The sequence below is a fragment of the Anabrus simplex genome, chromosome 6, assembly GCF_040414725.1.
Source record: "Anabrus simplex isolate iqAnaSimp1 chromosome 6, ASM4041472v1, whole genome shotgun sequence".
Taxonomy (NCBI): Eukaryota; Metazoa; Arthropoda; class Insecta; order Orthoptera; family Tettigoniidae; genus Anabrus; species Anabrus simplex.
The window spans coordinates 245,527,410-245,671,588 of record NC_090270.1 but is presented as its reverse complement, the minus strand read 5'-3'; the positions used below and the strand labels follow the sequence as shown (position 1 = coordinate 245,671,588).

The following is a 144,179-nucleotide window of genomic DNA, read 5'->3' as shown; positions in this document are numbered from 1 at the left end:
CCGGGACCCTGTGACCAAAAGCCAGCCATGGAGCCGGACATCACTGAACATTATACCTTGGAACTTTCGAAATGTTCGTTCTGCGTCATTTTTATTTTAGTTTATGTCTTCCAGGGTTTCAAATAATTTGCCATTTACTTTGCAAATAAATTAATTGGTTCTTGGGAGAAAGGACTCATTATTGAAAAGTCTCCTTATAGGGGCATGTGGAGGAATACCCGTGTTTAATTTTAAGAAAATCATTGATATAAGAATAATGTCTCTGAAAGAACTGCAGAGATAAGAAAGTACCTCATCCAGAACTAGTGAAGTTAGTGGTTCTGCTGTAATAGAACTGAAAAATCATCATCATCATCATCATCATCATCTTTTCTTTTCGTTTCGTTTCCGCTTCCGCTTCCGCGTGATGTATATGAGTTACTAAAATGTAACGATGCCTTTGCTGACGGGACCTAGTTTTTACAGTGCACTAAGTTTTCTGGTGTAGGCTGGAGCAATTTTGTTACTTTCATTGACTGTCTCTGTCTCATCCTTGGCTTTGACAATATGAAAGTGACTGAGGTGTGACCAATGCTAGTAATGCCATTCCTCATGCAGGCAGTCCCTGCTATGAATGGTGTGAAAATGTTGCTCATAGGGTCGGATGATGCATGTATTTCAGTGGGCTTGGCAGACTGATATGTAACAGCAACTTCTGGCTCGGTGAGGAAAGCAACGGGAAACTACCTCACTCCTCATTTCCCTAGTACGCCTCTTCAGCGATGCCTAGGCCACCTATGACAGCTGATGGTGGAGGTGTTGAGGGTCCAACCAACCTTAGGGCTGAAGAGCGAACATACATACATACAAAATGTAACGATTACAATTTTATTTCAAGTAGTAAATTACAAATAAAAATTACATTTCTAAAAAGTAACAATTACAGGTAAAAATATCTAAAAATGTAATCGTTACAGCTAATTCAATTAGCAACATTTCCGAGGTATTACTACTTGGTAAAAAGAATTCGAGATTTTTCGGCCCACCCTACTATAAATGGCTCCAAAGTTATCGATAAGGAATTTGAGAGAACAGAGTGGCTTATCAGAATTCCAAACAGTCCTAACTAACCCATGCTGATCGTCAAAAGCTAATTGGGAGCATTTTCAAATATGAGGGTGCCGAAGATCGATCTCTTGCCATCACAGACAAATTGTATACTGACTTCGTCAAGAAGATGGGGTAATTTGTTTAGTAGCCTCAAAGGGCAATAGCATGCCGGGCAACTGCTGTTCACCCCGAAGGCCTTCAAATAGGAGGTGTCGTGCGGTCAGTACGACGAATCCTCTCGGCCGTTATTCTTGGCTTTCTAGACCGGGGCCGCCTTCTCACCGTTAGATAGCTCCTCAGTTGTAATCACGTAGGCTGATTTTACTTCGAACCAGCCCTCAAATACAGGAAAAATCACTGATCTGACCGGGAAGAGGCAGGCATCCTGCCCCCGTTTTACCCGCCCCGACCAAATGTTTCAGGCTCCAGGACACTGCCTCTGAGGCGGTAGAGGTGGAATCCCTCGCTAAGTCCGAGGGAAAAACCAACTCTGGATAACAAGAGGTGGGCATCACACATTACGATATACCGGAGCGCAACCCACTTAAGAAGAAACTTCAAGACACGAGAGTTTCAAGAAAAGCCGAAGCTGAAAACAGGGGAAGGCGTGGACCGAAGAAAGAAAGAAAGAAAGAAAGAAAGAAAGAAAGAAAGAATGAAACAACACCGGCAAGGAATGCGGGAGTACTGGGCAAATGTTAAAGGAAACAGGTGAACTGAAGTAGTCCTTAGTTGGCCGAAAACGATATGAAATAATAATAATAATAATAATAATAATAATAATAATAATAATAATAATCTTTCTTTTCCTACCGCTTTTCCCCACACCTGTGGGGTCGCACATGTGGATTTGGCCCTGTTTTACGGCCGGATGCCCTTCCTGACGCCAACCCTATATGGAGGGATGTAATCACTATTGCGTGTTTCTGTGGTGGTTGGTAGTGTAGTGTGTTGTGTGAATATGAGGAGGAGAGTGTTGGGACGAACACAAACACCCAGTCCCCAAGCCAGAAGAATTAATCAGAAGCGATTAAAATCCCCGACCCGGCCGGGAATCGAACCCGGGACCCTCTGAACCGAAGGTCAGTACGCTGACCATTCAGCCAACGAGTCGGACAATAATAATAATAATAATAATAATAATAATAATAATAATAATAATAATAATAATAATAATAATAATAATAATAATAATAAAAAGAAGAAGAAATTCAATGTTAACAATAACATTTCAAACCCCTACTGGCTACATATTTATTTAACAATACCTTATCGAGCATTTCCCTTGGTAAATCCTTGTCCTATAAATGAATATTTTCCCCAATATATCCTCTTGAAATATGACTTTATCTTATTAGGATATTTCCTAATTTTAAAAGCTCCACTCACGCTTATTTGTCTACTAATGTCACTCCACGCCATCTCTCCACTGAAAGCTCAAAGCATACCGCATGGTTGTGTAGCTCGTCTCCTTTCTCTCGTGTCTTTCCAGCCGAAAGTTTCGTAACACTTAAGTTTTGTCAAAAATCACCGAGAACAAAACGTGCGGATTTCATTCTCGTATCAAGTAACTCTCGTGTGGGTCCCTTTCTCTGGTACCGTACTCTAATTCTAGTCTTAACAGAGACTTCACGCCCTCTCCTTTACATCCTTATTACAACCCCTAAATACTCGCACAGCAATACGAAGAGATTTGTAATCTTAAGTTACAACCTTGTTTATGTGATTTTGCCAATGAAGATCTTTTTTCTTTACATTAAACCCTAAGTACTTACAGAGGTCCCCATGAAAGTCTTCAGCTGGTCCAATAATGCTTTGCGCTATCGCTGGTTTAAAAGCTCCTGGCGCATCCACTGCAAGTGGTACGTTAAGTAAAGTGCATACGCATTAAATAGACGAGCTTGCTTCTTCTACAGCCCCATAAGCCCCTAACCCCGTAAAATCCCACCCCATCCCATCACAGGAACCCCTGGCGACCTCCCCCCCCCCCCCCCCCCAACATCAGGATATATGTTAAATGTACTAACAAAACCTTCCTATGTTTCAGAAGCAGTGCCTTCCAACCAGAACCAAGATAATTTTGCAAATCATCAAGCAACAACAAATGTAAATCTGCTAACAAACAACTGTAAATACCCAGAACAACTTGTAAATAACTCCATTTTGGACTACTTATAATTATGTAAAGCAAGACAATGCATTGTAAATAACAACGTATTGTAAACATCAAGCACTGTAATAATCAAGTGTAAATATCCAAGTTCTGCAAATAGCCAAGCTCTGTAAATAACCAAGTGTAGACAGTCCATAGTGTAACAGATGTAAATATCGTATTGTAAATATCAAGCTCTGTAAATCCAAGTTCTGTTAATAACCAAGTGTAGATAGTCCATAGTTAAACAGATGTAAATATCCTAATAACCCCCCAATAATAAAAAAAAGAAGAGAGGGGGGGAAGGGATATATTAAATACACAGTAGACAAAACAATAAACAAGTAAATGTTACAGCACAAGTAAAACAATCTTAATGTAAAAAGCCAAAAATTGTAAAAATGTAAAATGAATACTGTACATATTGAAGAAACCAATAAATACTTAGTCAAGAGGTCGAGACCCCCCCCAACTCCTTCAACTTAGCAAAGTTCCATCCTTCTCTACCAATCCCACCAAATCCCCAAACCCCGCCAAATCTCCTGGCCAGAGAGAAGGCGTAACCTTCTAGGTGGCCCGCCCCTCCCCTTCGGGGAGGGGAATGAAAACATCCCCCTTGGTCCTTGGTCTTCTACAGTAGTGTTAAAATATGAACATAAGCTATTACAGTTCACAAGACGAGGTGAATATTTTTTTAGAGAAACAAATACGATTATACATCAGTGAAGACCTCAATATTGTATGCATTGTTTCCTCCATAGAACCATTAGTTCATGGTGACTTGGAAGCCTTATCGATTTGTGCATTGCTTTCCAGGAAGTGGCATAGAGTGGTCATCTGACCACAATTCGTGCAAATGGGAGTTATGACATCATATCTGCTAACCTTTGGAATATCCTGTGAGATAATGCGTGCGTAGTAACTGGGAAATCAAGTGTTATCATATTACGTGCACAAGTCCGTGGAAGTGAAATTAACTTGAGGTCAATGGTAGGCGTTGAGAATTGCATTTGGTGTCCGTCCGTTAGGTCATCAGTAGGGCCCGGATTTATATGCACTAAAAACCTGAAAATATGCATGCAAATATGCACTAAAAAGTTACAATATATGCACGGAAAATAATGAAATATGCTCTTAAAAACATGCAATTTTATTCACTTACCTATTTACAGGTATCATTTAATGCAAAAAGAAGCATCACAATAGGTAACTAGTAGTTTTTCAATGTTTTCTGGAGACAAACTATGTCTGTTGACCGTCAAAATGAGTTTATAGGCTGAAAATGATCGTTCTACATCAACTGACATAATTGGACAGTACTTATACATGGGCACCAACGTTTCGGAGCATACATCTGGCAAGGATACCCAGTTCCACTAAAGTATTGACTAATTAACTTAATCTTCTTCAGTCCTAGGTTCGAATTCAACACCGTTTCTAACTTGCATTTAATCTTCTCTCCAATTTCGCCTGGAGCGTAATTCAACGAAGATGCAGCTGTTTCAACGAGATCAAGTGATTCATGGAGGGGAGTACCAGAAGATTCTAAGCTCTCAATGGCTTTTGGAAGTTTAGAAAAATGTGCATGAATGAAATTCACATCTTGATAAACAGTAGCGGTTTCAAACACACCTTTTGCATCACGGACGCACGCAATATGTTCATCTTCAAGTTTTTTTAACCACTTCTTTCACTTAATTAAAATGTTCCTGATAAAATGATACTGCAGATAACCATGTCCCCCACCTAGTCAGGACAGGTTCAGGTGGCAAAGGAATTTCAGGTAGACAATCTTTGTAGAGCTGGACACGAGCTGGTGCTTTCAGAAACAGTTTCTTCCCACATCCAATTAAATTGTTAACAGCTGGAAACTGTGCGCGTATTTCTTCTGCAATGCGGTGTAATCCGTGCGCTAAACAGGTTACGTGTATGAGTTTTGGATAAAATACTTGGAGGGCCTTTGCTGCTTTCAACATATACGAAGCTGCATCTGTGAGCAGTACAAGCACTTTACAACAAGTAGTCTCAATTTCAGATGGCCACAATAGTCGCAGAGAATCATTTACAAATCTTGCTATTGTGCTATGGTTGGTTTTCTCTAGTACTTTACAAGCAAGAAGATGTGGCTTACCGGGTTCGTCTGGATGTAATCTACCAACCACGAAATTTGCTATGTAACGGCCACACGAATCCGTTGTCTTATCCACCGATATCCAGACACAGTTCCTTCCGATATCAGAACGGATCAGTTCCAGGGTAGATTCATATAGCGGAGGTAGGTAATTTTTCCTAAGAGTTGATTCATCTGGTATTTTTTGACTTACGCAATATTTCTAGAGAAATGATCGCAGAACTGGATTGTTTAATTTATTCCATGGAATGTTGCTGCATACGAAAGCCCTACAAAGATCATTTGAAAATGTATTAAGACTACAGGACTTGGGCTTTACCTGTGTAAGAAGTAGTTGTTGTGGTGTGCTGTTCTTCTCCTCCTTTGCTTTAATATGTGCAGTTGTTTTTGAATGTTGTTCAAGCTGAAATTTCTTTTCACATTTCACTTCCTTTGAGCAAACTTGACACTACACGATGACACCATCTGTTGAATAGTCCCTATTACCCGACACCCACTGATTTAGTAAATCTCTTCTGCTGCTCTTTTCCTGAGGCATTTTTGAAAAACTAACACTTTTAGAAATGAGATGCAGGGCATTAAAATGGAACGTAACTAGTGAACTGAAGATACTTCTGTCCTGACCAAGGAATTCAGGGAAGTCCAGCCTGCCTACCCACACCTAAGCTATCTGTTGCCATTGTCAGTTGTGAAAGTAAAGTGCCGTTACACAGACAGTCGAAAATACCAACTAGCGAGGGATGCACATAAAATAGGCAACTAGCTAGGGATGTACAAAACAGATTTATTTTAGTAGTTCTTGTAATTATCCTTAAATTCAGACATTATATACCGGAATATGCTGTTACGTCTAAAATATGCACTAACCCTCAAAATATGTCAAAATATGCAATTGCATATGCGCATATGCATTTTTAAAAAATCCGGGCCCTAGTCATCAGCCTGGAGACTGGTTAGGTACTCAAATAGCACCACCAAAGATCAAGCATGGTGCCGTAAAAACTGTAAATAATGAGCCGTGCTAGATAAGATGAGGGTAGAGGTAGCTTGCCGGGAAGTATGATAGCCGAGTGGTATTGTTCTTAGCTACACACCAAGATGGCTTCAGTTCGAATACCGGCCATTGTATGTGAGATATTTGAAAATAAACTTCACGGGGTTATGTAAACGAATCGTATCCATGGAATTTCATTATAACTTAATTTTGTCCTAATTGCTTTCACGCAAATCAACAGTAAAATTGCGGTAAATTAATAAATACCATGTACAAACTTTGCTACATTAAACCAAACCCCATGGTGCGACATCCCCTTTGGGCCTTGGCCTACCAAGCAACTGCTGCTCAGCCGGAAGGCCTGCAGATTATGAGGTGCTGTGTGGTCATCACGACGAATGGTGGTGATGGTGATTATTGTTTTAAGAGGAAGTACAACTAGGCAACCATCCTCTATATAACACTAATCAGAGGGAAAATATGGAAGGGGTCCGACACTTCGAAAAATGAAGATATCGGCCAAAGAAAGACAAGGGCCACGAAGGGCGTGAACATGAAAGACTCCCTAGCCCTCGCAAACCTAATAGCGTCGGGGTCTGAAAAGAACAAGAGTTGACCAAGGGAGGTCGGATAGGATAGATGAAAGTGAGGAGCCTGGCACAAGTAAGTGGAAACAATGCCAGGACTCAGCTAAGTGTCCCGTGGTCGCCAACCCACGCTCCAAAGTTCAGAGGCCCTGGGGCCCCTTTTAGTCGCCTCTTACGACAGACAGGGGATACCGTGGGTGTTATTCTACCGCCCCCACCCACAGGGGAATCACGACGAATCCTCTCGGCCGTTATTCTTGGCTTTCTTGACCGGTTGTCCTAGATTATGACTATGAATTGTACTACGTCACAGCGCTTGAATATGTCTTTGTCTTTTGTTCATGTAACACTTATGTGTGTGAAGTATTTATTCACTTGACTTCCTTGAACTTCTTTGCTTTGTTTCGCTTTGCTTCATGTTAGATAACATATTATGACATTTCATTAGGGCGAGTTGTTGACATGTGCCCATAACTCATTAATTTATATAATTATTGGTCCAGGGATCATGCTACTTTTGTTTCATCAAAAATAATTTTTGTGTTACTTACGATATACTTTTCACCTTCATTTTCCCATTTGAACCGCCCGCGCTAGTCATGATGGACAAATATATTGAGACTTCCACAGACATATAGTAAAACAGACTGGCAGCACTCTGTCTTGTAGCATGGGTGCTAGTGAAGCCGGAAACTTGCGGTCGCCGCCATCTTACGTCACTACAGATCCACAATAAACATGTACAGTATGTTACTGTGTTACGTGCAGTTTTGGTTTATGTTGTTTTTATGCAGACATCACATTAATTTTTCGGCAAACTACTGTGTAGCAGAATGGTGAATACCTGCGTAGTGTTTGGGTGTGGTCTTTCCTATTTACAAAGAAAAAGGAAGGAACAGGAATTTTTTTTTTTTTTGCTAGTTGTTTTACGTCGCACCGACACAGATAGGTCTTACGGCGACGATGGGAAGGAAAGGGCTAGGAGTGGGAAGGAAGCGGCCGTGGCCTTAATTAAGGTACAGCCCCAGCATTTACCTGGTGTGAAAATGGGAAACCACGGAAAACCATCTTCAGGGCTGCCGACAGTGGGGTTCGAACCTACTATCTCCCGAATACTGGATACTGGCCGCACTTAAGCGACTGCAGCTATCGAGCTCGGTGAACAGGAATTTTAACTCACTGGTAAGTGGCTTACATTTGCTCAAGTACGCTTGTTGTCTGGTTAGTAATGCAATTAAATTTACTATTAAATATACCTGATTATGTAGGAGACAGAGGTCACTTCCTTCCGATGTATATTTGTTGGCGTTAGCCCCCTTGTGATGGAGTGCGATATAGTAATAATAATAATAATAATAATAATAATAATAATAATAATAATAATAATAATAATAATAATAATAATAATAATAATAATAATGGCTTTACATCCCTCTAACTACTTTCACGTTCTTCGAAGACGCAGAGGTGACGGAATTTAGTCCCGCAGGAGTTCTTTTACGTGCCAGTAAATCTACCGACACAGGGCTGACTTATTTGAGCACCTTCAAGTACCACAGGACTGAGCCAGGAACGAACCACTCAGCCCGGCACTACTACTACTACTACTACTACTACTACTACTACTACTACTACTACTATAATAATAATAATAATAATAATAATAATAATAATAATAATAATAATAATAATAATAATAATAATAATTCTACAACACTTGTTTATAGGTCAAGTTTTTGTTTCGGTTATTATAGTAATTGGATATAATAGTGGTCTCGATCTCTTCTATTCTTTAAAGATATGTTGTAAGGATGTCAAAATTACTGTTAAAATTAGAGTGGAAGGATCAGTAATCTTGCATAAATCGAAATAGGTGTTAGTTTTATCATCACAGGTTATTATTGAATATATCTCAGGATTTGTGATGTTAGTCAATTCTCTACAATGTGATAGTTGTAAGGAAGCAGTTGTACAAAAAGAAACTCCTCATGCATTTATTTCTTTAAAGAATTGGGGTGATATGGAGGCCTATGTTCCTACGAAAGACGATATTCAGTGTGTAAACTTACTAAGATTTGTTTCAGAGAGAATGCAGTAATCACTCCTTATATTAACACCTAGATACTTACAATGATCCCCACAAGGAACTTTCACCCCATCAACGCAGTAATTAAAACTGAGAGGACTTTTCCTATTTGTGAAACTCATAATCTGACGTTTAACCCCGTTTATCAACATACCATTGTCTGCTGTCCATCTCACAACATTTTCAAGGTCACGTTGCAGTTACTCACAATCTTGTAACTTATTTATTACTCTATACAGAATAACATCACCTGCAAAAAGCCTTACCTCTGATTCCACTTCTTTACTCATATCATATATACACTGACTGACAGTGACAATGCAACACCAAGGAGGACTGGTTCGAAAGGGATGAAAGTTGGGGAAAAAACAGAGACGGCACGGACGAATAATTGATGTTTATTTCAAACCGATATGCAGGTTACACAATGCGCACGGCATCGACTCAGTAGGATGTAGGACCACCGCGAGCGGCGATGCACGCAGAAACACGTCGAGGTACAGAGTCAATAAGAGTGCAGATGGTGTCCTGAGGGATGGTTCTCCATTCTCTGTCAACCATTTGCCACAGTTGGTCGTCCGTACGAGGCTGGGGCAGAGTTTGCAAACGGCGTCCAATGAGATCCCACACGTGTTCGATTGGTGAGAGATCCGGAGAGTACGCTGGTCACGGAAGCATCTGTACACCTCGTAGAGCCTGTTGGGAGATGCGAGCAATGTGTGGGCGGGCATTATCCTGCTAAAACAGAGCATTGGGCAGCCCCTGAAGGTACGGGAGTGCCACCGGCCGCAGCACATGCTGCACGTAGCGGTGGGCATTTAACGTGCCTTGAATACGCACTAGAGGTGACGTGGAATCATACGCAATAGCGCCCCAAACCATGATGCCGCGTTGTCTAGCGGTAGGGCGCTCCACAGTTACTGCCGGATTTGACCTTTCTCCACGCCGACGCCACACTCGTCTGCGGTGACTATCACTGACAGAACAGAAGCGTGACTCATCGGAGAACACGACGTTCCGCCATTCCCTCATCCAAGTCGCTCTAGCCCGGCACCATGCCAGGCGTGCACGTCTACGCTGTGGAGTCAATGGTAGTCTTCTGAGCGGACGCCGGGAGTGCAGGCCTCCTTCAACCAATCGACGGGAAATTTTTCTGGTCGATATTGGAACAGCCAGGGTGTCTTGCACATGCTGAAGAATGGCGGTTGACGTGGCGTGCGGGGCTGCCACCGCTTGGCGGCGGATGCGCCGATCCTCGCGTGCTGACGTCACTCGGGCTGCGCCTGGACCCCTCGCACGTGCCACATGTCCCTGCGCCAACCATGTTCGCCACAGGCGCTGCACCGTGGACACATCCCTATGGGTATCGGCTGCGATTTGACGAAGCGACCAACCTGCCCTTCTCAGCCCGATCACCATACCCCTCGTAAAGTCGTCTGTCTGCTGGAAATGCCTCCGTTGACGGCGGCCTGGCATTCTTAGCTATACACGTGTCCTGTGGCACACGACAACACGTTCTACAATGACTGTCGGCTGAGAAATCACGGTACGAAGTGGGCCATTCGCCAACGCCGTGTCCCATTTATCGTTCGCTACGTGCGCAGCACAGCGGCGCATTTCACATCATGAGCATACCTCAGTGACGTCAGTGTACCCTGCAATTGGCATAAAGTTCTGACCACTCCTTCTTGGTGTTGCATTTGCTCTGTCAGTCAGTGTGTATATATATATATAAGAAAACTTAAAGGTCCAATAATACTGCCCTGAGGAATTCCCCTCTTAATTAACACAGGGTCAGATAAAGCCTTTCGAAAACTAAATTAATGTCAGTAGGTAAGAAATTCAACAGAATTGAATCTCAGATTGATTACACAAAGCTAGAACAGGTAGATAATTTGAAGTATTTAGGTAGTGTGTTCTACCAGGATGGTAATATAGTAAGTGAGAGTAGTAAAGCTAACACAGTGAGCCCGCAGTTGCAATCAACAGTATTCTGTAAGAAGGAAGTCAGCTCTCGGACGAAACTATCTTTACATCGGTCTGTTTTCATACCAACTTTGCTTTACTGGAGCCAAAGCTGGGTGGGCACAGGATATCTTATTCATAATTTAGAAGTAACAAACATGAAGGTAGCGAGAATGATTGCTGGTACAAATAAATGAGAACAATGACAGGAGGGTGCTTGGAATGAGGATACAAAGGCCAAGTTAAGAATGAACTAGATAGATGAAGCTGTACGCATAAACTTGCTTCGGTGGTGTGGTCGCGTGAGGCGAATGGAGGAGAATAGTTTACCTAGGAGAATAATGGACTCTGTTATGGTGGGTAAGAGAAGTAGAGTGAGACCACGACGACGATGGTTAGACTCAATTTCTAACGATCTAAATATAAGAGGTATGGAAATAAATGAGGCCACAGTACTGGTTACAAATAGAGGATTGTGGCGACGTTTAGTAAATTCAGAGAAGCTTGCAGACTGAACGCTGAAAGGCATTACGGTCTTTAATGATAATGTATATATGTTAATCTTATCTCATGTCATGCACGAATAATGTGAACGAAGTGCTGTCCTTGATGCTATGTCGTCGAGCGGGGAGTGATGAGTCAACGGGAGGCAGATAAGCTGGGTGTGCCTGCCGGCCAACCGATGAGATATAAGTTACTCATTGTATAATTAAAGCATGTAGAACATACTGAACACACCAAGTTATTCATGAGTACTTTAGAATTAAATAATCCACTAGCTTAATTAATAATGTCACTCCAAAATTCTCAAAGATAACTCAAGTCCACGTTTTAACAAACTTCATCTGACTACCGCAAGCTGCAGGTTACAGACTGAGAGAAAGCATCTTTTCGCGTGGGATCTTCGGGAATGCATACACTACAAGAAAGGAAAGGTCTTGTCTATAATTATAGAACGTAGGTACCGGTAGAACATACTGGGCACACGATGTTATTCATGTCTATTTTAGAATTAAATATACAGGGCGCGTTGGCCGTGTGGTTAGGGACGCGCAGCTGTGACTCGCATCCTGGAGATAGTGGGTTCGAACCCCACTGTCGGCAACCCTGAGGATGGTTTTCGATGGTTTCCCATTTTCACACCAGGCAAATGCTGGGGCTGTGCCTTAATTAAGGCCACGGCCGCTTCCTTCCCATTCCTTGCCTTTCCTGTCCCATCGTTGCCATAATACCTATCTATGCCGGTGCGACGTAAGGCAACTAGCAAAAAAAAAAAAAAGAATTGATGATGATGATGATTGTTGTTTTAAGGGGCCTAACATCGAATGTCATCGGCCGAAAGAAAGAATTAAATAATACACTAGCTTAATTCAATGTCAGTATAAGGTCCTTAGACTCTGCATAGGAGCAATGCAGTCAACACCCACAAATGCCCTGCAATTGAAACACTTGAACCTCTTCGCCATCTACGAAGGCAGTATCTAGCGGGCAAATATATTTTCAAGCTGTTTCAATACAGAAACTCTCCAATACCCCACAAGATATCCAAGCTGACTACCCCAGTACTGACTTCACGCTATTGGAGAAAGAAACGTCAACCGATCCTAGTGGATGAATTTACCAATCTCAGTGGTTGCAGGCGTATTATAAACACAACAGATACCCATCCCAGTTTTAACTTTTCTTTTGAAATCACGATTAAGGACCTGAATATATGGCTAGAAACATCGTTTGAGATCACTGTGAACTGCAACGATATCAGCTTCAAACTTTACCTGGCAGAATGGCCACACGCCCGACATATCTAACACAGACGGATCAAAGGACTGTAATACAGTGGGTAGTACCTATATCGATGTTCGTTCAGGCAGCTGTGGCAAATTCAGTCTACCTCCGACAGCATTCACATTTACGGCTGAGCTTACAGCCATTCTGTGTGCCCTCGAATGCACTGAAAATCTTCTTGAGCGGTTGATTGTAGTGTTGTTCGATTCCAGGTCAGCACTGTAGAGTCTACAAACTATTAACTCACGGACAACATCCTTGATTCTCGTACACGAGATTATTGCGGGGGTACATCGACTTGAGACACAGGGGAAGAAAGTTTCTGTGTGGGTAAAAGCCCATGTAGGAATACCAGGCAATGATCTAGCAGACAAAGCAGCACGATCTGCTAACACTGAAGGCCAACAGACATACACTACAGTTCCAGCATCGGATTACACTTCTTTGCTTCGTCGACGGCAATTGACAACGTGGAACGAGTGACATGATACCTCCCAACAACGTGGAAAACACTATGCCACTATCCATCCAGATATTCCGAACGTTCTTTGGCAGCAAGCGTCCCTATTCGCGCCAATTCATCAGAGCAATCGCAAGAATGAAATTTCATCATGGTTGTTTCCCTCAGCACCTCACAAAATTCAAGTACTACGATCCCCCTTCTGTTCATGGTCAGCTGATACAGTTGCAGATCTTAATCACATATTCTTTGGATGTCTACACCACAGTGTTCGCACTACTTTCCTAATATAAAATTTATTGGCATCGGGATACCAATTACCACCTATTCTTTCTTTAATTCTCCACAAAAGTGACATATCTGCTTACTTTGCGTTATATGTATTTCTCTCTGACACTGGACTGCGAATCTAAGACCTTCACCTAGGATCTATCTTACCCTACCAGAACTACAACACTCCTATCTCCTACTGATCCATGGCCTACTTACATGTACCACTGGATGTCCTCAAGGGCCTGATGATGAGAAGATGAATCCATTTCTCTTGTATCCGAGCAGCAAATAAATAAATAAATAAATAAATAAATAAATAAATAAATAAATAAATAAATAAATAAATAAATAAATAAATAAATAAATAAATAAATAAATAAATAAATAAATAAATAAATAAATAAATAAATAAATAAATAAATAAATTCCTATAATTCCCTTCCTTAAATAATTCACTGGCTGAGTGGGCTTCGACCCGAATGCAAAAGAAAAAGAAATACTAAAAAATCAAAGATGAGCGGGAATTGTGACGACACGATGCATTCGGGTCTATGAGCCGAGTGACAGCGAATATAGCCGATGACGGCTTCGGAGCGTAGACGCTGAGACGGAAGTCACAACTTCGACATACTTCACTTCACTGGCTCTACCAAAACTAGCATAATTTTGTCACTTCATTCAACTCTAATTTGCAAAGCTAATAATTATGGATCCTTCGGAATGTGCTGTTATATCATTTATTATTATTGTACAAATATTACGCAGTGTAACGTTATGTACTTATAATTATATTACCGATCCGTAACTTCAGTTATATCTTCAGTTATGTGAATGATTTTCCTTTCCTAAAAATAGGTTTAATGTGCAGCACGGTATAGCGGTGTACATAAAAATATTCTTTAAAAATACTGGGTTTTCATTTTGAACAATAGGTTGAGAAGTCACGATACTCACCGAGAGAGTTAGCGAATTTTATAGAATTGTGGCGCACTCTAGCAGCAGGCCGAGAGAAACTAGTAACCTTTCCTCCTCTGATCTCTCATTTAATGCAGTCAATTGCTTCTCTCTGTTGTCTGTTAGCTCATCAGCCCAGAGGCTGGTTGGATCCTCAAATAGTACCACCAAAGGTTATGTGTTTATAAGGAAACCGCAAAAACCAATGGCAGCACCAAAATGAGGCGTACTAGGCAAGACGAGGAGTGAGGTAGTTTGCCATTGCTTTCCTCACTGGGTCAGAAAGTGCTATTGCAGCACGACTGACCCTATGAGCAACACCTTTCATAACACTCAGATGCACTAGTCGTGCTCTGTATGTCATTACTCAGCGCCACCCATACCCCAGCAGCTTCCATATTGTCACAGCCATGGATGAGACTGGGACTTCGGTGGAAGCTACACTTTACTCTGGCCTGTGCCAAGAGATGGATACAAAAGTACTGTATCCATCAAGAAATGGCAGCAGGCAAGTCAATTGCTTATCGTCGTTAATAATACACGAAAATTTCATTCCTGACATTTTGGTATGAAAGGATTCGAAATTCCCATTTCTATACAACGGAGAACACTTCCTATGTGAGGAAGAAATTGGTGAACGATTATATCTATGAACACTAAAATACTCCTATATGTCACTGCCCTTTTCTTGATGACAGAATATCTCTCACACGCTAATCTCCGCATAGGTTTCCGAAAAGCGAATCATGTTGCTCGAATGAGAACAGCCAGGCGACAAAATTCATTTTTCATCATCATCATCATCTGTTTACCCTCCAGGTTCGGTTTTTCCCTCGGACTCAGCGAGGGATCCCACCTCTACCGCCTCAAGGGCAGTGTCCTGGAGCTTCAGACTCTTGGTCGGGGGATACAACTGGGGAGTATGACCAGTACCTCGCCCAGGCGGCCTCAACTGCTATGCTGAACAGGGGCCTTGTGGAGGGATGGGAAGATTGGAAGGGATAGGCAAGGAAGAGGGGAAGGAAGCGGCCGTGGCCTTAAGTTAGGTACCATCCCGGCATTCGCCTGGAGGAGAAGTGGGAAACCACGGAAAACCACTTCCAGGATGGCTGAGGTGGGAATCGAACCCACCTCTACTCAGTTGACCTCCCGAGGCTGAGTGGACCCCGTTCCAGCCCTCGTACCACTTTTCAAATTTCGTGGCAGAGCCGGGAATCGAACCCGGGCCTCCGGGGATGGCAGCTAATCACGCTAACCACTACACCACAGAGGCGGACAAATTCATTTTTAAATATAAAAAATATATATTTGTTCGTGACATCCACCTCTGCAGATACTGTATTTTGCCACTACTTTCACCACATGATAGGAACCTGCGTGTAAGTGTAATTTGGGAAGTGTAAAGTGTTGAATGTGAGGAAAGGAACGTTAAGGACTTCACAAACACCCAGTTCCCTGGCCAGTGATATTAATCATTTACAGTTAAAAACCCCTGACCCGGCCCGAAATCGTACCCGGCGCCACCGGGTGACAGGCGGACGCGTTGCGCCCCACACCGTGGGGCCGGAAAAGTTATATATTGCTCATTCTCCTTGAATTTTGAAAAAAGTGCCTATAAACAATTATTCTCTCAGAACTGGAACCACCGGGCGAGTTGGCCGTGTGCGTAGAGGCGCGCGGCTGTGAGCTTGCATCCGGGAGATAGTAGGTTCGAATCCCACTATCGGCAGCCCTGAAAATGGTTTTCCGTGGTTTCCCATTTTCACACCAGGCAAATGCTGCGGCTGTACCTTAATTAAGGCCACGGCCGCTTCCTTTCAACGCCCAGGCCTTTCCTATCCCATCGTCGCCATAAGACCTATCTGTGTCGGTGCGACGTAAAGCCCCTAGCAAAAAAAAAAAAAAAAAAGAACTGGAACCAAATCTGGAGATCACGTTGTGACAGATAATCGATCTTTGAAATATCTCTCAGATAGAACTAATCTATTTAAAACTGACCACATGGAAAACTATACTGTATTGCCACAGAGAAGAAGAAGAAGAAGAAGAAGAAGAAGAAGACGGCAGAGCACAAGTATTTCAACAGTACCAAAAGCATTGTATGCGTCTGATATACTAATTAAAGAAAGTAAATTTAAACACCTGCAAAAGATGAAAAATGTACAGTAATTGAAAAGATTACCATGTCTTTCATGATAACCCTAAGTTCAAACCAGACAAGGAAAAACAGTAAATTGGTTCCTTGAGGTGCCCGGAGTAGTGATTTATTATTAAATGTGAGTTTTTATTCCCTTTTAAGTTGCAATGCATTTTAAAGTAAGACGTACCGGTATTATTCATTAACCTATATTGAAACACGATTGAAATCTTCCTATGTGGTGTTTCTATTATTTTAAATAACGCGCAAACAATAAACAGAATTCGGAAGTGAAATTATCATTAAAATATACTGATTGCTAATATAAAAACTAACCCCAAGGCACTACACTCCTGAAGGCCCTTGGCCTACGAAGCGACCACTGCTCAGCCTGAAGGCCTGAAGAAAGATTTCGAGATGTCGTGTGGACAGCATGACGAATCCTCTAAGCCGTTATTCTTGGCTTTCTAGACCGGGGCCGCCATCTCACCGTCAGATAGCTCCTCAATTCTAATAATGTAGACTGAGTAGACCTCGAATCAGCCCTGAGATCCAGGTATAAATCCCTGACTTGGCCGAGAATTGAACCCGGGGCCTCCAGATAAAAGGCAGGCACGCTACCCCTACACCACGCAGCCGGCAAAATAAAAAAAATCCAAGGCACTACAGCCCTGAAGGGCCTTGGCCTACGAAGCGACCGCTGCTCAGTCTAATATACTAATATACTCTGTGCTGAAACCTTGAAAAACCAAGCATATGTACGATGAGTTCTTGATTATGTTGGTTATTCACCCTCCTCTAAAATTAGATTTTTGCCACATGGGAGGTTGTCTATCATCAACGAAGTTATGTTTTTACCTACGTCTTGGTCAGAATATGTAGTCTACTTATGCACACGTAAAATCAATCAGTCAGTCATCATTGTTCTGCATATAAGGTTGTCACTAAGGTGCCAGATTCCCCGTTACCTTGTCTTTTCTTAAGTGATTTCAAAGAAGCATCATTCGTTAATACTTAAAAATTGTCTTCATAATGAAACGGCTCTCCACTTCATAGTCGCCCTTTAAATCTCACATCACTATTTAACTTAACTTTAAGAGTTTTCTTCTGAAAGGTTTATGGTACAATTTTGCAACATTTGAAGAAATATCCCTTGCAATATTGTCCAACAAAACTTTAGCAGTTTTTACTGCAAGAGGTAATGCTTAATTTTGGCAGATATTGCACATGAGTTCCATTAAAAACCTGTCTTTTAGATCATCGGCACAGATCGGTAGATAGTGTTTTCTTGGGAAATAGTGTTACTTACTGCTTCAATAATAAAACAGTAACATATTTATACCAAAGCCCTGAAAATGGGTTAAACATACCACAGGACGCTCAGTTTGAGGTAATATTTTCTGTACACAACTGCCACAGCTAGTTTATTCTTCTGCTACATTTATCATTCATCCAGCTGACATTGCCAATGAAACTGGTGGAAGAGTAACTACAGATTCTGAGAACAGAAAAAAGTAATCATTGTCAGTGTTGAGTTAAGGAACAAATGATTTGTAAACACTTCTAAGAATATTTTGTTAAGTCAATAATATGAAATGTATGACTTAATATTGTATACACTACCTTTATTGAGCACGGGCTGCCTGGCCGAGGCGGTAAAGGCGTGCTCGGTTCGCCCGGAAGGACGTGGGTTCCAAATACTCGTCAGGAAGCCGTAAGAGATGAGATTTCCACTTCCGGAGGTGCATATGGCCCTGAGGTTCACTCAGCCTACACAAAAAATGAGTACCAGGTTAATTCCTGGGGGCAAAGGCGGCCGGGCGTAGAGCTAACCACTCTACCCCATCACGTGCCGAGACTAACAATGGTGGAAGCCTTTACCTTTCACTCCTCCAAGGGCCTTCATGGCCTGTACGGAGGTGACTTTGCTTTGCTTTTTACCTCTATTGACCCTACTCCGCCCACACAGTTTTATGTCTCAGAAGCGCAGACCTGGCGACAAAAAGTTGAATTACACGAGCTCGAACGGGAATCAGTTTCATGGCAGCACCGCTTTCAAGTAATAAGGTAAACTACGCTGCGGTCTAAAGCAAGCCATTTCAAAATGATTGACGCCTCTGCCAATAATTAGGCACCATTTGTATTTTCTAATCTGAACCGTAACTTGAACGCCAAAACAGTAAATAACATAAATATAATTAATACTACTTACTTACTCCTTGGCGCTACAGCCCTTGTAGGGCCTTGGCCTCCTGGACAATCTCCACCCACTCTTCTCTGTTGACTGCTCTGGTTCCGTTGCCAAGATCGTTTATCCATTAAATCCGTCCGGTTTTCTTTGTCCTTTGGTTCCGTAACCAGAGTTTTTTTTTTCCGGGGTAGGGTTGTTGACTCCACGCCCAAACCCCAACCAGGAGGACCAGGGTACTGCTGTTCTGGCCCATCGCCTTATACCTGTCCAGCTTGGGTGGTCCTACCAGGAGCCGTAGCTCCCGCTGGCATAGCTCTAAGGGTCATTTGAGCACGCTAGCCTCCAAAAACACCCGGCAATGCTATATTGCCTTCTTCAAGGTGGCAGTACCTGCGGGAGGAAATATAATTAATGAACTTCAAAAACAATTTGTCGCACACAGTCTAATGCACAATTAGAGAAGAAAAATATTGGTACTTTATAACTCATTTTGTAGTAGGCCTATCGGTTCGTTTGTAATTAAAGCCTAAACTCGATCGTCCACAATAATAAATTCGACAGTAGGTCAGTAGGGTTAATAGGAATTAGCATTGACAACGTTCTTCAAGTATTACGGCCATTGGTAAGCAAGAGTTCGTCAGTCCAAAGAGTTTCTCTTTTTCTAGTTGATATAGGTTTAACGTTAACGTCACACTAACAAATGGCAGGAATGGCCTTCGTTAAAATACAGCCCCAGCATTTGCCTACTGTGAAAATAGGAAACTTATTTATTATTATTATTATTATTATTATTATTATTATTATTATTATTATTATTATTGCTATTTGTTTTACGTCACACTGACACAGATAGGTCTTATGGCGACGATGGGACAGGAAAGGCCTAGGAATGGGAAGGAAGCTGCCGTGGCCTTAATTAAGGTACAGCCCCAGCATTTGCCTGGTGTGTAAATGGGAAACCACGGAAAACCATCTTCATGGCTGCCGACAGTGGGGTTCGAACCCACTATCTCCCGGATGCGAGCTCATAGCTGCGCGCTCCTAACCGCACGGCCAACTCGCCCGGTAAAATAGGAAACTATGGAAAACCTTATTCAGGGCTGGTGATAGAGTAGTTCGACCCCACCACCTCTGGAATGCAAGCTCATAGTTGCGTGACTTGAACCGTACCAGAAAGTTTAGGAACCACTTACTGTATTTAACGGAAGCTTATGTAACAAGCGTGGGAAGAAGATTTGCGGTTGGCACATAGCCTACACGTAAGTGGTGCAGGAAACTGCGGCAAGTAGTAATGTAGTCAGTGTGTATGCGTATAGTTGGAATTCATTTTATATCACGTTTGCGGATTGTCGTAATACCTGATGATGACGAATGATTGTGCATTACAGAAGACTAAACTTCCCGCTGACATGGTCTAGTTGTTAAACATCGCAAAACATGCGCTTTGATATAAGAGCTATACCGTTTATATTTACAAAGAAGTGAAGAAAGAAGAATAAACGAGGAAAGAAAGAAAGAAATATAAAGGAAGAGGGAAATAATAATAATAATAATAATAATAATAATAATAATAATAATAATAATAAAGAACAAAATGTAAATACCTTGGTGAGTGGATCGAATGAAACGGACTAGATAGAGGTCTTAGCAGCCAGAGGAAAAAAAAAAAATGGAGGTAGCTTTTCAAACCACCCGGAACATTAACAAAAGGTGCTTGTCTATAAATACAAAAATTCGTCATTACAACACTGTCGTCAAGCCGGCATATCTCTGCGTCAGAATGCCGTATCGTCTCTCAGAAACGCGAGCTCTCTAAGTTACAGTAGAACAAAAAGAGAGAACGATTCTCCGCAACATACTTGGCCCAAACTACAAAAATGGAATCTACATAAGAAAATCCAGACAAGGAATCTAATCTAAGATAGAAAAGATAACGAACATAATGTGCGTCTACTCTAAGATAGAGAAGATCAGGGACAGAATGGGCAAACGCAGGGCTCGCTTCTAGGGTCACTTACGACGGATGGAGGGCTCTCTATGGAAAAAATGCTTTTTTTAACAATTTCTAATCAAAACCAAAAACAACAATTCCCTGGTTCGTTAACGTCAAGAAATACCTGAAAGAAATGGGCCTACGAACGGATGCCGCGCACAAACTAGACATCGTGACTATTGGGACTTACAGAGACGAGAAATGGACCAACTGGTGCAAAGTGGTCGGATGAATGCCGTGTTCGACACAGCAAGGTAATAAAAACCAACAGGATTAATCGAAAATCGAATAAACGGCAGAATGTATAATGAAACTTATCGTGGTCCCTAGTTGGCCGAGTAGCGAAAAGTAAATAAAGAACAAAGACATTTACTATAAAAAGCCACTCTCAATTAAACCATAAATCCAACCTTACATCACTGTATAAAATAAAACAAAACAAGGAGAAATTGAAGAAACTAAAAGCCTACAACCTGTTTGCCAGTCAGGGAGCGGGTCAGGGATGGAATGAATGAAGCCCTCATCTTGCGGCGAGGATAGGAATTGTGCCGGCTGCCAAAGCCTGTCGCACTCCTCTGGGGCAATGAGTAATGACTGACAGATGAAATGAAATGATAGTGGAGAGTGTTGCTGGAATGAAAGAAGACAGGGAAAACCGGAGTACCCGGGTAAAAAAACCTGTGCCGCCTCCGCTTTGTTGTCCAGCACAAATCTCACATGGAGTGACTGGGATTTGAACGACGGAACCCAGTGGTGAGAGGCCGACGCGCTGCCGCCTGAGCCACGGAGGTTCGATAAATTGAAGAATTGGAGTAAAGGGAAAGTACTTAGGAAGATATTTGGACCAAGTAAAGTTAGGGGTACTGGAATGAGGAGCGATAAAGACATTTACAGCCAATTATCAGGTGCCCTCAAGAAAATGAGAATTTTTTTTTCACGGTCAAGTGGTCCGAATGAACTCAGAAAGAATCAAAAGACAAATAGTTTGGTTCATCGAAGTAAAAAAGGATTGCTAGGCAGGCAGAAATTCTAGACAGGCTTATATTTCGCAATACGATTAGAAAGTTTGAGGGTTTTCAGAAAAAAAGGACAGAAAGGGTGAAATGTCTGGACGAATTAAAGAAGAAGCGAATAAAGTGAAAAAGTATTGGAGTGACCGGAAATCAAGAAAGGAGGCAATAACATCACGAAGTTACACCCTGTGACAATAAAGTTCGGTGAATGAAGTCAGAACGGTCGATACGGCAACACTGGCGACACACAACGCTGCACCTGCGTAGCAGCAGGTTTTGATCACCTGCTCCCAACGTTGTTCAGTTGAGCATCGTGTGTGTGCCGCGTAAGACCTGTTTGACACTGCGTGTTAGTGTGTTGGTTCTGAACTGCGAACAGGAACATGAACAACCAAAAGATCAATGTACAGTTTTGTTTTAAGCCTGGCAAGACACCGAAAGAAATGCATACGGTGCTGGTACTTGTTTATGAAGATCAAGCACTCTCCTTGAGGTGTGTGTACGAGTGGTTCGCCCGTTTTCGAGCAGGGTGGGATAGTGTTTTTGACAACCCCCGTAGTGGAAAACCGGCGACCGCCGTAAGACACGGAAACATTGAGAAGGCGAGGACATTAATCACGAACGTTCAGCGATTAACTGTGCACATGATAGTGGATGAACTGCATATTAACCGTGAATCCGTGCGACAAATCGTTACTCAGATGTTAGGGAAGAGGGAAACGTGTTCTCGTCTTGTGCCACATCGCTTGACTGACGATCAGAAGCAGGCACGTTTAGAGGTTACACATGATTTCATCGAAACGGCGGATGCGACACCAAATTTCTTGAACTGTGTCATTGAGGATGAAACCTGGTGTCTCAGGTACGACCCTGAAACGAAACGGCAAAGCATGGAATGGCGTTCTCCGGGATCCCCTCGTCGGTAAAAGGTCCCACGACTCAAATTCGCTTTGAAACGAAAGAGATTTGACGATATTTCTGACGTCTAACGAAACGTGACGAGGCTTTTGAACACCGTCCCAAAAGAATCCTTCCTGCAAAGTTTCCAGGACATGTAGCGCCGGTCTCAGCAGTGCATAGTTATGGGAGGGGACTATTTCGAATGAGAGTAAGGTCACTGTCGTGCATTGTTCACATATGTTGATAGTACAGGACTATACACCGAACTTAATTGCCACAGGTTGTATTTTACAAAATAATAATAATAGTAATAATAATAATAATAATAATAATAATAATAATAATAATAATAATAAGAATAACAATAATAAGTGTGTTACGTCCCACTAATAAATGGATTTCGGAGTCACCGGTGTGTCAGATTTTTGACCCGCTGAACTTCTTTTACATGCTATTAAATCTACCGAACCAAGGCCGCCTTATTTTAGCACCTTCAAGTACTATCGGACCTAGCTGGAATTGAACTCGGTAATTTGAGTTCAGAGGACCAGCACTCTACAATCTCAGATACTTAGCCCGATCGATAGATAGATAGATAGATAGATAGATAGATAGATAGATAGATAGATAGATAGATAGATAGAAATAATGTTGTAGACTTTTTGTTCACATTATGCAGCACACCACTACTGTAAAGTACCGTAGTTAAAGAAATATGAAATTACAGTTTTTTTCAAATTCCTTTTTACAGACAGATAATTCATAAAGACCTAATTGCGTCGATATTTACTGCTACAGTTACAACATTAGTTAGAATGTATGAGTATGTGTCAAATCGAGATAACGAAGGAGCTATTTTAGTTTTGCAGCTCTCCGACTACTGCCGTTAAATACTTTTGATATTCACACTACCTAGATCTTCCTGGAGTTCCCTGAGTTACTCAACATATCCAACCCCTCAGGTAAGTACACAGCTAAAAACTCTCTTGCTTGCTATGCTTAGGTTGGGTTTAAAATTTCAAGTAACTTGTGCAAGTTATTGCTGCAAATTCTTGCAAGGTACTTGCTGCTCGGTTTACACTTCATGCAAGAAAACTATACTGCTAATAATAAGAGATGGTTTGTGACATTTCGTAGAGGGAGGTCCGTTTACTGCCTGCTGAGGCGGGATAAAGGGAGTGGCTGTGTGGTTGCCATGGAAACGAGGGTGGGGCGACTGCGGTTGCCATGGAGATAAAACTTCTGGGAGGCTCGTCTTGCAGGGAGTTGCCAAACCTCTCACTTCACTTGTGAGCTAGATCTTGTTGCAAGCAGTTCAGTGTGAGTGGCCGTTAGTAAGTTTCTAATTGTATTTTAAATACTATTTACGTACGTACGCACGTGCAATCATTGTATTTATATTTTGAGTACGATGAATATTCCTCGAGGGAGAGGGAGGCCCAGGACTCGTCCACCTCGTGAAAAAAATACTGCCGGCCATGGTGTGACAATTCATCACCAAGGAAGAGAAATGATATGTGCTGCAAGAGAATTCTTTGAAGAGGAGGCTACGAGTTTATCGGAAAGGAATGTTCCCTTAATTCCATTCCAGAGCAAAATTTGTTCTATTTGCGACCAGTTCCATTGCAGTGGAAAACAAGAATGTGAAGAAAGACCAGTTCTTGTCTCATTTGCGATCACTGTAAAATTTTCAGCAGCCTGTCAGGGTTTCCCAACTTTAACGCAGCAAGGGGACTGCTAATTAAGGCGTAGCTTTATATAATGGATACTCTTACAGAAATTTACTGAAAAGTGAGGATGTTTGGTGACAAGGGTTTGTTTTACCGCTGGATTTACGTCGCAGCGACACAGATAGGTCTTACGGCGACAATGGGATAGGAAAGGCCTTGGAGTGGGAAGGAAACGACCCTGGCTTGTTGTGTTTGTTGTGAAAATAGGAAACCACGGAAAACCATCTACAGGGTTACCGACAATGGGATTCGAACCGACTATTTTCCGAACGCAATATATTCTCTTCGCGCTATCATTATAGAATCGTCATTTTTTCAACTTATTGTAATCTAAACATTTTCTTAACATTAAGTTCTGGAATCTTCTACATCTAATCGAAGCGTACAGACAAAAATTATAATTTTATTTATATAGATGAAAGTAGACCGAGTGGCCGCGCGTTTTAACGCTCTGTGGCTATGGAGCCAAGCTCTGCATTCGGGAAACGCGTGGGTTCGAATCCCACCGTCGGCTCTTCTCAGAATAGTTTTCTGTGGCTTAATATCTTCACTTCCAGGCAAACGCCGGTACAGTTCCTATCCATAGGCACCCCTTTCCCAATTTTATTCACCATAACACATTTCGTCTTCATTAGCTCCTCAACTGAGGTTGGTGCCAGGAAGGGCATCCGGCAGTAAAAACATGCTGTGTAAATTAATTAGGAAACCACGGAAAACCATCTTCAGGGCTGCCGACAGTGGGGTTCGAACCCACTATCTCCCGAATACTGAATACTGGCCGCACTTAAGCGACTGCAGCTATCCAGCTCGGTAAATAAAAGGTTTATTTGAGTCCTGTTTATTCCCTGTCAATCCCGATATAAACGCATCAGTCTCAAACGGTAAATATAAGTAATTTAATGACTTTCAACATACGATTCGTAAGATTCCCAGTTTCACCAGTTACTTGAGGGATGTCTTCCTGTTCTAATCCTTCAGTAAGGATTTCCCTCACAGCAACCTGACTGTTTGTATGTCACTGATAAGAACCTGATTGTATAAGAGTGATCGCAAATGGGACGACACCGCCTGGCCAGGCAGTCTACAACAGATCACAGTGGTCAGAATGACGGAGAGAACAAGTGAGCCGGAAGCGAGGGGTAAGAGCATGTACAGAAAGGAATGCTGGAATGTGGCAACATCGTGAAATGCCACGTGCAGTGCTCCTCCCTCCAACCTTACCTGTCAGACACCATCTCTTCTTATTAGCAGTATAAGCAAGTTACTTGCACAAGTTTTACACAAGTAACTTGCAGATACTGGCTACATGTACTTGCAGTGCAAGTCAACCGAAATGGCGACATACAGGCAGATGGGATGTGCTGTAGCTCTCTTAATTATTATGAATAAAGAGCAAGAATCATATGGATAAATGAATAATGGGGGTATTTATGGTAAAGGCGCTGCCCGACTGCGCAAATTACGCCAGAAAAATTTACAGTGCACTGATGACAAGTAGGTTACATCTCTTTTAATTTGTGATTGTGCTATGAATGCAGTGGTAGTTAATATTAAACGTGCAAATTTTCATTCTGAACTGAAAGCCAGTACGCTGACCAATCAGCCAACGAGTCGGACAAATTATTGAAGAAAAGGTTACATAAACAACAATCCCTCTTAAAACAGTAATCACCACCACCGCATTTTTCTTCATTGTTTTCAACCCTTATTGATTTGCATTGACCATTTGCACATTTTCTTGGCTGGGGAAAGAACAACTATCACAAAATATCATCATCATCAACATCAACATAGTTTGCGCTCTGGATTCTTTTTTGAAGTCAGTTAGCGGCAGAATTTCAAAGATAGCGACTAGCGACTTCAAATTTTAGATAAAATTTATGACTTGTTAAATTTCGTGAGCCAAATAATCAATATTATTGCACTTTGTGTAACCGCGTGGGCACGTGATGCAATGTATTAATCTGTGCATTTTAAGTAACTGCATGTGAGAGTGCATGACTCATTCATACGTGTGGAGCATGAGCGCATATTATTTTCGGAAAACTTATCAGGGACCGTCCGTCGTACCCACTCACTTTCTGTAAGGGAATTTAGTTAGGTAATTTTAATTTCCCTGTGATCAGATGAGTTGATGACAACATTTCGAAAGCATTCACTATTCAATTGCCCCAGTCATTCTAATGGAATTTCAAATGAATAATCGGAAAATTAATCTCATGCAAAACATAATCAAATAAACGAATCGGAAAAATGAAATAATGGAACAAACGATTATTTTGTATTTGACTATCCCATCAAATGAATCTCTAAATGTTGAAACTAAATGAGTGAATTAACAGTCGTAATCTTTAATACCTGTAAAATGAAGTTCTTTATTTAAGTAAATGGCGTCTTCCGGCCGAATAATGGAACTAAGCCCCAGTATTACCAATTAAGAATTTATTTTTAGCAGCAGGCATCATACCTATAATTTTATCTCATCCGGCTCCATAATATATATGCTTAGCATGCTGGCCTTTGGTCCAAGGGGTCCAGGGGGTCCCGGGTTCAATTTCCGGCCGGGATTTTAACTTCCATTTGTTAATTCATATGGCTTGGGTACTGGTGTTTGTGCCGTCTTTAGCATTCGACTTCATGGATTGGGAAAAATGCATATCTCTATTTTTCGTAAGAGTTCATCTGTTCGCTTATTTCAATCGATGAAAAATTATATTCATGACGCATCCGATTATTGCACGCGATATAACTGAATAATATTTGAAACTCATTCGATTATTTAAATGACCGGATAGAAGTTATTCGATTATCCCATCACTAGTAGGGTGGGCATATTTTATACATTCGAAGAAGAACTGGCGCTGCTCGCTGGCTCAGGTAGACGAATCTACTGTACTCCTACTAATCCGTCTTCTTCTTCTTTTTTATCTGCTTACCCTCCAGGGTCGGTTTTTTTACTCGGACTCAGCGAGGGATATCACCTCTACCGCCTCAAGGGCAGTGTCTTGGAGCTTCAGACTCTGAGTCGGGGGATACAACTGGAGAGGATGACCAGTACCTCGCCCAGGCGGCATCCCCTGTTATGCTGAACAGGGGCCTTGCGGGGGGATGCGAGGATCGGAAGGGACAGACAAGGAAGAGGAAGGAAGCGACCGTGGCCTTAAAGTTAGGTAACGTCCCGGCATTTGCTTGGGAAACCACGGAAAACCACTTCCAGGAATGGCTGAGGTAGGAACCAAACCCACCTCTACTCAGTTGACCTCCCGAGGCTGAGTGAACCCCGTTCCAGCCCTCGTACCACTTTTCAAATTTCGTGACAGAGCCGGGAATCGAACCCGGGCCTCCGGGGGTGGCAGCTAATCACACTAACCACTACACCACAGAGGCGGACTTCTTACTAATCCTCTTCCTGAAATTCGTGAATTATGATACTCGTAAGTTCTGAGACGAAACGGAATGACTACATTTCACTAATTGCTGTCTATTTACAAAGTCTCACAGCAGGCAGTCTGACTCACAGGTATTACCTGGAAGGCGGCAATCCTCATTGACAACCAACTTTCTCTTTCGCTCGCAAGTTCTTTTTTGCTAGAGGCTTTACGTCGCACCGACACAGCCAGGTCTTATTGCGACAATGGGATAGGAAAGGGCTAGGAGTTGGAAAGAAGCGGCCGTGGCCTTAATTAAGGTACAGCCCCACATTTGCCTGGTGTGAAAATGGGAAAACACGGAAAACCATCTTCAGGGCTGCCGACAGTGGGATTCGAACCCACTATCTCCCGGATTCAACTCACAGCTACGCGCTCCTAAACGCACGGCCAACTCGCCCGATTCTCGCAAGTTCAGTCACCCCACACAGCAGCTGCAGGCGAATAGATGTGACTGCAGGGCTACTGGCCACCATAACACAAGACTGTTCCTTAGTTCCACTCCAGAGAAAGTCCACCAGTCTCACGTTGAACTGCTTAACACAAAAAACTAGCGGTCACGCAGCAATGCTAGCCAGTACTACGATATTCCTCAGAGCAATGACAGCTCCAATCACTCCACGTCGGTACACATACAGTTCTCCGCTTAGTACACGACGATACACTTATGGGACACTAACGGAAGCTAGTCTCCCTGTGGTTTAAGGCAGTAGAATAACACCCACGGTATCCCCTGCCTGTCGTAAGAGGCGACTAAACTTTCAACTTGGGAGCGTGGGTTGGCGGCTAAGGGGCTCTTAGCTGAGTCCTGGCATTACTTCCACTTATGTCTCAGTCTCATCCTTGGCTTTGACAATATGAAAGTGACCGAGGTATGAGTGAAGCCAGTAATGCCATTCCTTATGAAGCCAGTCCCTGTTATGAATGGTGTGTAAATATCGCTCATAGGGTCGGTTGCTGCATGCATTTCAGTGGGCTTGGCAGACTGATATGCAATAGCAACTTCTTGCTCAGTGAGGAAAGCAACGGGAAACTACCTCACTCCTCACTTCCCTAGTATGCCTCTTCAGTGACACCTAGGCTATCTATGACAGCTGTTGGTGGAGCTGTAGAGGATCAAACCAGCCTTCGGGCTGAATACCCAACATACATACATACATACATACCTGTGCCAGGCTCCTCACTTTCATCGATAGTATCCGACCTCCGTTCATCAACTCTTGGTTCTTTTACAACCCCGGCGGTATTAGAGCATTCGAGACCTAGGGAGACTTTCATTTTCACGCCCTTCATTTTTCGAAGTGTTGGATCCCTTCCATTTTTTCTCTCACACTTGGTCTGTTCCTTAATTAAGGCCACAGCCGCTTTCTTCCCACTCCTAGGCCTTTCCTATCCCATCGTCGTCATAAAACCTATCTGTGTCGGAGCGACGTAAAGCAAATTGTAAAAAAAAAAAAAAAAAATACTCTCTGATTAGTGTTTATTCAGTATGTGTTGTGTGAGATCAGTTAGTGTAACCTCTTTGATTCTTGTTACTCCTGAGATTTGTTTACGAGAGCTTTGAAATAAGCAAAGAAACACACTTCAAGTTTTAGTTTGGTATCATTTTTGTAGTTCGCAAGATGGCCTCCATGTATATATGTGTATTAAAATAAATGTGTTCGATTATTGTGGAATTGTACCCATGTTTTATCGTTTTCGAAGTGCATTCCCAACATTTGGCGACCGTGACAGGATATTAGACAGTTATATAATCATATAAACAGTTTCATACGTAGTATTTCAAGCATGGAAGTGAATATAGCTGTGACAAAGAAATCAAGAGCGGTATTACGGCGATCAATAACCAAGATCTACAATGAGCTCGACGCGTTACTACAGATGCCGGAGAAAGATACGGAAAGTATTAGTGCACATATGGATCTATTAGAAACAAAATTTCATGAATTAACAGGTATGGATACTCTTATCTTCACTAATATGATTGAGAACGTGGAGGTTAGGGATGACGAGTTAGACAAAGAAATCAGTATGGCTGACGAGTATAAGTTCACATTTTATAAGGTTAAGACTGTTGTTACGAAATTATTAAATGAAGACCGGAACTCAGAAGCTACTGCAGTATCAGTTAATTCTAACTCGTCACTCCAAGTTAAGCGTTCATACAAGCTGCCTTTGTTGGAATTGAAAAAGTTCGGAGGTGAACTAAAAGATTGGCTTCCTTTCTGGTCACAATTTAAGAAAATTGATGAGGACCCTCTTTTAGACCCTAGTGATAAATTCCAATACCTCATACAGGCCACCACTTCTGGATCCAGAGCAAGAGATTTAGTTGAGAGCTTTCCTGCTACCGGAGAAAATTACTGTAAAGCAATATCAAGTCTCAAAGCACGCTATAGGAAGGATGATTTGCTGGTAGAAGTGTACATTAGGGAGTTGTTAAGTTTAATCTTACAGAATGCTGTGAGCCCTAATAATGTGTGTTTATCAGGTCTCCTTACTGCATCTGGTAGAGAAACAGCAGGGTGTGTCTTTTGTTCGTCTAATCACAAGTCTCAAGACTGTATTAAGGCCCAGAAAATGACTTTGCAAGAACGTCGTCTTGCACTTGAGACTAAAAGATGCTGTTTTTCTTGTCTCAAGGTCGGACATCCAGCGAAGAAATGTAGAAATAGGCCTAGGTGCATCATTTGTAGTCGAGGACACTTTGTGCTTATGTGTGATAAGTTGCCACAAACCCAGGTAGACGTAGCCGTAGGGAGACCAAACTCAACAGGAGACAAGATGGCTTCTAGTGCGCAAGTCCAGAAAGATGAAGCTTTAGCTAGTTTGTCGAACCATTGTGGGGTGCTGATGCAAACACTAGTTGTCAAGTTTCGGGGCCAAGGAGTTGAGCGGACTGTAAGAGCATTAATTGATTCAGCATCACAACGTTCCTACATTTTGAAGAGTACAGCCACGGAAATGGGATATCAAACTGGCAGACAGGAAAATATCCAACACTCGCTATTTGGAGGTACAACCACTGGAGTATACCATCATTGTGTGTACACTATTTATCTCTCTAGTCTGGATGGTAGCTACAACTGTCACATTGAAGCATTAGACCAAACAAGAATTTGTGGTGCCATACCTTCAGTACAGCAAGGTCCTTGGATTGAAGAACTAAGTAGTCAGAACATTGTTTTGAGTGACATCGAATCTTATGGACCAATAGAAATATTAATTGGAGCTGATGTTGCAGGGAAATTGTTTACAGGAGGCCACAAGATACTAAGTACTGGACTAGTGGCCATGGAAACTCGTTTGGGATGGATTTTAATGGGCAAAGTACCTTCAGAACATAGGAATGAGGAAAGTATGGCTATGGTGGTGACTGCTATGCTAACAAGAGAAGCCACCATCACAGATTTGTGGACTCTAGATACTTTAGGGATTAGCGATCCATCTGAGAAACGCAGCAGATCTGAGATTGAGTCCTCTACACAACAACATTTCCTTGATACAGTATCAGTCAATGAAGAAGAGCGGTTTGAAGTTCACCTCCCATGGGTTGAAAACCATCCTCCACTGCCTGATAATTACCAATTATCACTGAAGAGACTGATGTCTACTGTTAAGAGATTGAAGACTGAAGGTTACTATGATGCTTATCAGGAAGTACTAGATGATTGGCTGAGGGAAGGGGTGATAGAAGAAGTGCCTCCTCAGGAAATGGATGTTCATTGCCACTATTTGCCTCATCGTCACGTTGTGAAACCTGGATCAACAACACCAGTGCGCCCCGTGTTCGATGCCTCGTCTAAAGAAGATAAACAGCCTAGCCTCAATCAATGTCTTGAGAAAGGCCCTAATTTAATTGAGAAAATACCTTCCGTGTTGGCTCGTTTCCGACTGAAGAAGGTGGGAGTTGTTGGAGACATAAGAAGAGCTTTTCTCCAGATCAGCATTCGTGAGAGAGACAGAAATTTTTTGAGATTCTTGTGGTTAGACAGAAATGGAAGTCTCAAGACATACAGACATTGTCGTGTTGTATTTGGAGTCTCTCCAAGTCCTTTTCTATTAGAATCATGCATCAAACTTCACCTTGAAAATACATTAGTACTGTGTGAGGAAGGGAAGTCACCATGGCCCAAGTCATTTGTGGAACTTCTTACCAATAGCTTCTATGTTGATAATTGCCTTGCCAGTTTGGACGATGAAGAACAAGCTAAACAGTTTATTGATGTAGCTTCAGGTGTCATGAGGGAACGGCAATTTTGTCTTCGAGGGTGGGAGTTGACCGGAAGTAATGATGTTTCCGGACCTACCAACGTGTTAGGACTCCTATGGAACAAGTCCGACGATTCCCTAGCAATCAACATAGATAACCTTCTTTCGATTAGCTTCGAGAAAATAACAAAGAAAGTTATTTTGAGTGCTGCCCATAGAATTTTTGATCCGGCGGGTGTCACATGTAGTGTAGCATTAATACCAAAATTGTTGCTTCAACAGACTTGGGGAGAAGGTTTGAAATGGGATGAAGAAGTCAATGAAGAGATCAAAATGAAATTCTTGAGTTGGCTTGAAGAAGTTCCTCTTTTAGCTCAAGTCAAGATTCCTCGTTGGTTGTCTAACTGCAACAGCCCAGACGACTCCTGGACACTTCACATTTTTTCAGATGCCTGTCAGACATCATATGCAGCAGCTGTATTCCTGCGTGTTGAGCAAGGGGGTGAAGTGAGTGTTCACTTGGTGGCTGCCAAGTCAAGAGTTGCACCAACTGGAAAATCAGGCAAGGGATTGACCATTCCCAGGTTAGAACTTTTAGCAGCTTCAATAGCAACGAGATTATATGCATCGATTGTAAAGGATTATTGTATTCCCGATATTAAGGCAATTTTTAGGACAGATGCTTCAACTGTTCTCGCTTGGATTCAGCGAAGTGAAGCATGGGGTGCTTTTGTCATGAACCGGATTAAAGAGATACGAGAACTGTCAGTTGGTTGCGAATGGCGACATGTTCCTGGAAAAGAAAACCCATCAGATCTTCCATCACGCGGATGTTCTGTGAAGAAGTTGATACAATGCCGTTGGTGGGAAGGCCCTGGTTGGTTGAGAGAAAATCCAGACTGCTGGCCACAAACTGACTTTTCTTATAATGAGGAAGAGATAAATTCGGAGAGAAGGAAGAATGTCGTTTCATTGATATCAAGTAATTCAGAAGACATCGGTAAAGATTGGTATTACCAACACTTTTCTCAGTACAAGAAAACTGTAAGGATGGTAGGCTGGATGTTCCGCTTTCTGACCAACTGTCGCATCAGCAAAGCTCAACGCATACATTGTGACCTGACAAGTGAGGAATTTGTCATGGCAGAAAGGAAGATTTTACGGTGGGTGCAGGAGGAAGTGCTCATAGATGTTTTCAATTCCAAACTAAAGAGCTTACTTCCGTTTGTTGACGAACAGGGATTGATTCGTTTGATGAGCAAGATATCAAACCGGGATGATGTCAGGGACTTTTGTCATCCCATTGTGCTCCCAAAGGCTGATCACCCAGTCGTTCAGCGACTGATTATGGACGCCCATCTTAGCAACTGTCATGCTGGTACGCAGATGCTTTTGTCAATTCTGAGGCAACAGTATTGGATTCTAGGAGGTAGACAAACAATTAGAGCTGTTATTAACTCCTGCATGATTTGTAAACTTCATAGTTCAAAGAAGTTGGCAGCTCATCCTTCACCTTTACCTGAGAGTAGAGTGCGTGACGCAAGAATTTTTGAAGTTACTGGAGTTGATTTTGCTGGTCCTCTCTACATCAAAGCCGATGATGGAACCTCGAAGAAGGCATGGGTTTGCTTATTCACTTGTGGAGTTTACCGTGCAGTTCGATTGGAACTGGTATCTTCGTTATCAACAGATAGCTTTCTACAAGCTTTCGGACGTTTCTGCAGCAAACAAGGAAGACCTATCATTGTCTACAGTGACCAGGGAACAAATTTTATTGGGTTTAAGAACTCCTGTCACAAACTGGACTGGAATGCAATCTCACAATACAGTTCAGCGCGGAAGATAGATTGGCGTTTTAATCCTCCAGCTTCGCCATGGTGGGGAGGTTGGTGGGAACGACTAGTAGGAATGCTCAAAACTCTTCTCCGTCGAGTGCTTGGTCGATCATCTGTCAACTATGAAGAGATGCAGACAATCCTCTGTGACTGCGAAACCGTCATAAATTCTCGGCCATTAACCTATTTGTCTGACAACCTATCAGATCTGGCTGCTCTAACTGCAAACATGTTTCTACACGACATAGAAGAAGTAGGAGTACCTGAGTATGACCTGTTCGAAGCAACTGATCTTCGGAAAAGACTGCAGTATCGCCTTCAGTTGAAAAAGAATCTTAGAGAAAGATTTCGTACTGAGTATTTAGGTCAGTTGAAGTTGTTCGCCAGCAAGGATAAGCCACATGATCTCAAACTGGGAGAAATTGTTTTGGTTGGCAATGATGACACTAGAAGAATGGATTGGCCATTGGGACGAGTTGTCGAGCTTGTTAAGGGAAAGGATGGCAATGTTAGAGTAGTTCGTGTCGTCACTGCTTCAGGCGAGCTTATAAAGCCAGTTCAAAGAATATACCCACTGGAACTCGAGTTTCAACCACCTGAGGATACCCAGGAAATCCGAAACCACCTAAGGAAAGACTTTGTTCCAAGTGAGGAAAATATAAAGGATAATCACGAGGCCGGAGCATGTGACTCTTCTACTCCTGCTGAAGATGGTCCTCAAGTTTCAAAGCAGACAGTGAAAATAACTCGTCTAGGACGATTGATTCACAAGCCAGAAAAGTTAAATTTGTGATATGTGTCAATTAACATATTTATTTGTGTTTATATTATTGAATTTTATCATTTTGTAATTTTTTCAGGACTATTTTATCAAAGTGGCAATTTGTGCATAAAGGGTGTAAGTCAATTCATGTTAACATTCATTTGACTTAGGTGGGAGGATGTTGTGTGAGATCAGTTAGTGTAACCTCTTTGATTCTTGTTACTCCTGAGATTTGTTTACGAGAGCTTTGAAATAAGCAAAGAAACACACTTCAAGTTTTAGTTTGGTATCATTTTTGTAGTTCGCAAGATGGCTTCCATATATATATATATATATATATATATATATATGTATTAAAATAAATGTGTTCGATTATTGTGGAATTGTACCCGTGTTTTATCGTTTTCGAAGTGCATTCCCAACAGTATGGTTGCCTAGTTGTACTTCCTCTTAAAACAATTATCACCGCCACCACCTGACGGCAGCCAGCACTACTGCTGGTCCACTCCAACTACTCAACTGTAAACAATGACTCAAGTACGTGACTAGCTTGCTCTTTATATCATGATGATGGAGTGTTAGAAACGTCACGGCTTGGCTAGAGACGGAACATTCTCGTTGCACCTTCCAGAAGACGCACGGGGAATCCAGACCTGCAATAGAGGAGAGGCCGTGGCATGAACTCACGATGGTTGGGAGGTGCCCGAACTGGCTCAATCATCCCTTCCAGAATAACAATACAAACATTTATCACACTAACACAGACGTCGGCCTCCGTAGCGTAAAGGTTAATTTAATGAGCTGCCGTCCTCAGAGGCCAGTGATCGATTCTCGGTATTAAAAGGGATTTAAGAATAGTAGGAGGGCTGGTGTATGGTTAAAATGGCACATGCTGCTCACCCCCATCGGGGGTGTACGTGTAAGGAGCTGTACCACCTTGGAACGCGGACGAGTTTACCTTTAACTGAAAACCTTCAATCTGTTTTCCAGGCAATGACCGGGTCAGAGATGGAATGAATGAAGCCCCCATCTTGCGGAAAGGATAGGAATTGTGCCGGTTGCCGAGGCCTGTCGCACTCCTCTGGGGCAGTGATTAATGACTGATAGATGAAATGAAATTGGAGAGTGTTGCTGGAATGAAAGAAGACAGGGAAAACCGGAGTACACGAAGAAAAACCTGTACTGCCTCCGCTTTATCCAGCACAAATCTCACATGGAGTGACCGGGATTTGAACGACGGAACCCAGAAGTGAGAGGCCGAAGCGCTGCCGCCTCAGCCACGGAGACTGCAGTTTACCTTTTACTAAAGAGACTAAACAAATTTAAAAAAATAATCACTCCCAAACAAAGTTTGCATGTTACAGTCCTGTTTTCATTATTTTTAGTCGGACTGAATGGCTCAGACGGTTGAGGCGCTGGTCTTCTGACCCCAGCTTGGCAGGTTCGATCCTGGCTCAGTCCGGTGGTATTTGAAGGTGCTCAAATACATCAGCCTCATGTCGGTATATTTACTGGCACGTAAAAGAACTCCTGCGGTACTAAATTCCGGCACCTTGGCATCTCCGAAAACCGAAAAGTAGTTAGTGGGTCGTAAAACCAATAACATCATCATCTTCATTATTTTTAGGGCCTAATATTTAAAAATATTTATTCAAAGTAGGTAATGGAAATTCCTTAACTCCTTCGTCATCACATGTTTATTTCGCTTTTATTTTCGACAACGTAGTACACGATTATCTAAATCTCAACCAGTAACCACAACAAGTTCAGAGTAAATGAAAGAACGCAAGGTGTATCCTTGGTTTATACTTTCGGCGTGACGTGTTGTGTGTGCTGGCGTTCCAAAAGTGACAAACTCTGGTTGCGATGTAGAGTACATCAATTGCTAGGAAAAATTCGATTCTCACCTCAGGCATCTTCGATTATAAAAAAATTATAACGATTACATTTTTATTTCAAGAAGTAATTTACGGGTAGTTCGCCTCTGTGGTGTATTGGTTAGTGTGATTAGGTGCCACCCCCGGAGGCCCGGGTTCGAATCCCGGCTATGCCACGAAATTTGAAAAGTGGTACGAAGACTGGAACGGGGCCCACTCAGCCTTAGAAGGTCAACTGAGTAGAGGGGGGTTCGATTCCCACCTCAGCCATCTTTGAAGTGGTTTTCCGTGGTTTCCCACTTCTCCGGCAAATGCCGGGATGGTACCTTACTTGAGGCCACGGCAGCTTCCTTCCCTCCTCTTTGCCTATCCCTTCGAATCTTCCCATATTTTCCCAAGAGGCCCCTGTTCAGCATAGAAGGTGAGGCCGCCTGGGCGAGGTACAGGTCCTCCTTCCCAATTGTATCCCCGACCCAAAGTCTCACGCTCCAGGACACTTCCCTTGAAGTGTAGAGGTGGGATCCCTTGCTGACTACGAGTGAAAAAGCAACGCTGTAGACTAAACGGATGAAGAAAGAAAGAAAGAGTTACGAGCAAAATTACATTTTCTGAAAACCAGATGAGCTCTATAGGGAAACTGAAGTAATAGATGGTATTAGTGATCATGAAGCTGTTTTTGTGGTAGTTAAAAATAAATGTGATAGAAAGGAAGGTCTTAAAAGTAGGACTGTTAGGCAGTACCATATGCCTGATAAAGCAGGTATGAGGCAGTTTCTAAAAAGTAAATATGATCGGTGGAAAACGGTAAATAAAAATGTAAACAGACTTTGGGATGGGTTTAAAGAAAAAGTTGAGGAATGCGAATACAGGTTTGTACCATTAAGGGTGGTAAGGAATGGTAAAGACCAACCTTATTATAATAGAGAAATAAAGAGACTAAGAAGGAGGTGCAGACTGGAAAGAAATAGAGTTAGAAATGGCTGTGGAAGTAAGGAGAAATTGAAGGAAATTACTAGAAAATTGAATCTAGCAAAGAAGGGAGCTAAGGATAACATGATGGCAAGCATAATTGGCAGTCATACGAATTTTAGTGAAAAATGGAAGGGTGTGTATAGATATTTTAAGACAGAAACAGGTTCCAAGAAGGACATTCCAGGAATAATTAATGAACAAGGGGAGTGTGTATGTGAGGATCTTCAAAAGGCAGAAGTATTCATTCAGCAGTATGCAAAGATTGTTGGTTACAAGGATAATGTCGAGATAGAGGAGGAGACTAAGGCCAAAGAAGTAATAAAATTTACATATGATAACAATGACATTTACAATAAGATACAAAAGTTGAAAACTAGAAAAGCGGCTGTAATTGATCATATTACTGGGGATATACTAAAGACAATGGGTTGGGATATAGTACCATATCTGAAGTACTTATTTGATTATTGTTTGGTCGGAGGAGCTATACCAGATGAATGGAGAGTTGCTATAGTAGCCCCTGTGTATAAAGGAAAGGGTGATAGGCATAAATCTGAAAATTACAGGCCAGTAAGTTTGACATGCATTGTATGTAAGCTTTGGGAAGGCATTCTTTCTGATTATATTAGACATGTTTGTGAAATTAATAACTGGTTCGATAGAAGGCAATTCGGTTTTAGGAAAGGTTATTCCACTGAAGCTCAACTTGTAGGATTCCAGCAAGATATAGCAGTTATCTTGGATTCTGGAGGTCAAATGGACTGTATCGCGATTGACCTGTCTAAAGCATTTGATAGGGTGGATCATGGGAGACTACTGCCAAAAATGAGTGCAATTGGACTAGACAAAAGAGTGACTGAATGGGTTGCTATATTTCTAGAAAATAGATCTCGGAGAATTAGAGTAGGTGAAGCTTTATCTGACTCTGTAACAATTAAGAGGGGAATTCCTCAAGGCAGTATTATCGGACCTTTATGTTTTCTTATATATATAAATGATATGAGTAAAGGAGTGGAATCGGAGGTAAGGCTTTATGCGGATGATGTTATTCTCTATAGAGTGATAAATAAGTTACAAGATTGTGAGCAACTGCAACGTGACCTCGAAAATGTTGTGAGATGGACAGCAGGCAATGGTATGTTGATAAACGTGGTTAAAAGTCAGGTTGTGAGTTTCACAAATAGGAAAAGTCCTCTCAGTTTTAATTACTGCGTTGATGGGGTGAAAGTTCCTTTTGGGGATCATTGTAAGTATCAAGGTGTTAATATAAGGAAAGATCTTCATTGGGGTAATCACATAAATGGGATTGTAAATAAAGGGTGCATATCTCTGCACATGGTTATGAGGGTGTTTAGGGGTTGTAGTAAGGATGTAAAGGAGAGTGCATATAAGTCTCTGGTAAGACCCCAACTAGAGTATGGTTCCAGTGTATGGGACCCTCACCAGGATTACCTGATTCAAGAACTGGAAAAAATCCAAAGAAAAGCAAATCGATTTGTTCTGGGTGATTTCCGACAAAAGAGTAGCGTTACAAAAATGTTGCAATGTTTGGGTTGGGAAGAATTGAGAGAAAGAAGAAGAGCTGCTCGACTAAGTGGTATGTTCCGAGCTGTCAGCGGAGAGATGGCGTGGAATGACATTAGTAGACGAATAAGTTCTAATGACGTTTATAAAAGTAGGAAAGATCACAATATGAAGATAAAGTTGGAATTCAAGAGGACAAACTGGGACAAACTGGGACAAATATTCATTTATGGGAAGGGGAGTTAGGGATTGGAATAACTTACCAATGGAGATGTTCAATAAATTTCCAATTTCTTTGAAATCATTTAGGAAAAGGCTAGGAAAGCAACAGATAGGGAATCTGCCACCTGGGCGACTGCCCTAAATGCAGATCAGTATTAATTGATTGATTGATTGATTGATTGATTGGTTGATTGATTGATTGATTGTTTGATTGATTGATTGATTGATTGTTTGATTGATTGATTGATTGATTGATTGATTGATTGAAAAGAACCGATTGCAAATAACAATTACAAAAAGTTTATTTACGAATAATTCGATTAATTTTAACTCGATTGCGTCCCAACTTCACTTATTTCTACGTTAGGAATAACAGATATGAAACCAGCGAATATAATTTCTGACACAAACAGGTGGGAACAGAGGCAGAACGGTATTCGAAATAAGGAGATTAAGGCTAACTCGTTAGATGAAGCTGTATGCAGAAAACGGCTTCGGTGGAAAGGGTCATGGGAGGCGATTGGAGGAGGATAGGATACGTGGGAAAATAATGGATTCTGCACTGGAGGTTAAGAGAAGTAGAGGAACGCCAAAGCGACGATGGTCAGACTTAATATTTAATTATTTACTAGGTAATAGAAGACAGGATAGGTGAGGAACTGAATGAGGCCAAAAAGAGCTAGATTCGAACAGAGGATTGTTCACGCGCTTAGTTAATTCATAGAGTCTTGCAGCCTGAAAGCTGAAAGGTATAGCAGTTCATATTATGCTGGGATAGCTCGGAATCAAAACAATAAAAATGGCTTCGTCTTCATGGCCGAAAGATGGTGTGTGTATTAATGGAAAATATGAGGCACTTCCTTCACTATATTCAGTTGGCTCCGCATAGTTTGACAATAAAAATAATAAAATGACAGCGTACCAGGGAATTTCACGAGAAATATTTCGTGAAAGAGGCCAGCTTTTATTTTTATTACGACAGCGTACCAGGAGATTTCAAGAGAAATATATCGTGAAAGAGGCCAGCTTTTATATTATTAATACGACAGCGTACCAGGAGATTTCAAGAGAAACATATCGTGAAAGAGGTCAGCTTTTATTTTTATTACGACAGCGTACCAGGAGATTTCAAGAGAAATATATCGTGAAAGAGGTCAGTTTTTATATTATTAATACGACAGCGTACCAGGAGGTTTCAAGAGAAACATATCGTGAAAGAGGTCAGCTTTTATTTTTATTACGACAGCGTACCAGGAGATTTCAAGAGTAATATGTCGTGAAGGAGGCCAGCTTTTATTTTTATTACGACAGCGTACCAGGAGATTTCAAGAGTAATATATCGTGAAAGAGACCAGCTTTTATTTTTATTACGACAGCGTACCAGGAGATTTCAATAGAAATATATCGTGAAAGAGGTCAGTTTTTGTATTATTAATACGACAGCGTACCAGGAGGTTTCAAGAGAAACATATCGTGAAAGAGGTCAGCTTTTATTTTTATTACGACAGCGTACCAGGAGATTTCAAGAGAAATATATCGTGAAAGAGGCCAGCTTTTATATTATTAATACGACAGCGTACCAGGAGATTTCAAGAGAAATATATCGTGAAAGGGGCCAGCTTTTATTTTTATTACGACAGCGTACCAGGAGATTTCAAGAGAAATATATAGTGAAAGAGGCCAGCTTTTATTTTTATAACGACAGCGTACCAGGAGATTTCAAGAGTGAAAGAGGCCAGCTTTTATTTTTAATACCGTACGGTAATCTATAAATAAACACAATCAACGATTGTTGACGATTTTTTTGCTGTTTATTCTTCTTCTTCTTCTTCTTCTTCTTATTATTATTGGTGTCCTCTGAGACAGTAGACTAAATATATGAGCAAAGGGCAAAGCGTATAAATGTGCGGCGAGACCTGCAATGCTAAATAAAAGGAGCAGAAACTTGGCCGAAAGTGCGCTCACAATGTAAGGGGCTGGAAGTATCTGAAGATGTTGAGATGGATGTGTGGAGTTGAGGAAAGACTACATCAAGAATATCTTTATACGTGGCAGCGTTAAAGTGACTGAAATATCTGGAAACGTCCAAGAAAGAAGATTGTTCCGGTATGGCCACATTAAGCGAAGGATTGAAAATTAAGTGGGGAGGAGAATGCTTGACATGGAGGTGGAAGGTAGGAGGGAGAAAGATAAACCCAGAAGATGGGTGGATTTTGTGCGGGAGGATCTCAGGAAAAAGCCGTTTGGGGCCGAGGGAACTGGAAACGACTTCTCAGAAACGTCGACCCCGCATGAATGGAAAAAGACGAAGATTTGATCCAGGACATTAGGTTCTACATTAGGGTATTCGCTCTTCATTTCCCAGAAGATCGAATTGTGCAGGCCATTGTGGAAGGGATTTCACCACCCTACAGGTCATACTTGTGTTTTGCGTCGCGCCCTGAATTAGAGGCTATGGCGGTCTCAGACGAGTCCTCGAGTAATTTTCGGCCTCAACCACGCCGAACCATCACCACCCGCAAATGTTATGCTTGTGGGTCGGCAGATCATCTCCGTAACAAGTGCCCTTTGATTCAATCGAGTGGGACAAAGAATGGAGCAGGGTCATCCCAAGGCTGTTTTAAATGTGGCTCGTTTTCTCATATCGCCAAGAATTGCCCTAACGCCAATAGCACCCCCTCCTGTTCAACTTCTGGTGCAACCTCCACCAACTCGAATGATCGAAAGTGACTAGTGGCTTCGGCTGAGTCAGCGTGTTCATCTTTTCAAGACTCAGCCCCTATTAGACCGTCCGAAAGCTCAAGCTCGGAACAAGGTAGAAGTTCTTCTAACTCAGCACTTGACTGCTCCAAAGAATGCCTTAGGATTGCGGCGGAGACCCCCGCACTTGTACCTTTTCTGAAAGTGGAATTGAATTATGAGCCCATTACTGCTCTATTAGACTCTGGGAGTGTTTGTTCTATTATTTCGGCAGAATGGTACTCTAAATTAAAGTCTGTTTATAAATTTTCTGACTATCGTTCATCTTTGGTTCAATGCATTTCGGCCAATACCTCTCCTTTAGAAATTTAAGGTTTCATCTTTGCCAAAATTCGGATTTCTAAATTTACTTGGAAAGTTAAATTGTTTGTGGCTAAGAACTTGTCTTGCCCGGTAATATTGGGAGCGGATTTCATGTTTTCTACTGGTCTAGTGCTCGACATTCAGAGCAAGTCGTGCACCTTCAAATTTGCCAATAACTGTAAAAATCCTTTGCTTAAGTGTAGTTCTGCATTATGTTCATCCGTTTCGCCTACCCAGGATGAGATGTTGTTAGATCTTAGACATCTACCTGAGGAGCAGGCTGATAGTATTCGTAAGATGTGTCAGTCGTTTCCGAATGTATTTTCCGATACTCTTGGTGTTACTGACCTTATTGAATACAAAATTGAGGTTACGGATTCGATCCCCGTTAGGTTTCCACCTTATAGGCTATCTCCTCCCAAAATGAAGGCTCTTAAGGAAATCATCGACCAAATGCTAAAAGATGGTATTATTCGACCCTCTAAGTCGGCGTATTCGTCGCCCAATTTCTGGTTCCGAAACCCCAAGGTGGCTTCAGCCCTGTGATTGACTATAGGGCTTTAAATCGGAAGGTGGTCTTACAATCTGTGCCTCTTCCCGACCTTCACTCTTGTTTTTAATGGTTTCGGAGAGCTAAGTTCTTCACCATCTTAGACCTTAATCAGGCGTATAATCAGATCCCTCTAGCCGAGGAATCAAAACATTTAACAGCTTTTGCCACGGATTGGAACCTGTATGAGTACAACCGCGTGCCTTTCGTGCTCCCAACGGGGGCAGCTGTGTTAACTAGACTGCTAGATAGGGTCTTCTCCGACATCAAATTCGAATACTTCTACCATTATCTTGATGATGTCGTCGTATTTTCTGAGACCTTTGAGGAACATCTACATCGTCTGAAAGAGATCCTTAATAGCCTGCGTAAGGCAGGGTTAACTGCGAAGTTATCTAAGGTAGGTTTCGCTAAATCTTCCATGTCATTCCTAGGGCATATTGTGTCGCCCGATGGTGTTTCTATTGATCATTCTAGAATACAGGCCATCCGTGAATTCAAACCTCCTAAAAACATCAAAGATATTGCCAGGTTCATAAGCATGGTGACTTTCTTCAGGAAATTTATTCCTAACTTCGCTAACAGAGCGGCGCCCTTGAACTTACTCCGTAGGAAAGGCGTCATAATTTGAATGGGGACCGTCTCAACAAGCCGCATTTGAAGACCTGAAATTAGCTCTTTGCAACGCCCCTGTCCTTGCTATGCCTGATTTCTCGAAGAAATTCATCGTTCAATCCGACGCCTCGTCGTCGGCGGTGGCGGCTGTGCTTCTTCAAGAAACTGAACTCGGAAGGCAACCCATCGCCTACGCATCTAGGACACTATCGGCTCAAGAAGCCAAGTATTCCATCTATGAACTTGAGGGTTATGCAGTCTTATTCGCATTAGAGAAGTTCCGCATCTATCTGGAACATGTTAAGTTCGACCTAGAAACTGATAACCAAGCCTTAAGTTGGGTCTTAGCTAGGCCGCGTCGTACTGGTCGTATAGCCCGTTGGGCCATCAAGATTTCTGCCTTCCAGTTTGTCGTTAGGCATATTAGAGGATCTGAAAATGTTGTGGCGGATGGACTAAGCCACATGTCTGCTAATGATGCGGAGACCTCCGAATTGGAAGATAGTTCGTCTCTTCCCACGCCCTTTCCTTCAGGCATTAATGTCATTCTAAATGATGCCCCCATGTTCTTTAGGGATATTTGAAAATATCAACGTGAAGACCCTGTGCTGGCCCCTATTATGGAAACCCTTTCTTCCGGGGAACATGTCGTCCCTTATGTATTGAGGAATGGGGTTTGATGTTGCCCGTCGAGGCATGACCAAAAGATGAAAGTTGTGGTTCCAGCTGTTCTTGTACCTATGATCTTCAAGTACTACCACGAGACCCCATTAGGGGGGCATTTAGGCATCTTCAAAACTCGAGAAAAGACCCGAGAGATGTTTATCTGGAAAGGTATGGACGGTGAAATTCGAGAATTAATAAAAGCTTGTAAATCGTGTTGGCTTAGTAAGCCCACCTTGTCCACTAAGCTAGGTCTACTAGCTTCTCATCAAGCGTCGCGCCCCATGGAACGCCTCTATATCGACTACGTCGGGCCCTTCCCCCAATCAAAGGGGAACGCCAACAAATTCATCCTCGTGTGTGTAGATGGTTTCTCAAGATTTTCCTGGTTATTTCCGACTAAGCTGGCTACCGCTCAGTCCACCATTTCTTGTTTGAATACCATATTTGCTTCTTTTGGTCCTTGTAAATATATAGTTTCTGATAATACCAAAGCTTTTACCTCCAACCTCTTCCGTAAATTCTGTTTTGATCTGTCTATATCACATGTAACAACATCGGCGTATTATCCCCAACCATCTCTGACTGAGCGGGTCAATCGTAATCATAGACCAGCGCTCATTGCTTTTCATCATGAAGATCATTCCAGGTGGGATACGTCCCTGCATTGGTTGGCCTTTGCCTTGAATTCGGCAGTTCACGAGTCTCATAAGTTTACTCCTGCTTCTTTGATGTTTAAATTTGTGCCTAACACGCCGCTCTGTAACCTTTCGTCACTTAATGATATTCTTCCAGAGACAATAGATCCCGATAATATTAGAGATCTATGGAAGAAGGCTAAGACCAATCTTAAAGTTTCTCATGAAAAGGTTAGGGAAAGATATGATCTTGGACGGAGCCCCACCAATTTAAAAGTAGGAGACCAAGTAATGGTAAGAAACTTTGTTCCTGCGGGCAAGCTTGACCCCAGATTTCATGGGCCGTGCATCATATTAGATTTCCTAACTCCCGTTACATTATTGGTGAGCAATCCAGCAACCGAGATGATCTTTAAGGTCCACATCTCCCAGGTGAAACCTGTGTAATGTCATTGTTAACTTAACCATCAACGTTTAGCAGCAGTTTGAAGGTTATATTTTTGGGAGGCCTTCTGCCCCAAATTATTGTATTGTGTTATCTATAGTAGGTACGATCTTTCCCTCTGGTTTTCCCGCTGTCATTTCCCTTGTGGCCATTACCAAGCCCCCGTCTCCTGCATATCCACACCAGTGGCATAAAAAGACTTCCACGCCGCACGGCCCTCAGCATCACCAATAAAGATCGTACCCTCTAATCTCAAGTCTCCAACAACACCTTTCTGTCGCCGAAATCTTACTGTTTCAGTGCCCCCGCAGCCGTTCCCCGCCGTTCTACCACGGATGTGGCGTACGGGCCCACTCCATTCCCGTGAAGTCTACTAGTGTATGGCGCGCCGGAGTCCATCTCCCGGCAAAGGCTGAAGTGCGGTGCCCCTACCGCCAACTCATCTGGGGACTGGAGATATACTTCTTATCTGCGGCGTCCATCAACACGACTACCCCTCTCATAGTAGCGGGAGAGGTGTATCTGAAGGTACTTGAGGGGTCCGGGCGACGTCAACTGGATATCGGCAGCGGCAGCAGTTCTTGCCGTCAAAACTATCAACATGTATTTCACAGCATACTGCAACAAAGACACTCTTAGGCTGGAGTTTAACTAGTTTCTACCTATCCGCTTCAAAAGAAAACTTAGAAGAAAATTTTCTTCAAAGTGTAATTATGTTTCAAAATTCTTCTGTATCACCCCTTGGAAGGACATGTTGGGGGGGGGGGGAAGGTCTGTAGCGGGAGGTACACCTCTACGCCGCACATTTAAATTTTGCGCCTAAAAGAACTCCTCTTCTCGAGAAATCGTGAACTTGAAACTAGACCTACTTAAACCTTTACTCAGAAGATGTCACTACAGAAATCTAACGAAATTTTGTTATTTTGAAGTTTCCTGTACTGTGTGAATTTCTACTTGTTTTGTTTGCCCTTCATCAAGAAGTTTGGACTTTTTTCAACAGATGTCACTGCTAATAAAGTACGATCATGCACCCTGGTGCGAAGTGAAAGAACTTTTTGAAGAAGTTTGGTGTTCATAAGTTATTTTTTTTACTAAATTATGTTCATTCCTTCCGCCAGTTTTGAATTTAGCCAATCATGAATTTCTGTAATTAATTTTCCGCCTATCACAGGCTTCTTCCTCGATTCTGAGTGTCATTTTTGATGTTAATCAATAAAATCCTATGGGCGTGTCTTGATTATTCGTGAAAGGTTTCGAACTTTCCCTGAGGGTTTATAAACTGTGGATTTTCACGTCTCTTGGCCATTTGATCGTCATCTAACTTAGAGTGTGTGTCAAGCAGGAGGCGGGAGGTGCCTCTTTCATCAGGCAGCAGTTCTTCGGCAAGGTAATGGCCAATTAACATCTTTATTTCATGCTAGCTCTGCAGTTTAACCCGAGGGAGAGGTCCGAAACTTTAACTATGTAACCTACTTTTCTGAAAATGTAATTTCTGCCGGCTTATGTAATAACTGCATAAAATCTTTAACTGTAAATCGGGGATAGAGAGTGATGTACCCCTCTCGAGCTCCCCTTCATATTGGTTTGAGGTGACTACGTTTGGTAACTGGTTTTCTTCCTTCCCGTAATATCTTAATTTATTCTTATACGAGTCACCTCCATAGTTTGGGAACAGCTCCTGTTTCATTGGCCTAGTGCCCCTTAGGTTTTAAGAATGCATATTTAGGAGTGCAAGTACACGCCTCCATTCAATTTGTGTTTCGGGCCATTTACTTAACCTGTTCTTTTCCGCTACGGCCCAATAGGTTCGGTACTTGATACCCCTGTTTCAAATTTTGTAAGTTGTGCCTTGATGGCAAGTGATTGTAATTTTCTGATATAGCCTTGAATAGGTTTGGAAAAGTGAGAGCACGACAGCTCTTTTCTACTGTTTTAAGAGTGCCTCTGGGAGACTTGATATTGTGAGTTGGGAGCAAGCGCTCGATGTATGGAGGGATTTCTACCCTTGTGTAAATTTTGTGTTGGTAAATTTGAGCTAGGAGCTCAGGAACTATAAAGTGAAGGCTTGAAGCCCAAGATCTGTTATACCACCAATTTTGTCTTTCCTAAACTCGTTTATGAATTGCTACTTGTACCTGTTACATTGTTATTTGTTGATTTCTGAAATTCTAAAGAAATATAACCTTTGTTAAAGTTTTAAATCAATTCGTGACATTGTAGTTAGACCCATTCACCCCGGCACCTTCTTTCACCTCTGCTGGTCCACAGGTAACCCCGTAACAATTATTATTATTATTATTACTATTATTATTATTATTATTATTATTATTATTATTATTATTATTATTATTATTATTATTATTATTATTTCTTTTTTTTTTGCTAGTTGCTTTACGTCGCACCGACACAGATAGGTCTTATGGCGACGATGGGACAGGGAAGGGCTAGGAAGTGGAAGAAAGCGGCCGTGGCCTTAATTAAGGTACAGCCCCAGCATTTGCCTGGTGTGAAAATGGGAAACCACGGAAAACCATCTTCAGGGCTGCCGACAGTGGGGTTCGAACCTACTATCTCCCGAATACTGGATACTGGCCGCACTTAAGCGACTGCAGCTATCGAGCTCGGTATTATTATTATTATTATTATTATTATTATTATTATTATTATTAATATTATTATTATTATTGAATTATTAATCTGTTTTCATGTAATAAGATGTGAATTTCCGTTGCATTGCTATCAATCTTATTCAATTCATGTGAGTGAAAACAATGTAACATCTATAAATGTTATTAGGCCTATGGCAGGAAGTACATTGCAAAAATTATCTTGCAGCTAACCACATTATTTTTTTCCCCCAGTAAATTATGCTTGTTTGTGCATTTTTCTTCTCTCCAAGAATGTCCCAATGCTAGTCCAAGAACCACAACTTATGCTTGCTTTTCCTTCATTTTTAAAACAAAATGCTATCAGACCTTGCCAAATTTTGTCAAACTTCAGCAATATTGAACAATCTTTTGAAAGTTCTGACATTTTTCTTGTGAAGTATTGAATTGAAAAAAAAAAAAAAAAAAAAAAAAAGAATTGATGATGCACAACAGACATAATATATATGAAGACTAATGCACCCTTCTTCTTCTTCTTCTTCTTCTTCTTCTTCTTCTTCTGTGAATCTGTCTTGAGATAGGTACCAACTGGACATCCTCCATGATTCTCTGTCCTGAGCATCTTGCTTCAGTTGTTCATAGCTTGTCCCATGTTTGACATCTGTTAACATTCCAAACCTTCTTTTTCCTCTTCCTTTTCTTCCATCTATTTTCCCTCCATCACACTCTGTTGAAGACAATTTCTACGTAGTAAGAGAACCAACCAGGATATTTTCCTCTTCCTTATCGTTTTCATCAGGTGCGTCTTTTCTCCTACTTTTCTTAGCACTTCATCATTTCTCACTTTATCTATCCACTTCACTTTTTCCTTTCTTTTCCGCAACCATATTTCAAAACATTCCAAATAGGCTATATGGTATTTTTCTTAACGTCCATATTTCAGCTCCATATGACACTCCACTCCACACAAAACAAATGCACCCTACTATGCTAAAAATATTTTAGATCCTCTTCTCCTGCTTTTTATTTATAGGCATTATTTAATTTATTTATTTAACCCGTTTACGCTCCAGGGTTTGTTTTCTCCCGAACTAAGCGAGGGATCCTACCTCTAACGCCTCAAGAGAGTCAGTGTCTTGGACCTGAGACATTTGGTCGGGGATACAACTGGCGAGGAGGACCTCTACCTCGCCTAGGCGGCCTCACCCACTATATTTAACAGGGATCTTGTGAGGGGGATAGGAAGACTGGAAGGGATAGGCAAGCAAGAGGGAAGGAAGTGGCCGTAGCCTCAAGTTAGGTACTATCCCGGTATTTACCTGGAGAAGATGTGCGAAACCACGGAACGCCACTTCGAGGATTGCTGAGGTGGGAATCGAATACTGCCCTCGTACCACTTTTCAAATTTAATGGCAGAGCCTGGAATCGAACCCGGATGTCCGGGGTGGCAGCTAATCACACTGACCACTACACCACAGAGGCGAACTATAGGCATTAACGAGAATACATCAATTTCTTATTATTTATTAATATACGTTCTCTACGATAATATCATACAAACGTATATATTATAATACTGTTGTTACTGACGGAAAAGCCTACCAAACTTAATGGACTGTACCTCATTTTAACGCAGATGATGGTCTTAAGTCAAGTTTTTTTTTAAATTTTACGATCCCCCGCCCCTCCGCACCCGTTTAACCTCGACCTCAACACATACAATTGAATTGAACTATAAATAAAAGACTATACAGTCCTTGCACCAACAACTGAGAGTTTACCAATGGAGTGCTTGGTTTAAAGGGATTACTGTGGTAGACTAAACTATGGTCCGCCTCTGTGGTGTAGTGGTTAGCGTGATTAGCTGCCACCCCCGGAGGTCCGGGTTCGATTCCCGGCTCTGCCACGAAATTTGAAAAGTGGTACGAGGGCTGGAACGGGGTCCACTCAGCCTCGGGAGGTCAACTGAGTAGAGGTGGGTTCGATTCCCACCTCAGCCATCCTCGAAGTGGTTTTCCGTGGTTTCCCACTTCTCCTCCAGGCGAATGCCGGGATGGTACCTAACTTAAGGCCACGGCCGCTTCCTTCCCTCTTCCTTGCCTATCCCTTCCAATCTTCCCATCCCTCCACAAGGCCCCTGTTCAGCATAGCAGGTGAGGCCGCCTGGGCGAGGTACTGGTCATACTCCCCAGTTGTATCCCCGACCAAGAGTCTGAAGCTCCAGGACACTGCCCTTGAGGCGGTAGAGGTGGGATCCCTCGCTAAGTCCGAGGGAAAAACCGAACCTGGAGGGTAAACAGATGATGATGATGACTAAACCATGTAGGCCCTATTATTTATCTTAATTATATCTAATGGACTTAAACTACTTCCCAAACTATCAAAAACTTTCGTGCTTCATACATCTAGAGATACAATACCACATTATACAAAAAAATTAGGTAAATATAAGCTAATGGGTTCGAACACCGTATATAGGATTGGCCTCCTTTTTAACATTCAATAACCGGGCGAGTTGGCTGTGCGCGTAGAGGCGCGCAGCTGTGAGCTTGCATCCGGGGGATAGTAGGTTCGAATCCCACTATCGGCAGCCCTGAAGATGGTTTTCCCTGGTTTTCCATTTTCACACCAGGCAAGTGCTGGGGCTGTACCTTAATTAAGGCCACGGCCGCTTCCTTCCAACTCCTAGGCCTTTCCTATCCCATCGTCACCATAAGACCTATCTGTGTCAGTGCGACGTAAAGCCCCTAGCAAAAAAAATTACATTCAATAACTGTCGGCAGCCTTGAAGATGATTTTCCATTGTTTCCCATTTTGAATGAATGAAACGGAATGCGCACATTTGTGCATATTTAAATAGTTAGTTCTCCTTGTTGTACTCTATGAGGAATTTCACTCTTTTTGCACAACTGAGTAGATGGTATCTTGTACATGTTTTGTTGCAAATTTCACATTTACACTTATCACCTGGCGTATGGAATGACTTGATCACGCATATTTTATGATGGAGACCATTGACCGCGAAACGAGTCACCATATGCATGAGCTCATAGTCTGCCATCGTCCAAGCTCTGTTCATCATGGCTTCGGTGCTGTAAAAATCTTCCCAAATACTTGTTTCATACCGCTCTTTTATATGTTTCTCTGATGCAATCGTGTATGGAAGTCCTAGTTTGATTTTGATATCCTCTATATAGAAAGACTCCTTTGCCAGTTCATATACCAGCCTCGTTTGTGTGAATTTTGACAAGCACCGAGTTTCCCATTTTCACACCAGGCAAACGGTTGCTACCTTCCCAATCGTAACATTTTCCCATCCTTCCATCGCCGAAATCCTTCGACGTGTTAGTGTGAATTTAAACAAGTAGCAAAAAAAGATCCCTTCAGTAATCCTGCAAAAGTGCATTTTCCGCTATTTTAATATTAGGGACGGTAATTGCCTTTACATCTACTTTATGGTTACGAGTGTGGATAGAATTAGAAATGCATTTATTATCCTTTGTCCCTTTAATGGCTAATACAACAATCATATCAATAGAGGCGTCTTTGAAGTATTTCCTAGTACAGGCATTGGCTACATCAATACTTCTCTTTTCAGTTAGCCTTATATATACATTCTTAAGCATGCCTTTCCTCACAAAATATAATGAAGATATGTGATACATCTATGTTAGTTAATTATTAGAAAATTCGTTGTTAATTTTTAACGACAACGCAATAACATTTTTCTAGAGACGGAGTGAATCTGGCCTCCTGCTTACGAAATAGTTTGATGCCGTCTGTGTGTCAGTGGCGGTTGGTGCATTAAGTGCTTCTGGGTGCCACCCCGCCACCATTTCAAAAACACTTCACATAATTTGACTCTGTAAATCTATACTATTTGTGAGTGTGTTTGTATCTGGAGGGTAATCTCAGAAACTACTAGACGGATTCTAAAAATTCTTTCACTAATAGAAAGATGCATTATCCTTGAGTGCTATAGGCTATGTTTTATTTTCAAAACAATTCGGGGGGGCGGGTCGGGGCAGATATAAAAATAATAGGCTAATACAGGCGAAATATTGAATTTGTCGTACAAGGACGAGACAAAGCTCATTTTAAGCCCTTTCGCATAAAGAACAAAACTCGGTGAGCCCTACGGGCCCGAAAACCATGTTTTAAGGCCCTAAAACCAACCGTTATTTAGATATTGGCACCACACCACCCCTACTGTAGGAATTCGGAAATTCGATAAAGAAATAAACTGCCGTAACCATGGCAGCGTCGGCTCCAGGATTCCAGAGCAGCGAGATAATGCATGTATGTTTGGGCATAGCTGGCTACCAAAATTCTAACATTATTTAATCCCTGAGGGACATTGGCTGTATTTTATTTTCAAAACAATTTGAGGGGGGTGGCGACAGGAGGAGATATAATAATAATAATAGGCTAATATAAGCGAAATATCGAATTTGTCATACAAGGACGAGCCAAATCGGTATTTGGAATGTCCTTTAAAAATAAAGAAACATTTTTTTTACTTGAGAGAAGACGTTCTCACGTGTACAGTTCTATGTCGCATGGTCATCTTAGCCCCAAAAGGCAATACTACAAACGTGGTTTACAAAGAGTTTGTGGGGTAAATGAAACTCAAATTTTCAGTGAGGTTTTATACTTTAGGGATTTTCAGATGTCTTAGTGCAGTACCGAGGAACGATTACTTTTATCAAATTACGAAATCCACGCGAGAGAAGCCGCGGGTAACTGCTAGTCATTACATAAAGGGATGGACAAATGTAGCGATGTAGAACTTACGGAGGTGTGCTATTCTTTTATACAATGTTATCTAAGTGGATACGGAACAGTTAAAATTGTCAAAAACATAATTTTTTACTCTTGATATTTTATGAATCTTTGAAGTCTGTTCTTTAAAATAATATATTACAGTTTAACCATTAAAAGTTTGCCGCAATTGTAATTTAAACTTACGCTAAAATGAGACAATTGTCAGTAATGAAACCGAGTTGAATTATATTGCCATATCTAAGAGCAAAAGATTCCGTGGTTTCCCATTTTCACACCAGGCAAATGCCGGGGCTGTACCTTAATTAAGGCCACGGCCGCTTCCTTCCAATTCCTAGGCCTTTCCTATCCCATCGTCGCCGTAAGACATATCTGTGTCGGTGCGACGTAAAGCAAATAGCTAACTAACTAACTAACTAATAGCAAAAGAAGAAGGAATTCCCTACGATCATTCCAAATACACACACCTTCCTCTTGCCTGTATGGAAGAAATAAAGCCCATTTTTAGAGATCTGCCCAGCCCACAGCTGTTGGAGAAGCGTCTTCATGGGAAAAGTCAAAATCTCACTGAATCAGTAAACAAAGTTATATGGTCTCGCATTCCTAAAGGCATTTTTGTGGGCATAAAAACACTAAGAATTGGAGTTCTTAATGCAGTGACCAATTGAAATAAAGGAAACATTGCTAAATGTCTGGTATCACAGGAGTTAGGACTGAAAATAAAAAGGAATGGTGTGAATGCCATGAAGGAGTTGGACCGAGAAAGACTAGGGAAAGCAGAAAGAATGGCTCAGGAAGTGCAGCAAGAAAGCTAGGAAATCCAGACACAAGGCTAAACGGAAGCTAAAAGGCCTGTATGAAACACAGGAAGATACATATTCTCCTTCATATGGGGCAGGGATGCACTAAAATACGAACACATATAAGGGAAGTTTTAACTGCAGTTTTCACAATTTCCAATTTTTTCAAATGTATGTTCCTTTTCCTTGGTGACTGTTTATCACAGAGCTGTGGAATTTTCATCATGAATTTGTCTCATATCGGTTAACACTTTTATGGAGGTATTTCCTTATTTGAGTACAACTGTTTGGGATTTGGCTGTTTCTTTGGAAAAAATCATTCAATTTCTCGACTCTTTAAAAATATATGTATCTGAGTCCCCTTAAGTTCAATTAAAAAACGCTTCGTCAACATGTCAACAAATTTAACATTGGTAAGATAGGCGGCTCCGTATCCCCTTTATTTTGGCTTAAACATTTCGCTTTTATATTTTCAAAGATATGTCCAGCAAACACGATTTTCTTTTCTCTTTAGTCTTGGGGCGCTCAGGCTGTGTCAGAAGAGCCTTCAGTAGGTTCCTAGACATAGCAAGTGTGCGGGGTGCGGGAGGAGCGTAGGTCAGGGAAGGAAGAATGCAGGCGGGTGTATAGGCTGTCCGGCAGAGCCCACAGTAACATCGCCAGGCTTTTTCTTCCACATATTACATTAACTGTTGTTACAGATTAATTCCAAAAGATTCTACAAAAGCTATGAATTCCAGTAAACTGACTATTGAAACAATTCAGTGACACAAAGAATCTGAAATCAAAATTTAAAATGTAATAATAAGATAATGGGCCCATTAATCTGTAAGTTGGTTACATTGTTTAATACGTCTTCATGATGTGAGGACGACAAGAGAAATTCGGGCGTGCACTGCTTATTTGTTTTTGTGAATGTAGTTATTGTCGTGTGTGATCGGTGAAACAGTGCAGTGCCATGGTAGTCGTGATTGCAGTAACTGTTAGCCTGTTAATGTGTGTATAAGTGCCATTGTAGTTTAGTTAATTACTGTTGTAGTGCAACTGTTCAATAAATAAAAACTACGCTACCATTCTAGTTTAAATAGCCGTGTAAATTCTATCTTCAGGATGTACAGTAAATCTCATGTTAATATCTTCATTCGCCTGTTTAGTGTTTATCTATCTAGTAAAAACACTAAATGTCATAATTTAAGAAGACAAAGACGACGAATTCCTTAAGTCAACATTTTAAGTAGTTATGGGAATTTAAGTTTTGAACATAGGCTAAAATTAAGGAAGTTAGGGCCTCCTCGGCCGAAATTAAATATTACACAAGAACAAAAGGGTTATAAGTACGAAGATGCATAAACTAGTAAATTCAGTTCGTCACGTTATATAAACGCTGACTGGATGTGAAACGAGGGAGTGAGTTCTTTTGTTACTGTTGTTCGGCAATGATTGCCATTGGTCCTGCATGGACATCAGTCGGGCTTTCAGACATAAAGCACCTTGAAACGCGATAAAGCATAAACTGAGAGAGAAACACACAAAAGCTGGTATTAAATGTTCTATCCTTACTAGAGTAGATCAAATCAAAATCCACAGCCCGTTTCCAGTCATTCGACGGAGTCAGAAATGGAATAAATGAAGGCCCCATCTAGCGGCGAGGACAGGAAGTATGCCGGCTGCAGAAGCCTGTCGCACTCCTCTGGGGTAATGATTAATGAATGACAAATGAAATGAAATGATATTGCAGAGTGTTGCTGGAATGAAATATGACAGGGAAAACCGGAGTACCCGGAGGAAACCTATCCCGCCTCCGCTTTGTCCAGCACAAATCTCACATGGAGTGACCGGGATTTGAATCACGGAACCCAGAGGTGAGAGACCGGCGCGCTAGCGCCTGACCCACGGAGGCTTGCTAGAGTAGATATCTGTTGCCAATTTGACTTAAAATTAAACAAACAAAAAGGTTTCGAAGAATCGATACGTTCTTAGTACGCTGTTAAGCTCTGTGGGCTGTTTGAACTAGCGTTCAGGGGCCACGATGAGACAGATATATCTGACAACCCAGGTATTTATGGAGGTTTTCGCAATATCTGATTTTCACTACCCTATCGTTCTCTTTCGGAAGCAGATTTCTATTCAGCCAATTGTCATCGGATTATTATTATTATTATTATTATTATTATTATTATTATTATTATTATTATTATTATTATTATACACCTAGACCGAGTGGGGAGGGGAAAGAGATGGCGGCACAGCCCTGCCAGAGTAAAATGTCACGTTCCGGTTCTATTCAACTGCTGATAGGAGAATGTGAGCTGCTCAATGAGCTCGTGCAGTCACTAGGTCTCGCTGGGAAGCACCACGCCCCCGTGGGAGGTCTGCTCGCGTACGTTTTGTAGGCATGAATCACTGGGGGAATACGGGACGGAAACAACTGCAGATTGTAATGTGCACGTTCTTGTAGCTTATCGTGGTTAATCAGGTGAAGATGGTAAGAGAATTGACGACGTGAAGCTCCGGATACACGGGCTTGCTACAACGCGGTGATAACGTCATCCAGTCCGGCGGTATATACTGCGGCTCTGACAACTCCTGTGTACAGTTGTTTCCAGATAGTAACAGAGACAGCATGCAGCTCACCTTCGCAGCTACTTCAGGTGAGTTAATAGATATATAACCTTCAAGTCGTATCCGGACCTCAACAACATTGCAAGATGTTGAAAGTCTATTGCTGATTCTTTGATGGTTTCGCATGTGACTACACATTCGTTCGGTAAAACCTAATCGTGTATAACATTATATTTAACGAGACCTTTCTTCTGTTAGTCATTAAGAAGTTTTGAAACCCTTTAGGCTGTTAAGAGCCCATTCACATATTGTTTGAATGTAAGACATTAATTCTGGTGCGCATGCTTCTGACTTGATAGGAAATTTCTTACAAGTGAAGTAATCAGTGACTGGAAGGCATGTTGAAGTAGTGATGATACAACTCATGAGGAAACACACTTCAATGGCGACTCTCCCACTGAGGAATTACTACATCTAGCCTCTTCCTCCGGTGTGACTGTATCTTGCTTTTGAACACACAGGTTATGTGGCGAGTGAAAGGTCAGTTTTGATATACTTAATACCTTAATATTATCACCAGATCAGCTCTGTAGTGCGATCCGACTCCTTGGCTGAATGGTCAGCGTCATAGCCTTCGATTCAGAGGGCCATTGGTTCGGTTCCCAGCAGAGTCCAGGATTAGTTAATTTCTTTGACTTGGATACGGGGTATTTATGTTTGTCTCATCACACTCCTGTTCATACACACACACACACACACACACACACAACACACTGCGCAATAGTGAATCCATCCCTCCACATAGGGTTGGCGTCAGGAAGGGCATCCGGCTGTAAAACACGGTCAAGTCAACACGTACCACACAGTTCGGATCAAGGTGTGGGACACGCAATGGAAGAAGAAGAAGAAGAAGAAGAAGAAGAAGAAGAAGAATAGGCTGTATAATTTGCTTGTTAATACGGTCACCTTCCATGTTGAAAGTTGCGTGTTCGAATTCTGGGTACAGTTGGTTGAGATTTAACTAGTATTCGAATATGAGAGATCCGTGCTAGTTGATTTACTGACAGGTTCAAATAAACGCTCTATAGAGCCATTGGCGTCTATTAAAATCGTAAGTAATTATAATTTGATGTGAATAATAATAATAATAATAATAATAATAATAATAATAATAATAATAATAATTACAGATACCGTACACAGACATCTTGATATGGCTGTCAATTCCGTTGTTCTGTTTTATTAGATTGAATACCTGGTAAGCGTAATGACCTTCGGTTCAGACGGCTTTTGATACGATTCCTGGCTGGGTCGGTGATTTTGGTCCTGAATGATAAATTCTCATGGCTCGTAGACTCTGTGTTTGTGTTGTCTCCTACAACCCCGCGACTCATTCACGTCACAAAACACAGGAAGTTTCCCATACACACCAGATGCCGCCCACCCTCGTTGGAAGGCCTGCCTTACAAGGACTGCACCAGGCTAGCAATTGTCACACAAAATCTATATAAATAAAATCGTAACGAACGTGTGTCTTTACATTGACTGTTTTGGCGAAATGTTTATTCAGTTCTCCGTTTCAGGTGTAATAATGACCATCTGCATATTTTTTAGCTTTGGTGCCTGTTTGTCTGTTTCTTTATATGATTTCTTATAACTTGGAAACTACTGGATATATTTCTACAAAACTGCATATTTAGAATCCACATGTCCTTGGGTAGGTTTTAGGGCCAATAATGTTTTTAAATCCCTAAAATGACTGGGGGTTTATACGAAACCGAAACAGTGATTTTGCACTGCCACAAAATATACACAACCAAACTTAATGGAAATCTACCTGCCTTCCTGGAACTCAATTTCTAAAACTTTTTCTCAATGCATCATTTCGATGCGAGGATTAATAAGGGAGATATCATTAACGGCCCATTTTTCACTCTAAGGTGGAGCGAACTTAGCCTACAAGCGGGTCTGGGTAAAGCATATACTGTATAACTGCAAAACTATTGGAACTATTTTAACCAAACTTCATATTTAGCATCCCCCTGTCCAAAGGTAGCTTTTAAGGTCCATAGCATTTCAAATATCTGGAGTGTCTGGGGGTTCATAGGAAACCGAAACAGTGATTTTACTCTCCCACAAAATATACCTGTGGACACAGCCCACGTGGAGTAGATTCCTTATCTATATAAATAACATCGTAACGACCGTGTGTCTGTACAGACACTATTTTGACGAAATTTTTATTCAGTTCTCCGTTTCAAGTGTAATAATGATCATCTGTATATTTTTTTTAGCTTTGGTGTCCGTTTGTCTGTTTGCATGTATGTATGTTTGTTTGTTTGTTTGTTTGTTTGTTAGTTTGAGTTCTTATAACTTGAAAACTATTGTATATAGTTCTACCAAACTTCATATTTAGAATCCACCTGTCCTTGGGTAGGTTTTAGGGCCAATATTGTTTCTAAATCCCTGAAATGACTGTTGTTTTTATTAAACCGAAATCGTGATTTTGCACTCCTACAAAATATACACAACCAAACTTAATGGAATTCTACCTACGTTCATGAAAATAAATTTCTAAAACTTTTCCCTCATGGGCATCATTTCAATACGAGTGTTAATAAGGGAGATATCATTAACGGACCGTTTCTCAGTCTAAGTTCAAGCGAATTTTTTAAAACCTTTTTTGTCGTTTTGTCTGCTTGTCGTTTGTTGAGTTCTTATAACTGGGAAACTACTCTATATATTTCTACCAAACATTATATCTGTCCTTGGTTAGGTATTAGGGTCAATATTCTTTCTAATCCCGGATTGGTTTGGGGGTTTAGAGGAAGTCGAAACAGTGATTTTTACCCTCCCGCAAAGTTTAAACAAACTAAACCCTATGGCACTACAGTCCTTGAAGGGCCTTGGCCTACCAAGTGACCGCTGCTCAGCCCGAAAGCCTGCAGGTTACGAGATGTCGTGTGGTCAGCACGACGATTCCTCTCGGCCGTTATTCTTGGTTTTCTAGACCGGGGCCGCTATCTCACCGTCAGATAGCTCCTCATTTCTAATCACGTAGGCTAAGTAGATCTCGAACGAGCCCTCAGATCCAGGTAAAAATCCCTGACCTGGCCGGGAATCGAACCCGGGGCCTCCGGGTAAGAGGCAGGCACGCTACCCCTACACCACGGGGCCGGCCCCGCAAAGTATACATGACCAAAATTAATGGAAAACTACCAGCCTTAATGGAAATCAATTTCTAAAGAAGTTTTTCTCATGTACAACTTTTCGGTAGGAGGTTAACAAGGGAGTTGTCATTAATGGACTGTTTTACAGGCTGCCATGTCATTTAAAGTTGGGTTAAATGGTTTAATTAAAGAGCCATTTTACTCTTTTCGATCGAACAGATAATAAGAGAGGTGATCATCAACGATTGGTTTCATGAGTTTTCAGTCACATTGCCACTGCCGGTTTCAGATGAGCAACAACATGTAACCGAGAAATAGGGAGAATTACGCACAACTTCGGACCAAGAACTGTATCGTTCAATAAACCCTGTGATCTACCCCATTCTGTTTCCACTCTGTTCAGCTTTATCGTTTCTGCTGCGTGCTTTCGTACAAGAACATCAGTTTAATATGCCGCATTAAACGTTCGGATACAGGCGTGTAACTTCGCATAAATTCATGAACGAATCGTGAAATCGATTACCAATTCCCGTGCAAAGAACGGGTACATATTGCACCCGCCCACCTCCTGAGTCCCAGACTAGCATTTATCTCAGGGGTGATCAGTTCGAAAACGAATTAAAAAAAATTTTATATCAAAAAAATATATATATCGGCGCATCAAATGAACACAGGGATGAACGGGGCATGAAAATTTAAGGTTACGGGGGACGACTCATTCATGGATACAAAATTCTGACTCCACAATAGGAATGGGAAGTGACAACTTAAATTCCATGGGCATACTAGACTAACTACAATGAAAAGATATGGAAGCTGTTTCCTATTGAAATTGCAATGAGGAGCAATTTATTCACTTATTTTGCATACTACACATGATGACAAATTTACATTGTGACACTATAATCCTGAAAAATAAATGACATAATACTTGGATTTTACCTCACTACTCTGGTAGTGTAAAACATCTGGTGAATTCGTCCCAATTGGTTACTGGGGATCGAATTCACATCCGTATGATTGGACGTTTCACCGCTGGAGATCTTCTTTCGGAAACGAAGGCACGACAGTAACTTTTTACTGTCGTCTCCTCGTTCCGTTTGGACATGAGACACTTCCGGTATGTACATTCTGGTGAGCCGGACACCCACCGTAGAAAATGTTATCGCCTTGAAAAAACGGGAATTTATAATACGGACAAACTCTAGCCTATTATTTCCAGATTCACAAACACACCAGGTAGAGTTCATTAACTCAAAAGCTACTTTAATATTTACACTTGTCAATACGACAAGACGTACGGAAAGGTTCATTACTCTGCTCTGACCCTGCAAACATGTGCCGTCCGTGGGTTATTTACGTATCTACCGCTATCTCCCCGTGAAAACCCAACATGTGGTTCGGAGCAGTTCGACACAGGATGACTGTCCCTAGCATACCCTCCTATGATTATCAAATAATATCATTACCATTCTCTGTCTGATCATTAGCATATACTTCGACTACCATCAATTAATTTATTATTATCATTAATTTCAATTATAATCCGGTATTTGATTATTATCATTTGTCATCCGGGATGATTATATGCCAACCCTTGCCGACGTTTCAAACGAAGGTTAGTTCTTCCTACTAATTTATCTGCACAATATAATGATCAGCTTCCTCATAAATATTTTTATTATTATTATTATTATTATTAATAGTGGAAATCGTGATTATCGTAACCCGTAATCAACCTCGCTATAATACTTCAACTTCTCGCTCTTATTAATTTCATCAAAAAAAATAAGTTTAAAAAAGTACCTTCATTGGTTATTCTTCTTCTCCTTTTTCAAATATTTTATTTATTATTATTATTAGTTAAAAATCTCAAATCTTTCATTTCATCTCCCAACATCATTATTATGTCCAAAATATAAAAAAAATTGTTCTTCAAAAAAAAGTACTTTTCTTAATATTTATTATTATTATTATTATTATTATTATTAAAAATGGAAAGATGATATTTTAATTTCCACTCTTTAGAATTTAGTCACATATGTTAAATCCCGTTATGAACCACTAAGATCTGCTTTATATCGGTCGGGACAATACGGTATTCGGGACCGTACCTTCAACTTCGCACTGCCGTTAATTTTATATGGGGACACCTGTCCTCCCAAGACACATCTCACAACCTATGGCACATCGCGGCTGGGCAAATACCTCCAATGCCGGCGATTGCTAAACTATTCCTTCAAATTTGAAGTCCATTTCCTTTCATCGGAACTCTTCAAACATTTAATTCATAAAATAATCCTCGGTGCGTGGATTCTACCACTAAGAACACCGGCATATGCATTTATATCATCTTAGGCCTTGAGATTCATCTATTTCATCATTACAAACAATACGGCTCAACTTATTTCACGCCGGATATTCGTCCCTCATGACTTCCAACTCTAAATATGGGCTCAAATCATTCTGGGCTTTTAACATATCGTGACCATTCTAATTCACGTGCCTATATCGCTCTTAAACAAAATTTTAATGGTTAAATTAAAGTCCAAAAACGTAAAATTAAACTGATTACGCGAATGAAAGTCTTTAACGCTACATGTCATCTCCACATTGATTATTATATTTGCACTGGCTAACTCACGAAGCACTATCATTATTATTATTATACTTTAACTTGCACACGCCCAAATATTATTATTATTATTATTATTTTACTTTCCTTTGTCGACTCACAAACATGATTATTATTAGTATTTTAATGACCTTCCGTACGCAACACAAATCTTCCATACTCTGGCTCTTTCATAATCTGGCTGTCTAATAGAAATTATTCCTAATTAAAATACAAATGATCACCGCAGTGAATGAAATTCAAATAAATGGGTTAGCACAAAAAAAAGAATTTAACACTTGAAATGAACTTAATTCAAAGTATTATAAACAGCATGCATTAATTGAAAGAAATATATCCCATATTTACATTATATACAACAAACAATTACTCAAATTAATTAATCTAACCCATTATTACGTTAATATAAATTAGTTCGTCCGTCTAACAAAAAAATAAAAATCATGGACTCGGGAAGCGGACCATGTTAAGTAACCATAATTAATTTACACTGAACCCCGTTTAGTCGCGATAACATCCCCTAAATATCAAAATTGTGTACTCATTCCTATGTAGAATTCCATTGTCTCGTAGCGGAGGAGATATAGGCCTTACGGCCCCATGGTGATTTACACGTCCATCATGTCGCACAATACAAATTTTACACAATAAAACACTTCTGGGTGACTACCCATGATTAATACCTTATTACACTAATTTACACAAGAATACTAATAACAAAAAAAACACTTATAGGTGCTCCTAGACCCCTGACACTCGCACAATATACTCTTCATATACGCCCGAAACACACGTCGTGACACATTACGACGAAATGTCGTTCATTTGAACCGGCGCGTATCGCGTCTTCAACCGGCACTTCCTGGTTTATTTTCAAGCCGTCTTGATCATCGCCTAGCTCCTATAATTCCCTGCTCGGATAGTTATTCACCGTCTATCTTGAGGTGTTTACTTCAGGCTCCGCACACTGCCTTCCAAAGGTACTATCGGCGTTCCGTTAGTTAGTTATTATTTAAACACATGACATTCATTAATTTCAACATACAATTGTACTGATTATACACACTCGGTACTATGGATAATTTCACTGTTCGTATTCATTCTCCTAATAATTCACGTACTTTCAGCTCTAACTGACTTCGAATACGTCCCGAGGTACTGACTTACAGAGTCAACGTGTCAGAGTCTCAACTACTTCATTACGACTGACACGACTGGTGACCGATAACGACTGGTGACTGGTAAGAACTGAGTGCTGGTAAGAACTGAGTGATGTGAGGTCCGCTCGGTCACAACTGGTGACTTCAAACGACTGAGTACTGGTAGGAACTGCTGTGATGTGAGGTCCGCTACTGGACTTTTATGGACGATCTGATTTCCCGCCGGGGTCATCCGCGGTCACTTCCTGGAGAGGGGGGTTGGTTTCCTAAATTGGCATATGCAGGTGGATTTGGATCTCTTGCTTTATCCTACTTAATACACTGGCGATACACATTCATGTGTCGTATTCTGAACTCCTATCGTTCGGTGATTATGGAAATATCACTTAATTTCTGTCCTCCACCTTTCGCGCGCTAACTCGGCGTCCCTGATGGCGTGCTCATCTCGACCAATGGCGAGATAGCGTGGGTCATTTCCACGAATTCAATACTTGAATTTATTATGATTACAATTAATCAACATGGGAACGATATCACAAAAATCCCCTCTATTCAATTATGTGGTTGGAATAATTTAATTATTGTTATCGGAGAAGCTAACTGGAGTTCACTCTGAGTTTTTCTTATGTTGGTTTATCTGCGGGCCTACGATACATTTTCTCATTGGTCAGGACCGCTTTGGTTAGTTTGAAATCTCTCCCTGTGAAACGTGGCCACACCAAATGCCTCGGGCGTGGACGAAACCCGTACGTCATATTCTCGGTATTGGCGATGCATCTTGCTCGGCCTTGGTCCGAAATATATACTCTTTCACTTCCTTGTAGTCATTATTCTGTTGTTGTGAGCTCTAGATTTTAATCCTCTTATCTTTTGACCAGGAAACCTTCTTCCCCTTAATGACAAGCTTACGGTGGCGCCGGACAGTCGCGAACATGTGGAAATTCTCCCGTCCACACAAAACTGACACTGTATTTATTTAATATTCCAATATATCTGTATTTCTCATATCAAAATCAAATCATGAAACTAGGGCCTATCTCATCAGGGTACATTTTCCTGTTGCTCGGTAAAAAAAATCTTGTGATAATCATGAGATTTTTTTATATATCCGCATCATACTTTCATCATGATTTGATTACTGCTTTCGTTCCTTTTCGATGGTGACTGATCTCGTCCCGCAGATTGTGGTTATTGAGTCTCAATTCTTCATTCTCTCGTTGAATCATGTGGATCCTGTTAACGAAATCTTGGACATCACTGTCGATCTCTCCGCATTCTGGGCATGGTCTTGCTTCTATTTGCCTATGGATCAGCTGGACTTCTTCTTCTCTTCCGTCTCCTTCTTCATCCTCTCCTTCGTCCTCGTCTTCTTCTTGGTCGTCCTCTGCCTTATTCAAATTCTCTCGTTTTCCTCCTAGCTCCGAGTTGTCGTTAGTCCTCGAATCTAGGGGCGTTTGGATTTAGCTGGCTACTATATTGCGAATGTGACAACGGCGCGTTCCTTTCCCCGTCGCGACCACCATTTGCCTCCTTCTTCCATTTGTCTTCTAAATATTGCTTGGTCTCCTGATGTAGCTCCTCCATAGTTTGTATCGTCGCCTCTATGTATGGTTTCCCATCGTCTCGGTCCCAAACACTACATGGCTTGTCATCCTTTCGGTCATGATTTTGGATTGCCTCCTTCCATTTCCTCTTCTTCAGCTCATCGAGGTACTGCTGGGTTTCTGGGTGTCGATCGTCCCCATTTCTACGGTATTCCTCCGTGTAAGGCCTTCGGTTATTCTGATTTCTTCGGTGGTACGGCTGAGTTTCGCTCCTTCCATTCCGATGTCCACGGTATCCCCTTTCGTCATGGAATTTAACATGATTCATTTGCCGGTTGCTTTCCGCAAATCCTCCTCCGTGATTCCATTGTCGGGGTCTCCATCCTGGATCATACATCCTCTTGGGTTCTGGATCGGTACTCGTTCCTTGACTTCTAGTACAGATGGTTCTAGTTTCCGTCTGCCTCTCGACGTTATTTATCTGTTGCTCTCTAGGCCTGGGTTGCCTCTGGTTAGAGTGATACGTGGTCTGATCTAATTGACGTAACAAAGCTTCCGCTTGCACTGCAGTCTGAATATTCGACGCAATCATCATCCGTTGGACCTCAAATGGTAACTGCTTCCCGATAGCGCTAATGAGTTCTGTTTCACTGACCGGATTGTCTAATTCCCGCATCTTATGAAATTGGGATACGAAATACTCTGAATATTTAGTTGGGGACGATGTTGAATAACGTCTAGAATACAACTCCAACCTAAGATCTTGCTGTTCTTGGATACTCCAGAATTTTTGTAAAAACGCCTGTCGGAATCCTATGAAATCCTCGAATGTGTATAAGAAGGCCCTGAACCACATTGCAGGTACTCCGTCCAAAAACTTCTCTACAGTTCGTAATTGCCGCTCCGCCGGAATTTTATTTTCACTAATATAGTTAGTGATCTCGCGGATGAAGCCTTTAGGGGTTATATGTCCTCGGGCGTCGTATCTAGGTGGTTTGTCGTCTGACATTTTGATGACGTGGACCACAGATGTCGGAAGGGCATTTGATGATGATGACGATCCGTCTCCTACTTCAAACTTAAGTCCGGTCGTATCGGCTTGTGACATGCCTTCCTTTTTATGAAAGCCCTGATTGTCTGGGGTCTCGAACTCTCGGTACTGGAGATGGAAGTCCTGAAGTGACCCTGGCTGTTCTAACCTGGCCTTGACCTGTTCCAGATCCTTTCTAATTTCTTCCAGCCTTTCGGTATTACTGTCGGGCATTTGCTTGGACACTGAATTCTGCCTCGTGTGGACCTTAAATTGTTCCACTATTCTGACCTCTGTGTCAGCGATCGTCTGGCTTTGTTCCGCTAACCCATCAGTCTTTCTGAACAATGCTATATTTGCCTCCTCACACTGTGCGAGTCTACGGCTACGATCTTCCGAATTCGTCTTTATATCCTGAATTTCATTTCTGAGACCGGCTACTAGTACTAGGGTACGAACAGTTTCACCTCGTAACTCATCGATTCCCTTTTCGTGCCTGTCCAAAGTATTTGCAGTATATGCACCTTTACTTTCCACGTGGCTTCGGATGATATCGTTTTCCTTGCGACATTCACCCCTCACCTCTTCGATGTGCGCCTTTAAATCTTCGCGGTCGACCAACCTCTGAGCTGAAATCTCCTGAATACTGGCCTTTAATTTCTCCTTAATTTCGTTACGTTCTAGTAACGCCTCATCCCTGAATCGGTCAACCTTTTCATTGACACTAATAATACAAGAGTCGATATGCCCTTTCAATTCGTCCTTAGCGAAATGACACGCCTCCTGGACTTGGGTCATTCGGTCCCGTAATTCCTGTCCTAGTGATATACTGGCGGCATGAACCTCAGCTATTTGTTCTGTGAGTTTTATTTTATTAAATTCACACGCGGCCTGTACCATATCGACTTTATTTTCCAAAGAAACACTAGCGGCCTGCACCTTGTCCACTTTCATTTCTAACGAACTATTAGCGGCATGTATTTGTTCCGTCAGTTCCTGTCTAGTAGAAACACTAGCGGCCTGAACTATAGATGTCAGTTCCTGTTTAGTAGAAACATTAGCGGCCTGAATTTGTTCCGTAGTTATAGCCAAAACTCGCATCAAATCTTCCAAAGTGAGAGCTTTCACCTCTCCCTGTCCTTCTAACTGTTCACCTTGGGGATGCTCCCCACCTTCGTCTGACATTATATCAAATGAGAAAAGAGGGCCGATCAGCCTTTCATCCTATCGCACACGATTACGACAATTTTGGGTCTAGGCCCTATCATACGGTTATATCCTCGTTAATATTTTCTAGAATTTTTAAATTTCCAAATTCAAAACCAAAACAATATTTTTCGCTTTCACATAGCGAATAATTTATATAACGTAATTCAAATTTGCATATTAATTGCCATCACGTGCTTATTATGCCTGAATTATATATCATCAGTCATTCCCGACTATGACAACAACAACAACAATCGATAATACCATGACGAAAACCTTGAAGTCACCTGTCTTGAAATAATTTAAATTTAACTTACACAGTTCCATTATCTTTTTATTAATACTTGAATCTGGTTCTCAGTCATATTTTTACCAAATACAGTATTCCTAATAAATTTTGCCTATATAAAATTCCTGCCCATGGATAGTTACATTTATGTGGAGTCTCACTAAATCACAATAACTTTTAATTTCATAGAATAGGGAATTATTAATTTAATGAGTCTTTATAGCAATAAACTACTCTTGTATAATTATCAAGTCTAGCCCCGTTCGAAACTAACCTTACTTTAACATGAATTACTACTTGACATATCAAAAACCACTATTTAACTTAACCGTGATGCGGTCAAAATTTTATTAAATATCCCGATTGGGTTTACATTTAAGTTAAACAACTGGGCCTATCTATAATGCAATCGGGCACTGAGCTGCTCGCTAATGATATCGTCGCTAATACAACAAAAAAATTCAGATTTTTTTTTTTGTAAAAAAAATTATAAAGTCACCCGTTGCTCAAACATGATACAATAGGCCCTTTTACGTTGGGCGCCATTTTGCACCCGCCCACCTCCTGAGTCCCAGACTAGCATTTATCTCAGGGGTGATCAGTTCGAAAACGAATTAAAAAAATTTTATATCAAAAAAATATATATATCGGCGCATCAAATGAACACAGGGATGAACGGGGCATGAAAATTTAAGGTTACGGGGGACGACTCATTCATGGATACAAAATTCTGACTCCACAATAGGAATGGGAAGTGACAACTTAAATTCCATGGGCATACTAGACTAACTACAATGAAAAGATATGGAAGCTGTTTCCTATTGAAATTGCAATGAGGAGCAATTTATTCACTTATTTTGCATACTACACATGATGACAAATTTACATTGTGACACTATAATCCTGAAAAATAAATGACATAATACTTGGATTTTACCTCACTACTCTGGTAGTGTAAAACATCTGGTGAATTCGTCCCAATTGGTTACTGGGGATTGAATTCACATCCGTATGATTGGACGTTTCACCGCTGGAGATCTTCTTTCGGAAACGAAGGCACGACAGTAACTTTTTACTGTCGTCTCCTCGTTCCGTTTGGACATGAGACACTTCCGGTATGTACATTCTGGTGAGCCGGACACCCACCGTAGAAAATGTTATCGCCTTGAAAAAACGGGAATTTATAATACGGACAAACTCTAGCCTATTATTTCCAGATTCACAAACACACCAGGTAGAGTTCATTAACTCAAAAGCTACTTTAATATTTACACTTGTCAATACGACAAGACGTACGGAAAGGTTCATTACTCTGCTCTGACCCTGCAAACATGTGCCGTCCGTGGGTTATTTACGTATCTACCGCTATCTCCCCGTGAAAACCCAACATGTGGTTCGGAGCAGTTCGACACAGGATGACTGTCCCTAGCATACCCTCCTATGATTATCAAATAATATCATTACCATTCTCTGTCTGATCATTAGCATATACTTCGACTACCATCAATTAATTTATTATTATCATTAATTTCAATTATAATCCGGTATTTGATTATTATCATTTGTCATCCGGGATGATTATATGCCAACCCTTGCCGACGTTTCAAACGAAGGTTAGTTCTTCCTACTAATTTATCTGCACAATATAATGATCAGCTTCCTCATAAATATTTTTATTATTATTATTATTATTATTAATAGTGGAAATCGTGATTATCGTAACCCGTAATCAACCTCGCTATAATACTTCAACTTCTCGCTCTTATTAATTTCATCAAAAAAAATAAGTTTAAAAAAAGTACCTTCATTGGTTATTCTTCTTCTCCTTTTTCAAATATTTTATTTATTATTATTATTAGTTAAAAATCTCAAATCTTTCATTTCATCTCCCAACATCATTATTATGTCCAAAATATAAAAAAAATTGTTCTTAAAAAAAAAGTACTTTTCTTAATATTTCTTCTTCTTCTTCTTTCGAATGGGCCACCAGAGGACCACGTGCCAATTTCAATTCCTTCTTCTTTGTTCTTTCCTTTTCTTCCAGTACGCTTTCATCTGTTCACTATGTTTCTTCTTTCTGTCTTCAGACCACTTTGAACCAGTCGTTTTTACTTTCCTACCTTGGAATCCTTCTATTTTCAATACTTTTAACCGAAAGCCTTCTCTATTATTTATTTTTTCTGTTGTTATATTGTTTTTTTCTAAATCCTTTCTTACTTCGTTGACCCAGCTTGTCGTTGATTTCTTACTCCACAAATATCTGAAAATCTTACTGGTTAATCTACTATCTTGCATTCGATATAAATGTCCAAAAAACATAAGTCTCCTTTTCCTCATTACATCTGATATATTTTCTATTTTTTGATATATTTCAGCATTACTTCGTAATTTCCAACCTTCTACTGTGTTTTGTGGGCCTAATATTTTCCTCATGATTCGCCTTTCTAGTATTTCTAGCTTATCTAAATTATAGTTTAATGCCAGACACTCGCTTGCATATAGGCATTCTGGCTTCACTACTGTGTTGTAATGCCTTATTTTTGCATTTTTTGATAGGCATCTTTTATTGTAGATATCTTTGGTGACACCATAAGCTCTCTCCATTTTATGTACCCTCTCCTCTACTGCAGATTTTTCTAAACCATTTTCTTGGATTATTTCCCCTAGATATTTGAATTTTTTTACCCTCTCTATTTGGCCAATATCTGTTTTCAGAAATTTTGGTGCATCCCAAATATTTGTTAAAAATTTTGTTTTTTCTGCAGAAATTCTTAAGCCAGTTCTGCTGGCGATTCTTTCCAAGACATTTACTTGGGTTACAGCAGATGTCACATTTTCAGAAAGTATTGCAAAGTCATCTGCAAATGCAAGACAATTTATTTCAATCCTTTTGTTTCCTCTTCCTAACCTTATCGGTGAAATGTTGAGTTCAATAAGTTTTTCGTTCCAAATTCTCACTATTTTCTCTAGGACACAATTAAAAAGAATTGGAAAGATGATATTTTAATTTCCACTCTTTAGAATTTAGTCACATATGTTAAATCCCGTTATGAACCACTAAGATCTGCTTTATATCGGTCGGGACAATACGGTATTCGGGACCGTACCTTCAACTTCGCACTGCCGTTAATTTTATATGGGGACACCTGTCCTCCCAAGACACATCTCACAACCTATGGCACATCGCGGCTGGGCAAATACCTCCAATGCCGGCGATTGCTAAACTATTCCTTCAAATTTGAAGTCCATTTCCTTTCATCGGAACTCTTCAAACATTTAATTCATAAAATAATCCTCGGTGCGTGGATTCTACCACTAAGAACACCGGCATATGCATTTATAACATCTTAGGCCTTGAGATTCATCTATTTCATCATTACAAACAATACGGCTCAACTTATTTCACGCCGGATATTCGTCCCTCATGACTTCCAACTCTAAATATGGGCTCAAATCATTCTGGGCTTTTAACATATCGTGACCATTCTAATTCACGTGCCTATATCGCTCTTAAACAAAATTTTAATGGTTAAATTAAAGTCCAAAAACGTAAAATTAAACTGATTACGCGAATGAAAGTCTTTAACGCTACATGTCATCTCCACATTGATTATTATATTTGCACTGGCTAACTCACGAAGCACTGTCATTATTATTATTATACTTTAACTTGCACACGCCCAAATATTATTATTATTATTATTTTACTTTCCTTTGTCGACTCACAAACATGATTATTATTAGTATTTTAATGACCTTCCGTACGCAACACAAATCTTCCATACTCTGGCTCTTTCATAATCTGGCTGTCTAATAGAAATTATTCCTAATTAAAATACAAATGATCACCGCAGTGAATGAAATTCAAATAAATGGGTTAGCACAAAAAAAGGAATTTAACACTTGAAATGAACTTAATTCAAAGTATTATAAACAGCATGCATTAATTGAAAGAAATATATCCCATATTTACATTATATACAACAAACAATTACTCAAATTAATTAATCTAACCCATTATTACGTTAATATAAATTAGTTCGTCCGTCTAACAAAAAAATAAAAATCATGGACTCGGGAAGCGGACCATGTTAAGTAACCATAATTAATTTACACTGAACCCCGTTTAGTCGCGATAACATCCCCTAAATATCAAAATTGTGTACTCATTCCTATGTAGAATTCCATTGTCTCGTAGCGGAGGAGATATAGGCCTTACGGCCCCATGGTGATTTACACGTCCATCATGTCGCACAATACAAATTTTACACAATAAAACACTTCTGGGTGACTACCCATGATTAATACCTTATTACACTAATTTACACAAGAATACTAATAACAAAAAAAACACTTATAGGTGCTCCTAGACCCCTGACACTCGCACAATATACTCTTCATATACGCCCGAAACACACGTCGTGACACATTACGACGAAATGTCGTTCATTTGAACCGGCGCGTATCGCGTCTTCAACCGGCACTTCCTGGTTTATTTTCAAGCCGTCTTGATCATCGCCTAGCTCCTATAATTCCCTGCTCGGGATAGTTATTCACCGTCTATCTTGAGGTGTTTACTTCAGGCTCCGCACACTGCCTTCCAAAGGTACTATCGGCGTTCCGTTAGTTAGTTATTATTTAAACACATGACATTCATTAATTTCAACATACAATTGTACTGATTATACACACTCGGTACTATGGATAATTTCACTGTTCGTATTCATTCTCCTAATAATTCACGTACTTTCAGCTCTAACTGACTTCGAATACGTCCCGAGGTACTGACTTACAGAGTCAACGTGTCAGAGTCTCAACTACTTCATTACGACTGACACGACTGGTGACCGATAACGACTGGTGACTGGTAAGAACTGAGTGCTGGTAAGAACTGAGTGATGTGAGGTCCGCTCGGTCACAACTGGTGACTTCAAACGACTGAGTACTGGTAGGAACTGCTGTGATGTGAGGTCCGCTACTGGACTTTTATGGACGATCTGATTTCCCGCCGGGGTCATCCGCGGTCACTTCCTGGAGAGGGGGGTTGGTTTCCTAAATTGGCATATGCAGGTGGATTTGGATCTCTTGCTTTATCCTACTTAATACACTGGCGATACACATTCATGTGTCGTATTCTGAACTCCTATCGTTCGGTGATTATGGAAATATCACTTAATTTCTGTCCTCCACCTTTCGCGCGCTAACTCGGCGTCCCTGCTGGCGTGCTCATCTCGACCAATGGCGAGATAGCGTGGGTCATTTCCACGAATTCAATACTTGAATTTATTATGATTACAATTAATCAACATGGGAACGATATCACAAAAATCCCCTCTATTCAATTATGTGGTTGGAATAATTTAATTATTGTTATCGGAGAAGCTAACTGGAGTTCACTCTGAGTTTTTCTTATGTTGGTTTATCTGCGGGCCTACGATACATTTTCTCATTGGTCAGGACCGCTTTGGTTAGTTTGAAATCTCTCCCTGTGAAACGTGGCCACACCAAATGCCTCGGGCGTGGACGAAACCCGTACGTCATATTCTCGGTATTGGCGATGCATCTTGCTCGGCCTTGGTCCGAAATATATACTCTTTCACTTCCTTGTAGTCATTATTCTGTTGTTGTGAGCTCTAGATTTTAATCCTCTTATCTTTTGACCAGGAAACCTTCTTCCCCTTAATGACAAGCTTACGGTGGCGCCGGACAGTCGCGAACATGTGGAAATTCTCCCGTCCACACAAAACTGACACTGTATTTATTTAATATTCCAATATATCTGTATTTCTCATATCAAAATCAAATCATGAAACTAGGGCCTATCTCATCAGGGTACAATATGATAGTTTAAAATAAACTCTACCCGATTGTAGAGAAATGAATGCCTGTTGGGCAATCCGTGGCTGAGTTTTAATTATTTTTTCGGGTCAATACCAAACGTATCATCAGAGATATACAATACCACATCGTACGACATGAAGTGTCAAATTAACCTTTTATCTGCTCTTCAAAAATCCGACTACACTACCTAACATAAGTTTAAGACCACCAGCGAAAATCAGTTATTGGACTCCTGGTCCTACAATTGTACGAATTGGTCTGAAAAATATTTTGTGGCCTATCGGTGTTGAAAAACAACCCTTGAAATATCGAATGAGGTTTAAGAGTCACAATTTCTCAAACATTATTTTACAACTTGTTTTAAATCTCACTGACGCAGATAGGTTTCTAATGGCCACGAAGGGATAGGAAAGGGCTGGGAGTGGGAAGAAAGCGGTCGTGGCCTTTATTAAGGTAAAATTCCAGCATTTGCCTGGTGTGAAAATGGGAAACCACGGAAAACCATCTTCAGGGCTGCCGACAGTTGGGTTCGAGCCCACTACCTCCCGAATGGAAACTCACAGCCGAGCGCCCCTAAGCGCACGGCTAACTTGTTCGGTTCAAACACTTTTGAGGACCTATAATATTACCATAATTTTGGGTGTAAAGACCATCCTATTCACTAAACTATAGAAGTTATATGGCTAATTTATTTTTTTCTAAATAACTCTCCGATAGACTGTATATTGCCATAAAATCTGAAAGATGAAGATATCATACGATCGTTTTCTCCGGGGATATTCTTTTTAAAAATTCGTATTTAAATAGTAAAAACATAATCGTAATTAGAAATGCTGGAAAAATATTTGGAATGAGCTACCGGCACACATATTGCAATCCTCACGTAGAACAGTCTTCGCTCATCAGATCGCAGGGGTCGATACATGTTAAATATCGATTATTATAGCTGATTGCCGTCTTTTCTTTAAGTTTACAGTTACCGCCCGAATTGGCAAGCGTGTATCGTGAAAAATACCGAAAAACGATTCTGTGATACTTTCATCCTTCAGATTTTACGGAAATATACACTGAACCAGATAGATATTTAGAAAAAATTAAGTACCCATAAAACCCGCGTTAGTTTAGTGAACAGGGTGGAATTTACACCCAAAGGTGGGGTACTTTTATAGGTTCTAAAAATGTTTAAACAATTATAACTCATAAACATTTTGTATTTGAACGATTCTTTTTCATAAGTTGTATATCAACACGAATAAGTCAAAAATATATGCAGATCAATTCGTACAATAAGTGTAGGACCAGGAATTCATTATCTGATGTTCGTTGGTGGTCTTAAATTTGCGTTAGGTATTGTGCCTCTGCCGGTTATGAAACCGCGATCTTCTGATTCAGAGGCGGATATTCTTTCATTGATTAACAGAGGGAGCCTTCTGAATAGTCCGAATTAGAAATTTTTGCGGCTGTAAGGAGAGATTGAGGGAACTTACTAAAATTTGAATTTAGAAAAAAATAGAAAAATGTCAACTAAGGATGGCAAACATAATCAGCAGTCCTACGAATTTTAGAGAGCAATGGAAGGATATGTATCGATACTTAAACGCGGAAAGAGGTTACATGAAGGACATTCCATGGATCATTAATGAACACCGGAAATGTATATGTGAGGACTTACAGAAGGTAGGAGTATTCAGTCGGCAGTGTGTGAAGGTATTTGCATATAAGGATAATGTTCAGATAGAGGTGTAGACTAATACTGGCGAAATTCGCGACTTTACCTATGGCAATAAAGTGATTTACAGAAAGGTATCAAAGTTGATAGCTAGAAAAGCAGATGAGATTGATAAGATTTCTGGTCATATTATATTGAAGCAATGGGTTGGATGTAGTGCCATATACATATATTTAATACTTATTTGATTACTGTTTGTATGAGGGAGCGATACCAAATGAATGGAGAGTTGCTACAGTAGCCCCAGTGTACAAGATAGAGAGTGATGAACGTAAAGCGGATAGTTACAGGCCAGTCAGCTTGACATGTATTGTTTGTAAGCTCTGGGAATGCATTCTTTGTGAGGATATTAGACACGTTTGGGAAATAACTTATAAGTTAGTTCGGGTTTCGAAGTAATTATTCCAGTGAGGCTCAACTTGTAGGATTTCAGCAAGTTTAGCAGATATTTAGAATCAGGAGGTCAAATGGCCTGTATCGCTATTGCCTTATCCAAGGCCTTTGGTAGGGTATATCATGGGAGATTACAGACAAAAATTACGTCGATAGATGCAGAGTGGGTTGTTGTCCCATATGCTCTGTACTCTGACCGGCCAACCGAGCAGAGGAAAGTTGGCCACGGCTCTACCGTGGCTCTACGCCTCTGCATTCGGGAGACGGGTCTGGAGCACAGTGCCGGACTTCACGCCTGGTCCAACCCGTCGGCTGTCCTGAGAATGGTTTTCCGTGGTTTTCCATTCTCCTTCACTAAGGCGAATGCCGGGACAGTTCGTAGTATAGGCCACGGCCGCCCACCCCCTCACCATCTCAGCACTTCTCCTTCACCGTAACAAATCTCCCGGCTTGAGAGACGGCGTCACCGTCTAAGAGGCCCGCCTCTCCCTTCAGGGGAGGAATGAAAACGTTTAGTAGTAGTAGTAGTAGTAGTAGTAGTAGTAGTAGTAGTAGTAGTAGTAGAAAAATGAGGGCTATTGGATTAGACAAGAGAGTGGTTGGTTGAATGAGATGGTAAATTTCTAGAAAATAGAACTCTGAGAATTGGAGTAGGCAAAGTGTTATCTGATCCTGTAATATTTAAGAGGTGGGTCCCACAGGGCAATATTATTGGACGTTTGTTCTTATTTTTTTACTTAGACCGATTTTTCCCTTACCCGTGGGGTCGCGGGAGCAAACCGTGTCGCATATGTGGATTTGACACTGTTTTACGGCCGGATGACTTCACTGACGCCAACCCTATGTGGAGAGGTGTGATTAATATTGCGCATTTCTGTGGTGGTTGATAGTTTAGTGTGTAGTCTGAATATGAATATGGGACAAACACCCAGTCCCCGAGCCAGAAGAATTAATCAGACGCGATTAAAATCCCCGACCTGGCCGGGAATCAATCGAAGGCCTCAACACTGACCATTTAGCCAAATATCCGGACAATAATAGTGGACGTTAACGTTTTCTTATATACAATACATATATAAATGGTATTGGTAAACGACTGGAATCACTGATAATGCTATTTGCGAATGATGTTATACTGTGTAGAGTAGTGAACAAGTTAGAGGATTGTGAGCGACTTTTTTCTTCTTTCGTTTTTAAAATAATTTGCTTTACGTCGCACCGACACAGATAGGTCTTATGGCGGTGATGGGGTAGGAAAGGGCTACGAGTGGGAAGAAAGCAAGCTTGGCCTTAATTGACGTACAGCCCCAGCATTTTTCTGGTGTGTAAAAGGGAAACCACGGAATACCATCTTCAGGGCTGCCGACAGTGAGGTTCAAACCCACTATCTTCCGAATGCAAGCTCACATCTGCGCGACGCTAACCGCATGGACAACTCACTCGGTCGACTAAAAAGACCTAGAAATTGTTGTGAAATGAACAGAGGACAATGGTATAATGATAAATGGGATGAAAATTAAGATTGGAAGTTTCTTCGAGAGGAAGAGTCCTCTCGGTTTTATTACTGTGTTGATGAGCTAAATGAAATGAAATGGCGTATGGCTGTTAGTGCCGGGAGTGTCCGAGGACATGTGAAGCTCGCCAGATGCAGGTCTTTTGATCTGACTCCGTAGGCGACCTGCGCGTTGTGATGAGGATGAAATGATGATGAAGACGACACATATACCCAGCCCCCTTGCCAGAGGAATTAACCAGTTATGGTTAAAATTCCAGACCCTGCCTGGAATCGAACTCGGGACCTCTGTGACCAAAGGCCAGCATGCTAACCATTTAGACATGAAGCCGGACGTTGATGAGGTGAAAGTACCTCATGGGGATCACTATAAGTAGCAAGGAATTAATATCAAGAATGATCTTCATTGGGGTAATCATATTAACGAGATTCTAATCAATCAATCAATCAATCAATCAATCAATCAATCAATCAATCAATCAATCAATCAATCAATCAATCAATCAATCAATCAATCAATCAATCAATCAATCAATCAATCAATCAATCAATCAATCAATCAATCATCTATCTGCATTTAAGGCTGTCGCCCAGGTGGCAGATTCCCTGTCAGTTTTTTATCTAGCTTTTACTTAAACGTTTTCAAAAACTTGGAAATTTATCGAACCCATCCTTTGATACATTCCAATCCTTCGCTCATCGTCCTATAAATGAAATTTCCCTCAAGTTTCCTCATGAATTCCAACCTTAGCTTCATATTATGTTCTTTCTTATTTTTAAAAGCTCCACTCAAGCTTGTTCGTATACTAGTGACATTCCACGCCATGTCTTCACTGACAGCACGAAACATACCGCTTAGTCGATCAGCTCGTCTCCTTACTCCCAAGTCTTCCCAGACAAAATTTTGCAGTATTTTCTTAACTTTGCTCCTTTTGTCGGAAATAACCCAGAAACTACTTGTGCTGACCTCCTTTGGATCTTTTCCAATTCTCTTATAAAGCAATCCCATACATTGGGACCGTACTCTAATTGGGGTCTTACACATGACTTATGTGCCTTCTCCTTTACGTCTTTACAACAAACCCTAAATACACTCTTAACCATTTAACCTCGTTAATGTGATATTAAGAGCTAATTGTTTACAGTGATCTCCATGATGTACTTTCTGTCACTCACTATTCTATAACTTATTTGTTACGCTATAGAATATTAAATCATCCCCAAATAGCCTTATCTGTGATTCCTGTCCTTTACTCATATAATTTACATACATAAAAATATAACGGCCCAATAAATCTGTCTTGCGGACCCCTCTCTTAATCATTACTCAAGAAATGCTTCACTTACTCTAAATGTCTGAGGAACATTTCCCAGAAATTTAGCCAATCCATCAACCATTCATTTACCGAGCTCGATAGCTGCAGTCGCTCAAGTGCGGCCAGTATCCAGTAATCGGGAGATAGTGGGTTCGAGCCCCACTGTCGGCAGCCCTGAAGATGGTTTTCCGTGGTTTCCCATTTTCACACCAAGCAAGTGCCGGGGATGTACCTTAATTAAGACCACGGCCGCTTCCTTCCAATTCCTAGGCCTATCCTATCCTATCCCATCGTCGCCATAACACCGTCCTATCTGTGTCGGTGCGACGTAAAGCAAATAGAAATCATTCATTCATTTGTCTAGCCCAATAGCCTTTATTTTCCTCAGGAGTCTCCCATGATCTAGCCTGTCAAATGCTTTGGATAGATCAATAGCGCTACAGTCCATTTGACCTGTTGAATCTAAAATAAAATATATTAATACTTCGGGTAAATATGTGGTAATCCGTGAATTAATCACCAGTAAAACTGTAAATATTACTATTCGAAATTAGTAATAGGCATTGTAGAAGCACTCTCGTTAAAGTAGCCCGCCTTTATAAAAACGTTAAACAGGATAACTACTGAAGTTTCTTCATTCTGCAGCTACAAGGATCCACTGCACAATCACAGTGTAAGGTGTTTAGTAGACGTCATAATCCGACCAGTCCTTCTCCTTACGCTGGGATGAAACCGCAGAAAACGTCAGTTATTACGGAATTAGTCGTATTGCAACTATAGCCCAGCTTCTCCGATATAATTGTTTTTTTTTTTTTTTTTTGCTATTTGTTTTACGTCGCACCGACACAGATAGGTCTTACGGCGACGATGGGACAGGAAAGGGCTAGGAGTGGGAAGGAAGCGGCCGTGGCCTTAATTAAGGTACAGCCCCAGCATTTGCCTGGTGTGAAAATGGGAAACCACGGAAAACTATTTTCAGGGCTGCCGACAGTGGGGTTCGAACCTACTATCTCCCGAATACTGGATACTGGCCGCACTTAAGCGACTGCAGCTATCGAGCTCGGTGATATAATTGTTTGGGGGGTTTCTGCTTGTAACTATTTCATTCTATATATGAATTATGGCTAGTTCTCCAGCAAATGTTAAGTAAATCAATCGTTCTATTAGTTATGAATAAGGTAATTGATTATTCCTTGATCTATTTAGAACCCTAAATAATACAACTCAAACACAAAATGTCATGTGAGGTACAGGTGCTGAATTAATCACCTGTAAAACTGTAAATATTACTATTCGAAATTAGTAATAGGCATTATAGAAGCACTCTCGTTAAAGTAGCCCGCCTTTATAAAAATGTTAAACAGGATAACTACTGAAGTTTCTTCATTCTGCAGCCACAAGGATCCACTGCACAATCACAATGTAAGCTGTTTAGTGGACGTCATAATCCGACCAATCCTTCTCCTCACGCTGGGATGAAACCTCAGGAAATGTATATCAGTTATTACGGAATTAGTCGTATTGCAACCATAGCCCAGCTTCTCCTATATAATTTTTTGGGGAGTTTTTGTTTGTAGCTATTTCATTCTATGTATAAATGTGACCACTATGCCTGGTTCTCCAGAAAATGTTAAGTAAATCAATCGTTCTATTGGTTATGAGTAAGGTCATTGATTATTCCTTGATTTATTTAATAATCTAAATAACGCAACTCAAACAGAAAAGTCCTGTGAGTTAGAGATGCTGATATGCCACGCCCGCTATTCTGACTAAAGTATACACCTGTTCGTTGAAATGCAAATATATAACCTTAAAAGAAACTTCTGAGAATATTTGTATGGAAATTGTTAAAGACATTAAGGAAGAAGTGATCTATCAGATCAAGGAAAAGGTGCACATTGTTTCAGTATATAAAAACACTTAAAGCTATCCAGTGACACATAGTAAATTACACTTTTGTATTCCAGCGTTGCTTCTGTACCTGGTAATCGGATGGTCTTCGTGCCAGCAAAGTGAGTCGGAACAGAACCGCCTGGCAGTCGTTCAAGCCAGCAATGCCTTTACTACTGCCCTCTATCAGGTAAACTTTTTTCTCAGTTCTCTCCATTGTGCACATCATGTGAAATGTGGAGCCCATTGCTGAATTATGTCTGTTGTTGCAGATTCTCAGCCGACAGTTCGGTAACATGATAACGTCCCCGCTCAGCGCCAATGTGGTCCTCGCCATGGCGTGGCTCGGGGCTGATGGCGAAACTGCTCGACAGTTAGCGAAAGGACTCTACCTGCCCCAGGACCGACTGCAAGTGGAGTCAGGATTCAAGATGCTGCTGTCTTCCCTCAAGGTAAAGAGAACTTTTACTACGTCAACGTGTTTATTTCTATAGAAGATTTGAAGTACAGTAGGCCATGTGTTTGCTAATTTATTTCAATGTGTGGAATGGAGGGTAATTGTGTCCTGGACTCCCCCAGAAAAACGGGAGTCGATAAATGTAGAAACTGGACTTTCAGATCTGAAGGGGTGTTCAATCAACCTGCAACTGAAATGGGCATCACACAAATATGTGGATGCAAAGGTGGCCGAACATAGAGGAATCTCTCTACTCACAGCAGAGGTTATGATCAGTCTAAGACTTTACCTGCCGTTTCTCTTGGAGTCTTTATAGTCCATATACAGATGCATTCATAGCATTTTATCATCGCCATTATTCTTATAGTTCTATAACTTTCGACGTTTGGTATTCAAGTCTCAGCAAATAAAATCCACAAACTTCTACCTGCAACTTCTTAGCACAGTGATCTCGTATAGTGAGCCGGCCCTCTCTATATTAGCCATTTTAAAGTCAGCAAATTTGATACATCATGTCTGAAGAACTATAAGTCCTAAAACTGTAATACTTTTACACTTTGTAATATGGATATCTCTGAACGTTTTAACACAGCGGTTTTGGATTATACCGGTGCTTTATTAAATTATAAATGTTTTCAGCTGAAAAAATATTTTGCACATTTTCCACCAATTTTTAATATGTAACTTATAAACAAAGCATGACACGTAAGAACGTCAATGACAAAATTTTGATTGTGATGAAAGTCCTGTATCTATTACTAATTGTTACTGAGAAAATGTTCAATGAATTTCAAAAAATATTCAAAGTAAACAATTAGAGTTTCAATACATTTCTGATCTGTATGATGAATTGTATTGATCCTCCTCCATGTCATCAGCTAGTTTTCTTTTGGATCTCCATCTCGTGTTCCTAACAGTCTTCTATAACCCCCTTTCAGCACTTATTTAAACCGTGAAGCGTCTCCATGTCTGTCTTGTGAAATGCATTCACAGCGTTCTTTCCATGTTCGACGTCCAGTTTTCTCAGAGTTTTACATTTCACTATACGGTATGTCCTTTATTCCTTTATTATAGAAATCTATAGCATCATAGACACCAAAGTGAAGCGTTTTAATGCCGACAAATACATTTGTTTTGGAATACGGCTCCATAGTAAATTATTCTTACTTTCGTTGGGGTTGTGCGTTTGTGAGTTTTTCCATACCTGTAGACAAGTCTTTGAAAATCAATCTTATCTCTCCCACAATATCAGCTGGTAAGCAGTAGACGTGATGATATACTTGACCTGTTCCCTTGTACCTCTTGTATTTAGCCTACACCATGTGTTCGGAGAGGATGGGCAGAGTCCGTTGTTTGGCGCTTCATCTGTCAAACACGTTGTCGACTTGTCCTATACACTGTTTTCAGTATGCACTTCAAAAATTAACATACAGTTCCAGAAAGGCATTCCGTACAAATTGTGTATCAAATTAATCAGAAATTTCGGTGCTAATTTTTAAGCCGAAAACCAGAAATTGTCATTTTTCCAGATCTTCCGGGACCGGCTCCCATTAATTCCCCACCTCTTAACTTTACATCATTAAAAACTGAGTCGAAAAATCGTCACCTAGGTGTCCTTCTGCTTCTCGTACCTTCCGTGGCCGAGTTCATTATATTAGACACGTTTGCGAAATTACTGATTTGATAGAAGTTACTTCGGGTTTCGGAATGGTTATTCCAGGAGGCTCAACTTGTAGGATTCCAGCAAGTTATAGCAGATTTTTCAATTCAGGAGGTCAAATGAACTGCACCGCTATTATTCAAGGCGCGTTTGTGAGGATAGGGCCCTACCTAAAATGAATTCTGTTGCCAAAGGTGGCACAAACACCTAGCCTTCGAGCCATAGAAATTACCTAATTAAAAATAAAATCCCTTACCCGGCCGGAAACTGAATCCTGGACCCCTTGGACCAAAGACCAGACATGCTAACCATTTAACCATAGGATTAAATGCTGGACAGATAAGGTATAGCTACTCAGAATTTGGAAGTGTATTCTTTTACGGCGCACTGATACAGGTAGGTTTCATCATTCCGAGGACACGGACCGGGAAGGCAGCAATCATGTCCTTAATTAACGTATAGCCAACTTAATCCGTTTACCCTCCAGGGTTGATTTTTCCCCTGGACTAAGCGAGGGATCCCACCTGTACCGCATCAAGGGCAGTGTCCTGGAGCGTGAGACTTTGAGTCTGGGGATATAACTGGGATGGAGGACCAGTACCTCGCCCAGGCTGCCTCACCTAATATGCTGAACAGGGGCGTTGTTGGGGGATGGGAAGATTGGAAGGGATGGACACAGAAAAGGGAAGGAAGCGGCCGTGGCCTTAAGTTAGGGATCATCCTGGCAAGTGTCTGGAGGAGAAGTGGGAAACCACGGAAAACCGCTTCGAGGATGGCTGAGGTGGGAATCGAACCCCTCCTCTACTCGGGTGATCTCCCGAGGCTGAGTGGACCCTGTTTCAGCCCTCGTACCACTTTTCAAATTTCGTAGCAGAGCCGGGAATCGAACCCGAGCCTCCGGGGTGGCAGCGATATCAGCTTATCACGCTAACCACTACACCACAGAGGCGAACCTCTTAATTTAGGCCTACTCATTGAAATAAAGTTGCATTCTAGTAATCGATATACATAGCATCAAGAGTTTGACAGATTTGGAGAGGAGGCATCATGCCAAGGGTATAACGCAAAGGATATGACGTGCATTTATTCATTTACTTTCAACTTGTCATGATTACTGATTGAGATTTAGGTAATCGTGTACTACAACTTAGTGAGTTTGAACGTGGTCGATAATGGAACCGGACTAAACACATGACGGCGAAAGTGTTAAAGAATTTCCACTCGTCTATTTCAATATTCTGAGTAAATTTTGCTTCAAAATATTAAGAACATCTTATTCTTATTATTATTCTACCACTTTTTCCCCTACCTGTGGGGTCGCGGGTGCGAACTATGTCGCACACACCGACCAAGTGGCTGTGCGGTTTGAGTTATGTAGCTGTCAACTTTTATTCGGTAGATAATACTCGTAGGTTCGAACACCATTGTCGGCAGCCCTGAAGGTGATTTTCCTATTTCATATCATGTAAATGCAGGGGCTGTACCTTAATTAAGGCCACGGCCACTTCCTTCCCACTCCTAGCCCTTCCCTGTCCCATCGTCGGTGGTGGTGGTGATTATTGTTTTAAGAGGAAGTACAACTAGGCAACCATCCTCTATATAACACTAAACAGAGAGAAAAGATGGAAGGGGCCCGACACTTCGAAAAATGAAGATATCGGCCAAAGGAAGACAAGGGCCACGAAGCGCGTGAAAATGAAAGACTCCCCAGGCCTCGGAAACTTAATAGCGTCGGGGTCTGAAAAGAACAAGAGTTGACCAAGGGAGGTCAGATAGGATAGATGGAAGTGAGGAGCCTGGCACAAGTGGAAGCAATGCTAGGACTCAGCTAACGGCCCCGTGGTCACCAACCCACGCTCCAAAGTTCAGAGCCCCTGGGGCCCCTTTTAATCGCCTCATACGACAGGCAGGTGATACTGTGGGTGTCATTCTACCGCCCCCACCCACAGGGGGATCCCATCGTCGCCACAAGACCTATCTTTGTCGGTGCGACGTAAAGCATATTGAAAACAAAGCATGTGTGGACTTGTTTTACGGCGGATGCTCTTACCGATGCCAACCCTATTTGTAGGGATGTAATCACAACTGCGTGTTTGTGTTGTGGTTGGTAGTGTGCTGTGTTGTCTCAATGTGAAGAAAAGAGTGTTGGGGCAGACACAGACAGACAGTTCTCGAACCAAAATAATTAATCAGACGCGATTACAATCCCCGACCCAGCAAGGAATCGAACCCGGGACCCCTCTTGAACCACCTCGGTCAAGGAGCTGGGTCCTTAAAATAATGAGAACGTGAGTGTAAAATGCAATGTTTATTTGGGAACAATCATTTTCAAAATTTCGAGGTATCATGTTTTAGTCATATTAGTCACTTAATGTGCCCGTGAAGAAGAAAGGAAAATAGGAAACAAGAAATGAAGTAGCATCTTTTCCTTGCAAACTTTGGTATCATTCTTCTAGTCCTGTGTGAAAAACATGTCAATGGTTTCCTAAAGATTGGCGTTTGTGAAGTAATTATTTTTTAAATTTTTTTTTTACTGATTACCTGTTGAAAAGTAATTGGTAATTGTCACTCAGCAAAATACTTCTCAAGTAACTGCAATTCAGTCCAATTACTTTTATTTTCTTCTTTTCCGTCATTGATTCTTCTTCTTATTATTATTATTATTACTGGAAGCCTCCGTGGCTTAGGCGGCAGCGCGTCGGCCTCTCCCCGCTGGGTTCCGAGGTTCAAATCCCGGTCACTCCATGTGACATTTGTGCTGGACAAAGCGGAGGCGGGACAGGTTTTTCTCCGGTTACTCCGATTTTCGCTGTCGTCTATCGTTCCAGCAACACTCTCCAATATAATTTCATTTCATCTATCAGTCATTAATCATTGCCCCAGAGGAGTGCGACAGGCTTCGGCAGCCGTCACAATTCCTGTCCTCGCCGCAAGATAGGGGCTTCATTCATTCCATCCCTGACCCGTTCAGTGACTGGAAAACAGGCTGTAAATTATTATTATTATCATCATCATCATCATCATCATCATCATCATCATCATCATCATCATCATCATCATCATCATCTTTCCGAATGGGCCACCTGAAGACCACGATGTTCAACTTTTCTGCTTAGTGGGGGACTTGATCTTTGCTCACTACTCGCGCATTCTCTGGTTATGTTTCTCCCTTCTTTCCTTTGTACAGAGGGCGTCTGTTTTCTTATAGGGTGGTCTATCCTGAAACCTCTTTGTTTGATTATTCTTCTGAGAGGTGGTCGGTTTCTGGTGTCGCTTTCAGTTCCTCACAGTTCCTGTATGCCTTTGTTCACTTCTGTTAGCCATGGTTTCCTTATCTTTCTGTTCTTCCAGTAGTTGAGAAGCCAGTAGGTTCTTCCTCATCACACGTCTCTAGCAAGATGCCTCTTCCCTCTTCCTGGCTATGTCTTTTATATTTTAGTTTTTTTGTTTTTTTTCAGTATGCCTGTATAGTTCCTGGTTTGGTCGCCTTCTGTACTCGCCTTCTGTACTCGCCATCTATTTTGATCGATCCTAGTATCCTTCTCAAGATCTTCGTCCCTGGACCTCCAGTTAGTCCAACAATCCTTTCCTGTTCACTATCAAGCATTCAAAAGACGTATCCGGTATGACTTCAACACCAATTTGTTCCTCAAAGTCGGTTGTATTTCAAATTACATTTTCTGCTGTAAAATGTAAGTGGGAGTAGATTCTACCAAGGTACGGTATTCCCATTTAACGTCACGATTTTTAAGATCCGTGACATAATTGCTTCATCATGATGGCTAGCAGTAAACATTTCTGTAGACGATGAGCCACGTTACGGAGAATGCCAGCGAGCCATCAGCACTACACACAGGATCGACAGCCATGCAAGGTTTGCTTCATAAGGCCTCGTCACTTCACAGCCTTGAATTGCAAAATTAGACGAGCTTCCAAATGGTAGCTGTCTTGTTATTTTATCTCAGTCTGCAGAAGGTCTGGATAAATTGCTGAATGGTTTGGACACAGTCCTGGAGAATAATAATAAAAAACCAAACCAAACCCCATGGCACTACAGCCCTTGAAGGGCCTTGGCCTACCAAGCGACCGCTGCTCAGCCCGAAGGCCTGCAGATTACGAGGTGTGGTGTGGTCAGCACGACGAATCCTCTCGGCCGTTATTCCTGGCTTTCTAGACCGGGGCCGCTATCTCACCGTCAGATAGCTCCTCAATTCTAATCACGTAGGCTGAGTGGACCTCGAAGCAGCCCTCAGGTCCAGGTAAAAATCCCTGACCTGCCTGGGAATCGAACCCGAGGCCTCCGGGTGAGAGGCAGGCTAGCTACCCCTACACCACGAGGCTGGCAATAATAATAATAATAATAATAATAATAATAATAATAATAATAATAATAATAATAATAATAATAATAATAATAATAATAATAATAATGTCCGCCTCTGTGGTGTAGTGGTTAGTGTGATTAGCTGCCACTCCCGGAGGCTCGGGTTCGATTCCCGGCTCTGCCATGAAATTTGAGAGATGGTACTACGGCGTCAAATGAGTAGAGGGGAGGGTTCGATTATCACCTCAGCCATCCTCGACATGGTTTCCTGTGGTTTCCCACTTCTCCTCTAGGCAAATGGCAGAAAGGTACCTAACTTAAGGCCACGGTCACTTCTTCCCTCTTCCTTGTTTATCGCTTACTATCTTCCCTTCCCCACAAGGACCCTATTCAGCATAGCAGGTGAGGCTGCCTGAGGGAGGTACTGGTTCTCCTCTCCAGTTGTATTCCCCGACCCAAAGTCTCACGCTCCACGATACTGCCCTTGAGGCGGTAGACGTGGTATCCCTCGCTGAGTCCGAGGGAAGAACCAACGCTGGAGGTAAACAGATTAAGGAAGAACGAAGGGAAGAAAGGAAGGAAGAAAGAAAGAAGAACTTACGTATTTAAAAAGACCCCCCCTCTATTATCTTTAGCAAAATTGAAAGCAGGAATATGATATATGTACATTTTTCCGCTACACGGAAAAAACATGGAATCATGGATAGGTTTTTGGGTTGAGAAGACAAGAGAGTGAGTACAGATTCTTAGTAGCCTCTTACGATATGCGGCGGTACAGATAATGCATCCTTTCACTCCATCCACAGGGCAGATATAGAGTTCCGGTAAATCGAAAGAAATACAGCGGAGTCTGAAACACCATGAACCGGATATATGAGCGTTAGAAGGTTGGTCATAGTGTTAAATAATTCGGAAAAAGTAATTCGATACCTCGCGCCGTTGTTATTTTATCAGCTGCTGAAGTTAGCCAATCAGATCGCTTCGCGGGCGAATTCAAATGGGCTTTGCAATGTGGTGCTGCTTGAGAGTCTTGCCGAGAATTCAGTATCGAACCCAAACACACTGTAAGTTTCAGCCGGTCTCTCCGTAGCGGAGTTGCTTTGGCACGATCCTGTCACTTCGGAGGCCTATGTTCAAATCCCTCCTCTGGAGAAAGATTTCTTTCATCAATTGATTGTTTCAAGCCACGTGAAGATTTAGCAACAACGCCTCGCAGAGTCCGTTTGAATTCGCCCACGAAGCGATGTGGTTGGCTAATTTTAGCAGCTCATAAAATGACAACGCCGCTGGGGTATAGACTTTTTTCCAAATTTTTTATCAGTATGACCAATCCTATAACGCTTATATACCCGGTTCACGTCGTTTCCGACCACCTTGTACTATAAGCGAAACTTTTCTTGATATCAGGTTTTACGGGGTTGAGGAGTAAGGAGCGAGCTCTCTCAGTTCTGGTTATACTTCCAACTGAATGGAAATGAAATCTGAATTGAATCGATAATATGATCGATCGATGTGAATTTTCTAAACTTTTATTATCTTAAGCCAACAACTGTCACACACACACACACATTATATAACATTATATAACATTTCTCGATGCGAATCTTATTCCTAGCATGAATTCTATAACTTTGCTGTGAAAACAACAACAGTACTAGTACGTAAAGTGTACGCCAGATGTCTCACGGCGATGCATAACCGATTCATAGTTTGTGTTTCAAAGGTTTCCTATACGAATCTCGAAGATAACCGATGTCTATCGATTCAGCACTAGAGAGCTCAGGTCAAATACAGTAGAGACAATACGCGACACTCAGCGAGATATCGAAGGACAGCTATTAGGGCTCTCTCTAGCGGATTGACCTGAGAACTACTGATTCTGTCATAAAAGCACTTGTATTTGTGTGTGAAGGTTTTTGTGTTATTTATGCGTTTTCAGTGAGTTGACATAATTAAACAGTAGCGTGTGTCATTCCTTGATATCTCCTCTCAGCATGAGGGGAAAGGTATGTGCTGTGTTTGGCTGCAGTAACTATGAAGTAGAGAAGAATGCGCGGTCTTTCTTCCGTTTCCCTCGTGACAAGAAAATGTAAGTAATATTGTGTCTGCATATATATATTCTTCCAGTGACAAAGAGATTTTTATAGTACTTCATAATCTTCTGACCTGCTCGACCCATATTTTAACTGGCTTAAAATATAATACGCATATTTTATTGTATAGTGCAGCAGTTAACCTTCAGGAATATCTGTGGGTTTGATTTAATTCAGGAAAAAACATATGCATATGAGTGTGGCTGGTTGTGTTCCACGTTACCCCATTTGGAATGCCGTAATGCGTTGTTAAGCACTGAAGAAAATATTGGTGATTTAAGAAATATACATATTTTGTTGAAACAATATGATGATGCAAATTTGCTTTACCCTAATGTAATGGCATTATGACAAATATTGCTTACAGGGAAAGTTTGAATGGTTTTGAGGCTAAATTTATAAATTTTCTTTCTGTTAGTAGGCTGCAAGTTAAAAGGAAAACTGTCCAGCTCTTAAATGTAAATTCATTGAATCGTGTGTAAGGAATGTGCCGATATTTTTGTTGACAAGTGTTTTAATATGATGATACAATGCTTTAAAATGAGAAAAAAGAAAAATCTTGCCGTGAACGCTCAGACAGGAATTCTAAAGATAAAAAATGTAATGCATAAATGAAAAATCAAGCTCTTTCACAGCAGTCCATTTCACATCTTGATTATATATCTAATTTCAGTCTTTAAATGATAACCTGTTAAATAATTCTTCATTCATTTATCCAGAATTGCTTTAGCAACTTTGAAGTTAATATCTTAGTAACACTTTCTTTCTAGACGTAATTTATTTATCTATTTCCGTATATACATTTCCATTGATATTTGATTTTAGTGCGAATTTTCAGGTCAAGCCACTAGAAGCGCCACTTGAGACTTGTCTCCCATTTTAACAAGGCTAAATCCGGAAGTGTCGCGTATTGTCTCTACTGTATTTGCTCAGGTATCAAGAAAAGGTTCGCGTAGATTATGTAGCACCACGATCTGTGTCCAAGAATATGGCAGCTGATCCAGCTCACAGCATACCTATGCCCCACTTATCAAGAAGGTCGCTGATTTAGCACACAACTTTATGGCCATAAATATTCGCAAGATACGTATTATGAGAAAAATGCTGCTACCTTCGGTGACGTTACCATGTGTAAGTAGCCTTGCTGTGACCTAGGTGAAACGCCAGTCAAAGACAGTGGAAACATTTTTAAAACACAGCGCCAGTCGTACCTACTGTATATAGAAGACAATGTTCTGGCACACGGTAATGACGTGAGGTGGATGATGACAAAGATGAGATAGGTGACAAACACTGGTTACCACGGTGATAAGTTTTCTGTCCTGTCATGAATGTATATACAACAGTACATATGAAAATCCATAGCCCGTTTCCTGTCATTCGATCAGATCAGGGATGGAATGAATGAAGCCCCCACCTAGCGGCGAGGATAGGAATTCTGCCGGTTGCCGAAGACTGTCGCACTCCTCTGAGACAATGATTCATGACAGGGAAAGCGAAGTACCCGGAGAAAAACTTGTTCCCTACTACGCTTTGTCCAGCACACATCTCACATGGAGTGACCGGGATTTGAACCACAGAACCCAGCGGTGAGAGGCTCGTGCGCTGCCGCCTGAACCACGGATGCTTTGCCAAGAACATATCCACGTTAAAAATACATTAATAACATAGTTTGTTACAATTTGATACCTTAATTCAATCCCAAGTAACTGCAATGTGATGGTGATGCCTGAGATACATTCTTCAACAGTTACAAATCCAGAGGATACGAAACATCGCATAGAGGCAGCCTGCGGTAGGATTACATCAGACACGCTGCGCCGTGCTCCCCATTCATTATGCGGCCGATTACAATTGTATGCGGGAAATAATGGACAACATATTCAATATTTTATTGTGCAATTGAATGTGTACAATTCTCTGACAAAGGTATTCCACTTCTTCTTCATCTTCTTCTTCTTAATCTGTTTACTCTACAGGGTTGGCTTTCCCTCGGACGCAGCGAGGGATCCCACCTCTACCGCCTCAAGGGCAGTGTTCTGGAGCTTCAGACTCTGGGTCGGGGAATACAACTGGGGAGGATGACCAGTGCCTCGCCCAGGCGGCCTCACCTGCTATGCTGAACAGGGTCCTTGCGGGGGGGGGGATGAGAAGACTGGAAGGGATAGACAAGGAAGAGGGTAGGAAGCGGCCGTGGCCTGCCTTAAGTTAGGTACCATCCCGGCATTTGCCTGGAGGAGAAGTGGGAAACCCCGGAAAACCACTTCCAGGATGGCTGAGGTGGGAATGGAACCTACCTCCACTCAGTTGACCTCCCGAGACTGGGTGGACCCCGTTCCAGCCCTCGTACCACTTTTCAAATTTCGTGGCAGAGCCGGGAATCGAACCCGGGCCTCCGGGCGTGGCAGCTAATCACACTAACCACTACACCACAGAGGCGGACATTCTTACAAGAACAAAGTTAATACAGTGTTGGCATGTGCATGGACTGTGCTGTTTATTTCTTAACAAACCATTCATAATAAAATACTAAATTACATCATCACTGTTCTTCTTTCATTCTATTTTCTCCGATAGACTCATGATTGAACTGCAGAGGAGTGTATCTCAAGCATCAATTTCACATTAAAATTATTCGGGATAGAAATGACATATTAACGTGGGTTTGAACCGCACTGTTGGCAGCCCTGAAGATGGTTTTCCGTGGTTCCCCATTATATCACTGTTGACAAGTTGTTTTACGTCGCATCGACATAGATAGGTCTTATTGCGACGATAGGGCAGGAAAGGGCTAGGAGTGGGAAGGAAGCAGCTGTGGCCTGAATAAGGTACATCCCACAGCATTTGCTTGGTTTGAAAATGGTAAACCACGAGAAACCATCTTCAGGGCTGCCGATAATGGGGTTCCAACCCACTATCTCCCGAATACTGGATAATGGCCGCACTTAAGCGACTGCACCTATCGAGCTCGGTAAAAGGGGGTTGTACTTTAATTAAGGCCACGGCCGCTCCCTACCCACTCCCAACCCTTTCCTCTACAATAGTCACCATAAGACCTATATGTGTCGGTGCGACGTGGAACAGTAATTAACTGTAGGATCAACTAGTTTGGAAGGTGTAAAGTCTGGGAAAACAATAAAATACCTTGGTGTAACCTTCGAAGATGAAGCTGTATTCTACCAGACCAAATTATTACCAGTTTAGAAAAAGATCTGGATTCCTTGTCAGTTTCCCGTTTAATAAAAGCAGACCGAAAGTTAAATATACTATAATAAACCAGTACATACGTGGTCCAGCTTGACTTACCCACTGCAGAGTACTCCCGTAAGCAACATTCCATCACGTTTTCTGGCGGATAATGACAACATTTTGCGATCAGCTGTGAAGGCTATAATAGGATTAGCACACGACTGCTCCTGAGAGATGATACATGCACCAGGAATGTATTATTATTATTAGTCTATTATTATTAATAATAATACTTCCATACATTTTTGATTAATTGTATCTACTAATTTTATGAGCTCTTCTCCTGACGTTCTGTCTGTGAGAGTTGTTTTTAAAAATTCCTTGTTCTTTGAGAAATATTGGCGGTGGTAATGTTCGGTTACTCACCTTGTACAGAACTGAAAATAACTGGGAGAGAGTGATGGTGATGATGATGATTGCTCTTACGAGGGACGTACTGTAGGGCATCGACAGTTTGTGAGGTCAGTGCATGTATTGGTCTTGTAATATCGGACGCATCTACTTTCTTTCCTTCTTTCTTTCTTTCTTTCTTTTTTTCTTTCTTTCTTTCTGTCTTAATATGCTTACCCTTGGTTTTTCCCTTGGACTCAGCGAGGGATCCCACCTCTACCGCCTCAAGGGCAGTGTCCTGGAGCGTGAGACCTTGTGTCGGGGATACAACTGAGGAGAATGACCAGTACCTCGCCCAAGTGGCCTCACCTGCTAAGCTGAACAGGGGTCTTGATGGGGGATGGGAAGTTTGGAAGAGCTGGACAAGGAAGAGGAAAGGAAGCGGCTGTGGCCTTAAGTTAGGTACCATCCCGGCATTTGCCTGGAGGAGAATTGCGAAACCACGGAAAACCACTTCCGGGATGGCTGAGGTGGGAATCGAACCAACCTCTCTACTCAGTTGACCTCCCGAGGCTGAGTGGACCCCGTTCCAGCCCTCGTATGACTTTTCAAATTTCGTGGGAGAGCCGGGAATCGAACCCGGGCCTCCGGGAGTGGCAGCTAACCACACTAACCACTACACCACAGAGGACGCCTCTACCACCAGGCTATATCCAAACTCGTTGTGAGGTACACCTTGAATAGGCCTCTTTGTAATACCCAGCATATCTATACAGTTTCTCTCATCCTTAAATCCCTGGAGTTACTGAATGAGCGACGGTTTCCTGTACTTCTCATGCCATTTAACCTAATGCCTTAACTCGCTGGCTAAGCAGTGGTTTCGTTTTTCTTTTTATATAATCCAGCGCTTGAAACAAAGGAACTGGCGAAAAATAAATGAAAACTGTTTCATGAGAGTCGAAGCGTAATTTGTACTCGATAACAACAGTAATTATGAAACGGATGCGGATGGAACCAGAGTGGCGAGCTTCTTAACGTGATCTAAGGCGAGTCACGGCCACCTGAGAGCAATATCGTGCGCTTTAAAGCGGAACCACAGTTCAGCACACAGCAGAAATAAAGTCCCGAAAACACATGCCTTGGGAGTGAAAATGATTCTTTTTTTTTGCTAGTTGCTTTACGTCGCACCGACACAGATAGGTCTTATGGCGACGATGGGGTAGGAAAGGACTATGAGTAGGAAGGAAGCGGCCGTGGCCTTAATTAAGGTACAGCCCGAGCATTTGCCTGGTGTGAAAATGGGAAACCACGGAAAACCTTTTTCCGGGCTGCCGACAGTGGAGTTCGAACCTACTATCTCCCGAATACTGGATACTGGCCGCACTTAAGCGATTGCAGCTATCGAGCTCGGTGAGTCAAAATGAATAATTCGATTTGTTCCCCTTGTGTAAATTGGTCTTTGGACGCCGCAACCTATACAGACGGAATCTTCTTTTGAAAGTATGCACTCGCCCTGCTGCACGTAAACAATAGAATGGGGACAATGGGTTTGTGGAAGTATTCGTTATATTCTTTCGCGGTATTTCTTTTTGCGTAATAACAAGAAACGAAATATACCGGGTGAGTTGACCGTGCGGTTAGGGGCGCGCAGCTGTGAGCTTGCATCCGGGAGATAGTGGGTTCGAACCCCACTGTCGGCAGCACTGAAGTTGGTTTTCCGCGGTTTCCCATTTTCTCACCAGGCAAATGTTGGGGCTGTACATTGCCAGGGTAAAATCTGTCACTTGGATATGTAGGGGGGGGGGGGGAGGGGGGAGGGCAAAATTTACCCGGTATTATTTTCATCTCTAATGAAGTTTTTAATATACAATTCCTGTAATATTACAGTATTGAGATACGTTAACAATGACTGCACTCACAAACAACAACAAAACAACAAAGAGAATAATGAAATTTGCAATGTGTATAGCAACAGTTAAGTCATAAATCATAGGAACATTATGAATGTTCTTTCATTCACTTTCACTTTCACAGTTGGTACAGATAATAGTTTTCGTAGAATGAGTCTTGCAGACGTATTTGGAACATCTGCAACAAACCATTGTCACTTTGGTCATCTTGTCTTTGTCCTTCTTAGTGTGAATGGATTTCAAACACTGGTGACATCTTCCTCTTGTGTATGATGGAGCAGAAGCAGTTGTTGAAGTAGCACTGGGTAATGACCTTCCAAGGACACTTTCCATAGCTGAAATGATAGGCCTAGGTTTCTTCAAACCAAGCATGTTGTTTGCTCTGTCTTCTGCAAGTGGTCTTAAAAGCTGTTGCCCCAACTCTAACATGCACAGCCTCCTGAGATTCAGTTTCTTTTTATTCCAGTCAGGGTTATTTTTTATGAATACGGTGCAGGCATTTATACACGCAATATCTATTAGGGTGAAGAACACAGAAAGTGGCCATCTTCTCGTACCTCGTTTTACAGAGTGATGTCTTGCCATTTGGTCAACACTATCTACACCTCCTTTTGTATCGTTATAATACAAGTTGATCTCAGTTAGCTTTTTCTCACTAGAATTGTCAATTTTGTCATCACTTTTCTGGGTGGAGACGAGGAGGAGATTTCTCGTGGGCTTTTGGCGGAGGATGTACGAAACCAGAGTTACGGGCGGTCTTTGTGTTCTTGGGTCCGTGAATAAGAACTTGGAGGAATATTTCTCACAGCCCTGGGTTTTCTTCTGCTCCTCTGGTATGTGACGACGATTGCTCTTCAATGTCCCTGCTAAGGTGAACTTTGCTTCTTCAAATAACTCTTCTGCCAATTCAATTGATATGTAATAACGATCTCATAAGTGCCAACATTCAAAGTGCAAATGTGTGAATCCGACCATTTGACATTATTAAGATATTTTGTCAGATAGGAAATATGTTACATGCACGTCTAAGGGGGGGGGGGGAGGGAGGGAAATTTCCCCCTCAACAAAAGTATATTATAGGAACTTTAAAAAAACACACATTGGAATAATGACTATGTGACATCTTAGTAGACATCTTATGTGAGAACTATTTAAAATATTGCTTTTCTGGCTTACAAATTGCGCATTTTATTCATAAAATGAGATAACGCGGGCAATTTTTGCCCCCCGTTGGTAGTTCTATGGTTAATTAAGGCCATGGCCGCTTCCTTTTCCCTCCTAGGTCTTTCCTATCCCATCGTCGCCATAAGACCTATCTGTGTCGGTGTAACGTAAAGCAAATAATAAAAAGAAACGGAATATACACACGGATGTTTGTTAACAGAGATATATTTTTGTTCTGGGGTCTATCTAGAATGCAATTAGCGTCATCAGTTTCCCCGACTCCATTGTAACCTTGGCAACCAGTGTTCGTCTAAGTATACAATGCCAGTAGCGTCATCTCACTGTGCGGTTTTTTCCAGTAACTAAGAGCTTTAGAAAATCTCTTATAAAGTGAACCCCGTCCTACTCCTCAGTCCAAAATTGTGAAGATATTTTTCTTTCTTTTAATGTTTCAATATTCTTGTCAGTAAACAACAACAACAAGTTAGAAAGTAATTAAAAGGCAAAATAACAATTTAAAGTAATTGCCACGTAAGGAAATACCCCAGAAAGTAAATATCGCCGCCCGATGCTCTTCTTTTCTCTTTTTTGTAATGGCTGATCACTGCTGCCAGCCTGCCTGGTTACATATTAAAATCATCAGACATAACCATAGCAAACTAACCTCAATGTAAACACCGATAATGAATGTTTCCCTACCCTAGTAAATGATAAAAGATAAGATGAAATAAATCAAGATAATTATGAATATCTCCTCAATGAGGAATTAAGGAAATAAACACACTTTCTCACTTAAATTATCTATCTTTATTTTGATATACAGTAGGCGTACTATAACCATATTCTTGAAAAGAGGGGCGTGTTAAATGATGCAATTTATTTAATAAGTCTTTGCAGTGTGATTTTCGAAAATTCCAGACATCCAATGACTTCCCTTTCTTTTGCGCGAATATTTCCTTCTCTCTTCAATACCGGTAACCAGTAAGGAGAGAGATTATTGGGCATATTTTCAGCCTGCAGGCGGGTTATATCTTCAAGCTTATCAGGAAACATATAGGAATACTAATGTGCCAAGCTCCGTGAACGGAATTTAGGTCAGCTTTCAAGTTCACTGCGGATTTGAAAATAATAATGTTATAAGTTCTACTGCCAAAATTTCGTCCCGCAAGAGTTATTTCATGTACCGGTAGATCTAGACATGAGACTGACATATTTGAGCACTTTCATCATTTCACACAAACTATATTATTAAATGCATTATCCGAACATGCCACAATCCTACTTACCTGGTATTAGCCAAATAGATTTACAATCCCACAGAAAAAGAAAATATGCTTTAAATATTCTCGCAAATGTATCACTAGTGACTTTAACGGCGATGCGGTGGCAACACGCACTTCACGCTAGAACAGTGACTGAACGTTGCCAACGTGCCAGATTAACGGTAAATGTGAGACGTCGTATCGGCAAGTAGGGTCCCTAAACTGTATGGTTACCGACACTGAAAAAGACCCAACAGCAAGAAAAGTAACCATAAATCAATATCTTAATATTACAGGGGAGAAAGGGTAAGGTTGCACCCTTAGGGTACGTCCTTACACGGAGAGGACTTTAGAAAGGGATATTTACAATCATAAGCATTCGAGCTAAGTAAACAATAGTTTACAAGACAAGACTTGCTGCTTTTAGACTATCTTTGGTTTCATACAGATGCCTCTACTAACGAATGTTTTGCTTCAAAGGTGATTGAATCATAAACTGTAATTTCATGCGAATATGAAGGCAAGAAACCAAAGCTTTCAAGACAGAAATTATACGTCGGAGGGGATTCAAACCCTCAACTTCCAACGTCAACTTTCGATGGCCAATCGGGCCAAAAATCATCGTCAGTATACCTCTTATTATACTTAAAAGCTTAGTAGCTTTCACACCACGTGACACTCGTTGCCCTTAATTCGGAGAGTACCAACATGCAACCCATATATCAGAAGGATACAGAAAAGAAAAAAAAAACAGTAACCGAAGTTAATACTAGACGGCCAAGAAAGAGAAAGACAAAAGATTAATAGAAAAGCTGAGAACCAAATGGAATGGAGTGCTGATCCAACTCAAGCAATCCCGTGACATGACTTGGCATAAAACCCAAAGGGGTGGAAGACCCGGTGACTAATAAATAGTTATCACTCCGTCCCTTAAGAGGACGGTGGGCGTCCTAGACGGTAACGTCGTCTCTCAGGCCAGTGAGATTTGATACGGTGAAGGGGAAGTTCGGAGAATGGGAGAGGTTGGCGACCGTGGCCAATACCAGGAACTGTCCCGTTATTGGCCTTAGTGCAGGAGAAATGGAAAACCACGAAAACCATTCTCAGGACAACCGACGGTGGGGACAAGCCCCTCTCCGTATCCCGAATGCAGAGGCGTAGAGCCACGGTATAGCCGTGGCCACCGCTTCTCTGCTCGGTTGATCGTTCGGGGCGTATTCTATAGCTGTCGGACCACGGACCGGCTGCGGCCACTTGTAGACCAAGGTCCACTCTGCAACCGCTGACCGGGCCGGTGATGTAGAGGATGAGCCATACTACGTTGGTAACCATGACAAGAAGGAAAATGTTAAAGTCCAAACTGCAAGATATAAATTAAAGGAATAGGAAAGTTAGTCACTAAAAGAGAAGAGAACAATGGAAACGAGGGTCCACACTCGTAGATCCTTAAGGATTACATGACACCCAGTAGGGTAATTAAACTCCGCCTTCAGACATCCTAGAAAGCTGCATATTACAAGCTAACAGAATATTAAGAAGCCCTGAATCTCGAATCCCATGCGTGTATTTGTCAACAAGGATGGAAATATAAAAGGTTGATTTTTAAAGAGATACAGATTTTCAGTTGCGACACTTTTGTATTCCGGGTGTTATTTGTCTTTAAAATCATGCATTGGGTTTGTTAGAATATCTAGATTAGCGCTTAGAGCAGTGCGAAAACTTGAACGATTTGAGGTTTCATTCAATATCTCTGCAACTATTTCAGAATTTTCCTTGAAATTTCATCCAAATATACATTATTGCTGAGTGTTTCGTACACTTCACAAAATAATGATTTTGATAAGAAACAACTGGTTATTGACAGCTTTCGTTTTTGTTTTTACGAGTTGCTTTACGTCGCACCGATACAGATAGGTCTTATGGCGACGATAGGAAAGGAGAGGGCTAGGAGTGGAAATGAAGCGGTCAGGGCCTTATTTAAGGTACAGCCTCAGCATTTTCATGGTGAGAAAATGGGAAACGACGGAAAACCATCTTCATTGTTGCCGACAATGAGGTTTGAACTCACTATCTCCCGAATACGGATACTGACCACACTTAAGACATTGTAGCTATCGAGCTCGGTGACAGCTTTTCAAAACGTTGTTCCTAATATCTAAAAAAATTAAGCAAAAACGGGTAAATGTTTGATGCTCTTGAAAGCAGAGATTTTCTTCCAGAGGGTGAACCACTATGAGATTAACAAATACTGTACATTTATGCAGGTTTTAGAAAAAAATCACATTTTAATTTTTAAAGTATATTATAGTGTCTTTACGTCTGTGACCCCTTCAGTTTCTTAAATTAAAATGGTCATTTTGATACATCACCTACATTTTTGGCTGAATGGTCGGCGTTGAACCCTTCGGTTCAGAGAGTCCAGGGTTCCATTCCCGAATTCTTCTGGATCTGGGACAGGATGTTTCTGTTTGTTCCAACACTCTGCCGTTCATATTCACGCAGCACACCACACTACCAAGCACAACAGGAACACACAATCGTGAATTCATGGGAAGGGCATCCGGTCATAAAACAGAGCCAAATCCTTACGTGCGACAGAATTCACACCCGCAACCCCGCAGGTGTCGGAAAAGCGGTGGAAAACGAAGACCATTATGTTACATCCTAAAGAATTTCTACATCTAAAGAATTACACAAAACTCGAAGTGAATTTACCAATTAGGTTTTGTATCATGAGGTCAGAATAGATTGAATCTTGTTTTGTTCAGTGACGAGAGAGAAAATTGTTTCAACTCGAACAAGAAATGCCACGATGTACAGATTAGTGTTGTGCTCATTGAACCTACTCTTCTGACCGGAGCATACAACTTTTGAATAGGACCTATCAGATGAACCCGTTAAACTGAATCATTTAAAAATTAGTACAAATTCTGTGATATAGACAAATTTATCTACAGGAAGTGAAATATCATGAATAAGCTGAGCTGAGTTTCGCCTTTTTAAGGGAAGGATGTTGCTGGGTTGACCACATCTAGTTTTTCGCGCGGCGTTTGTTGACACTGTCCGGCCACTTCCCACAATGATAGCATTCCTGTGTGCAAAGGCGGCCGGGGCATGTGCTAACCACTATAACCCACCTAGTGTCGAGGTTACTGATAGTGGAAGCCTTTGCCTTACACCCGTCTGAGGGTCTTCATGACCCTACGGTGATGACCTTGCTTAGCTTCCTTATTTTATGTTCTGCTTTATGTGTGTATAAATGTATGACTTTCCTTCAGAAATGTCATCATCATCATCATCATCTGTTTACCCTCCAGGGTCGGTTTTTCCCTCGGACACAGCGAGGGATCCCACCTCTACCGCCTCAAGGGCAGTGTCCTGGAGCTTCAGACTCTTGGTCGGGGATACAACTGGGAGAATGACCAGTACCTCGCCCAGGCGGCCTCACCTGTTATGCTGAACAGGGGCCTTGTGGAGGGATGCGAAGATTGGAAGGGATAGGCAAGGAAGAGGGAAGGAAGCGGCCGTGGCCTTAAGTTAGGTACCATCCCGGCATTCGCCTGGAGGAGAAGTGGGAAAACACGGAAAACCACTTCCAGGATGGCTGAGTGGACCCCGTTCCAGCCCTCATACCACTTTTCAAATTTCGTGGCAGAGCCGGGAATCGAACCCGTGTCTCCGGGGGTGGCAGCTGATCACGGTAACCACTACACCACAGAGGCGGACTCCATCTGACATTACCTACTGTAATACAGTAAGACACCGTTTCTGAGGTCACATGTATCCTACATTTACAACATTTTGTAACGCTGAAACAACAAATACCTGGTTAGACTAATAAGAAATAGACAGCTGAAACAAACAGGTTTCACATCTAGTAGATGAAGTGGTGCGAATAAATTCACGCCCACGACGTGGAAAGGGCGCCTTTCAAGCTGACAAATGAAAACGATTGTTCGTCCATTTCTAGGATCGTAGTATGTAAGTGTAAATTGTTTCTAGAGGATCCACTGCAATCGCTGTTGACGATTAAGATGCCAGATACCATACCACCTGGACTACATTTACGAAATAAAAAACATACGCCTTAACCCAGGATCGACCACTCGACCTCCTGCATGCTAACCCAAAACTCTACCCACTGCACCAACTGTACAGTACGACCAACTTCTTCTGACAGAGGTACTTACCCTACATGTGGTTACAATGTTGCCAGATTGCTATTCTTCAACGTCGTTTTTCTGCCGGATATACTCGCAAGACGAAATTTTGTAACAGACATTTTTTTTTTTTTTTTTTTTGCTGGGATATGAGGAGTCGGAGTGCGCGAATCACGCTTCACCCTGTATAGGCACATCCAACATCTAGTGTCGATAGAAGAGACCGAAACAAGTGAATTTTGGTAAATAATTATGACCTGAGGTCCGTCTCTGTGATGTAGTGGTTAGTGTGGTTAGCTGCCATCCCCGGAGGTCCGGGTTCGATTCCCGGCTCTGCCACGAAATTTGAAAAGTGGTACGAGGGCTGGAACGGGGTTCACTCAGCCTCGAGAGGTCAACTGAGTAGAGGTGGACTCGATTCCCACCTCAGCCATCCTCGAAGTGGTTTTCTGTGGTTTCCCACTTCTCCTCCAGGCGAATGCCGGGATGGTACCTAACTTAAGGCCACGGCCGTTTCCTTCCCTCTTCCCATCCCTCCACAAGGCCCCTGTTCAGCATAGCAGGTGAGGCCGCTGGGACGAGGTACTGGTCATTCTCCCCAGTTGTATCCCACGACCAAGAGTCTGAAGCTCCAGGACACTGCCCTTGAGGCGGTAGAGGTGGGATCCCTTGCTGAGTCCGAGGGAAAAACCGAACCTGGAGGGTAAACAGATGATGATGATGATGAATTATGACCTGAAAGGAATTACTGATCGATAAAATCAGAAACAGTTCCGTACAGTAAGATTATAAATTAATTATGCCCCTCATTCTTCAAAGCCATCAATATTATATATTCCATTTAAAAAAATCGCCGTTGCACGGAAAAGCAGAGAATTGTGGGTGCAATTTTGGGCTTAGAGGACGAGAGAGAGAGGGAGAGTACAGATTGTTTGGTTATTCCCCTTTTAGTAGCCTCTTACGACACACTGAGGGTACAGATAACGTATCCTTTCACTCCACCCACAGGGAAGATAATGAGTTCCGATAAGTCGAAAGCTAAATGTAGCATCCTGATCTACGTCCAACAATATGGCAGCTGATCCAGCTACACATCATTCCCATACCATGTCACAAGATGGCCGCACCCATCACGGTCTACATCCAACAAAAAGATCGCTGATTTAGTACAAAATTGTATTATGATCATCATAAAAAATAAAAGCTATTGTTAACAGTGCTGATGGCTTGATAATGTATTAACGTTAACAATAGTCTATACCAGCACACATTAAAATATTTTAATTTAAAACTGGGTTTCGGAATCTTAGTTCCACCATCAGTGAATAATAAAAATTAAAATATTAAAATCCACATACGTAATTGTGTCGTCTTGATTTTAAAATGTAGAGGACAGTTGTACTTAAGCACTGATAATGGAACAAAGATTCCGAAAACCGGTTTTGAAGTAAGGTAATTGCATGTGTGGTGATATAGATTATTTTTAATTTTAATAAGTGTACAAAATGTTATGGTCATAAATATTCGCAAGATGCGTTTTATGAAAAGTAGGACTTGCTATCTGTCCAGTGCACATAATTTTATGTCCAATAAAGAATGTTCTCTTCCGTCCGCGGTGTTCAGAATTTTACTTACCGGTAACTTACTGTTTTCCTGAAGGGCCGATGACCACGATGTTTGGCGCTTTTAAACAACAACAACAACAACAACAACAACAACAACAACAACAATCATCATCATCATCATCATCTTCATCATGAATGCTTTCTCGACAAAAGTATTCGCTATTGCGTTGTTTACAGCCTCTCGTTTTAGATAGAGTATAATACGTCCAACGTCTACATCTTCCAAAAACATGTCTTTCCGTCCACCAAAATGGCTCCGTTCTTCCATCCCTGTGACGTACCCTACACTATTTGCTTGGTTACGACGGTGTTGCTTTTTGTCTACGCAAAGCGCTTCGTTTTTGTCCACGGAAAACTGTCCACGCTAAATTGCTTACGTTATTTCATGATAGAACCCCAGCCCAAAAATATATCCATGTTAACATGCCATGACGTCAGAATGCACTGTCTATGTTGTGACAATACACGGTACGCTTAGAGCAGAGCGAAAGTTTATGAGACTCCAATGCAATCCGAGAAAGACCTCATCGCTCGGATACTTGCAGCTGCCTACTCTCAACAACACATGGCTGGGGCCTCTGAAAATGTACGAAAAATAATGGCACATCGTTGCAGAGTGTGTATAGAAACAAATGGACACACTTTTGAATAGTCTTTGTTAAAAATGACAATTAAATTGACTAATACTACTTTTATTCTAAACCAGAAATTGTTATTTAATATATAATTCCAGTTTCTCTAATCTATCATCCCTCCAAATTTAAATATTAAATTTTAATAGATCCAATACTCTACTCATTTTTATCCATTCTTATTCAATGGCTGATTGTTACAAGTCTCTTATAAATATATTTTAAATATCGGATTTCCGTACATATTACTCTGGAGTCTGTCTAAAACTACATCCACTAAAATATCATCAAAATACGCTGACACTTATCATGAGAATTAGACTTACAAATACTCTTATCCTTCCTGTGTTTTCCTACTGTTATGTAGTACTAATATTGATGCCACGAGAACAACTAAAATGATTACAACTTGCTATGAACTCTTGTATTAGATTTATCTTTTCCTTATTCTATGATGTTCACGTTACCCATTCTTATCGTCTAGTTTCCCTTCTAAAATTTGAACGATACAGCAACCCCCATGTGGCGATATTATACTCCGAATTTGATGTTGTTTTTGAGTTTTGTGTAGACATGGATGTGACTAACAATGAGTGTAGACGCCTAGTGTGAGTACTGACTAACTGAATGATGTAACTTTTTGCCTTTAGTATTAGTGTATTCGCGGAAATGCACTATTTGTATGATAAAATTGCTGTTCAAGTCAACTGGCAGTTGAATGTTTGTTTACTCTACTTGACAAGTATAGTATATTCCATGGATTCGATGTATTTTTGAACGCTCATTTATATTAAGGTCAAGGAGTAACATGTACTACCAATCCATGGCTTCTTGAACGTAAGCATAATTGTGGTCAATACGTAGGCCAAACAGGTAATAGACTATCCAACAGTTGTGTGTTGTTCGCTGCTCAGTTATATACCAGTATGAGTGTGTGTTATAAATGCAGCAAGGCTGTATCCAGACAAGATATTAATGCTAAAATTCAGAGCGTAAAATGTAATAATTTGTATCACAATAGTTGTGTTAATTTGAAAGAACAGGATGTGAAATACCTTAAGTCTTCCCCTCCGGACTGGAGATGCCGTTCATGTGACTATACTAGACGTTGTAGCATGCACGAAATGGAGGGTATCAGGCCCGATCAGGTGAAATATATACGTACTACTTATGTTGATAGACGAGGCGAGGGAGTATTTTGTTTTTAAAAAATGCTATTTATTCCGGGCGTTGACCTGAGAAGATCGTTTGCCGCTACTTTGCACCATATGTTGTGAACCTGCGTGTATTTGGAAATGGCGGAAGTGTACAGTGTTGAATGTGAGGAAAGGAACATTTAGGACGACACAAACACCTCGTCCTCAGGCCAGGGATATTAATCATTTACAATTAAAAACCCCTGACCCGGCCGGGAATCGAACCCGGGGCCACCAGATGACAGGCGGACGCGTTGTTCCCTACACCGCGGGACCGGACAGGTGAGGGAGTTGAAAAAGATCAATAAAGAAAGTGAGAGAGACTTGAGTAAATCATGAAATCTTGCACATGAAAAGTTAGATGAAAATTGTGACTTACTGCGTAAACAGACTGAGATTATCAACAATTGCGTAGGTACTGAATATTAAGGAATTGCAAAGGGAGAATAATTGTTTAAAGAAGCACATCACTGAATTAAATATGAAAGTATAAAATTGTGAACAATACTCTAAGATGAATACGACTGAGATTCATGGAGTTTCAGCAAAAACGGGGGGAAATATTCTTTGCACTGTTCAAGATGTTGGGTGCGCGTTACAAGTAGACATTAAGGAAGGATATGTTAATGCATGACATCGACTTCCTTCGCGTTCTGACACTCAAATTCCTCCTATTTTATTGTCAAGTATACTCGTTGGTGTTTTAAGGAGGACCTGATCTCCAAGAGACGTATGAAACGCAATCTAGCTACAGTTGACCTTGGTTATATTTTCGGCAACTCTATATACATAAATGAAAGTTTGTGTGCAGAAAGGAGGAAGTTGTTGTCGAAGGCTAGGGAAGTAAGACGGAAAAATAATGCCAAGTTCTTATGGACACGTAATGGTAAGATCTTTATAAGTATGGGAGAAAATACTCAATTTTTCACTATTAATGATGATGACATAAAAAACATGATTGTTAATATTTTTAAGGCTAATGCAAATTGTAGACTTGATATTTATTACCAGAATGTAAGAGGGTTACTTAATAATGTGTTAGCAAGTAATAATGATATTATTGCATTTGGAGAAACTTGGTTGATCGCTGGAATTTTGACTCTGAAACTTTTGATAGCCAGTACACTGTTTATAGAAAAGATAGAGGTCTTCAAGTAGAACGAAAGGAAAACTGGTGGTGGGGTGCTTATCAGTGTGAAATCTGCATTGACCTCAGAGAGAATGTTTTAGTGTTTGGAATTTTATAAACACTAAAAGAAGCAAAGTACCTGTAATGTTCAAATGGAATATGGTGGTAAGAAATTTAGCCAAAATCAAGATATAGTAAACGCATTTGCAGATTATTTCAGATCAATTTATGTCAAAGATAAAGAAATGTCAAGTCGAACATTCAGAGTTACCTGCAGATTAAAAGAATTACGTCTAATGAAATAAGAACAGCTATTAAGAGGTTGAAAACTAAAAGATCTGCAGGCCCATATGGTATTCCTCCTTATATACTTAAAGGCTGCGGAGAGATCTTGATGACTACGCGTAAGTGGAAGCATACTAAGGCAACTCCAAGATTTAAATCCGGTAAATAAAATTTGATTAGTAACTATAGATCAGTGACGGTAATATCAGCACCAGCAAAGTTACTTGAAAGCATCTTATGTATTAAGATATTTAACCACGTAAATATCGTTATATCTATAAATCAACATGGTTTTATGCCAAAAAGATCTACAGCAGCTAATTTCTGTGAATGTGTGCAGTTTGTTTCCAATGAACTTGAAAATCGTTCGCAAGTAGATGCTACTTACACTGACTTTCAAAAGGACTTCGTTAAAGTTGATCATTATTGTTTGATTCGAACACTGCACCTGTTCTATCTTTATTAATTTCTTACTTGAAACATAGACACCAGTTTGTAAGCTTCAGAAATATTCTTACAGTTTCATTGTTATTTCTGGCGTACCTCAAGGTTTGAATTTGGGGCCCCTAATGTTTCTACAATTTACTAACGACGTTCCTACTGGAATTAGGTATTCTAAAATATTACTATTTGCTGATGATATAAACATGTATAGATCTGTTAATTGTATCTCTGATTATATACATCTTCAAGATGATTTGAATTTCTCGGTGAAATGGAGTGAGGAGTATAAATTACCTTTAAATACAAACAAATGTAAGAAGGTCACCTTTTCGCGAAGAAAAAGTGTATATATATATATATATATATATATATATATATATTTCCATATTCAATTAAAGAAAATGAATTAGTAAAAGTACATTAAATTAATGATTTGGAGGCATTGATATCCAATGATTTGAGTTGTGTATCTCTCTTGTCAGCAAGGCATATAGAAACCTTGGATTAGTAATAAGAAACTCACGGAAATTCAGTAAAAAAGTCATCATCATCATAATCATCATCTGGTTCGGTTTTTCCCTCGGACTTAGCGAGGGATCCCACCTCTACCGCCTCAAGGGCAGTGTCCTGGAGCTTCAGACTCTTGGTCGGGGATACAACTGGGGAGTATGACCAGTACCTCGCCCAGGCGGCATCACCTGCTATGCTGAACAGGGGCCTTGTGTAGGGATGGGAAGATTGGAAGGGATAAGCAAGGAAGAGGCCGTGGCCTTAAGTTAGGTACCATCCCGGCATTCGTCTGGAGGAGAAGTGGGAAACCACGGAAAACCACTTCCAGGATGGCTGAGGTGGGAATCGAACCCACCTCTACTCAGTTGACCTCCCGAGGCTGAGTGGACCCCGTTCCAGCCCTCGTACCACTTTTCAAATTTCGTGGCAGAGCCGGGAATCGAACCCGGGCCTCCGGGGGCGGCAGCTAATCACGCTAACCACTACACCACAGAGGCGGACCAGTCAAAAAGTCTTTTGTTATATTATACATTTGTAAGATCCACTTTGGAATATGCATAAATTATTTGGAGGCCTGCCACCAAGAAACACATTTGCATAATTGAAAGAATCCAGAAGAAGTTTTTACAATACATGTATTTCAGACAAATTCAATATTTATCTTATTATAAACTTATTGAAATATTCAGTTGTGAAAGGTTAGATTATAGAAGAGATTTTCAAACATTACTATTCCTTTATAAACTTATTATATTAATAACAAAATAGATGATATTGAATTATGCAGCAAACTATTATATTATACTCCTAGGCAACCTGCAGGAAAATTCAGAAACCTATTTTATTTAGCGCGAGCAAATACAGACAGTCACAAGAACTCTCCTCTTTTTAGATCATGCGAATTATATAATAAATTATGTCCTCTTGGAATTGTTATGTTTCGTGATACGCTAGATGTACAGTATTTAATGCATCTTGTAGTATGCTAAGAAAAGTTATGAATTAATTTTAGGCCTATAACTGCCATTTTGATAACTTTATATTATTATTTGTTGCTTAGTTGTTTTTATTTTCTCATTTCTATTAAGTTCCATGCAATTATTTTAATATCACAACTAATAATGTACCTTTTTCCTTTCGTATCTAATAATTGTGTGGTTTATGTAACATAATTAATTATTTACTAAACAAGGTTACAAAATTACCATATGTCTTTAATATAGCATCTGGATATATAGATGTTATTTTCTTTTCTGCATTCTAGTGGCCTTGTTGTGTGAATTGTATGTTATCCTTCTTGTTTTTATTTCTTTCCTTCTTTCTTATATGTTAAATACCTAATTTCTAGTGTTTGTGTATAGAATGTATGAGTGAATAATGTAATTAGACTTACCGTCTGCATGTTTACATTAAATAAATTAATTAAAATATATTAATTGAGAATGTCCCCTACTAATCTTCACAACTGAATTTCTTATCCTCTTTCCACCAGCATAACACACGCTCTGGAAGCAACCTTACTATCACTCTCAGCAGGTCAACAGCATAACTTATAGCCGTTCCTTTGTTGTGAATGGAGTTAGACATTAGAACCATAAATAGCTTTCTTACTTTTTTTTTTTCACGTTGCACCGACACCTTCCCACTCCTAGGCCTTACCTATCCCATCGTCGCCATAAGACTCTTCGGTCCCTGTGTGACGTAATAATAATAATAATAATAATAATAATAATAATAATAATAATAATAATAATTTTGTACTAGCTTAATTTTATTGAATATCCATTTGCTGTATTTGGTCATGACATTACCGTTGATAAATAGTCCGACTCATTGGCTGAATGGTCAGCGTTGAGACCTTCGGTTCAGTAGGTCGCTGGTTCGATTCTCGGCTGGCTGGGGGATTTTAATTGTCTCTGATTAATTCTCTGGCCCGGGGACTGGGTGTTTGTCCCAACACTTTCCTATTCATATTCAGACAACACACTACACTACCAACCACAACAGAAACACGCAATAGTGATTACATCCCTCCATATAGGGTTGGCCTCAGGAAGGGCATCCGGCCGAAAAACAGGGCCAAATCCATATGTGCGACACAGTTCGCATCCACGACCCCACATACTTGGGAAAAGCGGTAGAAGAAGAAGAAGAATAATAAGATTATCGTTGATAAATGATATTTTCCTTTCTAGTTTGGCACATTTAAGTAAGAATAATAATTTCGTGCTGCTATTTCTAGTCGAGTGCAGCCCTAGTAAGGCCTTCCGATGAGGGTGGGCAGCATCTGTCAAGTGTAGGTAACTGCGTGTTATTGTGATGGAGGATAGTGTTATATGTGGTGTGTGAGTTGCAGGGATGTTGGGGACAGCAAAAACACCCAGCCCCCGAGTCATTGGAATTAACCAATGCAGGTTAAAATTCCCGACCCGTCCGGGAATCGAACCCGGGAACCTCTGAACCGAAGGCCAGTACGCTGATCATTCGGCCACCGAGTCGGACACATTTAAATAATACGTGGTAAACCGTTTGTTCCTCATTATCACACGTGCAAATCGGCTGTCTTTTACTGTGAAACGATAGAAATATGAGTTTTGTTTTCTGTGTCGTGTTAATATACAGTAGTGGTTATATTTCCGGTTAACGGTTTTTGCCATCCTAATCTATTCTTCACACTGGATGTTGTCACTGTACCGCTGATGGTCCTGTTCCAGTAATTTTCAAACTTATTTTTGCTTATTTTCTACAGGTCATTTAACTTAACAATGTCCGGCTCCATGGTTAAATGGTTAGCGTACTGGCCTTTGGTCACAGGGGTATCGGGTTCGATTCTCGGCAGGGTCTGGAATGTTAACCATCATTGGTTAAATTCACTGGCACAGGGGCTGGGTGTATGTGTCGTCTTCATCATCATTTCATCCTCATCACGACGCGGAGGTTGCCAAAGGGCGTCAAATGTAAAGACGTGCATCTGGTGAGCCGAATATGTCCTCGGACACTACCGGCACTAAAAGCCATACGCCATTTCATTTCAACTTAACACTGAGTGGTTTATGATCGTAGCTGACAGCTGCTTTTTGATGTTTGTTACGCCAATTTTTCTGCTCTTTCGCTACCGTCGTTCCCGTTGTGAGCCTCAATCCAGGTGTAGTGAACAATCCAGTTAAGTGTTTCTCGTTGTCTTGTTTCCTCTCTGATTAATTCTATTAGGCTGTGAAGCAACTATAGGCGAACCTAATGTCATTCTGCTACCTGTGCAGAAAGCTGTTTTTTATGGTTATGAAGCTGTTGATGTGATTTAAAATATTCTTAACGCCTTTAGAATCACGAACTGTTCTTCTCGTATGCCTGGAGTATATTTATTTCTCTTGTTTTTAGAGCACAGAAGGAGTCACACTCGACATTGCCAACAAAATGTACGTCCAGAAAGGCTTCAGAGTGAAGGATGAATTCCGTAAGACCGTTGTGGATAACTTCCTCTCTGACGTCGAACAAGTGGACTTCACGAAGAATCCCAGAGCAGCTCGATCCCTCATCAACCAATGGGTGGAAGAGAGAACACAGGGCAAGATAAGAGATCTGGTCTCGCCAGGTAAATAGCGTCACTGCAGATATATTATTATTATTATTATTATTATTATTATTATTATTATTATTATTATTATTATTATTATTATTATTATTATTATTATTATAACCGAACGGAGTGCCCGCGTGTATTAATGCGCTGTGGATATGGAGCCAAGTTCTGCATTCGGGACACGACTGGGTTCGAGCCCCACCGTCGGCTGTCCTGAGATGGTTTACCGTGGTTCCTCACAGATCCCGGCAAATGCCGGGAGAGTTCCCATTCATGTTACACATCCGATTCCTTTCACCTCCTTATCCAATTTCGTTCACCATCTTTCATTTTAACTTCATCAGCTCCTTAAACGAGATTGGCGTTAGAGAGGGCATCCGACCGTAAAAATATGCCATTCATTTCATCTCACATCATCCTCTAGCCCGTATCAGAAAACAGGACTACGGTAGATATATTATTATTATTATTATTATTATTATTATTATTATTATTATTATTATTATTATTATATATTTCGACTCATTGTCCGAATGGTCAGCGTTGAGGCCTTCGGTTCAGAGGGTCCCGGGTTCGGTTCCCGGCCGCATCGGGGATTTTAATCGCGTCTGATCAATACTTCTGGCCCGGGGACTGGGTGTTTGTGTTTGTCCCAATACTTTCATCTTCATATTCAGACAACACACTACACTACCAATCACGACAGAAGCACGGAATAGTAGTTACATCCCTCCATATAGGTTTGCGTCAGAAGAAACATCTGGCTGTAAAACAGGTCTAAATCCACATGTGCAACACAGTTCGCACCCACGACCCCACAAATGTGGGAATAGCGGAAGAAATTATCATTATTCTTTAGCTTTGGATTACACAACAACATTTCATTCCATCATCAAGGTGCTTTTTCCTTAGTTTCACATTACTGCTAAAAACTTTTCTGCCTGTGACTTCTTAGTCACTCTTCTTAGGCGTTTTTCATTGCGGATCTTTTATCCCTGTAATTTTCGTCCTACAGCTCACTTTGTCCCAGTTTAATGTTTAGTTTAATATTATAAAAATGCAGTTAGTGTGTTCATAAACCTGTACTGTATTATACAATGACGCTACATAAAGGGACTTTTCAGCCTCAGTGGCATGTAAATAATTAATAAATTCACTTCAGTTCAATTCAATTCAATCTTCCTTTGTAATGTTCGTCCTTTGGAAGTCAGGGTGCAATTCTTGAAGAAAACGATGTTCTCACTTCCAGTTTTCAAATAGGATGAACATTCTGTTCGCTAATCTGTCAGTCCGTATTCTTTTCTGAATACTAAAAGGCATTATGATAAAGATGCACGTTATTCTTATTCCTGTTATAGTCATTTAAACAAGAAAGAGTCCAGTTATTGAATCAGACTACGTTACTCCGTTGAGGAATACAGAACATCCATTCGTTTTTTATGTACATATTCCATAGCTTATATTCTCAAATTATAGCGTCTTACTCCTTTCAGGAACTCTGAGCGGTTACACGTTGCTGGTCCTGATCAATGCCATCTACTTCAAGGGCGACTGGCAGAAAGCCTTTGAAGAGAGTTCTACAGTGATGGCTCCTTTCCGACTCACGCGGTATGTCTTTGTAAACGTTCCTATGATGCAGCAGACTGGGACGTTCAGCTACGGGGATTTCCCTGAACTGAAGTTCAAGGCGCTGAGATTGCCCTACAAGGTAAGAAAGGCCTCAGGCCATCACGAGCTGATTCTTTCCTTAAATGTCAGTAAGTTGTTGCTTTAAGCATGACCTCAACTTCTCTCACGAGTAAAGCACTTATAATTAGCTTTCTGCTGTTCGCAACTTTAAGCTTAATCTCGGAGAGCTGTGCGAATCATCCGAAGGAGGCATTTAATTCTAAGAGGAGTGAGTGTATACTTGAATGAAAGAATGATGTAAAAGGAATAGTAATAATGCTAAATTATTCAAACTCTTTAGGTTTTCAATCGTAAAATTACCAGCTTTTCGACCCAATATGACAGTGGCCTCATCAGTTAGATTATCACAACTTTACAAGACGCTATTCTCCGGACCACCTTTTGAGCAGACTAAAGCGGAAGTGACGTCATTGTTTCGTCACACTCGCCGTGGTTGCCAAATGAACCGGCGCGCGCGATTCAAAGTGGTACTCCACCACTATAATACAACACAGCTCACGGATTGAACCTCGAATGAATTTAAATAATTAATACATTAACGTATGCGTGTTAGAATCCCATACAGTTTTTTTTAACGGCTTACATCTTTAAACAATTAATTTACTGAATTACATTTTAAATGTGAAAACCTACAATCTGTTTTCCAGTCAGTGACCGGGTCAGGGATGGAATAAATGAAGCCCCATCTTGCGGCGAGGATAGGAATTGAGCCGGCTGCCGAAGCCTGTCTCACTCCTCTGGGGCAATGATTAATGACTGACAGATGAAATTAAATGATACTGAAGAGTGATGGTGGAATGAAAGATGACAGGGAAAACCGGAGTACCCGGAGAAAAACCTGTCCCGCCTCCTCTTTGTCTAGCACAAATCTCACATGGAGTGACCGGGATTTGAACCATGGAACCCAGTTTTGAGAGGCCGACGTGCTGCCACCTGAGCCACGGAGGCTTTCACAGTTTTAATGTACTAACTACAATTTCACGCTTAAAGCATTGCGAACGAATTCTTTTGACATAAACAGTAAGCATTACATTCATTAAATTATTACTATTATTATCAATATGTATATATATAATATTTTATTATTTATTACTCACTATTATTGTCTAAATATATGGCCTGATTCCTGATTGAAATGAGCTGCTACTCAAGGGCGATTTATGAATAAGCGAGAGAAGTGAGGGTTATGTACTCGTACTGGAATTAACTTGAAACTGACAGATGAAGTTGGGGATCCAGGCGAAAACTTGTCCCACCTCCGCTTTGTCCAGCATAATTTCAATAAATAAATTAATTAATGGAAATATATTTTTGTAAAAAATATTATTACATATTATTATTATTATTATTATTATTATTATTATTATCATGCAGGAGATTTCAGCGTTAGCTTACCTTGTGCCGCAGTAATTAATCTGTGTCACTATCGAGTGGCTGCACACCCAAGTCAGAATCAGAGCCGGGTTCAGCACACGAGGTAAACTAATCCCGCCGTCAATACTATTCGCTCGGAAATGCTTATAAACAGACAGAATCATATTTCTCTCGCCGGACGTAAAAATCTTGTGTTTCTTCTTCAACTGCTAACAGTCTGGTGAATTTTTGTTCGGATCCATTGCACAATAATATCCAATAACGAGTAAGAAGAAACCTACAAACGTACAAGACATATCAATAATTATGAATTAGCACACAATACGCACACACACTGTTTTTGTAAAAGTGAGGCACACCCGATAAAATTCTCTCACTGCTGTTTTAAACAGACTATGATTGGAACTGTGCCCACGTGCTCAGGACATCCACCGAGTGATTAAGTATGGCAGCTCCGCATTGACTGCACCATTGCCAAAACTCGCTCTGAGTAGCGGACCCCGCTTGCCCCCTCACCTACCGTGTGACAACACCGTAGGCGCTACCCCTGTCGCCCGCGCTATCCCCTGGTCTATACACTCACTTCCGCTTTAGTCTGCTCAAAAGGTGGTCCGGAGAATAGCTGTAGTGTGTGTTACGAAACCAACGCAAGTCTCCTTTGTAGGGCAATTGAGCCAGAGTGTACTGGAATAAATACGTACCTCCGCTGATATAAATGTCTACCTTTGGGTTCTGCTTCAAAAATGTAAGTAACCAGAAGGGAAACATAACTTCATTTCACCGATTAGGTATTCAAGGCCTTTAGACCTTTCAAATGGTGAAATTAGTAGCGTTTCACCCCAATATGGTGGCGGGCTCGTCAGTTGGAGTCTTGGTGACGAGTGCATTGGGACACCACTCCAGGCTTCTCCTGTAGGACAGTGCAGTAACGGTCCATTAGGGGAAATACGTACCTTCACTTGCATAAATGTCTGCCATTGATATACAAATATCAGTAATTTCCTTTACGTGTCAGTAAATAGACAATCACAAGGCGAGCGTAAGTGAGCACCTTCATATACCATCGGATGGACCGTGTCTGAACCCGCCAATCTGGGCTTCTACCATTCAACCCACTGACCTCAGCTTTAAAGAACTACAGGTAATAATTCTTGAGCAGAAAAATGACAACCAGGAGAGAAAGTGAATCCTGCGGGAGAATAGTAAAGAAACGAACATCAGATCAGGGAAATAAATTGCAGGATAGTTACGAGTATTCTGGTGAAGAAAAGTGACTACGGTGAAGCATTAGGAATAGAAAACTGACCTTCAATACAGGAAAGTGAATTTTATGTGAGAGCAAAGTGGAACCTGGTGAAGGCAAATAGAGCAGACACGTGAATTTAAGGACAGAAAATTGATTTTCAATGAAGAGAAACGAATTCTCGATGAGGAAAATTATTTTATGTTCAGGAAAGTAAATTCTAGGAAACCGAAGCGAATTTTGGAAGATAAATGTATTCTTGATGAGGAAATTCAATTTCAGCGCAGGAATAGGATAAAGGATTTCAGATGAACAACGTGAATTGTAGATAAGAAATGATTGCAGATGTGCAGAAAGTTATGGCCATGAAATTGAAATGAATTGTGGCAAAGGAAACTGAACTTATGAGACGAAAACTTTATTGTAAGTCAATGAAGTGATGAAACTGGAGAAAAGTGAATTGTGGATCATAAAGGCGAGTTCCCGAGGAATATGGTAAATATTAGACCAAGAAATTGAAATTTCGGACAATAAAATTAATTTTGGATAACGAAAGCTAATTCTCAACTCCTTCAGTGTCTGGATCGTTGGATGAATGGTCGGCGTACTTGCCTTCGTTTCACAGGGGTTCGATTCCCGCCCAGGTCGGGGATTTTAACCTTCATTGGTTAATTCCAGTGGCCCGGGGGCTGGGTGCTTGTGCTGTCCCCAACATCCCTGCAACTCACACACCACACATAACACTATCCTCAACCACATAACACGCAGTTACCTACACATGGCAGATGCCATCCACCCTCATCGGAGGGTCTGCCTTACAAGGGCTGCATTCGACTAGAAATAGCCACATTAAATTATTATAAATCTTTCAGTACAGGAAAGTGAATTTTATTAGAGAGAAAAGTGGTGTCTGCTGGAGGCAAATGGAGTAGAATGAATATCAGAGCAGACAAGTGAATTTTAGGAGAGCAAATTGAATTTTAGTTGAGAGAAACGAATTCTCCACGGGGAAAATAAATGTATGTTCAGGAAAGTAAATTCTAGGAGATTAAAGTTATTTTGGGAAGATAAGTATGTTCTTGATGAGGGAATTCATTTTCAGTGCAGAAAAATGAATTGCACGCCAGTGAAAAGCATTCCAAGGAAGAAAAGTGAATTCTCGAAGACTAGAGTGAATATCAAAATAAGAAAGTGAATTCCGGGAGGAGAAAAGTAAATTTTTGAGGAATAAAATGAATTCCAGGACGGGACGTTGAATTTTGACGCAAAAAAGTGAATTTTCGAGGCGCAAAATGAATATAAGGCAGAAATGTGAATTCATTGATGAAGAAGTGAGTTATTTTAAGAAAAGTGAATTTTGTCTGTAAGAAAAATCAATTTATCTGAGAGGCTGTGGATTTTAACTGGTAAACGTGAATTTTTGGTAAGTGGAATGAATATAAGACTTTGGAAGTGAATTCCAGGATGATAAAATAGGGAAGGGATGAGGGGAGTGAGCGGTTAGATACTGCCGCATTCCAATTAATTTCATGGAGCTCTCGTTCCTTGACTAAGAGTGTTGTAGTTCAGTGGTTTTGAGTCCATCTACGGATCCCAATATGATAACTTCAATCCTGGTGGTTGTATTCGTCGTATAATGAGTAGACATAACGCAACGCAACGCAACGTAACGTAACGTAACGTAACGTAACGTAACGTAACGTAAACTCGGGATCTTTATACACCGCCGTCCTCAAATATATGGGCTATTTTCATCACTCCTAGTTCTTCTATATCCACTTCTTCTCAACTCTCAACTGATTCGTTTCTGATTCCTTGTTTCATCAGCAGGGTGGGTTTCAACATGCATTGTGATGCTGTATCTTCGACCACTGTCCAATCCTTTTGTGTACTTGTCTCCTCATTATCTTCACACACTGACCTGTCATTGTGTCTACCTTACTGCATGTTGTTATTCATGTTCACACCTTCCTGTAGATGATTTTTCACTTCTTTCTTCCTTTCGATCACGGGTGTCAACGCTTGCTCGCCGTAAGCGCAGTGCCCGTACTAGAAATACCTGTGCACGGGGGAGCAAGTCGCTTCCCCTCTGTCGGCTTGTACTTCCCCACGTTGCTGACTCAGGCCTGTGCACGCCTATAAGTGATAAGTTCCTGTTACCTCTTTTAGTTCAAAACATTCATAGGCTGTGGCATGAGGATTGACATAGTAATTTGTTGTATGTGCTTGTGTTTGTGTACTTCTGTATCAGCATGGTTACGTGAAGAGATGCTACTTTTATCATAGCCTATTTTTTTAAGTTTATAGCAGCATGACGTTTTGCTAGAGAAGCGATGTAATAGTGGCATCTTCATATTTGTTCACATGTTCGCATGTTCCCCTTGTGTTTCATTGCTTATGGCTACCTCTAAAGTCATTACAAAGCATGCGGTTTGGCACATTTTATACAAACGCCATGCTTAACACATTTAATTATGAACGTCCTTTAAATGAAATATAATATATACATGTATTGCATGGAATATCGTAGTTATGAAGGTGTAATGTACACCCCTCCAGGCTTGCGCTCGTAACAGCTGTTTCTCATGCACGCAGAGTTGTCAGTCAGCTCGTGACTTTGACATTCCTGATCTAGGTCCCGGAATATTAGGCACTAGAATGTAAACAAATTTGCCTACAGGGAAGGGTCGACTAGGCCGCTTCTCCTTAATGTAGCGAGAGTAACCTGAATTCTAGGGGTTCTAGTAGTCCGTACCCCTTAAAGTTTATGCGAATCTCATAGAAGAACCGTTACCAGGACCAGAGTATGTTTTACTCGCTTGAGTAACGTTTGCAATCTAAGCTAGTAAAACCAAACTCCAAGGCGCAACAGCCCCGAAGGGTCGTGGCCTACCAAGCGACCGCTGCTCAGCCCGAAGACCTGCAAATTATGAGGTATTGAGTGGTCGGCATGATGAATATCTTGGCCTTCTAGACCGGGGTCGCTATCTTACCGTCAAGTAACTCCTTACTTGTAATAATTGGAGCCTTCAGATCATGGTAAAATGTCCGGCTCCATGACTAAATGATTGGCGCATTGGTCTCAGGTTCGATACCTGGCCGGGTCTGGGATTTTCACCTTTATTGGTTAATTCCTATGGCTCGGAGACTGAGTGTGTGTGACGTCTCCAGCATTAGAATGCACCATAGATAGGCACAGGTCGCCTGTGTGTTCAGTCTTCAGCCGTAAGGCTGGTTGGATCCTCAACAGGTCTGCCATCAGCTGTAATAGATGGCCTAGGCATCATTGAAGAGGCGTACTAGGAAAATGAGGAGTCGGGTAGTTTCCCGTTGCTTTCCTCACCGAGCCGGAAGTTGCTATTACCTATCAGTCTGCCAAGCCCACTGAAATGCATGCACCAACCGACCCTATGAGCAATATTTTCACACCACACATAGCAGGGACTGGCTGCAGAAGGAATGGCATTACTAGCATCGCTCATACCTCAGTCACTTTCATATTGTCAAAGCCAAGGGTAAGACAGAGACAGATCAATGAAAGTAACAAAATTGCTCTAGCCCATACCAGAAGGCATAGTGCACTGTAAACACTAGCTCCTGCCAGCAAAAAGGCCGACAGGTCGCCTATACGACGTCAATTCAAAAGACCTGCACCAGGCCTCCTAGGAGGCCACACGCCATTAATGGTAAAAAAACCCTTACCTGACGGAGATCGATCCCAGGGCCTCCACGTAAGGGACAAACACGCTACCCCTACACAGCGGCGCCAGGACTTCAACCTATTACTGCCTAAGAAACCGGAATGAAAATTTAACACTTATAATATCACGAGACCTTTCTCCCCTTCTCTTCTGTCTCTCCCCAGAGTACAGTAAGCAGTCAGATATTTGAACTTGTGTTACGATAGGCACGCAGCTGTGTCAGTTTGTCTACTGTGCAGCGTATGGACGGAGGTGTCTTAAGTGATCTGCTCTTCAACCATTTTCTTCACAAAATTCGCGGTAAAATATTCACTTATCAACAATGGAATGACTCGATGTTAAAAGATGTAGCTAATTTCCGACCTCTGGGTGTCGTGTTTTCAGGGTGGTACCACCAGCATGCTTGTGATCCTACCAGACGAGATTGAGGGCTTCAAACTCTTGGAAGCTAACATTGTCTCTCTCAATATTCCCGATATCCTCACCAGGATGGAAGAGCAAGAAGTCAACGTTTTCTTGCCACGATTTAAGATCGAGAGGACTATGAATCTGCAGAGGATCTTGGAGCAGGTAAGTGTATTCTTGCAATCTTAATTAGCCCTACCAATAGACCTATTCGGTACATTCCATTAAGTGTTAAATCCGCTAAGTAGCCTTATCCGTACAGGCCATGGAAGCCTTCGAAGAGTTGGAAGACCAAAGCTTCTACTATTCGTAGTGTTGATCTATACATACAATAAACCTGTGAGTGGAAGCTATGCTTGCTTGTGGAATTGTTCTGCCTTAACTTAGACTCAACTGGAGATATTTCAATGAACTTGTACGATCATTTAAGTACAATCTTACCGAGCTCGATAGCTGCAGTCGCTTAAGTGCGGCCAGTATCCAGTATTCGGGAGATAGTAGGTTCGAACCCCACTGTCGGCAGCCCAGAAAATGATTTTCCGTGGTTTCCCATTTTTACACCAGGCAAATGCTGGCGCTGTACCTTAATTAAGGCCACGGCCGCTTCCTTTCCACTCCTAGCCCTTCCCTGTCCCATCGTTGCCATAAGACCTATCTAAGTCGGTGCGACGTAAAGCAAAAAGAAAAAAACAAGTACAATCTTAACTGTTCTTGTTATTCTTCATGGACTTTTCTCAACTAATTTGGTTAAGTAGTGGACATGTGAATTAAGCCTAGTTTTACGGTCGAATGCCTTTCCTGACGCCAAACCTACGTGGAGGAATATTCTTTTGCGTGTTTGTGGCAGTCGGTAGTGCATATGTAGGGTCAGGATTTATAGGCATTAAAATAGCTAAAATAGGCACGCAATAGGCACAATTGTATAAAATAGGCATGAAAAATGCCTAATACACTGAATGGCTGCGCAAGGAATTTACATCTTACAAACTGTCGATATGTTCAGTTTACAGTCGTTTCTCATGTCTTGAAGAATATTTCTGTATTGTGAGAAGGATCTCTCATTATCACATCAAGTGATGGCATAAAACTTCAATGAAGCCGTTTCATCTGCTCCACAATCCGGCCTTGGCTGAAGGTAAGCGATGTCGCCTTCGATTCAGATGGCCTCGGGTTTGATCCTCGGCCGAACCGAAGACTCGGTTATTTCCCCTGGGTCGAGGACTGGATGTTTTTACTGTCCCAACATCCCTGAAACTCACACACCACTCACAACACTGTCCTACACTACAACAACACGCAGTTCCCATACTCAGTAGATGCCACCTACCCTTGTCGGAGGGACAAGGACAGCACAGGAAATTATTATCTGCTCTACTCACCTCATCTCGTAGCACATTGGCTATTTTAACTATTTCTTTCCATCCGTGGATTTCGTAGCAGGACACTATCGAACTTTTCCCTGATAGGGGGTACCTTACCTTAACTCCATTTAAAGTAGCCTACTAATGGAGTCCACAAGGGGTATGCTACTCCTGGCCAGCTCTTTGATGTCTCCAAGAAATTTGCTGGAAGTAACGCCAAATCTGATCGAACTGATGGGGAGGGCATGGCTTTCTCGGCTTTTGTTATATAGTTGTCCATCGTCTGAATTACATGGCATTTCAAACAGAACAACTGTTAAGATAGGCTATGTTGAGAAATGAAAAAATAATTCTGTCGATCACACCAGACAGAACATAATGCATTGGAAGGAAAGTGGCTTCTTTAAAATGCTGTCAAAAGGCATTAAATAGGCAATTATACTTCCAAAAGGCAAGAACCCCTGAAATAGACATGTATAGGCTCAATAACTACTCAAACTACCTCACTCCTCATCTTACCTAGTAAGCCTCATTTTGGTGTTACCATTGGCTTTTGTGGTTTTCCTATAACTGCATAGCCATTGGAGGTGCTATTTGAGGATACAATCAGCCTCTGGACTGATGACCTGACAGATACAGAACGGGCTCAAAAAACCAACAAGTCCCAGCGGAAAAGCGCCTAAAACGCATTTATCTATTACAAGTCTATGATTCCATACACAGGAATAAAATAGGCAGAATCTCATCCCTACTGATATGTTGTATTTAAATTATGTACATTAAGACGAACAAAAACACGCAGCCTGCAAGCCAGAGTAATTAATACGTGCAGCTAAAATCCCCAGTCTGCCAATAATCGGACCTGGGGCCATCGGAAATGAAGACCATCATGCTGAAGATTAAGCGAAGGATCTGCACAAGAGCGATAATACAATTAAATCCTTATAGCGCAGGGGAAAAATTGGTTAATTAAGAGAAATATACTGTAGGTACCCAGCGAAGTGGCCGCTCGTGTTACGACTATAGAGTCAACCTCTGGATTCGGGAGACGAGTGGGTTCGAGACGCACCGTCGGCTGTCCTGAGAATGGTTTTGCGTGGTTTCCCATTTTCACTTCCAAGCAAATTCCGGGAGAGTTCCTATTCATAGACAACACCCGAATCCTTTCACCTACTTCGTCAATTTCAGTCACTATCATTCATTTCATCTTCATTAGCTCTTCAACTGAGGTTGGCGTTGTGAAGAGCATCCGGAAGTAAAAATATGCCACAGAATATCATCTAATCTAATCCCCAATCTCGTATCAGGATACGGGACCAAGGTGTAGACACACATATTATTATTATTATTATTATTATTATTATTATTATTATTATTATTATTATTATTATTATTATTATTATTATTATTATTATTATTATTATTATTATTTTAAGAAGGAGCCATTCTTTCCAGTGTTGACTCGGTTGAATGAAACTTAACAGCTCTTCATTCTTTCAGTCTGTCGCGCACACAAATTCAGTACACTATAAATATTACACTCTAACATATCTGTGAAAAAACCAACATATTATTAAACAAGTAATTAAAAATGTAGTTAATAGTGTGTAGACCTATTTTAATTCTTTGTTTAATGATGTGCTTTTCTTTACAGGTATGTTATAGTGTAGGCCTAATCTTTATATTGATTTTGTCTGTTCGACAAGCTGAAAAGCTTTCAACTTACATGTATACTTTATATAGCCGGCCCTGTGGTGTAGGGGTAGCGTGCCTGCCTCTTACCCGGAGGCCCCGGGTTCGATCCCCGGCCAGGTCAGGGATTTTTACCTGGACCTGAGGGCTGGTTCGAGGTCCACTCAGCCTACGGAATAAGAATTGAGGAGCTATCTGACGGTGAGATGGCGGCCCCGGTCTAGAGAGCCAACAATAACGGCCGAGAGGATTCGTCGTGCTCACCACAAGACACCTCGTAATCTGCAGTCCTTCGGGCTGAGCAGTGGTTGCTTGGTAGGCCAAGGCCCTTCAAGGGCTGTAGTACCATGGGGTTTGGTTTGGTTTGGTTATATGCTATATATACACATATACATACACGAAACCGCAGCACGTAATAACGCGAAGTTAGGAGATTTTACAGTTCAAAATTAAATGTGTGACTCACTCAACTGAAAAATTCCCCTTCTATTCCCCTTCCGCTGCTGGCATCAAATTTATGAAAACACATGGAGAACAAACAGGCTATTATTGCCATCACAGCTACACAACTAGCCATGCTCTTCAAACATGTCAGCGTTAAAAATTATAATAATATATTACAGTTGTCGGTGTCAGTTTCCCAAGCCTTTTAATCTCTATTTTTTCTTCAGTGGCTTTGATAAAAACTTTTTTTGAATGGCTATGGACCACGTTAATATGATTTCAGCTCCATCTGTTTCTGGGCTTTAATCCAGTACTCCTTTATCCTTTCACTCTGCAATTTTCTCCTTCCTTCTGTCCACAGCGCTTGAGTACGGGATCTAACTTTTTCTTGAATCCTCTTTGTGGCCTTTATCCTCGACTTGTAAGCATCCCTATTGCTGATTTCCGTTCCTTATATTCCCATTTGTTCCATGTCCTTCTTCATCTCCTGACACCAGCGCACTGGAGTTTCCCTGATCTCCAAAAATCTCATTAACTGATTGGTCAGCCTTCCCGGGTTCATTCTGTACAAATTTATCTCGATTTTCTTGCAATAACTTTTTTCTGTTGTAATAAATACTTTGAAACAAGTTAAGCCAAGAGGAACAACAGCAAATAGCGTTACAACGTACTACCGTGCTATAACATTGGCATAATAGTTGAAGTTTGAAGAATACTGCTTAGCACGGAGCGAAATTTCATTCAGATCGAACCTGGGGCTTTCATGTAAGAGGCAGACCTGTTACCCATAAATCGCGGGTGCGGCTTATATAAAAAGTAATTGGATAGAGTAGGCCTATGCAGATCTGAAAGTAAAATGTAAACAACTACTACTCTAATTATTTTGAAAGGTTAGGTGTATACTGGAGTAGAAATCAGTGTTTCTATTGCTGAGTGTTCATAATACTATGTAAAACTATAACGGAGATATTAGACCTATTGGATCAACTTAATGTTTAACCTACAGGCATTTTACGAATACACGTACTCCTACGTATTTAGGAAAACAATATTAAATTTCCTCTTGGAAAATGAAATAATTATTCTGTACATGTCTTTCGATAAAATGTATGACGCGATGTTACATAGCAGCCGTGCAGGCTGTGATGTGCAGTGTTGGTGGATGCCATGACATACAAATGCACGGCTTGTGTAGCACTCTTTATACACATCCATGGTCTGTGCAGCTCTCAAGGTACTGATGCTAGGTAGCACAAGTGGTGGTGGTGATAGTTGTTTTAAGAGGAAATACAACTAGGCAACCATTCTTTGTAGGTAGCATAATGTTGCTTAATGTACCTGCAATTATGTGGGCAGCCCTTCAGTAGGATGATATTCCTTGACGTGGAGGAGAGGATTTGTTTTAACAGCAATGTTACCGGTATGTATAGTACTGTAAGTTATTTTTAAATTTCGGATGTTAACTTCATATTTGTATTAACGTCGGTTTCTTTCTTTCTTAGCCTGTTTATCGTCCAGGGTTGGTTTTTCCCTCGGATTCAGCAAGAGATCCCACCTTTACCGCCTCAAGGGCAATGTCCTGGAGTGTGAGATATTTGGTCGAGGATATAGCTTGGGAGGATGACCAGTACCTCGTCCAGACGGCCTCAACTGCTATGCTGAACAGGGCTCTTGAGGGGGATGGGATAAAGGGATAGGCGAGGAAGAGGGGAATGAAGTGGTCGTAGCCTTAAGTTCGGTACCATCCCGGCAGTTGCCTGTAGAAGAAGTGGGAAACCACAGAAAACCACTTCGAGGATGGCTGAGGTGGGAATCGAATCCTCTCTAATCAGTTGACCTCCATAGGCTGAGTGGACCACGTTCCAGCCTTAATACCACTTTTAGAAATTCGTGGCAGAGCCAGGAATAGAACCTGGGCCTCCGGGGGAAGCACTAATCACTACACCACAGAGGCGGAGTTATTAATGTCGGATTATTCTAAAATATTATTGACAACACACTGTATACTAACTGGGCTCCTGCCAACGTATTAATCGACTGAGGAGCAACTTATACATAGGTTCTTTTTTAATCTACTATCTGTTCTGTGTGCACACACAAATATTATGCACACGACGCCAATGTCTCTGAGCGAACTTGGGCAGAACAGTAACTCAAGAGCGGTAACAATCGTTTTTAGAAATTTTGATTCAGTGCTGTACAGTATAACTTTCAACAAAAATATAATTACACATGCATTACAATTAAATAGAAGCACGGCCTGATTATACAATTAAAACGCCATTTAGAACTTGACTACATACTAACAAAGTAACAGAAACTAGATAGAACTATAATCGATTCAGGATTGTGTTTTGGAACCATTCCCTTGGTCAGTAATATAGTTTCTGGGAAGGTGAGATATTGCGGATCGGATCCACTGATTGTTTTAAATTCATATTCATCCATTCCTTCTTTATCATCATGTTTTGAATTCTGGTCGGTGGGTGAATTTTGTACTTTTAAATTGTCATTGCATTTCATCTCATTCCGTACCATCAGCGGCCGATGACCTAGACGTTAGGCTCTTTTAAAAAACAAATCTTCACCATCGTCAGATAGAACTACACAGGCACATTGACTAGTTGAGGGCGAGTTTCATCAACCGCTGTCAATAATTCGCTAACGGAGCGTTAGTTAACACTTTGTCAAGATTTTAACGTGGCGTTATTGAAATCAAGTTCACCGAACACTATAATAAACTCGTTAACTAACGTGGCGTTAGCGTTAACGATCAAATCAGCAGTGTGTGCCCATCCCCAGACAGTAAGGACAACTGCCCTAGCACTCTGCTACTCTGCTGCTGAATATGCTAGTCCCGTGTGGTACAAATCAGCTCACGCAAAGAAAGTCGACACTGCCTTGAATGAAACCCTGCAGGCTAATCACAAGGTGTTTAAAACCAACACATACACATAAGTTGCATTCACATGCAGCTATAGCCCCACGTGATATTGGACGTGAGGTGGCCGCTAATATCGAGAGACAAAATGTTTGGGGCATCTCAGCCTATCCCCTTCATGAACATCAGCCACCACCAACTCGACTGAAGTCCAGGAAGAGTTTTCTACAATCATCTGCTCCACTTGATTCTGACCCATAAAAGCGAGGAAACAAAGGTACCCAAATCATCCGGAACGTGCTGAAATTGAAGACAAGGTTTTTGTTGTTGTTGTTGTTGTTGCTGCTATTGGCTTTACGTTGCAGCTACACAGTAGGTTTTATGGCGACGATGGGCAGGAAGGGGCTAGGAGTGGGAAGGAAGCGGCCGTGGCCTTAATTATGGTACAGCCCCAGTATTTGCCTGGTGTAAAAATGGGAAACCACGGGAAACCATGTTCAGGGCTGCCGACAGTGGGGTTCGAACCCACTATCTCCCGAATACTGGATACTGGCCGCACTTAAACGACTGCAGCTATCGAGCTCGGTGAAGAAAAGTTGTCACCTGGTCATGAAGAGGGATGGTGTTTATGGAAGTCCTTAAACAGACTGCGGACCGGCGTTGCAAGATCTAAGGACAATGTTATGAAATGGGGCATCGTGCGTGATGGGGACTCATTGCGTGAATGTGGAGAGGCATCTCTAGGACTGTCGTCTATGCCCAAATCATGCACAGGGTTGGAACTGGCACTGGCTGGAATCAATGCAATCATTGAAGTCAAATACTAGTCACAACTTGTGTAAATATTGTATATATAGTGTAGATATTTTCATGTAATACTTGATTTCTCTTTTTTTTTTTTTTTTTTTTGTATAACCTTCCATGTGTTATACTTCATATGCAAATTTTTACGAGTGCTTCATTTATAACTATATATTTTCATGTATATTTTTCATATTCAGTATATCTTTCTTGTATATATTAGTACAGCTGACACGATTAAATAATGATAGCATTAACATTATTTCGCTGTTCTGAACGGTGCCGATCATAATGTTATTCATTTGTCACCTTTCTCCTGTAAGCGTTATGCGCGGAATATGGGGTTCCATTTGAAACTTAACTTACTTGATGATAGGAAGAGGTTATAACTTAGACCACACACAGAAGAAAAGTAATAATAATGGAAGGTGCGGGAAAAAATCTTCGGAGCAGTAATTTTACTTCACTGGAGAAAAATATTGTTAATTTCCTTTCAAAAACTTGTGGGAGCGTTATAGAATGTAAAAAGACAGATGATAAATTCCTAAATGAAAGAAAGGCGTGCAATGAGTTAGTAAATTAATTCAATAGTCGTTTGAATGTGACCACGTGGTCAGTAAAACAAATACATTACATGTACGACAACCTAAAAAGCACAAAAATTAAATAAATTCGAACAAGGTAAAGCGGTCCAAGACGGGAGGTGGTACATTTATTCCATCATTTAAATAGATGATTTCGAAAATTATTGCATTAATCGGCGACAAAGGTGTACCTCTTCGTAATGACGTCGACTGTGGATCAGAATATCACGACTAGCCAACATTATTTCTTTATCATGAGACATTAGAAATGTCCTTATTTTTAAATAATGCTTTGGCTTTAATGCATTCTAGTTATTGTGTGAGATATCTCTTCCGTATTACCATTGGGAGGTTTGTAAGCTGAATTTCTAAACTGGACAGATCATTAATAACTGCAGTAGCACAATCATATCAGAAATTAGGCCTGCCATGTTATACATGATCGAGGCTACATCCCTTCCTTTCAATTTATATTGCAATACAAAATACAATGTTTATTACATGTTAACAAGTTAATGGAATATCAGTGAAATTATATGCACCTATCTCTCTTCTACAAATTACAACATAGAATTTTATTTTAGATTGTAATCAAAATGTGGTTAAGTGTAAAAGAGCACCTAGGGCCTTAACTGCGCCACTGAACAAGTCACTAATAAATAAATAAATAAATAAATAAATAAATAAATAAATGAATGAATGAATGAATGAATGAATGAATGAATGAATGAATGAATGAATGAATGAATGAATGAATGAATGAATGAATAAATAAATAAATAAATAAATAAATAAATAAATAAATAAATAAATAAATAAATAAATAAATAAATAAATAAATAAATAAATAAATAAATAAATAAATAAATAAATAAATAAATAAATAAATGAATGAATGAATGAATGAATGAATGAATGAATGAATGAATGAATGAATGAATGAATAAATAAATCCCGTAATGATCCGAATGACGCCGTTACATAACATTGCTGCATTGGGGATAGAGGTAAATTTCTTCCTGCAGGTACTCTAACTTCTCTTTCATCATTTCAAGTACATTTTTCACTTCAAACTTCGAAAACCCATACCCCTGTCACTCCGAAAACTGCTTTTCTGTGAGGTAAAGCATATAATTACTTCTGCAAGAGAGTCTTGTCTGTCAGCATTGTGAAAACATGCTAATAAATAAAATAACTGAGCACGAAACACAAAATCTCTTCCAGCCGTTTTTATTTTAACACGACGTTAAGCTGCTTAACCGAACGAGAGTGCTACGTTAAATTAACGGAGAGTTTAACGGTGCGTTAGCGTTAACGAAAATTGATAAAACAACAATTCTTTCAACAATTCCGCCAAAGCAGTTTAACCTAACGTTAAATCCTTAACGGAGTTTGATCAAACCGGCCATGAGACTGCCAGACTAACAAATGCGCGCGGCAAGAGGGCGAATCATACCTCAATGTCCATAACCTTGGCAAAAATATTTCCCTGCCACCGTTCCTCACAACACATGTTACACGCTGCTGCGCAAGTCTCTGCTACTTGCTGTGATGCTGTACGAATCGGTTAGCTGCGACGAATGACATTTTGCGCGTATTTCCGCTATGTATTTCTTCAATAATGAAAGAAATGAAAGGAAAAAATAAGGCGGTAAGATAGCAGGATTTGTATAAATTAATTTATTTTTATAATTCCTGTAACTCCTTGTTTCAGGCGGCTAAAATATATTTTTCCACTGCCCCCTCCCCTGTATTTGCCACGACCTGACTTACAGGCAACACCCTAACACACTCACTTCCATGGAGTGTATCGGGAAAGCAGCTAGAATAATGGGGAGCCAAACATGTTCCCGGACACTCCGACCTTAAAAGACAATGCTTAAAATAATACCTAAAAACAAGTGTTCCGAGTGAGTTGGCTGTGCAATTAGTGAAGCGCAGCTGTGAGCTTACGTTCGGGAGATAGTAGGTTTGAAACCCACTGTCGGCAGCCTTGAAGATGCTTTTGCGTGGATTCCCATTTTCACATCAGGCAAATGTTGGGACTGTACGTTACTGAAAACCAAGACCACTTCTTTCCCACTCCTAGCTGTTTCCTATCCCAACGTCGCCATAAGAAAGGTGTAGGTATATACGGTTGAATTATGATGGCGAATGGTCTGTGGAGAGGCCTCCTGCAAGCTTTTACCTATTAGACGGCCTATAAGGTGGGTGACCGGCATATCTGTGAGGATGGGGCCCTACCTAAGATGATTTCTAATGATGAAGACGGCTCACACACACACAGCTCCCGAGCCAGGCGAATTAAACAATTAAGGTTAACATTCGGCTGGGAATATAACTCGGTGACCTCTGGACCAAAGGCCAGAACGCTAACCATTTAGCCATGGAGACGGACACGATAGAATTAAAGAGATAAAGCAAAAACAAACGATAACGGTTTTACGGTAGGTAGCTGTGATAGGTTAATTCTTGATAAATGTGCATTGGTCGCTAATTCTTGAAGTAAATGCCCAAATGAAGGAGTTGCAGTTTGTACCGGATAACAGTATGCTTATTTATAGACATGGTACTGTCTAGGCTTTTGGGATTATGCCGTGTCTTTAAAATAAGCTGAAATACTTTACGTTTCTTAAAAAGAAGCCTTTCTCGTGGACAGTCGAGATTTCTTCTGAGGACGCAGAGCACAGTTCTCTGCGAAACCTTATTTTCTTGACACGACATAAGCCCAAAAGCCTATACAGTATCATGTCTATAAGTAGGGGCCGTGAAAGCATCAATGGCAACAGTATGCTTACTTCTTTAAAAAGTTTATTATCCATTTTGATATGAATTAATTATCCAGGAAAGCGACTAATTACTCGTTCCATTTCAGCTCGGAATAATGGATATCTTCAAGGATGGAGCGAATTTCTCTGGAATCACCGATCAGGGCATCTATGTCAGCAATATAGTCCAGAAAGCGTTCATAGAAGTGAACGAAAATGGTACGGTGGCAGCAGCCGCGACAGGTGAGTTTACGTAAGAGGAATTCACTCATATTAAGAGTTTTGATTACTTTATTATCTCATCAAAACAAGGAAGTTCAAGGAAGTGAAGCTAAATGTCAAGGTTTCCAGGCAGTCTGTCACGTTTCATAACACATAAACACGACGGAAGTCCGGTCATTTCTAACATTAACAGTTATATCCACTCTATACAGTTATGACTAGGCATAGTTTTCCTATTGATTTCATATAATAGTATTTATGATTGTCCTATCAAAGGTCTGGAGGTTAAAAGGATCCTTTTCTCTAACGGACCAGGGGCGTGGTAGCTGGGCAGCCTTCTCATCGGCTTCACTTCAAGTTGACCGTGGTTCGAATCCCGGCAAATAAGTGTGATGTTTATGAAATAAATATCGCATGCTTGTGGTTTGGATGTCTCGTATCAATTATTGAAATTTCAGTAATCATGTAAAAACTAAAATCTCGGGTGGTACTGTGGGATGAAACCCCACTTCATTGGTCACTCACTCCTTTCCCACTGAAGGAAGGGTGAAGAGTGGGCAAAGGTAATATAAAGATAATGCTGTAATAATAATAATAATAACAATAACAATAGCAATAATAATAATAATAATAATAATAATAATAATAATAATAATAATAATAATATGATCACGATGCACTTTTCAATAAATTACCTTATTATGGGCTCCTTCATAGCGTAATCAATTTATTTTCCCCTTATCACTCCGATACACAGTAAATTACGTACACAAGCAAGGAAATTCTCCACATCGTCCTTAAGGAACATAGACTTGAGACTCTATATCAGTATAGAATATTCTCAGACTATGGCTCACAGAACTAGTGTTCTCAATCAACAGACGCAATTCAAACCGCATCCACTACGCTATCGCATCATCGTATACTGTAGGTGATGGATTTCTGAAGGTCAACTCTTGAGAACAATTCAGAAACTGTTAAAAACGCTCAAATGATGTTTTCATCATCATCATCATCATTTTCATAGCCTCTTTTCCCACTGTTCATTCATTTAGGTCGAACCCTCGTAGTCCTGCCTACAGTTTTAATGGTCCTGTTTCGTAACTGGATCTAGGATATTTTCGTGGTATTTCTTTTTAACGCTCGTTTTTCTGCCGGCTTATCTGGAAGAGGTCTTATTTTAAAGATCCCTCTCATAGATACCGGAGATTACTCCACTACTCAAAACTTTTATGTCAACATGGACGTGCTTTTAGGGTGGAATTAGCCTCATCAATTTAGTGTAGATAATCTTTCGCGGACAAAAAGTCGACACAGTGGTAGTCAAGCAACTGGTATTCGTCATCTATCTACACTAAGTTTCGTCATCTTCTTGTTAACGTTATTACCGTGCCAGAACTCTGCCTGCTATACAACTGGCACCGTGTTTTAAAAGCTTTCACTGTCTTCGACTGGCGTTTCTCCTCGTCACAGCATGGTAGCGACACCAACGGCACCTTAATTGTTCTCATAATATGTATCTTGCAAATGCTACATATTTCTTTCGATTTATTGGAGCTCTCTATCTCCTCTGTGGGTAGAGTGAAAGGAATCCCAGTGAATCTCGTAAGAGGCTACTAGGAGGGGAACAAGGAACTAATTTGTACTCTCTCTCACTCGTCTCGTAAGCCCCAAAACAAATCCATGATTCTATGCTCTTCGGCATAGCGGAGAAATATAACTTTATGAAAAAGTATTTTTGCCTTCCTGGTGAGGTTTCAGAGGCCAGCATTTAGAATCATGCGTGCGATGATCTCACAGCTATTTTTACTTTGATCCAGGCGGTCATATGTCGATCCAACAGCACACCTGTCAAATGTCTCAATTTTGTTCATCCTGCCTTTATGCGGTTGTTTATGTCCTCTTCGGTGTCACCGTTGCATAATAGTATTGATCCAAGTCATTTGTGAATTGCGTTTCTGGTATATGTGGCTACCGGCGAGGCTTCAGTTCACCAGAGTTGAATTTGCAATGGATAAACAGGGTCTCTCATAATTACGCATGGTATTTGCACTATGTTTTACGGCAGCTGACTCAGCCGAGCTTATTTCGCGCGCGGCCGCCCTTATATAAAATCTTACCTTGTAAAAAATGCTGGAAGCGTCGTTCTTCCTGGGTTACACAGGCACTGTATCTGGTAACCACATTCTGGCTGACGCATGTGAATTCTGCCACTGTAATGTTTCTGATTTCATTCGTAATATTTTCTTTTAGTTCCTCCATTGTGTGAAAATTTGTTCGATACACTTTTTCTTTCACTTTATCCCACAAGTAAAAATGACACCCTGTTCGATCTGGAGAGCGAGGGAGGAATAGACCACTCTGATCACTCTGTCTGCCAACACTTCCGAAATTGTAAGAAGGGAATCTTCTGTTGTATGAGAAAGGCTGAATCTTGTTGAAATCACCTACGTGAATTTTCTTCTTCCGTTCAATTATGGAAAACCGGCGTCAAATTATCATCTTAGTACCTCTCTGCATTTACTGTCGTCTCGAAAAACATACGCCCAATTATTCGCACTAACAGCACACCAAACACCAATCTCGCTATCATAATGAGGGACTTCATAAACACCATTAGGATTTCCTGCGCATAAATAGCGAGAATTATGACTGTTCACACGACCACTAAGATGAAACGAGAACTTTTACGAAAATGCGGTGTTGCAATGGTAACTGTCTCACCATGTTAACAGCTGAGATTCAGACTGGCGACTGGTGCTTGCCAGGTCGAACACATGCAGCTGCTTGAAAGGTGAAGAACTATGCGCTCGCCTCCCATACTGCGGATTACGTATCGGAGAGTTAAAATGCCGCTTCAACAGTCTTAGTTTATATGGGAGACCATGTATTCTGTTTTCTCTCGACTTGTTTTCGGTCTATTAGTTTCCAGTGGTTTTTAGCATTCCGTCTTTGAGTTTCTCATGCACCAGAAAAATGTTCCATAGGTATCATTAACTTAATTTAAAATACATTAGTAACGCCAGTGCTATTATTTTCTGAATAAAATATCTTTAAATACAGTGGGTCATTTTTCTCAAGTTTATCTGAACATTTTTTCAGAGGTGGATTTTGACTGGCGTATAGGCACCCCTAGTGCTATATTCAAAGCAGATCACCCGTTCCTCTTCTTCATTCTTGATGATGCATCGGGGGCTATACTCTTCATGGGTCGAGTGATGCAGCCCAAACAGTGATGGAACATAGCATGTAAGTAAAATGTTTTATGTTGAATCAATGTGACCAACAAGTGAAACACTATTGGCCAATGATGGACATTATTTTTTATTAAGTGCAGCTGCCTCCGTTGATCAATAGTAATGTGTCCAACTTATGATCCCAAGTTCTCAGGTTCGATACCGGCTGAGGTAGACGATTTTAGTAGGACAGTCAAAACTCTTGTAATATGCTATTGGCATGTTCAAGATGTCTGGCAGTGCACTTAGTGTTGTGCCCGTTCGCATCTCGTAGACCATTTACAAAATGGCGGCGTAGGAAGGTATGGCCCATGCGATCTATTAAGGCAATGAACTTCTCATTAATACGGTATATAGGAGACCATGCACGTCACGGAACGGACTGATTTGGAAGACACTGCAGGACAGTAGAGGCTCAGTTGGATTGTTTTATAAAAAAATATAGCAGCGGACTAATTGTTAAAAAAATTTACTCTAAAAATTTCAACGGCAGAAGAAAGACGCAAGTACAAGCTAAGCTTTACATCTGAAGATTATCCTAAACTTCTGAAGAAGATATTGACTATTTTACGATCGACGATCAAATCTGACAAAATAATTCACCGGCGTACATTATAAAAGAGACGAGATATTATAAAAATAAGTAAATCGCGGTGAGATACATCTGACTTGGATCCGGTGAGCAACCACTCTGCGATTGGCGAAGAAGGACACACTATATCGGAGGACCGATAATTTCGTATGGGAAGAAAGTTACCCCTGTTGTTATAAAATTAATATATATATATATATATATATACGGAGAACTTATCCCAACTGAAGAAAATTTCGTCGTTAAGAATAAGCAGTAGAACAATGAAATATATCATGACTGATTGCTCCGCAAAAGGAATTTTCTACGCTGTCTGCAGATTTGGAATGATGACTGCTTGCTAAATCTACATGATGGACTGAACTGGGGATAGGCATCGGCCAGCCAGAAGACCAGCCGATGAGGATAGGCACCGGCCAGCCAGATGACCAGCCGATGAGGAATGGATCGGCCAGCCAGATGACCAGCCGATGAGGAATGGACCGGCCAGCCAGATGACCAGCCGATGAAGAATGGACCAGCCAGCCATATGACCAGTCGATGACCGGGAAGACGTTGTCCAACCGGAGATCCAGATCCTAACAGAGGGTCTAACCACAACCAAGGAATGGAGCGACAACCAGACCAAACATAACATCTGACGAGCTAAGTCTTTACATTTTTAGTAGAGTAGTTTCTTGCAATCTACACCCTCACTCTAACTTCGGCATGTGCTGATTAATTGGTGATATTTATGAATTAATTAAGAACGTGTGTGAATCATAAAGTGAAGTGTGAGATATTTAAGGCTATAAGATAAGATGGCAGTGTAGAATTAGAATTCTATTATATCATATACATGCTACCGCACTTGCATACATACAGTAGAAACTAGCATGAGTAAATGAAAGAAGTGTTACTGGTGATGATCTAATAGCAATGAGTATATACAACTACAGAAACTTCGATTAATCTCGTATTACTTGTACCATGATTACGTCACGAATTTACCTGCGCGACACAGATGAATATAGTTAAGTTACGTATTCCTTTCTTTATAGAAAGAGGGCATTGAACTCCAACTGCTGTTAAAAGATAAGAGGTTATTAAAATGCGTTTATAATAAGGCAATTCTAAAATGTTTGGCATATAGCTTTAAGAGTAATCGGCGATATGCGTACGGCAATAAGTATGCCAGTGGAATGATAATGTATATTGGAATGGTGTTAAAATATGGTTATTTCTCGGAGTATATTAAGGAATATTTGAAATGAAGATGTTTGTTTATGTTCTGCGGTATGAGAAAGAATTGTAATTCGCCGAGGAAACGTTGCGTTAGATTAACATGAGGTGAGTTTCTGTGTCATATGGAAAGAGTATGTCAAAAGAGTGAACATCGCGCAGATGACCCATTTTAAGGTAAGATTGACATGTATTATGGTAGAATTGTGAATCGTGACAGTTTTTGTCTGACATTGGTAAATGGTATGTAGCAAATACAAGAGAGTTCTTTAACATACGGTTTAACTAGGCTCATGACTAAGTACACATGTGATATTCTTTGGTGCGGTGACATTTCAATATAATACGTATTAATTTCATTCTGTACTGACCATACGAGTTGAGTAGCTCGTACACATGAGAGATATTGAGTAATAGGAGATAGCTAAAGCACATTGAGCCGGTGGTGGAGGAGTGTGTGGATCGGAAACTACCTAAACAGTTAGATAGATGTTCATTTCTTTTCACGCAGATATGATTTGAGTTGAAGTGTTTAAAATATAAAGAAAAGGAAAATGGTCAGTTAGGAGCCATATGTCGTAGGCTCTAGGGAGGTATTGTCTTAGCCCGTAAGTTGTTATTTATCAGTATTCAAGATGAAAGACCAAATAATCAGAGTTCAGATTTATGAATGGAGAATTTGGAGGGCAGTTTTACGATTTCATACTCACCCAAGAGTTTGTTTGGGAGATACATACGCAAAGATATGATCAGATTTACATTCGCAACCTGACTTTATCCCATTTAATTTTTATTATGTTTCAATTTAGCAAACCATCCATTTTTATCACAGTGAATTGACCTAAATGTGGTGAGAATAATTAATATAATTATCGTGATAGTATTCACATCGAGTATTTATATGGAGACCGTGATTGCTCAGTGATCTCTTGAATATAATTAGAGTAAATCAAATACACTTCGGAACATGGCTACGAATATAGAAGTAAATAACCAATATGAACTTGAACATTGAATGAGAATGAATGTAAATAATTTAAAATCTTAATTATTTTATTTTTATTTGAGCCAGCGCTGACTCTAATCCCTTATACATAAATGTTATTAAGATAATACTACCCAGAATTCACATTAACTTTACATTGAACATGATTTATTCCAATAAATTTTCTTATACTATTCTTTTAGAAAGTATCTGTGTTATGAATTCCTTTTGGGTAACAGCTAGTTTGTAAGTTAGCTAATAAGTTTAGTAGATATAAGTAACTGATGAATTTGACAAAAGAGGGAGATTGTTTTTGAGGTTTTCGACCGCAGGTCCTTACTTGAGTGAATAGGTTCCCCCATGATGCGTGTCTCAGCAGACCGAGTCTCTTCCTAAACCACGTTAAAAACAAACACATATAAAATCTCAGATTTTATGAGCGATAGATAGAATACCCTGAGAAGAAACCGAGTTACCGGGAGAACATTGTGCTGACTGCTCGACTGTCGGCTGCAGTGTCATCCTTAAAAAATCAGCTATGGAAACCGTCGAGAAGGGTTATGCTTTTGCCGCTAGACATCCGCACAATCCGAATATCACAGCTGGTGGGCGGACCACATAAATTACACCATTTCAAAAGTCTGAAATTCTTTAGCTGGGGTAATACGATTACATAATTCATATAAATATATTCTATGCCCCACCAACTACTTGTACGGTTATCGGAGACGCCGAAGTGTCGGAACACAAGTCCGTCGACTATCACGCAACACGATGACTGTTCACTTGGCTCGGTTTCAGACAAGTCCAATAACTCACACAATCACACGAATGCTGTACGCTAAACTCAACTCCACACAAGACCGATAACTCGCACAATCACATTACTGCTGTACACTCGGTTCGACTTCAGAAAAGTCCGATAACTCAAACAATCACACGACTGCTGGACACTCAGCTCGACTCCACAAAAGGCCGATAACTAGCACAATCATATTACTGCTGTACACGCGGCTTGTCTGCAGACAAGTCCGATAATTAACATAATCACACGACTGCTGTACACTGGGCTTGACTCCAGACGAAACCGGCGACTCAGGCAATCGCATTACTGCTGTACACTAGGCTTGACTCCAGGCAAGTCCGATAACTCGCACAGTCACAAGATTACTGTACACTCGGCTCGATTCCAGACAAATCCGTCAACTCTCACAATCACACTACTTTTGTACACTCGGCTCGACTACAAACAAGACCGATAACTCACACAATCACACGACTTTGTAACTCGGCTCGACCCCAGACAAGACCGATAACTCACACAATTACACGACTGCTATACACTCGACTCGACTCCAGACAAGACTTATACCTCGCATAATTTTACGGCGGAGGCACATTTGTTTCGACTACAAGCAAGTCCAATAACTCACACAATCAACTGAACATAATTAACTCACAATTAACGCGACTACTCTACACAGTGAACTACTCAATTCGTATCACTGGACAATAATAGTGAACAATTTCATATACTTTCCAACACTACTACGACAAACTGGTCGACGACAACAACAACTGCTCCAACATGTCATCCCAACGACACTTTCTTGAACACTCGCAGCTCTGCTCCAGCAACACTACTACAGTACACCAATTCACACGTTCACGGTGAATCTCCTATATATGTATGCCCAGTGATGAAGTTCTGGTATATTCAGGAAGTGGTCAGGATGAGAAAGTTCGAGTTCCATCTTCCGGAAAATGCATGGAGGCACCAGACGAAAGCTGTAGCATGCCCTCAGGCTTACTGGAAGGTCCCAGGTCTGAATCACTCATCCCTCCCAGGAAATAATGAAGTGAACTACAGCAGAGCTGACAATCGCATGAACACGTAACAATATGTGGATTAACCCAAACCTTTCTTAAGAAAATACGTGTCTTACCTCGTGCATAGGTATGCATTTTGGGAAGAAGTTCCTATTATCGGCACACTTTCTCGGGATATATTTGTGTACGGGGTTAAGGAGTAAGGAGGGAGCTCTCCTAGTTCCGGTAGTGCTGCCAATGAATGAAAATAAAATCTGAATTGAATCGAGAATACGATCGATCGATATGAAGATTCTAAACCGTTATTATATTAAGCCAACAACTGTGTCACACGCACATTGTATAACATTTCTCGATGCGAATCCTGTTCCTAGCATAAATTCTATAGTTTGGCTTTGCTGTGTAAACAACAGTACTAGTACGTAAAGTGTACGCTAGATGTCACACAGCGATGCATAAGCGATTCATAGTTTGTGTTTCAAAGGTTGCCAGTACGAATCTCGAAGATTGCCGAGGTCGACCGATTCAGTACTAGAGTGTAAATATATCCAGAAAAATTGTGCCGGTAATAGATACTTTTGCCATTCTAGGGAAGTAAAATTTGGACAGTAATTGGCGTAGATTTGAATCCTCTTAAATGTGTTGCTGAACGCTGAAGGTGAGAGGCATAGATCGGATCACACATTAATAAATACTAAACAAAGTCAGACATGTTTAACCACACCAGTCATGATTAGTTTCAGTTGCGGGTCCTGGCTCTTCGAATACTTGCAAATGTACATATGAACTGATTAGTATGACTGGCATTTATTTTCAAGTAATGAAGGTTTTTTGAAAATTCAAGCCTCCGATCATGTAAACTATGTGTACAATGTAATGTACATGTGCTCTCCCCACTGCCACTGTCACCTCTCAGGAGCGTGTTGTGACCTGGCAGAATCGAAATATCGGATTCATGCGAGCGGTCCTGTGGGTTTGTTGAACCAAAATGCTAGCGATGTGCACGGGTAGGGTAGTCTCGTAAAGGACTTTTGGAGACAAGACTATGAATTGCGATAGGTTCTGCGCATACGCTTTTGCGAGTTGCTGTGGGTAGTGTAGGAAGCCTCTACACAGTCGAAATAACTTTCACCACCAGTGGCTAACGTCAGGGTTCAGCACTTCCTGGAGACCCTAATTACACGCTCATCCCAGTCAGGTGTCATTCTCGCACTTGCTGGATCAGGCCAATTTATTGAATGATGTCTTGCCCACGTTATTTTCTCCTTCATTTCGAGTAGCAGATACATTTACTAGCAAAAATGACCGTAGGATGGACTTGATTCATCATCATCATCAAAGGGTCATTTCATTCCTCTCCTCGTACGAGCAGGTTAGAGTGACTAAAGTTAAACCTAAAAATAAAAGGGATTTGTCGTACTGATGGAATCACTTGATTATTCCTATAGTAGTTGTTTAATCTACTTTCAAAAAATAAATAAAAAGAAAATATACTTATTCTTCTAAAAGTACAATATAATATCAATAATAAAAACAAAACATAAATTTGAAATAATTGATTATAAAATTTAACTCGATAAATCGCCTCTCTAGCCGTAATCATCAATGCACAAATTCAAAATCTTAATAAAATTAGTCCATAAGATAAAATATCTCCTCCAAACCAATAGCTTAAATTACCAAAATCGCCTGATAAGATGCAACCCATAAAAAATATAAAAGTTATAAAATATATCAAAGACTGAACCACCCATCAATAATCAATTAAAAAACATAAATCTCCCTTTAATACTAAAATATTTAATGGTAATCAATGAAGCAGAAGTAAAATAAATTCACGTCTATAGCCGCTGGAACAAGAGTAAATGCCAGAATATATTATACCATGTTGACTATAAGCATATAGGGATTGTCCTAGGAGGTTTAATAACATTAAGAGTTTGAGGATTTAGAGGAAGTTACACACTTATAATCGCTCATGGATTATGTTCAACTCAACGAGGAGCTCTTAGGCCATGTGTAAAAGAAAGATTCATGGTAAAACGAAAGAGTGGTGGGTATGTATTGTACATACCGAAAAGGAAGACTGTATGTGAATGTGGCGCAGAGAAACCGCGACAACAAGGCGGGACCAGGGAGGGCCCGCAAAGCACCCCGCACGAGCAGACCCCCACTAATGAAAGGGGGCGAGAAATTTATTTGAATCGACGTATCCCGGGTGCGCAACTGTTACATAGAATTACTTGAATACATTACATATGGTGGGGTGGTACAAGGAGCGGGTTCGGTATGAAGTTGGAGTGAGGAGTAGGGTAGTGTTGTAATAGAAGGTAGTAGAGTGTGGTGGTAATGTTGGTGATGGAAGTGGCAAGGAGGCGAAGAAGGTCTAATATTGGGATGGGCGGTAGAATGAAGGGCGGTTGTTGAGCGGGTAGGTTGACGGTTGGCGATGGTGGGGTGGGTGGTGGAGTCGACGGTGGGGGGGATGAGACGGGGTAAATGGCGGAGATTGTATGGTACGGGGTGGGGAGCGAGAGTGCTCCACTCGGTAGGTCCGTCTGTGAAGTCGGACGCCATTGGAGATCAATCGGTTAACGTCTTCACAGGATGGATGTTGTATGCGGACCATGAACGTTGGACCGGCGGTGTTGTATGTACGGTAGGCTCGCCATGCTGGGACACCTGCCAAATGGAGTTCGTTCAGAAGGTCTTGTTCAGTGATGGCAGGGTCAACGCCGCGAAGGACACAGCTCGAAGATGGAAGCCGATGAAGGGATGTGGTAGCGGCTTCATGGCCGTGGAAGATGGGCTGAGCTGCGACAGTGGCATCCATGAGGGTGGCAGAGGCCTCCTGGGGGCTAGGTAAAGTGGGAGAGAGGGAGATGGCAGGTATGGACGTAATAGGGGAGAAGTGGCTAGACGTAGGAGTGAGAGTGGAAGTGGACGGGGTAGCAAAGGCAGAAGTGGTGACAGTAGTGGTAGTGGTAGTAGTAGTGATGAGTGTGGCCGTTATGACAGTGGGGGACACGGGAGAGTGAAGGGATGAGGGTGACGGACATGAACAGTGGAGATGGGGTTAGAGTCATGGCACCATGCTGCGATGATGTGCTCGGGAGTAGAGACCATTTCATGGAGTCTGCCGTCTATGGTCCCTCCGGCGAGGATGAAGGCTTCCGGAGCTGCAGGGTTGAAGAAGAAGGCCAACATGTGCGGGGAAATTTGACCAGTAGAACCAACCTGGAGCCGTTGTACTGCACAGATGGGGATGCCAGACTGGCCCAGTGCTTGGCGAATATACTCATCGGAGAGAGTGGTGTCCACATTCTTGATTAGGCACGCATAAAACATCATGGTGAGGGGAGGTGACAGCCAACGAGGCATCTGCCCGTATAATTATCCTTGGGCCGACTGAGTTGCAGCAGAGAAGAGAGCCACCCAGCCGAAAAAAAGTGTGGACAGAAGGTGACTTGATTCATCGCAATGTGATCTAAATCGTTAGAGGGAATGCCAACGGGTAATGGAAGGGTAAATCTGCTAAATGTTTATGTGCTTATTTGGGTATGTGAAAGGGAGAGAGAGAAACGTGAGTATAAAAGATAAAAATATTGCACACCAATTTGAATTGACCACGAGCCGCCATTGTTCGGTTTAGTGACCTCCACTGACGTGCATGGAATCTAGCAGGGCGTATGTTCGGGCTGTCCATAATGTTGTGATGTGGTACGGCAGTGTTTTCTCTTCAGCATTTCTTCCGTGCTTTAGAAATATTGAAGGGAGTGATTTGCTCGCGTCGTTGAGGTCGCGCAGCTGTGAGCTTGCACTCGGGTGTTAGTAGGTTCGAATCACGTTGTCGGCAGTTGTATCTTAATAAAAACCATGGCATCTACCTTCTCAGTCCTACTTCTTTCCCATTCTTGTGTCGCCGAAAATCTTCAATGTGTTAGTGCGATGTTAAACCACTAGCAATATAAAGGGTGTCCTGAAAGTGGTTTAAATGCGGTGCTGCATGATGAATGAATTTTATTCCTTTTCCCCTTGATAATGTTTTACCAAGGTGGACTGATAAGCTGAGGTATATTCATTGGGCTATCCGACCTTCTCAGATGTGGTATAATAATAATAATAATAATAATAATAATAATAATAATAATAATAATAATAATAATAATAATAATAATAATATAATTCCGTGTGGCTATTGCTAGCCTGGTGCAGGCTTTTTAAGGCCATGTGAGGGATATTGCGTGTTAGTGTGGTGGAGGTTATATTGTGTGTGGTGTATGCGTTGCAGGGATGTTGGAAATAGCACAAACACCCAAACCCCCAGCCAAGGGAATCAACTATTCAAGATTACATTCTCCGACCAGGCCGGGGCCCTCTGATTTGAAAGCCACTACGCTGACTCTTCAGCCAAAGAGGTGGACAAATGTAAATTTGTCTCTTTGTTCTGGGGTTGCGCAGCTCTTTTTTTTTTTTCGGCACACCCCAATGGAGGTGAGCTGCATGTATCTTTCTGAGAGTACCGAAAATCGAACCCCGCCTTCCGAGAATGGCAACTAATAATATAATCGTTACATTGAAATAATCATCAGATGGGTGATTACTCAGAACCAGTAGCCAGAGTACATATGTAGGACAAGAGCATCATGTATGAAGATACATTGTTTGCTTATATCAGAAGGTAATCCTTATAAATTGTAAAATGCCATTGTTTGCATATTGTCTGAGATTCGCTATTAAAAATGTTATTTCGATGAGAACGTAAGAAGGTAATATCTACTTCTTACTTCCTTGATTTACTTTTTTTGCTTTCATGAAAGGGTCCTATATACTGTCAATCTTTTGGTTGAATTTCATATTTGGATTCTTCTCGTATTTTGGCATTACAAGTTCCTCAATAGTCTCAACTTTTGGTGGTGTTGTTTGTGATCTGAAGTATAACGTCTTTGTCAAAATTTCTGTGTAGTTATGTTATTATTTCTTTTTATCCACAGGCTCAGAGAGCGTTTTCATCCTCTACCTGAAGCACACATCAAGTCGTGGATTGAAGGTTGTGATCATAGCAGTTCCATCTTGAAATTTGAACTACAGAACCTTTTACCAAAGAAGAAGAAACTTTCTACTTAATATTTATTCTACAAAACGTAAAAGTGTGTACACTTTTAAGAGAAAATCCCTTGTTTTAAGTTGGCATGTGCCGGCACAATATATTTCCTTAAAATATACACTCACCGGCAAAAAACAAAAGAAGCGAAACACTATGTATTTCAGACAAAACTTAATGTTAGTCCATTTTAAACCTTGTATAAATTATATGTTACGACATTACAATAATATTGCAATGTATCGTAATTTATTGAGCCCATTTGAGAAGTTTCAGTGCAATAATTGATAAACATATTGTTGTAATGTCATAATAATTATTGATTTTTACCATGTTTCAAATGGACCAACATTAGGTCTATATTATATCTGAAATACGTAGTGTTTCGCTTTCTTTTCCGGTGAGTGTATTTTAGATGTGATTTTGGACGGATATTTTTAATCGACGTGACATTACAGTTCACTATGTATCTAATTCATTGATATAAATACCTCAATATTAAAAAATGGTTTTCCATATTTTAGAAGATATAATTCAGTGGTTCATAAATGTCATTCTTACCTCAATAAAACTTTATCTTTACTGAATGATAGTATCATTTTTACTAAAGCCTTAAACTGCATTGTTATACCTTTTGTGTAGGCTGGCCTACTCTGCCTCATTTCAGAGGAAGTCCTGTATTACATCTCCTACCGGCTCCCCTATGGATCTCTTACTTCTCCCATATTTCATTAACAATAATGATTTATTCCCACCAAATATTCTCCTTCCAGCATAGACGTGAGGAATGCGTTATGTCGAAGTATGTGGCTAAGGAATTTGGTTTTCCTCTTTTCTACAACGTTGATCCATTCCCTTGTTCATCTATTTCCTTAAGGACCCTATTGTTTGTCCAGAATGGTAATAGGTACTAGAACGATTCTAGAAGTTACAGTGTGTTTCACAATTATGGATTATAAATTATATATACAGGTAAGAATGAATTATATGCAGGTTCTTACCTTAATCGAACTGATATAAATATCTATATACAGAGCATGTTTCATGACATAACCTCACAAACAACGCGATCGTATTGTATGTACATATGACGTAATAATAATACAAATACTAAGTTAACGTAGGTAACACTTCATAGCCATACATACAAGTAATAATAATAACTGTACCGGGTGGTACACCTCTACACCGCATGTTTAAATCTTACGCCAATTAGAACTCCTCTACTGGAGTAACACTGAACTTGGAACTAGACCAACTTAAATTTTTCCTCAGAAGATGTCACTATCGTAAATTTTGTGATTACGAAGTTGTCAGTACTGTGTGGATTTCAACTTGTTTTGTTTTCCATTGATCAAGAAGTGTGGACATTCTCTCATAGATGTCTCTACTAAAAAACTATGATCATGCACCCTGGTGCGAAGTGAAGGAACTTTATTTGAAGAAATTTTGTATTCATAAGTTTTTTCTTTACTAAATTTTGTTCATTCATTTTTGGGTTGGCAATATTTATCTTTTCCTTCCGCCAGTTTCGAAGTTAACCAATCAATAATTTCTGTAATTAATTTTCAGCCAATCCCGTAATTCTTCTTCGATTTTGTGTGTACCTTTTGATGTTAACCAATAAAACTCCGTGGGTGTGTCTTGACCATTCATGAAAGGTCTCGAACTTTCCCCAAGGGTTTTTAAACTTCTGATTTTCTCGTCTCTCGGCCACTCGATCAACATCTAACTAAGGGTGTGGACGTAAAGCAGCAGGCGGGTAGCGCCTGTTTCATCTGGGAGCAGGTCTTCAATAAGGTAATGGCCATTTAACATCTTTATTTTCTTGCTAGCTCAGCAGTTTAACCCGCGGGAAAGGTCAGAAACCTTTTACAATGTAACCTCATTTCCTAAATATGTAATTTTCTGCAGGCTTTAGTAAAATCTTACTTAAATCTGTAACTGTAATTCGGGGATAGAGAGTAATTTTCCCTCTCGAGCTCCCATTCATTTTGATTTGAGGTGACTACGTTTTGGTAACTGATTTTCTTCTTCTCCTTAATGATTTAAATTTCTTCCGTATACGAGTCACCTCCATAGTTTGGGAATAGCCCCTGTTTCATCGGACTAGTGCCTCTTAGGTTTTAAGAATGTATGTGTAGGAGTTCAAATACACGCCTCCATTCCTTTTGGTTTTCCGGGCCAGTTTCTTAACCTGTTCTTTTTCTGCTAAGGCCCAGTAAGTTGGGTACTAGATACCACCGTGTCGTTGTTGTAAGTTGAGCCTTGATGGCAATTAATTGTAAAGTCTTACATTGCCTTAAATAGACTTGAAAAA

General features: G+C 41.0%; 1 protein-coding gene across 2 annotated transcripts; it reads left to right on the top strand.

Annotated features, from left to right (window-relative positions):
• Positions 1-55,788: 55,788 nt before the first annotated feature.
• LOC136875693 (leukocyte elastase inhibitor) lies at positions 55,789-142,440 on the top strand. 2 transcript variants are annotated; one of them, XM_067149252.2, is made up of 10 exons: positions 56,045-56,086; positions 56,357-56,537; positions 79,794-79,906; positions 79,989-80,168; positions 109,525-109,738; positions 111,220-111,434; positions 118,118-118,303; positions 128,777-128,912; positions 131,994-132,140; positions 141,750-142,440. In XM_067149252.2, the coding sequence occupies exons 2-9, from the start codon at positions 56,522-56,524 to the stop codon at positions 132,125-132,127; spliced, it is 1,194 nt and encodes a 397-aa protein (XP_067005353.1). In that variant the 5' UTR covers positions 56,045-56,086; positions 56,357-56,521; the 3' UTR covers positions 132,128-132,140; positions 141,750-142,440. The 2 variants fall into 2 exon arrangements, with proteins under 2 accessions (XP_067005352.1, XP_067005353.1); XM_067149251.2 differs by lacking the exon at positions 56,357-56,537 and having other exon boundaries at positions 55,789-56,086.
• The last annotated feature ends 1,739 nt before the right edge of the window (positions 142,441-144,179 follow it).

Coding starts and splice junctions, on each gene's coding strand:
- LOC136875693 (XM_067149251.2), top strand. CDS start 56,059: ATGCAGCTCACCTTCGCAGCTACTTCAG. Junction 56,087..79,793: donor CACCTTCGCAGCTACTTCAG/GTGAGTTAATAG, acceptor TTTGTATTCCAG/CGTTGCTTCTGTACCTGGTA. Junction 109,739..111,219: donor AAGAGATCTGGTCTCGCCAG/GTAAATAGCGTC, acceptor TACTCCTTTCAG/GAACTCTGAGCGGTTACACG.